This window comes from Acartia tonsa, chromosome 7, assembly GCF_053477335.1.
Source record: "Acartia tonsa isolate MP-2025a chromosome 7, ASM5347733v1, whole genome shotgun sequence".
NCBI lineage: Eukaryota > Metazoa > Arthropoda > Copepoda > Calanoida > Acartiidae > Acartia > Acartia tonsa.
Genome location: NC_137266.1, coordinates 41631173 through 41773305, shown reverse-complemented (window position 1 = coordinate 41773305; position 142133 = coordinate 41631173). Strand labels below are relative to the sequence as shown.

The following is a 142133-nucleotide window of genomic DNA, read 5'->3' as shown; positions in this document are numbered from 1 at the left end:
AGAGCCTTCTTTAATATAAATATAAGTTTCAGAATATAAATTTAATGGATTATTTCTAATAAGTGGCGTGCACAGCAATACACCAAAGGGTTGTGAAACAATTAGAGGTTAAATAAGGAGAAGGCAGGCCCTCATAATTTTAAATTTAAGGGAGGTTTGACATTCTTTTATCACACGCCACTGTTTCTAATATAAACTATGTACTTGATTATAAAAATGCTGGATACAATTTTTAAAAAATTTGAATATATGAAAGTTTAATTTTTTTGGCATTTCTATAAATTCTATTGAATTCTGGAACGAAAAATCTTTAAAACTTTCGTAAAATGAGACATCCTATTACTTTGGTTTAGAAATCAGGAAGGGGGGGGGATATTTGGCTGTTTATTACACTAGTTCCCAAAGTTTAATAATAAAGTTTTCTTATTTGTTGGCCTAAAAATATGGTGACTTTAGTAAATTTTGATTGGTTGATTTATTAAGTTGAATGTTCAAACGTTTCAACCACTAATTTTAATCTACAGATAGGGTAATTCTGAGTATCATTATTGGGTATGTGCATCAATTTATCGGTCATTGTCTTATCCCTTTAGATCTCTGTTTACAAATACTTTTCCTTTCCCCATTCCATCTTTACTGAAATCAAATTTGTCTAGTTCGCTTATAGTTTAGATTATATTTCCTAAACAAATATAATTTCAAGTTATAATATTTTAAGTCTATATATATTCTTCTGATAAACAAAGAGATGGATCTTTTATAGGTTTGGAAACATCATGTTTAGACAATGACACCTTATATGTTTACTAGCGGCATCGCCCCTAGCCTCTAGGGGCCTTGCCCTAGGAGGTTTGATCAATCTAATTTTTCGTATTTTAGATTTAATAAGAAAAAGAAGAACAAAAATTTAAGGGGGATTTTTTTTTTTTTTGGGGGGGGGGTATTTTACATTTTGGCGTCCCACCCCCCCCCCCCCCTCCCCCCCCCAAGAAAATAGCTTACAACCATCACAGGACCAGTAAGTATATTCCCTAAAGAGTTGAGCCCAATCGGTTCAGTGGTTACTGAGATCTTAAGCTTCAGACAGACAGACATCGTTCTACTTTGTATTATAGACTCACGGTAAAATTTTTTTTCTAGAGGCGATTTCTTTTCCCCAAAATAGTTATGATTCTCCCCAGGACACTGTAAAGGAGAACCAAATAGGTCCAGCGGTTAGCGAGATCCTTCGGTACAAACAGACATAAAAACATCATGTTACTTTATTATAACGATAAGTACCGTAGCCATAACAGGGTAATAATGAATTTGATAATTCAAGCAAACATTTATTAAGTTCATAATTGTTTTAATTGTCATACCGACCAAACTAATGTTGCAAAAAATCTATAAAAATATACCCAACTTTTCTCAACCCAGCCGTTCTAAAAATCTTATTTGTCACAATTACCCACACCTAGCTAATTTGGTTTGAAACATACATTGTTTTCTTATTTTAATGTTTGTGGATTTGGATTTTTGGAGTTGGATCTATCCTATCGCATTATAGACAGATTTCCGCGGAAAATAAAATGAAAAATAATAACATTAAAACTTGTATTAATTTTGAGATTTTTATTTAAATAATCGTGAAAAAATCTCTGTAATACGATTCTTGACATGATTTTTCAGTATGGCTGAGATCCTGTTCTAATCCAGCTGACATTAATCGGTTTGGAAGCCATACCAGGAAAGGTATTCCCATATCTAAATTTTGATATTGATGCACTTTATAACTGATGTTTTTTTACTCTAATTATGACGGTATCAAACTTAATTAATTTTCTAACAGAGATTCATATTCCAGAGATTTATTACAGTTAAACTTTATATGAGGTCAGATGTAATGATATAAGGTAATATGACGTACATACCTAAAAAATATTTCCATTACCTGAAAGCGCGCAGCTACGCTCATTTTATTTTTTTTATAATGAAAAACTATTTTTTTCGTCTAATATTTAGAGCAGATTGTTAAGTACTTAACTTTATGAAAGCATATGCCCACTTCATAAGCCTGCTTGCTGTCGGGGAGGTGTCGGGTTCAAGTCTGATCCTCACCGCATCATACAATAGACGTTAAAAATTGTATGTACTGCTGTTATGTCCAGCATGTGACACTTATAGTGGGAGTAAGGGGTGTGTTGGCCAATACATTTCCATGTATATTTAGGACTTTAAGACAAAGTTCGTGCAGTTAAAGGGTTGGTTATCTGTTGCATGTTACTTAACCTAATATTCCATTACAAGCGGATGATGCTTCTCTAGATGATCACTTGAAATTGAAGAAGAATCCATCCCCAACAAGGTTATGAAAAGAAATATATTTCTTCTTAATATCATTATTCAAGGTTTCCTACCTATGAAAGTTGACATCCTTGTTTTCAATTAAAAGGTCTATCTCCAAAGAGTATATGATATATCTTTCTATAGATAAAGATAAGGTAGCTATTTATATATTTATTAGTAGCTACTCCCCTAGAGGCATCCAGGGTAACTAAAAAATAATAGAGCGAAGTCGAACCACTAATTTATATTTCAGTTTTAAAAATAAATTTTGTGAAGTTGTATCAACTTTCGCTTTCGCCACAACATACAGACGAACATACTCTTACTTTGTATATATTTTAATGTTGTTAGTTTATTATATAAATAATTCGAACAAAAAAATCATATAATAATCAAAATGATATTCTATTCTTATTTTTTCGATGTTCAAGATTTTAGTTGAAAAAATGGTCTATGCTTTTAAAACATTAACCATTGCATCATTAAAGTAGTTTAAGCCTCATTAAACTGGTATTGAAATGGGTAAATTCAATGGAAAGGAACAAGAATGAAAAATCATCCATGAAAATCTTTAAATTATTTTGACAATGGGCGGTTTCCCCGCATATCTGGATGTCGAGTTTATGTTGGGTTTGGTTGATTAAAGATTACATTATCCCCGCAGGGTTAGCACACTCGCATACGCCAAATATAATTTACTTTTGGTGCAATTAGTCGTGGTTAAGCAACATTTACTAGATATGCCATAAGCTTTTTTATTGCTTCATTAGAGTTCAGTGCTCTTAATTTGAAATTATTCAAATAGCGTAAAATTGTCAATGCTACTTTTTTTAAAATAAGTTTTTTTTTTAAGGAAATGGGTCATATAGAATTGAGAAGTTGTGGTTTAAAAAATATCTACATGAGTTGAACGAAATAGTGTTATGAACTATATTAATAAAGGTTTCTAAAACGTATCTACCTTGTTTCAAAGGATTTATAAATAAGTAAAGCTATTCATAAGCATAAGAGGCCTTATGGAATATACGATAAATTTATTTCCAATAATGAGAGACAAAATAGCTATAGATTAAAATTTTAGTAGAAGACTTTAGCTTATTTGAACCATTTGGAGTATAACACTAGAGGGAGAAAGGGTTAAATAACCGTAACTCCCCATCGCAACCGCCTTGTGCAACCTTTCTATTGGGTCATTGAAAATAAACCAATGCAATGGTGTCGCTTATATTAACACAGCCAAGTAGCAGAAGTTAATTTAGAAGCAGACAAAATAGGTCTTTGAAAAATGAAGGGAGGTAGTTCTGTAGTATACTATAGATCTGTTTTTGAACCAATGATTCATAATTTCATAATAGAGTACCCAAATTTCTTTACTATAAATGAGAAATTATGTTCATAAAACTCTGGGTACCAGCATCAAATGCAGTATAATCTCCATAAGCGCTTTTATACTATTGATGAACTTTATGTAAAAACATTTGGTTGACATGCGGAGAGTTCTCATAAGTATGTATTCCATTAATCTTGAAACATCATCAAATATATAAAGGGTGTTTAAAAAAAAACCAATCGCTCACAATTTGATCCACCATAAGTACTTCAAATCTTGGAGATAGACCCCATAATGTTTAGAGTTTTTGATGGGGCATGTAAAAACCTTTCTTTCGACACCTTAAACAGGTTTCTACCTCAATCCTAGCCGATTTGTGATAAAAAAGGCAGACCCATCCAACATTGAGGCATGGCGGCTCTGTTTAAATCTAGTTCTTGATGTTTGTCAGGTCTTTCTTTTTGATGCCAAATTGGCTAGGATTATGTTAGAAACCTTTTCAAGGTGTCTAGAGAAAGGTCTTTACATGCCCCATCAAAAACCCCAAACATTATGGGGTCTATCTACAAGATTTCAAGTACTTACGACGGTTTGTTATTTTTTTAAAGAGACAAATTTGTCTTAATTTTATTATAAAATATGCACTTTCGGCGTAGGGCAAACTTCTCTGCAAGGGCTAGGTTTCGAGCTCTAGTGCTCTGGAAGGGTGAGTAGATTTAAAATTCAATATTGTTTTATTATTGTCATTGCTTGGGCATTAATTGTACTATTTTTTATTAGTTTTGGACCAAAACTGTAAGGTTTATATTGAAAAAAGTGAAGCGATTGGTTTTTATTTAAACACCCTTTATACATATGTACTTTACAAATTATTAGCAGGAAGGGAGGGGAAATGGCAATGTAAATTATACTGGTACCTAAAGTTTCATATTCTTATTCTTAAAATGGTTTAGTTCCAGATATTGAATGGTTGGTTTTAATTAGTATCAATAATTTTATTCTATTGGAGGGATATTTTTATTGGAAATGTGTGTCAATTTATCATCCATTGTCTTATCTCGTAAGTATTAGGAAGTTTGTCTATATAATTTTATGTAAAAGATCTTAGTAATGGTTATGCCTTTTTGGTTCTAACTATGTGTATAGGATGAGAAAACTAAAAAAATGCTAAAAAGACCTATTGATAGAGTAAGATTAGATGCAAAATACGAAAGGAAAAAATCAATGAAAGAAATATAAAAACTTTATATTGCATTTAAAAAGCACAAAATATACAAATAAATATATCATAGGAAAAGGACGGACAGACAAAGTAAGTTATAAAATAGATACTCATTGGCCGAATAATCAATTATACAAATATCATCCTATTAAATAAGGTAGTAAGTTTTTTTTTGGTCTGAAACTTAAGATTTCGATAACTACTTAACCGATTGAGCTATACTTTTTAGGAAAGCTTCACATAGGTCCCAGGATGGTTTTAGGGTATCTTATTTTTTAGATTGAATTTTAGATAGTTATAGGCTTTTTTCTGCTAGAATACGCAGCCCCTAGATGCTAGGGGCATAGCTGCTAGTATTATGTAAACTAGTACAGCTTATTTAAAACATAAAAAAAATATTTCCTACCTCTTCAAATACAGATACCCTAGATGCTAGGGGCTGCAATTTTCTAAGATAGCAGCCCTATGAATTTTTCCCAAAATAATGGCAAACTAACGGACAAGATATTGCGAGTTAAAGAGAGCTTCGCCTTCTTTTATTTTCGGGTTTTTTCCCATTATCATCATAAAAAATACATAATATATCTTGATAACTAATACTCTAGGTGGACAATCATTACCGCAAATTTATCAGAACTGCATGTTATTAAAACAGCACACAAACATGCAGTCAACTCCGTTTTATATTACTTTTACATAAATTTATTAATAATAAAAGCAACAGGATGTCTCTCTGTCTGCATGTTTGTCTGTAGCTTAAGATCTCGTTGCAGTGAAGCCTCACCATAGGTCCTGGGAAGATTTACAACTTTTGGATTTTAGGGTACCACCACCCTCCCAATAGAAATCACCAAAAACAAAATATAAAGCATCGCCAACTGGATATTTTTGGTTAACAGCTCATCTTAACATAGATGCTAGTTCCTTCTAAAGAGGAACAGGATGCCAAACTGTATGTAGATGTGTCTGTAGCTAAAGATCTCGTTAACCGCTGGTCTGATATGGTCCGAATTTACAGTGGAGCTTTTTATAAGTCGAGAATAGATTAAATCTAAATCGCCCTTAGAAAAAAAATAACCCACCAAAAAATTTATATTTTTCCTTTTAAAACTAAACTAGAAAGTAAAGGGAATACTTACCTCTCTTTCAAGTGCCCCATGAGGTTTCTAGGGACACGGCCGCTATTAAAATGATATTTTAATATAAAAATTATGTAAATACTATGGGGAAATAATGGCACACTACCACTCTACAATTCTCATGACAGAATAATTATTTTCATATAAATAAATATGTTATATGTATCTACTTATTTTATTCTTTATCTATATATATCTATTTCATGGAAGGTCTAAAGCTATACATTGGGAGGGCACCTCCATCCTTCCAACATAAATCAAACCATGAAAATATATGTGTTTTCAAACTAAAATTAGATTGAGGGTTAACTGCCCACCACCAGCCCTCAAGTAGCCCTTTGTTAATAAAAGCGCAACGATGACAAGCTGAAAATGTGTTCGATATAATAAGAGAAAAGAAAATTTTTTAGTTATTGTCAACAATTTAAGTAATATATTTGGTTTTATAATTACACTTTTATTTGCTTTAAACTTATTTGCTTATCGAGCACTGGGGACTAGTTTTGTTTATCATCTGAGGGGACCCTAAAATTGAGGGGCAACCCTTTAACCAATATGACCATACTTAACCTGACCTAAAGTAATACATTATCCTTCCCTTATTTACAATTTATTTAAAAAAAAAGTGGTGTTTCTGTGAGGTATTTTAAGGAAAACCACCCACTGTTTCAGATATTTGAGGGATCTTAAGAAAAAAAAGCAGCTACTCCCCATTTTGTGAAACTCAGGATCAAGAAAAATTAAATTTTTCATTTGCAAAAATGTTTTTTAAAGAAATTAAATTTACCTGAGGCATAGAATTATGGAGAAATTTTTCAACTTAGTAATTCCTACTTTTAAAATTATTAATTCCACATATTGTTCGTAAATGCAAAAAAAACGATAAACATGGCTGAAAAAAATCATAGATGTATATATATATGTGTTTAGTGCACAATCTATTAAAAGTATAAAATAGTAAATTTAATGTGTCACCAATTAAGAAAGAATAATCAAAATTTGAACAGTTAATAAAACTTTGACTCTAATGTCACTATAGTAGCACATACTTTAATAGCAAAATATAGAATTGATATTGAAATAGTCAGTGAGAAAAATGAATACTTATAGAGATGCTACACATCTAAAAACAATCAAATTTAATGTTTCTTGAGATAAACATTTATAATATTGAGTTTTGTTGTAAGTAGGAGTTAATTTTGCAACAACAAAAAATAAGTTTTTATTAGTAAATTGCTTTTATACAAAAATTTTAATCTTTAAATGTGATGAAAAAAAACAAGGATGTCAACATAAAAAGATGAGAAGCCAAACAAAGTCAACCAGGATCTCACTGTTAAGGACTTTTTTCGTCTACTGCTACTTGGCGGTGTTAATATTCCCGTCTCTATGGGTTGATTTACAAAGACCCAATTGAGAGTCGGCACAAGGTTTTTGGGTTGAGGACTTACAATTATAAAATTTTAAAATATTTATGAAAATTGCTTTGATACACAAAATCTTAAAGACATACTGAAAATATTTCATTTTTGCAATGCCTTACAAATATAGAACTGATCATTTTGTATTAGTATAGAAACAAATATGTAAAGATACTTTAAAGATATCAGTGTCTATGACCAATTTAAATTATATAATTTTTGCATTTCTTAAAGTACCAATATATTGTAATTGAAAGGCAGATCAAGATGTTAACTGTTATCAATGTATATTTAAGAGAAATAGACAAATTATTCAATACTTATCAAAAAGAGTTATTTTGTGTTTGTTTTTTAAATATGAAAAAAAATAGTAGAAAATTAAGTTATTTTATAAACAGAAATCACAAATAATGGTTTATTTCTAACAATTTTCAGCTTAACCCTAAAATTATTGTCAATACTATTTTGGGTAGAAATATTTACAAGTTAGGTAGACCTTGCAGCCATTATCATAATAATAATCATATTTTAATGCTAAATAATATTTAAATTTCAATTACAGAATAAATTGTCAGTTTGTATGAGTTTAGATGCTTTTAGGTCACAAAACTAAATTATTATTTCATATACTCTATAAAAACTCAATTATAAGCGGATAGTTAAGCCAGAGGTCTCTTCTAAATGCATCATTTTAGCTCTAATTATCTAAAGTTGATAGCTAATCAGGTTGATAAATCAGGGTTTGTTTGTTCAACTCAGTGCAGTATGCAAATGTAATAGATCTCATGCTCAGCAAAGACTAGGAATCACTTATATTTGAAATTCAAGGAAAATGAAGACTTTTTATGCTATATTGTAATTTAGATAATTATATAAATGGTCAGATTTAATCAAACTAAATTAACTTTTATTTTATATATTTTTTTTAACTCTTTGTATGATGAATATTAGAGAAATGCAAAGAGCCTATTCTAATAAAGGTTTATCTATCACTTAGTGATAGATAAACCTTAATAAATCCATCAAACTAAAAAAACTGTTATAAGTATTTTCTATCTCTATTATTTTTGCAGTAAAAGGTGAGGTACAAAAATATGTGATATTACATCTCTTTATTACTATTTAGTTGAGTTCTTTGTATAATTAACATGAGAGGAATGCAAAGATCCTATTCTCAGCAAAGGTTAGGTATCTCTTAGATGAATAATTTCAAGAATAATATGAAAAATCAATAGAAATAAATATTTTTAACTATTTTTATTATTATCCAATTTTGAAATAAAGAATGAGGTACAAAAATGTGTGAGATTACATTTCTGGAACAACATTTAGTTTACCTCTTTGTATGACTAATATAAGAGCAATACAAAGATCCTATTATAAGCACAGATAAGATTTATCTAGATTTAAAATTCAAAGGACAAAAAATTGGGTTACATTAGTTTATTATTTCTGCAATATAAGAGATTTATAAATTTGATTTTAAGATTAAACATCCATGTCATTTTTGGATGGATACATATCTAATTAATATTATTTTTCCTTGGTGTAAATCAAGATTTGTAAATTTTGAGCAAAATATTTGTTTTTTACTACAAATAGATATCATAAAAATACCAAATGAGATTTATCGTACCATTCATTTTTATTCGCCACTTTAAAGTTATATTTTTGTAGCATAAGAGTACTGAATACAAATATGAAAAATGCATTGACCAGAAACATCTAAAGAAAAACTTGCATACCTAATCATGAGATGAAAGGGCATCAATAATGGCATATCATTTGAATACATGATTGCCTTCAAATGTACACAAATTACTTGCACCATTACAAGTCTTTCATCAATAATTTGGTACTTGCAATGGACTGCATTTTTGATGAATGTGCCTTTTTTTTATCAAAACTCGATTGTTAAAATGCTTAAAAAACTAAATTTTACTTTTTTATATGTGTTGTGAAAAGGTCAAAGGTTATGGATTGAAAAAAAAATGATTTTGTAGCAAAACTAAAAAATCTTCTAAAGTAGCAGAATATTAATATGTGTTTTTCAAATATAGCTAAATAATCAAATATTAATAAATGGTTGATGTAGACAACATTTGAAGTTATACTAGGTTGGAAATTACAGCAAATTTTTTTTTCTCAATGTATTCTTATTCATAGATTCAAATTTTATACATGTCAATATTGTGCTTGTCTATTTAAATTTATATACAAATTGAAAGCTCTTATTCTAATTCTCTACATTGCATTGTTAAAAATCCTCCAAAAAATGCTGTGTTCACAAGAATTTGTGTATGAGGAAAGAAAAAGGCAAAAATTGAAGATGATGATCATTGGTGGGAAAAATGCATCCAATTTGGAATGCAAAACTAAATGATAAGATTTATTCGATTTACATATACTTGCATCATTGTTGCAAAAAAACACACCAAAAGGTGATTTTTACTCTATGCAAAAATATTTTGATAATACTTTTGTCTATGGTTTTTTTCCTCTTATTTATTTTTCATGAAAAACCTACTTAATATGATACTATGAAGAAAATGCAAATTTTTACTTTTCACCTGTCTTATTTTGTTGGAAGATTTAGATCTCAATACCAACTTTTAGCTTTTCAGGGAATCTTACTACTATCTGTCTATTGTAGTTTTAAAAATTTCTTTTAAAGGCATAACCACCTTAAAATTTCAATTGATTAGGGTAGTAGTGTCACAATAAGACCCAATACCCTAAAATGGAAGCTTTCAGCTATATTAACAATGAAAAATTAACTATTAGCTTATTTTGGGCATAAAGTTAGAATGTCAGTAACTAATAACTTTTTTTGTGGTCTAGAAATAGGCTTTAAATTTATTGTATTGAAATTGTTGCAGGCTTTTAGCAGTCTAAGAACCAATTGCAAACAATTGCTGATATTTAAAATACTTTATCTGTGGTGCATAACTATATGTGAATCCATTTATATCTATCTAGTTTGAATATAACTAAACAATATATTCTGGATAAGGGGATGGGTGGCTATACCATGTGCCAGGCAGAGTTCTCAGACAAGCCAGCAAAAAAAGCTCTCAAAATTTAGCAAATTTTCAAAGTTTTTTTTTATTTAATCTAATAAGAAACATCAAATTGTAGGTTTATGCCTGTTAAAATCATTCTGTTATGAACATAATTATTTCAATATATTATTTCATTGCATAATTAATACATTGTAATAATTTAATCTTTGAAATGATGATTCCTAGAACTATGTTCAAAGTATATTCATAAAAGTATTACTTATATTAATTACATCTCCAAGAAAAAGTTTTCTTCCTTTTTAATTTTAGCTTTTTTCTGATTTAAAATTGTCTTTTTTTGTTAGAACACATATTTAGGTTTGCATGGTGAAGCATGCAAGCTGCTAGCCATATATTTAGTCATAGATAGTTAATCAGATAGATAGACATCTAATTGTTATAAAAACGGAATAGATTTGTAAAAAAAAAAGTAAAGAATTCAGAGTTTTTATTTGATTCAGAAATGTGTGTAAAGATTCTAAATAATGGCAATATAATTAAATGTCCCTCAATCCTTAACTCTATTCATGGGGGGGGGGGGTTGATTTCAGAGGGGGGCTGTTATTGCCTTCAACCCTCCTGATATCTTGGAAACTGCTAGAGAAAACAAGAAAAAATCAAAACATTAAAAAGTCTGCTGTTTGTTGTCCAATTATAAAAAGAGGTTAACCCTAATTTCTGTGCTTCACTATTTTGAATATTGCCATCCCTGATTGTGATAAAGTCCCCAAAATGTATATATGGCATTAAAGCAAGATGTATGGTGGGGAAAACGACTGAAAATCACAAGGAAAAAAATATGTGACATTTGCAGCAAGATTTGTCTAAAAGAGAGAATGCATGGCAGAGAAGACTTGTCAAGTACAAGAGTACCCCCACATTATCATGTGAGGTTAGGTTAGGTTATATTTTGTATTTGATAGCCCTGCAGTGCAGTGTTTGGGTCCTCTGCAATTGTAAGGAATAGTGATAAAACTAAAAATATCTCCTTATAATCAATTTATAAAAATAAGGGATGGAATTGCTATATGCTCATTGAGGAAAATCACTTATAAATCTTTTAAAATTGTATTTTTAACTTATTTGCATCTAGATTGTAGTAAAATATTGATTTATAAGATTTTAGAAATACTTTTATTAGAGACAAAAGGAGGTAAAATATTTAGATATTTTATTAATAAATTCATGTTTGATTTCATTCAACGCCTTTAACAAGTTTTCTTAATGTTTAATATTCAAAAATACTATTTAAATCTGTATATATGGGGTTGGGAGGAAGACCACCCACCTCTCCCCACCCCTCCAAACAACCAATTCAAATTAATTAGAATGTACTTTTGTTTTACTTTGCTTTGTTGTTCCTGATTATTTGTTTACAATTAATACATTTAACTTTAAACACACATACTGTAGTTGGGAACTCTAAACAAATTCTTATTAAGAAAATAAATTATTTTAGAGACAAATAAGATTTTAAAATCAAATTTAGTAGGATAAAATATAATCATATCATAAGAAAATGCTTCAAAATGAGAGTAGGAAAATTTAAACAAATTAAAATATTTTTCAAAATTAAACCCCCAACCCCCATAAGAAAATAATAAGCTAGAGGAAGGGGAGGGCATCTATTTCCCCCTAATTAAAACAGAAAAAAACTTCAAAAAGCATTTTCCTGGACAATATTTCTTAGGTCAGTTTTTACTGGTTAAAATGAAACTTAGGGAAATATTTTTACTGTCCTGTCATTCAATGTTAAGTTTCACAATTTGTGGATACTAATTTCATTAAATCTCTCTATATACTGTTTTATATTCTTTAATTTTTTAATTGCTTGCTGTCGATTTTTCCAGAGGGGTTGGGGGAGGGGGGAAGGGTATTAAAGAACAAAGAAGACACCTCCCTTTCGAATACTTTTATACCTTTTATAGGTCTAACCATATCACAATATAAAAAAAGCTAAAGGGCAAAATTTGTATAAAATTTTAAGGAAACCTACGCCTAGGCTGGCCTAGCAAATTTTACATGATTTGGCTAAAAATCTTTTTCATAAGATGTATTTTTAAAGTTTTGTACAAATTTTTGATATTATGTATAAAATTAATCTTTATAGGGGCAAGGTTATGTTTTAATTTGATTCTCAACTTGTTGTATTCTTTATGTTGTATGTTAAAAGTTTGTAATTTCACATACTAGTGCATTTGCTAATAATTCTTTCAAGCTCTCTAAAGCTGTTCTTACAAAGTCACATACTTTCAATTTTATAGCACTCCATTTAAATCTTGTATTTACAAAAAATTATGTTTTATCTTAGCAATTTTGAAGCATATACTACCTAAAAGAAATTATTCTTAAAACAAATTTTGAATTTAAAGTTTTGCATTCATCATCAACCCCCCCCCCCCCCCTCCCCCCCCCCTCCCACTATCGAGATTTGAGGTAGAGTAATACCCTCCATCAATTTGTTTATTTAAATGATAATATGGGGTTATTACTTCATTTCATTTTCTGGTATCGCTTTTATACATAAGCGTCCAGAAATGAGGGTAATGTCAACACCGATTTTAAAATTTAAGTTTGGAAGGTCTGCCTTCCCTTTTTTCGCCCCCTAAGGATATACAACACCTCGCAAATATCTTTGCACGCCACTAGCGATATATGAAATCTAGATATTATTATGACCTACAAGTAGCGCAGCAAATACAAGCTAATTTCAATAGATCACTTATAGTATTATTTTTTTAATGCAGTCTTTACGGTAATTTACCGTTAATTAGAACAAAAAAGTCAGCTTTAATTTGATGTTGCTTAGTGACGTACGGACAGACAGTATATATAAAGCAGCTGCGCTAAAAAAAATCTTTTAGTGTTAACGCAGAAACATGCCTTGAACTGAGCAAAACGTGTAGAAATGTTATCATTCAACGTCAAACTATTTCCATTTTCTTTGCAATTCTCGGTAGCGCAAATACTCTTTATTTTGGTTATGTTAGAACGTCCAAACGGTCATGAAACACAGCCAGGGCCGCTAAGTTATTTCTTAGATGTATTGCCTGCCAAAAATTTCAACAGAAGCTAGTAAAAGTTGCTAACTCAGATTATGACGTCAAAAAAAATTAACCAATGAGAGGCCAGTATACACTGTAATTCACCAATGGTAAAAAATTTTAGTGGCCTATCATTGGTTAATTTTTTTTGACGTCATAATCTGAGTCAGCCACTTTTACAAGCGTCATTTTAACATATCTCTACTTGTTAACATATTAAAATTGATGTACAATTTTTGCAAAATTGTTTTTGTTTGATATTACAATAATACAATATTATTAACTACTAATATAGTTAATTAAATAATTGCTTCTATAAAAATTAGATGTCTGTGTGTCTGTTGTTGACTAAAATCACTAAAACTGCTTTATCTATAGTTTAAACAAATACAATAGCCACTCAAATTAGTTCAAAATTGAAATAAAAGTATAGATATTTCTTTATAGATTTATCAAACACTTTGCTTATGTCTAGATGACATTAATTAAAAACTAAAGGAAAATGCTGGTCCGAATAGGTTATACTTTTCAGGGAAGCTTTAAAATATCTAAGGGTAGTTTAAGCAATTTTCTGACCCCACCACCCTCCCCTAGAGTCTAGGGGTGAAGCAACTAGTTTTACTATAATATAACATATCTATAAAAAAGGTTTTTAATCAATTGAAGTTTACAATATTAAATAATATCACTAATACAGATAATTTCATAACATCACAATAAAAATTCCCAATAAAATACCCAAATAAGAAAATTACATTGACCGTGCTCAAAAAACGCGAGCGCGCGCTTCTTCCCCCCGCAAAAAAATGGCGCGCGGGCACTGTGCGCGCAACTCACAATGGTCAGACCTAAACTGGCATAGTGCTGGCGTGTGTGTGTGACCGCTAAGGTATGCAGGGTGACCCTGCCTGCCTCCTGTCCTGCTGCCAGCTACCTCCTGGACTTATAAATCGGTCAACCTCTAAAACCACAAAAAAATGATAATAGGTATAATATTTAAAACTGAAAAGCTAGTACTGCACCTATAACGGCCAAAAACATTTTATGTTATATGAGAAGCTACCCTGTAAAGAAGAACTATATCGGTTTAGCGGATAGCGAGATCTTTCGGTACAAACAGACAGACAGACAGATAGACATCCTGTTACTTTCTTATAAGGATATTAAAGAAGCTGGATGTTTTTTTGTATATCTGTTACTTAATTTAAAAAAATATATATTTATATTTTAATGTTATATTTACAACGTTTTCAATTAAATTATTTTAGAAATAAAAAGTTTCCAGATTGTATGAACATTAAGGAACTATGGACCTCTGTCATATACACACAAACAAACAAACAATCACAATTACAAATACAAAAATTTTTAATACATACCAAAAATTAACAGTAAAAATTCGAAGAAAAAAAGTTATTGCTGTAAACGTCTAGATAACGTATAAAAACTTCATAATCTAAAGTAATCTTAATAATAGTTGATAATTAAAACATACAAACGCACGCACATATAAAAACGTACAGACAAACATTTCTAAAAAGCTTCCTTACATCCGCGCAGAAACTACATGAATCGGAGTTTCTACGTTACCCCAATATTTTTCATAAACAAGGATAATTATGTCTATTGTCTATAACAAGCGCAGCAATAGCAAGCTAACATCATTTTTGGTCAAAAAGAAAAGTGGATCATGCAAAGGAAACAAAGTAGCGGTTTTTTTTCACAGTAGCTTTTATCCCTTTTCTAGCCCCTGCGTGGGGTTTCTGTCTCCGAGGGGCCTATTTCCATAAACATTTACCTAATCTAAAATAACATTTTAAAAGCTATTGTGAAAACACAACGAAACCCCCTACTTCGTTTTCTTTCCATGATCCAAAACAGTAAAATATAAAACAGTAAATGGGGTAGGTTAAAGCATTAGACTGTGTGGCATATTTTGCCATTCCTTCTAAATAACAAATGTATGGACGTACAGACACTACGCAAATATTGTTTTAACACTAAAAACGAGCCTAGAGTAGGGTTGCTATTTTCACTCCCGCATTTTTTGTTTGTTGGAGTGAACACCCTTGGAAACAGGAAACTGAAAACATTGAAATTGACCACGACAACAAAATATCCAATCTACAGGGGTCAATACTTGCTAGATATTTAGATAGCAATTAGATATCCAGATCCTTGCTATCTTAATGGCTAGCTAATAAAATTGTAACCTGTTTATTAAGTATTAGTTTATTAAACCTTTTTTTACGTAAAATTCTTTCTTTTCATTTAAGCATGTTAGAATGGTTTTATAGAGTATAAACTTGGTATGCAGATTCCTATAACATAACGGTACAATTTTGAAAACATAGCAACTTTTTAATCATTAAAATTAAGTAATTATGTCCATTTAAAACGTATTTTTGATTTGTTCAGCTTTATTACAATACATTTTATGGTATGATATAATTATCCTATTCACTCGATTTTTCAAATATTGATTCCTCGGTTGAACAATGTTAAAGTAATACAAGATCCTGTTTAAATTATGTTTTTTAAAGCAACGTTTCTAAATATTTGCTGATGTTTGTTTGTCTGAAAATCTTAATTATTGAGCCTGGTTTTATGAGTGTTGTCATTCTTGTTTTTATCGAATTCATTCATATAATATCTAACTAAATATTAGATTATGAATGAAGCTAATATTTTAACTATGACCAGCTTGTAATTCTAGATTTTTCCCACAAAAAGGGATAAATATGGGTAGAATTACAAAATGTCAATTATCTTAATAGGTAGAATGATATCTATGTTGTATTTGTATTTTATTTATAGACTTCGCCTTTATGGATGTTGTTATCCTTGCTAATATTTATGCTTAACCTTAATCGGTCGGGAGGGGGGGGGGGTGGCGTTCCCTATTATCTCAGTTCCTATTAGAGCTAGAAGGCTAAAATTTTTTGTGCAAGTCCCCTGTTTAATAACAAATTTCTGACCTTAAGTAAGTCAAAGTAAATTTTCGCTTTCTTCACCCTTTTATTTAACAACCTTTGTTTTTAGGTCCTTTTTTACTTAAAAATTTTAAACGGCTGTAATTTTCTTGTTTTTGAAGCTAGAAGAAATTTTTTTGCAGAAAATGTTTATCTGTATGTACATTTTATATAAAACATATCAAAATATAAATTTCAGCGGCCGCAGCTGTCCTTGGAAGCTGCCAGTCGCTGAAGTCGGCGGTCGGCGGAAAAACGGCGGCGGGTATTTATGAAATTTTAATACAGGTATTATTCTCTTAGAAATTTTTTTTCAATTTTGTAGCCCCCCCCCCCCCCCTAACGACAGCGAACTATGAACTCTGGCCGCAGTGCTCAGCTCCCTAGCCTGCCTAGCCGCAGCGCTCGGCTCCCTAGCCTAAAACCTAACCTAACATAAAATAGTTGTTCGTCGTTGTCGGGGGGGGACGGGGGGTACTCAAATTTTCAAAATTGAAATAGTTATTTCTCGCATCGTATTATAAACGGCTTTCCGCGGATATAGAATGTACAATTATAAGATTAAAACCAGTTTTTTAGCCCCTAGGTGCCGTAGGCACGGGCTAAAAAAGCTGGTTTTAATCTTATAATTTGTCTCTTTGTCTTTCACACACATGAGTTGAAAATGAAAATGAAGATGAAAATTAGATGAAAATCCGGAGGGAGGGGGGGGCGTTCAACGACCCCAGCTCCCGACCGTTTAAGGGTAATTCGCTGTATTTTATTTTTTTTCCTCACATTAAAAGATTAGATAGATACAGATATATAGATAGATAGATAAATATTTGTTTCTTAACGATGCTTAACATTTTTATTTTAAACAAGGATGACAAAATCTGTACAACCGAAGCTCATTAATCTGACGGAATAACAAACGAACATTAATATTTGTTTCAGAGCTTCAGAACTGAATAGGTAGAATATTTATTTAAAAGTTAATTTCCAACTTTTTTAGAAAAAGTTTAAGGTGATATATTTTTTCATCTGATTTTTGAAAAACTGATTCCTAAGTAAATTTTGTTTAGACTTATACATTTATATTTTGCTTATTACAAGTGTTAAATGTTCGGTTGTGCGTTTGTTTTTCTACAAATTTACTCACAATTTTGCTTTGTCTCTTGTTCATTTGTATTCTATTATTCAGTTCTTACACTATACAAGTGTTAATGTTCGTTTGTCCAACCGTTTCAGAGCTTCACTTTCATCCTTGTTATGATGACAACATCTATAAAAGCACTAAAACGGCAGGAGAGACGAACATTAATGTTTGCAGAGTGTCAGACAGAATAAGCAGAATATACATGAATTGTATAAGTCTAAACAAAATTCTAAGTAAACTTGTTGCAAAACTGCTTAAATACAGAACACTCTTTAAGTCCATACTTACAGTAATAATCAATGAAAAGAGCTAACCGTTCCGGACGGACGTATGACCATAATCATAAAAAAGCTTCGCTTTTAAAAATTTTTAAACATTATCTGACTCTAAAAATGATTGAGTTTCTTCAAATTTGAGGCTTATTATGTTCATTTTCTAGATTTACTCAGATTTGTATGTGTTTTTTTTTCTGAAAGTAAATATTTTTAAAAGCGAAGCTTTTCTATAATTAGGGTCGGTCCGTCCGTCCGTCACGAACGGATAGCTTTTTTCCGTTAATTTAGGCATGTTAGAATTGTCCTATCGATTTCAAACTTTGCATGGTAATTCATTTAGTAGTAAGGTACGATTTAGAAAGCGTAGCAACTCTATAATCATTACAAGAATGTCCGTACGTCCATTTTAAACATGTTGATTTTTTACTTTTTTAAAAACAAATTTTTATGTGATCTAATCAACCGATTGATCTGATTTTTGGTATGTAGATTCCTAGGACAACAAAGTATAATGTAATAAGCAAAGCAACTCTATAATCAAGTCCTAAAAATGTATGTATGTCCATATACATTATCCTGTATTAAGCAGTTTTTCAACAAATTTACTTACAATTTTGCTTCGACTCTTATACATTTATAATCTGATTATTCAGTTCTGACACTATACAATTGTTACTGTAAGTTTGTCCTACCGTTTTAGTGCTTCGCTTTTATGGATGTTGTCATCCTTGTTTACAAATAGCGTGTGTTTGTCACTTAGTAAAGGTTGTATTATTATATTGTTGCTAGAATTAATAAAAATAAATAATTAACTTTAATACTTTATTAGTTATTTATCGCATCGTATTATAAACAGCTTTCCGCGGATATAGCCCGTGCCTTCGGCACCTTGGGGCTAAAAAACTGGTTTTAATCTTATGATTGTACATTTTTATATTCGTAGAAAGCTGGATATAATTCGATGCTAGACATAGTTTTTTCGTATGGATGAGAACCGGTTCCTATCCACCGGATTCGAATGAATACGAAATTTTTTTTTATTATATACCCAGTAAATATAAACTTAAGTAAATAATTGTATTCAATGGACATAATCGATTTTGTTAGGATACACATTTTTTCAGAAAAATGATAAATATTTTTGACGTTTGTAGAAATCTAAAGTCGCATTTACAACATATAAATTTGGGATAAATCAATAAGTAAGTTAATATTTTTTTTTGATAGAAATAGTAAAAAAATTTTAAATTTAAAGCAAATGTTAACGTTTTTTAGTTTTTAATCTTTTAGTAGCGAATCTACTCTATAGCTAAAGTAAGTTTGTCCTAACGTCATAATGCAGAAGTGAAAAATAAGGAATAGTCCCTTTCGTGGCAATGCCCCTTAAGGGGTGATTCGTCGTATGTTTAAAATGGCTTTGGTTATTTTGTTTAGGTTTGGTTAGGTTATATTGGGTTAGGTGATTGCTTCACAGGGTTAGGCAATTGGCCCCGCAGGGTTAGAGCCCCCTGCAGGGGCTAGAAATAGGAGAAAAGCTACTGTGAAAAAACGAAGAATCGTCCCTTATGGAGCGTTGCCACGAAAGGGACTATACCCGAATATACTAATCCTAGTCTGTTAATTGATTTTGAAATATTTTTTTAAAAACATTAATTGCATACTATTAAATGGGCTATCTAAAGCTATGAGAACAAAATATCGTTACTAAACATTTTCTCTCTTTTTTACTATATTTTACTTTACTTTTCTATAGTTTTGCGTCAAAACAAATTCTATAAAAAACTTTTTTTTTTAATTGTTATACTTTTTGCATATTCCTTTCTTCTGATTTGTAGAAATATATATTCTTTTGACGTCCTGAGTTCATTCATTTTATAAATTATATTAAAACAAGAGGACAGTTTACATGTATACATCAGACGAAACAAGGACAATTTGTATCTAATGTATCGCGGCCATGTAAAGAAAAAGCAATAATTATTTAAAATGATAGAGCAAGCAGGACAACATCAAAAAAGCGAAATCAATACATGATACTGTTATAGACATGCTTACATTTTTAGGACTTTATTATAGAGGTGCTATGCCTATGACATTGTAACGTGTTGTTCTTTCCAAAAAGGTAAATAATTACAAGATAAGATGAATAATTATATCATATAAAAAATTGTTGTCAAAAGTTAAAATCAACAAGTTTTAAAGCCTGATCTGGTGACGATTATAGAGTTGCTACGCTTTCTAAATTGTTAAGAAATCAGCATTGAACAATTGAACGAAAAAAAACATTTAAAATACCCTTAACTTTTCATAGTCGTAATATAACTCCCCTCTCACCCCCCCCCCTCCAACCGATATTTCTCCTCCCCCCCGCAGAAAAAGAGTTAACTGTATTGTGCAATTTTGTTTCCAAGTTTTTCACACAACTATTCGTTTCCTATAAACTTGGCATATTTTCAACTTAATGAAAAATTACACTCTCAGTTCTACAAAAAAAAAACAAGGATAAAATAACTCATTCGGTTGTCGTTTCTCGATGCAATGACCTGCAGGACTATAAGTGATTTCCCATAAAGTTCCAGTCGAGCGCTAACCCTCAGGGTTTCTAATAGCCCAGTTTGAACTTTTTTTCAAATTACAACTTCAGTTACCGTTTTTTTTTTGGATATATTATCACGGCTGATATACTTGTTCTGTAGTTAGTTACTGCGAGTTTGATATAAATATTGCGGCTTAGCTGCGACTGTAAGATTTTGATCACTTTGTGGATTACCCTAAATCAGAAATCTGTGACTGAGCTGCAGCTGTAATTTCTGTATTAATTCTTTCTAAAACTATTTACTTAAAATCATCTAAATAATATTTTTTTATAAATTGTTATGACGTGTATTTCTCTTTAAAATAATCCACAAAAAAATCTTTCTCAAATCTCAAAAACAAAAAAAGTTAAGTTTCACAAAATAACAAGAAAAGAAATATTCTAAATAATGAAATACAAGAAAATTAAATATACTTTATTCAATTGAAAAGCTTTCAAACTGCAAAAAAAAGACAATAACAAACCTTTATTTTGTTTATTCTTTTTATAGAAGCGTCATATGTGCCTTCAGATTGTTTCAGGCTATTTTCTCTCACTCTATGACGCAATCCGAGGCCCTAAAAACTAGGGGCGAAATCATAATATTACAGACAATTTTTCACAAAGATTAAAGCAAAAATCATAAAATTAATACCAGTTTTGTAAGATCGGGCCTTAAAACTGGTTTTAATCTAAAAATTGTACTTTTTATATCCACGGTAAGCTGTCTATAATACGAGAAATAACTATTACACAGTAAATATAATAAAATAATCTTATAGCAGCTTCGCTTGCAAAAAAAAGTTAGTTTTGACAAAATTGCGTAACTTGAATTTTACTGCAAACTTTTATTTTTTCTGCACATTCGTTTCCTGTCTCTTATATACACTTAGTTCACTCTATTTTACTACTAGTTTTATCCAGAGAGAGGGGGGACAGTGGGCTGTTTATTACACTAGTCCCTAAAGTTTTATAAAACGTTTTCTTATTTGTTGGCTTAGCATCTTTGAGGACTTTAGTAAATTTTAATCAGTTGATTCATTAAGTTAGGTGGTCAAACGTTTCAACGACTAATTTTAAACTAGAGAAGGGGTAATTTTGTGTATCATCATTGGCTATGTAAATAAATTTATCGGCCATTGTCTTATCCCTATAGATCCCTGAGTTTCATCGCTTCTAGAATCTAGGGGTTAGAAAATAGGCTAAAACCATCCCAATACCTTAAAATATAATATCCTAAATATGATAATCTGAATATCATTACGCAGAATTAAATTAATTCAAAGGTTAGCGAGATCTTAATGGAAAAAGCCTTGCTTTCTTAGATAATATGATATACAGCACGTTATTCTATAAGGTTCTTTAATAATTACCATTCATAAAATTTCTTGTTTTAAATACACTTGCAACCACTATACAATTGCAATATGTTTGTCTGTATGATAAATGATCGCTATGATTAAAGTATTTTCATAGCTTTTATATCCTATTATATAAAGTAGTAAGCTTTTTTTGTATGTAGCAAAGGATCTCGCTAACCGCTGAAACGATATGGTTCTCCTTTAGAGTGAAGCTTCTTTTAGGTTCCAGGGTGGTTTATAACTATTTTCTTGGGGGATGGTACACCCTTAACCCCCCCAAAAATGAAAAATACCCACCCCCCAAAAAAAAAAAAAAAATAATAATTTTCTTTTTAAAACTAAAATTAAAATAGTGGGGTCGACTACCCCCCCCCCCCCCAAAAAAAAAAAAAAATTCCCCCAAAAAAATTTTTTCTTTTTTTTTCTTTTTTATTTTGAATCTAAAATACGAAAAATTGGTTCAAACCTCTTGGGGCAAAGCACCTAGAGGCTAGGGGCAAAGCCGCTAGTACAATATATTGAGTTATCGTAACTCTTCTAAAATTTTAAAGTCGAAGCAGCTTTTAATGCCTAATTAAAAACTACGCAATACAATACAAATGACCAATTATAGAGCAGCATAAATTTCAATTTACCAATGGTAAAATGTATACTGGCCTATATTTGGTCATTTGTATTGTATGACGTCATTTTTTATTAGGCACTATAAGCTGCTTCTCTGAAGTGTCTTCCTCTCTGAAGCACATATTCCCCGCTCTAACCCTTTTATTATTTAAATGAATTTACATTAGAAGGTAAAGTAATTTTTGGTTGTTTAGTCTGTACTTTTACCCCCTGCAATGATCAGGCATATGTCAAAAATGTGCCCCCACTTATTTTTAATTTATTGAAAATAAAGGTTTGGGAGTTTCCAGTGATCAAGAGGTATTTTGAGGAATCTTACAGCTTTTTATTGCTGCTCTACTTATTAACATACCATCCCTTGTTGAAAATACAGAGTTTAGGTCCTTTGAGACCTTTCCTCTATGTAATTGTAAACTTTAAAATTTATTCAGAATTTTGTTTAATGGATTTATTCACTATAGTTTGAAATTACATAGCTTTTAACAAGTTTTTAGTTCCCCTTATAGATAATACATAGAACCATGTCTGTTTGTCCGTCTGTATGTCCGTCTGTATGTCCGTCTGTCTGTCTATAGCTTAAGATCTCAGTAACCACGGAACCGATTGGGCTCTACTTATCAGGGCATATACCTACTGGTCATGTGTGGGTTTTAGGCTATTTTTTAGAGGGGGTAGGACAACCCCAACCACCCCCCCCCAAAAAAAAGGTACCTAATTTTTAATTTTTTTAAAGTACCTCTTGGTGCAAAGCCCCTAGAGGCTAGGGGCGAAAACGCTAGTTCTAATAGAAACTACTAGCGGCTGCGCCCCTAGCATCTAGAGGCTCTGTATTTTAAAAGGGGTAGGGAGGTGGCAGAAAATATCCTAAAACCATCCTAAATCTTAAAGCAGCCTAAAACCATCCCATGACCTAAGTAAGGATTTCCTAAAATAAAGAACTAAATTAGTTCATCAGTTATCGAAATCTTAACCTTCAGACAAAAAAACCTTACTACTTTATATACTAGGATAATCGGTTGGGTGTATTTGTGTGTCCAGTTATAAATTTTAAACCGTTTAATTCTTAATAATTCTTAACAATCCTGGACAGGTTTTAGCCTATTTAAAGGGTAAATACCTGACTTAGAATACATACTTTTATAAAATAAAATATTAATTATCAGAAAATTTGCTGGTGCTTTCACCCCCTTGAATCTAGGCTACATGTAAATAGAAAGGAGAAGTACAATAGCCCAAAACCCACCTCAAGATTTAAATAGATTAAGGCAATCACAGGAGATTTATTTAGTTTTCCTAAAATTGAAAACTTAATTTGTTTTGCGGTTAGCGATCTCTTAACTGGCAAACAAATAAAATCCACTACTTTATAAAAGAAAAGTATATTTCCCCCAAAAGAATCAAATCCAATTTATAATTTCAACTTAGTTAAGGGCTCGGCAGTAGAAACCATAATCAGCAGCTGTTTAGCCAAATTCGGCCATCTTTACAAGTCAGATGCCAAACAAAAATATGCAATTGTTTACAGTTGCAGTTATTTACTTTAGAGTTTAGATAAAATGTTTTTCCTACTCTAGTCTCTACTTAAAATATTTAATAAGCACAGTATTTTGTTTCTAATATATGGGTAAAATAGGGATTTTCTGATTTACATAAAGTAGTAAGTAATCGGTGTACCTTTAAAACAACAAAATTGTGCTCTTATTACATATAAAAAGTTATATTTTGTATAAAAAAATGTTAAGGGTATCATAATAAAATGAACTTTTTAGTGTATTGATCAATAAAAATTGAAGATTGAATTTGAAAAATATTTCTTTTAAATTTGCCAAGAAACACCAAGGTCAGTTCACAAAAAAAATCATCAATCCATCCTAAATAGCAGCTAGGAAAATCAAATTTCCTCGATAGCCTTACGAACAGAAGGACCGACATAGTGAATAATTAAGTAATTTAGCTTTTACATCATGAAGTGTTATCGTGGAAACATCCCCTCTACTCGTGTATTCCTTGGATTGGCACAAATTCGATAAAGTTTTGGACAAACTAAAATTTGTTCACAACGTTACCACAAACCAACAGTTCAAAGAAATTAGCAGAAAAAGAAACTCATGGCCATGCTAAATGAAAACAAAAAAAATTATATCCAACAACGACGATAAAGTCCAATACTAACAAAGCCTTTAAAATATAATATAAGAAATATATAATATAATCGAAGTATAGGATTAATCAAATAATTCAATAAATATGTATAATTTTCAAACATTTTAAAGCAAGCATTTTAAAAATACAAAAAAAATCATTGCATAATTTATAAAAAAACAAATTGATATAAAGCTATAAATTGTTGAAATAACTTTATAGTATAATTGTATAACCAGACAACTACCTGGATCTCCCTGTTAAGGTCCTTTTTCGCCTGCTAGCAAATTGCCTTCTGCTCTTTTGGAGCGACTTGGATGTGTTAATATTCCCGCCGTTATTGGTTGATTTTCAAAGACCCAATCGAAAGTTGGCACAAGGTCCTTGAAAAGGGAATATACAGGTATTTAACCCCTTTGCCCTATAGTGTTCTACTCCAATAGTAAAACTAAAAACCTTCTTACTTATTGATGAACATTAAAAATACAATTAATTTATTGCTAAATTTGAATATTGGCTGTTTTATAAGTTTTCTAAGTGTTCAGGTTTAGTTTAGATATAAAACATTGTATAGAGTTGAATAATATATTACACAAACTTTTTTACCAAATGCAAATCTGTTCCAAAAATGTCCGTCCGTCCGTCTGAATAATTATTTTTATAAGAAGAAGTAGTTTATAGCGCCAATAAAAAAATACGACATACAATACAAATGGCCAATGATAGAGCAGTAGACACTGTAATAGACCAATGGAAAAATGTATACTGGCCTATCATAGGTCATTTGTATTGTATGACATCATTGTTTTATAGGCACTATAAGCTGATTGATTGGGTACTGAGTAACCTTGGGATAAGGAAGTTCCAGATATAAAACTAAACTACTCCTTCTCAATTTTTTTTGATTTATTCTACAGATAAATGGGTTTCAGTGATTGATAGGCACTTTGTGGGAAAGCACCAAACCAACAATCTAAATGATTTCTTTCAAATACATTCTACATTAATTAGTGTTGGATATGTGGACAGGGGGAATCGTTGTTTTATCCTGCTGCGTTTTTCACTTTATTATAGAACATGAAAAACTGGAGTAGGATCCAAGTAATAATACATCCTTTGTGCAAATGAAATCTAATAAATGTATAAATGTATGGTATCAACCTACATTACCTATTCATATTAATGCAGTTATTTTCATTTTTTGCATCGCTACCAATAAAAATGATTTTACTTGTTCTAGAATGCAAACCTTATATGTTATACAACTTTCTAATTTACAAAGAATAGAATATAATATCCTATATTGGACAAGCTTATTTTTTCCAATTTTCAGATTGTTATAAAACTTTGCAAAAAAAAGTATTTCTGGTTTTAAATACTAGGGTTTATTTTAACAGTATTTTGATTATGGAAAAATTTGAATACATAACAATGAATAAAAATTAGGTAACTATTCACCAACTTATTTAAAATTCAATACCTAGACTACAAGTAAAACAAACAAGAATTGCATCCTTTTGAAAATCAAAACTAATAGGCTTTGCAACCATATTTTTTTTTTCAATTGCTATACAAGATCAGAAAGAAAGCGGGATAAAATAGTGCACCAAACAAAGGTATTAGGGGGACAAACGAACTAGAAATGATTCATCTAGGGGACAAATGTACAAAGGGAAGATTTCTTATGACAACATCCATAAAAGCGAAGCACTGAAACGGTAGGACAAACGGACATTAACACTTGTATAGTATCTGAACTGAATAATCAGAATTTAAAAGTTTAAGAGTCGAAGCAAAATTGTAAGTAAATTTGTTGAAAAACTGCTTGAAGCAGGATAATATTTATGGACATACTTACATTTTTGGACTTGATTATAGAGTTGCTTCGCTTATAATATTGTTCTTTGTTGTCCCAGGAATCAATATACCAAAAATCAGATCAAACAGATAATTAGAACACTTGAAAATTTGTTGTTAAAAAAGTAGAAAAATCAACATGTTTAAAATGGACGTACGGACATTCTGGTAATAATTATAGAGTTGCTACGCTTTCTAAATCGTACCCAACTACTACAGGAATCATAATGCAAAGTTTGAAATCGATAGGACAATTCTAACATGCCTAAATTAACGAATAAAAGCTATCTCGGACGGACGTACGGACGGACGTACGGACCGACCCTAATTATAGAAAAGCTTCGCTTTTAAAAACGCTCTAGAATTTTTTAAAGATCAATCCACTTTTAAAATGAAAAACTCCCAAAATTTGAGGACAAAATCCATAAGAATCGAAATATATTTAGGTAAACCTATGAATCAGAAAAATGATGCTTAAATATTAGATTGGTATACCAATCAATAAATTTCCAGTAAAATTCACCAAAATTCATAAAGTTAAGTATTAGACAAAACGATATTAATATAAGTTTTAAAATGTTAAATAAAATAAGTTTTACTTATAAAAGTTAGTGAGGTCCCATAAATGAATAAACCAGGACAAATAAAAACCAAAACCAGTAGATGTTATATGTTTGCTTTAAGAATTGCTTTAGTACTCAAGTTCTATAGAGTTGGTTAAAACATCGACGTAAATAACGAAGCAATTATAGATAGAAATTAAAATGTTCCATGTTTCCAATGGAAAGTGCCTTAAAAGATAATGTTATTCTACACAACCCAATACAAAAACACTAACAAACTAAAAAATTATAAAGTTGAAAAATTTATTTCAACTACATACTACATATGACTTATGATATAATTCAGAGAAGCTACGCTACAAGAGCAAACAAGGTCCTATTTTCAGAGAAAAAGTAAAAGTAAGTTCTAAAGATCTAAATTCACAAAAATTTAGTATCCCACATAATATCCTCATAAACCATATTGTACTTAACCTAAAAATAAAATCCCAAATATTCTAAACAATTGGAAAGTCTGACGCATTGTCAGTTAATTCAGTGACAATTCTTTATATCAATTTACTGTTGTTTTTTCATCAACAAATGTTTTTAATTTCTGCTTATTGACAAAACTGTCTTTTTACTTATAATGTGCATACCTTTACCCTTGGTATGACTAGACACTCAATCATACACTTTTTAACTTTTTTTTTATTTTTGTGAATTTCTGCATAAAAACTTAGACACAAGTCAGTTCTAATCAAGGATGGAGAGAACAATGGAAAATATAAATACTTTTCTAACCCCGACTCCCCGCCCCCCACCCCCCCCCCCCTCCAGTTTCTAAAGATTATTTATTTTGGATAAAATTATTACTTTTGTTAACCTTTCGTTGTAGCACTACTTTTAATTATTTTCTTCATGAATAAGTGTCAAAAAATCTATAAAAAACCTCATTTTTAGCCTCTGTGATATACAACAAAACTGATGCTAGACCCTGCAGGTGCAGGTATCCTATCAAAGACCTCACCTAAGAAATATATCATGTTTAGTAGGGTTAAGGTAGGTCCACTGGCAAAATAATTTATTTCTAAATGTTTTTTGTCCTCCTCTTTAAACAATGATCTTTCTAAGGTATTTCCTTTAATTTCAAAGAACAGGCGACAAAAAGTTTCTTTTAAATTTTGAAGCTTTCTTTTAGATAAAAGAAATCTTTCATAAAATATCATATTTCAAAAATTGATTATTTAAGAATTAAAGATTAAAATGTTGAAGTGTTTGTTGGATCAAATTCAATGGACCATTTCAAAGCCTGGAAAATAAAATCAATTAAAAAGGCCTTTTTGGGGGGGACAGATTGGGTTATAGCAGTTCTATAATCAACGTAAGAAAAAAAATCAATTTTGAATCCATCCATCCTAGCAGCCATGCCATGGAAGCCATTCTAAATCCGTGTAAATCAGGTAAATTTTTTAAGGTGCATAAAAAATAAATATATATATATATATTCTTCATAATCTTTTATTATCAATTATCAAAATAGATTTGACAACCTCCCCCCCCCCCCCCACAAAAAAAAGAAGATTTCTTAAGCCTTTTCCCTAAAAAGGGATTAATCTTATCCAAATTAATAATTAATGTAAATTTTACCACAAAGACATGAAAATATTAAATTGCCATTTTCTTACGTGGTAAAATTCTTATTTGAAAAGTCTATTAAACCTGAATGAACTTTTTGTTGTCCACATAAGATTAGACAGAGCTTCTTGAAAATAAAACAAAAATATGGATATCTATATATTTGCATTATCCAGTGATCTAAAGGGATAAGACAGTGGCCGATAAATTGATGTAAATCTTCATTGATAAAACACAAAATAATCTCTTCTGTATAATACAATTAGTGGTTGATACGTTTGGACACTCAACTTAATGAACCAATAAATTAAAATTTTAAAAATTTCCCCCAAAGTTGTTAAGCAAACGAATAAGAAAATGTTATCATAAAACTTTCAGGACTAGTGAAATAAACAGCCCGAGACAGAGAGGGAGGGTACATAGGCTGTTAATTTTACTGATACCCAGAGCTTTATAAACATTTACATTTTAATATCCTAGTTGCTAGCTAACAAATTTGTGTTTATATGTTGAAGGGCTAATCTTGTTTATTAGCATATTATCAATCACCTCAAATTCAACTGGCTGAATGAACTGACCAATAATAGTTATTTCTCGCATCGTATTATAAACGGCTTTCCGCGGATATAGAATGTACAATTATAAGATTAAAACCAGCACGGGCTAAAAAACTGGTTTTAATCTTTTGATTGTACATTTTTATATTCGTAGAAAGCTGGATATAATACGATGCTAGACATAGTTTTTTCGTATGGATGAGAACCGGTTCCTATCCACCGGATTCGAATGAATACGAGAAATAATGTCCAGTTCTATATCCATTGTAATATTTCAGCTGTTTGTTTATTTTCTATACAAACCATCCCTAGCCCTGGTTGTGGCCAGACAAAAAGGTAAACTCCAGGGTGGGAGGGGTCAATGGACCGAACAATACACCGCGCCGGTACCCAAAGTTTTATAACCATGTTATCCTATTATAAATAGCTCAAAAACGTTGGGTACTTTTATTGAATTTTGATTTGTAGGTTGTATTAATGTACAAAACCCATAATCTTAATCTACAGTATAGGGGTAATTTTGCTGATCATAATTGGAAATATATGTGTAAATGTATCCTTTCTTGTCCTATTCCTTAATAAACCTGGTAAACTCTGTGTCTGTGGGCCCACTACCACGGATTTAAAGGATTGGGAATCACAATAAAAATAGCGCAGCTAATCTATGAATAGGGAATAACTGTACGTTTAGCAGAGGTATGCAAAATGACTCTAATTTACAAAGAATCTTCCTATTAGGTCCAAAGAAGAGTTGTAACTGTCTTGGGGGAGGGTAACTCAACCCTCCAAAAAGAAACTGCCCTTGGAAAAAATATATATTCTCGGGAAAAAAATAACCCCCCTCCCAAACTCCGTCTCCCAAGTCTCAAGTGTCAATTTTTATAAAGTAATATTGCGAGCTTGTGGTTGCTGCATTACATAAACTTGTCCTTGTTGTAAGCTAGTCAATTTATTCTACGAAATAAAATTTTATATTACATCCCTTATATTTCTGACAAATTTTCTTATATAAAGTTATTTTCTAAAATCAGGGTGGAATTCATAAAACTATATTATTCTTAACAGGCAGTTAGTCAAAATAATATTCTTTTTCTTTCAAATCCTAAATAATAAAAAACTTTGCTACTCTATAATTATCTATATAACCCTTAAAGCACATTAAATTATGATTTTATTGGCCTCATTCTAAATATCTTCAGGGAGGGAGGGGCCAATGGGTTGTTTATTACTCTAGTCCCCGAAGTTTTATAATAAAATTTTCTTATTCGTTGTCTTAACAACTTTGGGGACTTTAGTTAAATTTTTTTTTGTTGATTCATTAATGTTAATGTCTAACCGTTTCATCCACTTATTGTAATCTACAGGAGAGTTTTTTGGTTTCATTATTTAGGATGTACATTAATCATTCGGCCGTTTTCTTAAGTCAAGAATATATTTGTATTGGTACGTATTATGTTTTGTGAGTAGTGCCTTCTTTTTTTCAAAGAAAGATAGTCTAGTAGTGTGACATTATGTCAAGACTCTAACCATACAGATAGAAGGAGAGATAGATAGATAGATAGATAGTTAGTTAGTTAGATAGATAGATAGATAGATAGATAGATAGATAGATAGATAGATAGTTAGATAACAGATAGATAGATAGATAGATTGATAGATAGATAGATAGATAGATAGATAGATAGATAGATAGATAGATAGATAGATAGATAGATAGATAGATAGATAGATAGATAGATAGTTAGATAACAGATAGATAGATAGATAGATTGATAGATAGATAGATAGATAGATAGATAGATAGATAGATAAATAGATAGATAGATAGATAGATAGATAGATAGATAGATAGATAGATAGATAGATAGATAGATAGATAGATAGATAGATAGATAGATAGATAGATAGATAGATAGATAGTTAGATAGATAGATAGATAGATAGATAGATAGATAGATAGATAGATAGATAGATAGATAGATAGATAGATAGATAGATAGATAGATAGATAGATAGATAGATAGATAGATAGATAGATAGATAGATAGATAGATAGATAGATAGATAGATAGATAGATATATAGATAGATAGATAGATAGATAGATAGATAGATAGATAGATAGATAGATAGATAGATAGATAGATAGATAGATAGATAGATAGATAAATAGATAGATAGATAGATAGATAAATAGATATGTGGATATAACAACAGCAATAAGTCTAACAGGTGGATAATAAAACTGTATCAGAACGACTCAGTCTCGGTCTATTGATTCCACATTTTTTGACAGACACACAAAACTAAAGCTATTAAAACTTGGCATAAAACTTTAAAATATGTATATTCACAAGATATTTGCCTCATTTACCACTATTCCCCATCAGGGATAAGACAATGGCCGTTCAATTGATGTACATTCCCAATGTTGATACACAAAATTTTCCCTTATGTAGAATGCAATTAGTGGTTGAAACGTTTGAACACTGAACTTAATAAACCAACCAACCAATAAAAGTCCCCAAAGATGTTTAGCCAAGAGAATAATAAAATATCTCGATGTCCCCTGCATCCTTGATTCCCCATTTTGTATATTCATGTTTTTCAAGTTGAGTGTTCAAACGTTTCAACCACTGATTTTAATGTACAGAAGGGGTAATTTTGAGTGTCGTCATTGGGTATGTACATCAATTTATCGGCCATTGTCTTATTCCTTACAAAAAATCTAATAGTACACATTCTAAAGTTTTAATAAAAAGCTACACGTTTCAAATCGAATGGAGTGGAATAATAATGTCTGTTTTGTTCATGAAGGTACTAATTACACCTTTTACTATCACTCAATTGTGCAATTTGTCTTTTTAGAAAGGTCTTTGGTGTGCTTAAGTGCAATTTTGTTTTTTTTAGAGAAGCTTTTCTATAATTAAGGTTAGTTAGCTCTTTTTGTTAATTTAAAGAGGTTAGAATTGACCTATCGACTACAAACTTTGCATGACAATTCCTGTAGTAGTTAGGTATGATTTTGAAGGCATGGCAGCTTTATAATCGTTACCAGAATATTCGTACTTCCATTTTAAACATTTTGATTTCTAAATTTTTGACAACAATGTTTTATGTGAAAAGATTATCCGATTTATCTGATTTTTTTGGAATACTGATTCCTAGGACAATAAAGTGCAATGTAATAAGCAAAGCATCCTTATAATCAAGGCCTCAGGATGTAATTAATTCACAAATTTACTCACAATTTTGTTTCGACTTTTATACATTAATTTTCTGATCATACAGTTTTGAAATTCTACAAGTGTTAATATTGGTTTGTCCTGCAGTTTCAGGGCTTTACTTTTATGGATGTTGTCATCCTTGTTTCTCTATAAAAGAATTTGAATTCTGACTATTTAAAGAAAAAGCAAGGAGGATAGCACCGGTAAAAAAAGCTAAGAAAATCAGCAAAGTTTTCAATGTTTAGGAATCATTATATTCTTTAAAAGTTTACTAAAATGTTTATAAAGTGCTATTGCTGGAGAAAGCCCAATCTGTCCCGATTTTGTATCACTTTGAAAAGTGCGATTCCAGTTACGTCATATACGTTTCGGGAAAGAAAAAGGGAAGGGGGGAAGAAAATCTCTTCAAAAGAGATGGGAGAAAAGGGAAGAGATTTTCTTCCCTCTTCCCTTTTTATATGACGTCACAGGAATCGCACTTTTTAAAAGATTAGGCTTTCTCCTTCAGCTGAGTCTGGTAGGGGTGAAAATGGTTCCTACTGCTGCTATGTCAGTATGCGACATAAATGGTTAGAGTAGAAGGGGAATATCTTGGTCCATAAACAGGCGCAACCCATTACCATGCACAGTTAGGGCTTCTCAGACAAATTTTGTGCAATCAAAGGGTTGGTTAGCTGTTGGATGTTACTTAACATAATATACTTGGGTGTTAGAGTATCACATCCCAAAACATGCGGATGTTGCTCTGGATTCTCTAGATGATAACTTAAAAGTCGAAGGGGAATCCTGCTCTTAAAAGGTAAAGATATGTACGTCGCGAGGCGAATAAAAGAACATTTTATAAAAAATTGATAATTAGTATAATTTCCAGTCCAATGTCCCAACTATCCCCTGTCAGAATGGGACTCAAACCCAGTGACAATGACCAGAATGAAACGAGCTTGAAATTAAAAGAATGCAGTGTATTTTACATTTCTGATAAGGAAGGAATTACATGTGTCAATACATTCCAGTAGATATCAAATTCTAGGACAATTACGTGAATTAGAAGTGAATATAGCAATATAGGCGGATGTTTCTTTGGGGGGGGGGGAGTCAAACGCCCCCCCCCCCCTTTTTTTAAATCTTAAATTTAATTTTTTACGGGGGGGGGGGGGGGTAATTATTTTCTAGTGGCGATTTATCTCAGGAGAATGATGGTACCCTCCCCCAAACTTGTTATAAACCTTTCCAGAACATTTGAAAAGCTAACCTGTAAGGGAGAACCATAATGGTTCAGCGGTTAGGGAGATCCTTCGGCACTAACAGATAAACAGATAGATAGATAAACGGACATTTTGTTACTTTATTATAAGGATTGTATGAATATATATCATATAGAGTAGTTAGTTTTTTTCTGTCTAAAGCTTAAGAATTTAATAACTACAAACCGATTGAGTTCGATATTTTCAGCAGGAAGCTTCACATTTGTCCTGGGGAGGTTTAAGGCCATTTCATTTTTAGATTGAAACATTTTAATGGTTTTATCCCATTTTTCTGTCCCATACATTTGCCTTCGAATGCAGAGCCCCTAGGTGCTAGGGCAAATCCGCTTATGATTAATATATCCCAAAGGACTCACCAAGAGCTTCATCAATAAAAAAATTACTACAAGATTAAAGACGGTTGAAACAACATACTATCCTAAAATATAAAGTGGTAAGTCTTTTTGTCTGTAGCGAAGGATCTCGCTAACCGCTGAACCAAAATGTTCTTCCTTTACATTAAAGCTTCTTAAATGCCAGGAGATTGTTTTATGCTATTTAATTTCTATAAATAAGTCTTGGTATTGTTTTATGCTATTTTTTGCCCTTGCATAGCGCTCCCTAATGCTGGGGGCGCAGCCGCTAGTATAGAAAAAGCAACTAGGAGTAACATTAGCTATATTTAGAACAATTTATAATTTGCTAAAATGTATAAACGTAAGGAATTCTGTAAATTCTATAAAAAGGGCCGAATTCATTGAAAAAGAGTTATTGTAACTAAAAAGAATATACAAATCATTGTGTAGGCGAAGGTTTTAATCCATGTAGAAAAAGACTGTCTTTTTTTAATAAAAAATTCTCGCTAACCACTGGGTCGATATGGCTCTTCTTTATAGTAAAGCTTTTACAAATTACGGTAGGTTTTTTTATAAGTTTCAGGGGAGGGTGTCTCCATCCTATAAATATATATTGCTCCTTGAAAAAAAATTATATACCTCAAATGATAACAATATTTGAATGATATAGTTATACTATTCATCTAAGTCCTTAGAATATAAATAGGTTCTGAAACATAATAATAATAATAATTTATTTCGGAAAAACAGAAGAATACAATATTGCATTGGTGAAATTAGCCACATGGCTATACGGATTGGACAAAAACCACCAAAGTGTTGTTGTCCCATCTGTTTTACAATATACTTTTACAATTTACATTATATATATAAGTTATGCATTATAGTATAATTGTATCCATACATTATGTATCTACTGGTTACCTATAGGGGATGTCGTGGTTGTGATTAAATCACACCAATCACTGCTGTGATTATGGTCCATAGGACCGACATGCCGTTTGGTTTGTTCACACACCGTGTTGTCCTTATCCTGAAAAAGGCGTCATGCACCAGATCCAAGCATCAAAGAACACGGCGTGACCATGTGACCGTTGGTTTCCCAAGGGTGGGTTTGCGGGGGTTGCTAGGGGGGACAAGGGGGTGGGGTTTCTAGGTCAATATGTTTTGGTTTGATTATTAACCTTATTTGGTTAATAGTAGTAGTGTATTTATTTAATAAAGTAAAGTTAGAAAGACGGCGCTAAGACATTCTTTAAAAAATTTTTGGAATTAATATTGAGGCAAAAAATTAACCTTGAACTTGACAAGCATTAAAGAATTTTGGGAATTTAAAGATTTAAGAAAAAATTTATTGAAATTAAAATTTACAAGAATTTGGAAAATTTAAGGGTAGTTTAAAGATTGTTTAGATAATGATGATAATGGGGTGGCATAGTTATCGTGCATAATTGGGGAGGTCGAATAGCCTTGGTAGCCAGTGAAGCATTTGCATACGCACCAACAGACATATTATTAAATATCAAACACAAAAATCTATGACGAACATACAAAAAACCATATGTTATGGGCGTGCGTTGTTGTTGTTGCTAAGCTCCCGGGAAATGCATCTTAGCCATCCCTTCCCCTTTTTTGATTTAAATGGCAACAATATTAGAAAGTCATTTAAGGTGTCAGTGAGGTCAAAGGAGCCGACTGTATCATCTTGAGAAGGTGGTTGTGCCGGGTGGTAAAGGGGAAGAAAGAAATTGAGTGTTTTTTGGGGAGGAAGTCGCCTTTGCGCAAGTTATGTTTTTTGGCCCGGCTGGCGTTGTCTTTGTTAATTAATATATTTGATTTGGAAAAATAGGGGTAAATCTAACCAATTTGTAAAGGCTTGCCGGGACATGTCACGTGACATGATTAATTCTATTTAATTGCGTCTTTATTGTTAACTAATCATTGTTCTTCCGGTGCTCATACGATAGCCATCAATTTACGTTTACGTTTATTTTACCATTAAGTTCAAGTTTTGATTCGTCGACTCTACAATGGCTGACCATAGCAATCTGCTGCTCCTAATCGACGCTGCTGAGGAGGTCCTCGCGCCCCCTCACGGACCCGCTCCCGAACCAGTGATTGACGTCCAAGCTCCCGCCCCTGTTCTGTTTGTGGTTCCGGATCCGATGCCACCTCAACCGATAGTGTTCTCCAGTGAAATGCCCGACTGGTATTATTTCGGGCGGAACCTGCGCAAGAGCTTCCGTGATGCGTGTCGCTTAGCCTTCCGCTCAGGCCTACAAGAGATACCTAATCGTGAATCCCTCAATCTCGTCAACGAAGGCATTCGCCTGCACCGCCTTCTGGGCGATGCTATGCCCACTGTTGACCGGTCCCGTGAGGAAAATATTCATGAGCTGTCTGTCCTCGAGGCTCAGTGCAATGAATACAAAGAATCAGTCTTAATGGCTACCTCTGCGTATGATATTGTGCTGGACCTCGAGTCGACCATCGAGATCAGTGACAGCGAGCCCGATCTTGAAGGCCAGGACTATGAAGAGTGGTCTATGGAGTCCGAGACTGGATCCGCCGGAGCTAGGTCTGACGTTGGCGAAGCTGGAGATGATGTCCCCCGAGCCGAATCAGAGACTTCCGATGGTCCTACATTCGAAGAAGACTCCGACTCCGACTACGAGGAGCGTCGTGATCCCAGCGTCGAAATACTAGATTAGTTGCCATCATAATTTAGTTATACCATTTATAATATTACATTTATATGTTTTTGCTCATATATATATCCACCACCCTAATATGTGTGCAAATAACTAATCAAGTCTTTAATACACCTATATAAATGCTAAAATACTATAATAATAATAAAGACTTCATCGGCTAAAACTAGTCATTCCCCAAATATTCATCTTTTTTGGATAGATAGATCACAAGCTACTCTATAATTATAATTTAGTCTGTTGCATTAAAGAAAACTTAAGTATTGGCTATAACATAGTAAGATAAGAAGCTATAAAATAATGGAGATGCCTAAGATTATTATCGTAATTGATCGGGTACATAAAAGAGTGCCGCTGCTCTGTAAGTCATACAAATGTTTGATTGCTAAAAAAAATTGACATTACAGTGAAGGTTATGGCAATTAAAGCTATTTAAATTTAATAAAAGATTTGGTTAAAGAAAAAATGTACGATTTATAATATTCGACATTCCAAAAAAGGTTATATCGGCTAAAGCTGTCTGATTTGTTAAAAAAGATTTAATTAAGAAAAAAGAATAAACTGTGCGATATTAAATATGGTTATGGTTTTTGTACTACACCAAATGTTTAGAGGAATGTTTAAAAATAATGTACAACTACTCTAAAATTCATGCGTATGTCTGTTTGTTATGCGCATGATAAATTAATAAATTATCCGATCAAATAGAGCGTTTAAAGTTTATAATATTATCGTTGAGATAATGTAAAATGATAAAAGAATGAACTGTAACATGAAATGAAATTAAATAAATTAATTCCTATCGTAATAATAAGTGTAAAAACACTTTCCTGTTAAATTCGTTCTTGTTTTCTAAGGCTTTAATGTCTGGTGGTAAATTATTCCAGATTACTGGAAATCGAAAGAGTGGTAATGCTTTTAAATATGACCGGTTAGTAAATTGAACATGATAATCGTTATCATTCCTTAATTCTCTATTTCTTACGTCCCTATTTAATCTCCATGTGTCGTCAAAAGTTGTTGGTACTTTTTTACTTTTATAAAGGTACATAAATCTGACCATGTTAAATATAATTAATTTCTTAAAGGGGAGTATTTTTAGGTCTATAAATAAGTCCTTGGTATGAGCCCTATTTTCTTTCCTGCATATTATTCTCACTGCCTTTTTTTGTAGATTCATAATAGGTTTAATGTAACTTTCCGGAATCCCTACAAATAATGGGGAACAGTAGTCTAATAAACTTTTCAAGTATGCGTTGTATATTAAAATCAGATGGCGTTTGTGCAGTAAGTTTTTCATCATTTTCATTGAAAAAATAATTTTACTTATCCTTATTCGTAAGTTGTCTAAATGATATTTATATGTTAATTTATTGTCAATTAAGATTCCAAGATGTCTACAAAATTTTTCATTTTCATTTGGGGTTAAGGTTAATTTGGTAATTTTCTCAGGAGAATTTTGTCCTTCATCATTCATATCAAAGTATACCGGGAATTCATTTAAAAGTCCTAGATCTATGTTAGTTAAAAAACGATCGCTTCTGGGAAGTCCAAAGATTAATATCTTAGTCTTTTTGGGATGGAGGAGGAGTTTGTTACTACTGTACCAAGCTAATAATTTAGGTAATTCAATGTTTGCTAAATTTATAAGATTTACTAAATTGTCGCTTTCTAAAAATGCGCAATTGTCATCTGCAATTAAATAACTTAACAATGTTTCTGAGCATGCGTTTATATCGTTTATATAAATTAAGAAAAGTAAAACTCCCAAAATTGACCCTTGTAAAACTCCCCAATCTATAGTGACAGTGTTATTTGAATTAATTCCTTTATAAAAAACTTTTTGGCGTCTGTCCTTAAAGTAGCTTTCAAACCATTTTAGTGCATGTCCCCTTACCCCCAAGTTTTCTAATTTGTTTAAAAGGATACTGTGGTCCAACATATCAAAGCATTTTCTTACATCTAGAAGAACTACCATGGCAATTTTCCCAGATGCAAGACATGCTGTAATTTTGTTAATTAAATGTAAAATTGCGTGATAGGTTGACCTGCCTGGTCGAAATCCGTATTGTAGCTTGTTAAAGTGATCACGAAGCAAGCGATACATTTAATACAAAAATTTGATACATAGTTGGAATTACTTGGTTATTTAGAATCATGACAAAAATTTTGCTAAATTTGATATAAAAAGTGCCTTAAAACTCCTATTTTTAAATTTGCTACAGTATAACTAAAATTCATTGACACAATTCTGTGCTAAACAAACCTTCAGATTTATTGGCATTTCTCTTAACACAGATGGAGTTAATAAAATTCATACTTACAAAATAGAGATAAATTTCTGCTTTTTATACTGTTGTTATCAATTTTGCTTTTTGACAACTGAAAAAGTTGCAATTAAGGTTTAAAAATGTTGGACCAAATGTCTAAAAAGATATTTTTCAGCTTATTTTAGTGCAACTATCATAACAGGCAATCAGAACTAGGGAGGAATAATATATTATGGAAACACAAGTTTAGGTGCCCTCAAATGGTTTTAGAGAGATGTAGTATTAGTAATGCGCAGTTGTATTTAGTATAATTTTTGTTAACAATGTTGTGCCAAAGTGCCTCACTAAAATGACCCTAAGAACAGGAGGAACCTGGTAGTGGATGTATCACTTATTAAATAATACATAGATATCCAATTAAAAATATTTTGATTGTGTAATTGTAAAACAATAAAATAAGTATAGTCTAAATATTTTTTTTCGGTTTTTCATTGATTTTATAATTACCAAAGAAGACCATTAGAGCCCCATTAAATCCACAAGCAATCAATTGAGCTATGAGGTGAAAGAGCATGCATTTATGTTCCCATTTGGCCATCATAAGTTGGTAGATTAGTAATTATACAATTCATTCATACCTCTTCTCAATGCAAATAAAAGGCTTCAGTATGGAAAAAAAGCATGAGGCACACTAAAATCAGAAGAATCAAATCATGTAAATAAGTGTCCTTTTAAATCTTCCTGCCATCTATTGCTTGTAAAGGCAAAAATGCCTTCTTGTAAGGTTCATCATTTCATGGAGAATTGGAAATCTAATTACTATTTGGTATTGTGTGAGGGTCTAGAAGTGTACACAAAAAGGGCAGGGGGAATGAAATATTTTCCCCTCATCAAAGATTATATATATATAGATGTTTAGATTAAAAGGAATAATTAAATTTGAAAAATATTTCTAGGGCTATTTCTTTTATTGTGATAGTAGTTGGATTTTTTTACATTCATACAGTTACTTTAGAAAGCATCATTCATCACTTCTCTGGTCTGATCATACATAAATGTTCTGCTATTAAATTACCCAAGGATTGAGAAGATAATTCTATATATGTACCACTAAAAGGGACCCTTCAACATTGCCTGTTTCTCCTCTCAAACATGATACTATCTTGTAAAGAAATAATTTTACAATTGCTATTTTTATTTTATAGTGGGCTCTATTTGTCTATTCTATGATGATTTGGGGGTGACTCCAAATAGGGGAAGGCCATTCAATATTTACAGTACAAAGGTTTATTTTGTACAGCCTTCCCTTGTTCAAAGGCAGCCCCAAAACATCATAGACTATACTAAAAAAGGGCAGGGGGAATGAAATATTTTTTCTTCATCAAAGATTATTTATATATGTATGATGATGAAGGAAGATGTCCATCATAACTATTTTGGGTTCGATTCGCCCCATCTCTTTATGCATTCCCCTTTGAACTGGATTTTTCTGGATTATATATTCCAAAACTTGATAGCGATAAGGTGTTTATACAAGTGCGCCGATGTTTTTTTTTATAAAATTGTTAAAAAAGGACATCTGTTTGGTTTTCCTTTGCAATTAAGCTTTTTTTTAGGTACAGGGAAGGTTTTTAACTATTTTGGGAGAGCGTATCTCTACCCTCCCAATTTAAAATCACACCCCCAAATTTTTTTCTTAATATTTCTTATTAAAACTCAGTTAAAAAGTAGAAGGGCGGTTGACTTATCCCCCTCCCACCTTAAGAACACCTAGAGGCTTCTTGGGGGCGTCCGTTGCCCCTAGTCTTTATTAAAATAAAAGCTATGTCTTGCATTTTTTTCAATTAGGTGTTTGATCACGAATTTCATATGGTAAAAATATTTTTCTTATTTAATTGTTATCCTAATAAGATAAAAGTTATGCTTGAAAATTGTTTTAATAGCTATTAATATATGTTGCATTTTTAGATAAACGTGAGAATTGCGTTCAGAATTTGCCTCAGAATTTGCGTCATTTGCGTCATTTCAATTTTCAGATTTTTATTACCCGTCATCATGTATGATGATTTGGGGGTGCCTTTGAAAAGGGTAAGGCAGTACAAAAATTACCTCATCTGAGTAAATTATGTAGAACTTAACAAATTTTTATTGTCATAATAATAAAAATGTTAAATAGAACATTGATACAGGAAAGGCATTATTTATATTTATGTGGCATTGCAATAAGTATATTTTCTAACTATTATTTTTTCTGTATCAATGTCCTATTTTACAAAATCATTATTTTTTTAATAGCTATTTTATTTCATACTGGGCTCTATTTGTATAGTCTATGATGTTTTGGGGCTGCCTTTGAACAAGGGAAGGCTGTACAAAATAAACCTTTGTACTGTAAATATTGAATGGCCTTCCCCTATTTGGAGTCACCCCCAAATCATCATAGAATAGACAAATAGAGCCCACTATAAAATAAAAATAGCAAATGTAAAATTATTTCTTTACAAGATAGTATCATGTTTGAGAGGAGAAACAGGCAATGTTGAAGGGTCCCTTTTAGTGGTACATATATAGAATTATCTTCTCAATCCTTGGGTAATTTAATAGCAGAACATTTATGTATGATCAGACCAGAGAAGTGATGAATGATGCTTTCTAAAGTAACTGTATGAATGTAAAAAAATCCAACTACTATCACAATAAAAGAAATGGCCCTAGAAATATTTTTCAAATTTATTTATTCCTTTTAATCTAAACATCTATATATATATAAATAATCTTTGATGAGGGGAAAATATTTCATTCCCCCTGCCCTTTTTGTGTACACTTCTAGACCCTCACACAATACCAAATAGTAATTAGATTTCCAATTCCCCATAAAATGATGAACCTTACAAGAAGGCATTTTTGCCTTTAAAAGCAATATATGGCAGGAAGATTTAAAGGGCACTTATTTACATGATTTGTTTCTTCTGATTTTAGAGTGCCTCATGCTTCTTTTCCATACTGAAGCCTTTTATTTGCATTGAGAAGAGGTATGAATGAATTGTATAATTACTAATCTACCTACTTATGATGGCCAAATGGGAACATCAATGCATGCTCTTTCACCTCATAGCCCAATTGATTGCTTATGGATTTAATGGGGCTCTAATGGTCTTCTTTGGTAATTATAAAATCAATGAAAAACTGTTAAAAATATTTAGACTATACATATTTTATTGTTTGTGGATTTAAAGGAGCTCCTATTGTCATCATTTATAATTGTAATATCAATGAAGAACTGTAAAAAATATTTAGACTATACATATTTTATTGTTTTACAATTACACAATCAAAATATTTTTAATTGGATATCTATGTATTATTTAATAAATGATACATCCACTACCAGTTTCCTCCTGATCTAAGGGTCATTTTATTGAGGCACATTGGCACAACATTGATAACAAAAATTATACTGAATACAACTGTGCATTACTAATACTACATCTCTCTAAAACCATTTGAGGGCACCTAAACTTGTGTTTCCATAATACATTATTCCTCACTAGTTCTGATGGTCTAATTATGGTTATCCTTACAAAATTTACTAGGTATATACTGACATCGTTGTCATCAGAGCTCTTTTTATGCTTCATATTACCTAATAGTTCTAATAAAAACCTTTCGGTTATTGGTCTTATAAAGAAATTATTTTCTGCTGGAGGGGGTAGGTAGTTATGAAATGTACTACTATGGATTTTTGGTAACAATGGAGTAAGATTACGACCAATATTCGCTAGGTATTCATTAAACTTATTTGCTATTTCAGTATCTTTGCAAATTTTTATGCCGTCTACTTCAATATACTCTATTCGTGTGTCCTTCTTACTAGTCCCCATTGTATCCTTCAATACGTCCCAAAGTTTTTTTGAATTGCCACCTGCGTCCAGTATTCTTTCTCTATAATGTAATTTTTTTGCCTTCCTATTAGCCCTGTTAAAGTTGTTTCTATAATTCCTGTATAATTCTGCGTCCTCTGGTGAGTTTTTGCTTGCCAAAAATAGCTGTCTTTTTTTCAGTCTACATTTCCTTAACTCTTTGTCCATGTGTTGGTTTATCGGTGTATAATGCTCTCTTGTGTTAACTGGTTTTAAAGGAATATTTTTGTCCATAATGTTCAAAAATTTATTGATAAATATCGTGTAAGCTCTGTCTACGTCTTCTTTTTCGTTCATTACGTCTCTCCAGTCAGTAATCGCTAGCTCTGTTCTAAATTTTTCTAAGTTTTCATTACTGAAAGATCTTTTAAAGTTGGGGGGTGATTTTTGCGAGTTCTTTGGAGGGTTTTTTAATTGAATTAAGTTTACTAACATATAATGATCCGAAATATTGGTTGGTATTATTCCACATAAATCTACTTTTCCTATAATGTCTTTGCAGGCTATGTTATCGATCAATGAAAAAGTATTATTTGTTACCCTAGTGGCCTTGCTTATTGTTGGAATAAATGCATTTGATATTAAACTGTTGAATAATGAGCTAGCTTCGGAGTTGGGTTGGTTTATTTTGAAGAGGTTTATATTGAAATCCGAGAATATAATTATTGGTGTTCTAAGATTGCTCAAATAATCTAAATGTGATTCGAATACTTCAAAGAAATCATTTTTGGCTGCATTCCTGGTTATACCTGGAGTATTAGGGGGGCGGTAAATATTAAGTAGTATAAATTTTTGGTTGCTTATCGTTATGTTTAAGGTAATGCATTCATATATTCGGTCTCTGAAGAATTCTACATCATCCATTACTGTGACAGCTATGCCCTTACTAATTAAAAATCCTACTCCTCCCCCACTTCCTACTTCCCTGTTTTTCTTAAAATACTGGTATCCATTGAATGTAAGGTCAACCGAATGCCAGATTTCTTGCATTGCTAAGATATTTATTTTGGACTTCCCCGAGTTTAAGTTGTCTATAAATAACGAAATGTCGTTGTATTTACTCAAGATCGATTGGACATTGATGGAAAAGGTAGACAAATACTTGGTGTTAGTTGAATTCATGAAGTTTTTTATCGCTTCTTCGCTATAATAGTCGCATGAGGGTAAATTGAAATCCTCAACAAATTCTAAATAGTTGTTACCGTATAAAACTTGGCATTTTAAATCTAATCTTATGTCATCGTTAAGTTCAAGAATGCTCCTATTAATTAATTGATGTAAGTTTTCGACGTTGTTATCTTCTACATTAATGGCTCTAACCTCAGCGCGAACATTTTCTCTTAATGCGTTAATATCATCATCATTATCATTATTATTAGCTACTACTTCATCCTCCATTTAGTTGATATGTCTTAGTACTTATCTCGAAATTAGATACACTACATTTCTTAATATTATTGACATTGTGGTTAACCATACATATTCTCCTATTGACCCACCCCCCCTCCGCCCTGCGTGCCCGCGACCCCCCCCCCAAGGGAATCACACTGGGTCTGGTAAAATGATCAAATTGCATCTCAGTCTCCTCGGACTCTGCCCCCCCCCCCCCAAGCTGGTTGAGCTAAGTTCCCCTCTTTTGATTAAAATAATTGTTATGTATAAAAAGTTTCGCTTAAGTACCTAATATATTGGATACAATCATTATTAATAATATCAAAGTAGAAAAAATAGATCAAATAATAACAAAAAAAAAAAAAATATCAGAAAAATATTGGAAAAATTCAAGATTCAAGGAATGTTTATGTTTTAGTAATAATTAATTTAATAAGCCCTACTCATAAGTGATTCAAGATACTAATCATTTACTGTGGTGTATGTTAACTGTGGTAAATTTTACCGTACATCCATTAATAATGTTATAAGAAAGATAATTAATTATAAAAAGAAGAATTTGCTAATGGAAATTAATTGCTAGTACTTAACTGAAATATATGTATTGGGAGAAAAATTTAGAAGAAATTTGGATGGTATTGTAAGGTATTTAAGTCATGATAACTATTCGATTATAACAACAAGAATACATTATATTAAAAAGTCATAAAACTATACGCGTATATGGATTAAAGAAAATTTAGTTAAAATACTTATTTTGCTGAGGTGTATATATTGATTAATTTGTTAAGTTTTGATATATTTGATCGAAGAAAAAATAAGGAAAATTTGGATGTTATGGTAAGATTTAAATCAAAATAACTATTCAATTATAATAACATGATTACGGCAATAATAAAAAGTCAAAAAACTATACGCATATGTAAGTTAATGAAAAATTTGTTAAAGATATTAATTTGCTGGGATGTATATATTGTTTAATGTATTAAGTTTTACTGTATATCCCTTGGTAATGTAAGTTAAGTAATATTAATATTTAGTTAGAGTACTAATTATTTACTGGGATGTAGACCAATGCTCAACTGCTATTAGAAGTTAAAATTTAGGTTCAGACCAATATAATTTGCTAAGTAGGTCCAGATTTATTAGCCCTTAATTCGCTAAAGGCAAAAAGAAATGCTAATAAAACTTAAATATTATAATCAATATGTTATGCAGTTCTTGCGTTTACATCCTATATATAATCAATAGCTCATTTTATGTCAGTTTGACTTATACAAAGAGTTTGACATTTACGACATATAATAAAATAAAGTGAAAAAAGCATTACTATATTACTATATATCATTTTATATTACGCAATCAGAGTATGGTGTATTAACAACTACTACGATTACTGAAATACCATAAAAAATAACTTGCTGATTGTACCTGCGTGTATGTGGGCCGCAGGTGGACCTAACTCGCCGCAGGTGGCCTAGTGTTCATATGGCATATTATCGTTATGCTGATCCGCGGGTGGATATACCTTGCCGCAGGTGGTCTATAATTCTTAATTATTCTACCCGCATTACTGGGCCGAAAGTGCAGCCGCTGATCCGCGGGTGGATATACCTTGCCGTGGGTGGCCTATAGTTTATAATTTATTTACCCGCAAATGCAGCCGCAGGTGTATAGTCACTGATATTATTAACTTAGTAAACCGCGGGTGGTTAACTATGATAAGCCCGCTTGTTAGCCTGTTAGTGAACCGCGGGTGGTTAATCAGGTATGTATATGGCCTGTTAGTAAACCGCGGGTGGTTAATCAGGTGTATGAGTGACCTGTTAGTAAACCGCGGGTGGTTAATCAGGTGTTGAGATAAACGCAGCCCCGACTGTTAGTGAACCGCGGGTGGTTAATCAGTTGCTAGACGCTGCTTGCTGTGAGCTGCGGCATGTTCGCGGCTTCCTCTGCTTCTTCGGCTCCTCCTCTCCGGCGGCCTCTGTTGAGGTGTCCTGGATAGTTGTATCGATGGACGGAGATACATTCCTGGAAGTGCTCCTGATATTTTCTGCGGAGGAAGCTCTAGAATCCTTTGTCTTCTTTAGGTCAGACATCTCACTCTCGATGAGGGTAAGAGCGATCTCACTCACCATAGTGTTGTCTACCATCTTGTCGGTTAAACTGGCCGTCTCCGTGTTGATCTTCTCCTTCGTTTCATTGATTTTTTGATGTAGTCCACCTGCCGGAAGTTGTCGTAAGATCGAGTCCTCAGCGTTCAGAGTTATTTCTGGGGGAAGTATACCAAATCTGTTCTGTACAGGGGTGTTGAATTTCAGCTGCTTAACGGCTGGGCTTCTGTTACTTTTGTCGAACAGTTTGAGCGGTGTAAAAGCATGCTTCCTTTTCTTGGTTACCTCAGGTGCTTTCTTGCCGTTATCTGAGTCCTCAATGTTGGTTACTCCTTCTATGATTACTTCCTCAGTTAAGTCATCATCCTCGTCCATTAGCAGGGGATTCAGCTTAGTTGGGTTTATCATGTCTAACAGGTGTCTCTCATTTGATCGGCCGTTAATGTAGGCTGGCTGTGCGAACGGGCTCTGCTTGTTCTTAGATCTTATCCATTTCTTTTCATCAATCACCGGGGAAATAAGCTCCTTGAGTGTACGGCCGTATGGATTCTGTACGGTGAAGAATTGCTGTTGTCTGTTCCGGAGGCTGAATACTATGCGCTGACCCCTTAAGTATGCTCGGTGCACCTCTGTATGGCGGCAAAGCCAGGACAGTACATCCCTGTCGAGAGCGGTAGTATCTATGCCTATTCTGCATGGATAAAGCTTTCCAGAACGAACTGATTCTGCATATGATTTGCTGGTAGAAAGGTTTTGTTCGTTGAGGCTATCCACGTATGTTCTCTTGTACTTCAGGATTGCATCCAGGTAGTATCTTGAGCGGAGCCGAATTATAAAATTGCGTGGGGCTGTTGCATCCTTGTTGTTACCTAGTGGGTGACCATATTCTATGCATTGCATCCAGGAGTCAGGAACTTCGTCTAACTCTCCCTTCCTATTGGCATCCATGAGGCAGGGTTTCAGCAATTTATCAAAGATATGTTGCACAAGCGGTTGACCTGCTGTAGAGTAGTCTGCATAGTTGTGGACCTTGATCGAAAATGATCGGTCTCTCCTCTCGCGCTCGTTGATCTGTAGAATCTGGAGGGTGGAGAGTTGCTCCAGTTTTCCTACTCTGTTATCATAATGGATGATCATTTCATCCACCTTAGTCTTCAATGCGGAATCAGACTTTTGGATTGAACTCTTCAGGTTGTTAATACTGTCCTGAATTGCTTGAATTTTCACCTGGTTGTCTTCGCCTCCTTGCTTAAGTAATTCCAGGTCATCTTCAATCTTCTTGATCCTATCGAGCTGGTCCGAGGTGTTGAAGTTAATTTCACCTTTCATGATCTTTGACAGGATGTTGACGAGCACCATGGCTCCAATATTGCCGTTAGAACGGTTGGCATATTGAAACACTATGTCCTTGATTTTGTCACTTACCTCCATTTCCGCCATTTCGGTGATTGGTTCTGAAAATATGTGAAGTTTATGAAAAATTTAATAACTTGTACTTAATTTTCACTTGTTTTTGATTAAAATAGATGAGAAGTTAAGTATTATTAGAACTTGATTATTTAACGGTAATATTCAATTTGATGCACATGTTCACTAATAATTCATTTTGTTATTGTTTGGTTGACCAATCACCAGGCTAGAATTGTCACGTGATGAAATGTTCACTATAATTGGTTGAACCGTGGACCAATTGTGTGTTAGCTTGCGGTATCACGTGGTTCAATCTAGTTTCTCATTGGCTTGTGGTGCGGGGTGCTGCTGGGCAAGCTAGGTAAATGTACGGTGAGTACAATTTGCGGTAAAATAAAAAAGGGGGGATTTCTCGTTCAGCTATAGTGTGGGGTGATGGGGGGAAGAAGATAGATTGACGTGGACACTAAAATATACGTGACCATCACCGATGGAATGCTGAACTGAACTGATTCACGCAATTTTCCATCAAGTTTAAATACAATTCGCTTAACTTCATTAATTTTTAATTAAATGTCTTTTTAAATCTCTTTTTAGTCTATCATTGCTGCGCTACTAAATTATCATTTTTGTTTATATTCAAATGATTAATTCTAAAGGTCAAAGCAAATAATTCCTGAGGTGGATTCTTAAAAAATAAAATCAAGTATTTGTTAAAAAAAATCATCCAATATCATATAAAAAATATTCAAAAAATGTATATTATCTTATTTTAATAGGTAACATTTCCGCATTTTCGAACATTTTTTTTTGTTTAATAAGGAAGTAATTTTTTAATACCAAATTGCTGATAGGGCTTATAGGTTTGATTATCAAATTTATTTTTTTAAGAACCCAACTCTGAACTTTTAATCCTTTCACCAAAAAACTGTCTAGCCTGGAAACAGGGAAAAATAATATAACAATCAAATGGTTCAACTCTCTTTATTGAAGCATATTCAGTAAATTATAATTATCACCTTAAGAATCAAGATCAACATCCGCTTGTAATGGGATCTGATACTAGATTCTAACATCCAAGAATATTAGGTCAAGTAACATCCAACAGACAACCAACCCTTTGATTGCAGGAACTTTGTTTGAGAAGTCGTAACTGAGCATGGTAAAGAGTTGCACCTGTTTATGGGCCAAGGCATACTTTAACTTATGTGTCGCACCTGAATATTGAAAGTTCTTGTTTTACCGTCTTTTTCGTCACAGTTAAAACTTTGCTATTTTTCTGCAAGGATTTTATGGGATAAGACGTTATTTTGATGTACATCTTCAATGATGACTAACAAAATTACCTCTTCTAGTTATTTTTACGATAAGTTTGGAACCAACCAATCACCAATCAATTAAAGTACCCAGAGTTTTTGAGCCAACTAATAATATAATGTGGTATCTACTTTTTGAGTACCACTTTCATTTGCAGTCAAATGACCACTCCCTTCCTGTCTTTCTGTAAAAGTAAAGATTAATTATCAAATGTTTTGCTTATGTCTAAGATACATTAAATGCGCTCTTAGTAAAAGATAAAAGGAACAGATATAGATATTAATGGATAGGTAGATAAACTTGGTTATAAAAAAGCAGAATGAAAATGATAAAAAAATGAGAGAGAAAGAGGGAGAGAGAGAGAGAGAGAGAGAGAGAGAGAGAGAGAGAGAGAGAGAGAGAGAGAGAGAGAGAGAAAGAGAGAGAGAGAGAGAGAGAGAGAGAAAGAGAGAGAGAGAGAGAGAGAGAGAGAGAGAGAGAGAGAGAGAGAGAAAGAGAGAGAGAGAGAAAGAGAGAGAAAGAGAGAGAAAGAAAGAGAGAGAGAGAATGAGAGAATGAGAGAGAGAGAGAGAGAGAGAAAGAGAGTAATAAGAAAAGAGACAAAAAGGAGATATTGAGATTTAAGGAAGTTATGGCTAAAAAGAAAGGGAAGGAGAGAGAGAGAAAATTGAGAAACAAACAAACAAAATGATAAAAAAGCCAGTCGAAAGTGAAAATAGAGAGAGAGAGTAAGAGAAAAAACATGTACTTTTTCCTTTATATTGAAGCTTCTTATAGGTCAAATAAAGGGTTATATCAATATTGAGAGAGAGAAAACCCAACCCTACCAAGAAAATTTGCCCCTGGAAAACATTATAAAAGAAAAATAAGTAAAGAGATTCAAAAATTCTTGTAAAAGTTTTTAACAGCCAAAAAGTTACGACAAATATAATTCTTAATGGTAACAAGGATAAAGTCAACCTAATTGCAAAAGGTGAAATTTTATAAAACTATATCTTAAATTAGCGACTTCGCCCCTAGAAGCCTAAGGGTTACTTAACTTGGATGGGGGGGGGGGGTGGGAGGGAGGACAAACCAACCCTTTCTATTTTAAATTTTAAAAAGAAAAAGAAATTTTTTGGGAGGGTGGAGAGTTACTTTTTCTACGGGCGATTTCTCTTGGGATGGTTATATAGACCTTCCCTGAATCCATAAAAGACTTCAATGTAAAGGGGAACCATATCGGTTCAGCGGTTAGCGAGATCTTTCGCTCCAGACAAAAAAACTTACTACTTTATATAGTAGGATAGACGTTTTAATTAATTTGTTATTATATATTGTTTTGCAAACTCTATGGCATACTGACTTAATGAAAAGCTCCGCTTTTCCTAATTTCAAGATTTGGAGACAGTAGAATAAATTAAAATAATTAAATCTGTAATAAAAGCTCATAAAACAACCGTATAACTCTTACCATTGGTGTCCCTTCGTTATAGCAGATTTAATGTTTAAAGGTAGTATGTTTAAATCATCCCATATTTTTAAACTTAGTATTTTTAGAATTCTTAATAATAAGGCATAAAAATCTCGCTAACCGCTGAACCGATATTGTTATTCTTTACAATGCAGCCACTCATAGATCCTGGGAAGGTTTAAAGTGGTACTACCAGCCTCTAATGAGAAATCTTTCCTAAAAAATGTATCTTCCCCTTCTTAAAAAGATCGGGAATAGTCCCTTTCATAACATCGCCCCATAAGGGGCGATTCGTCGTATTTTTAAAATGGCTTTTTATAGGTTATTTTAGGTTAGGTTAGGTTATATTGGGTTAGGTGATTGCCCCACAGGGTTAGGTAATTGGCCCCGCAGGGTTAGAGCCCACCGCAGCGGCTATAAATAGGAGAAAATTTACTGTGAAAAATACGAAGAATCGCCCCATAAGGTGCGATGTTACGAAAGGGACTATACCCAAAAGATCTTTGTTTAAAAACAAAAATTAAAAATTTGAAGGGTTTGACGCCTCAAGTGCCCCTAGAGGCACGGACATAATAACAAGTAAATAATGTAAGATAAATTTAGATAAAGGCTTATCATATTTAACCCATGCCAATTTTTACAACCCAATCATCATTTTACACAACTATGCTAATAAGAAATATTTGTATGTTTTATAAAAACCTAATTCAACTAAATTGTAGTAAAGAGTTGTGTGTTATGAGACTAAATAGAATTAAATTATCAAATTTAAACAAGGATGACAAAATTCATAGCAAGTTCGCCCAGTATACTGAAAAATCTTTCAAGATATTCATAAATATTGGTTCAAATGATTAATATTTTTAGTGTTAAGTAGGTTCTAAGTTAAATTCCATAAGATAATTGTTATTTATCGCATTTTATTAAAGTCAGCTTTTCGCGGATATCAAAATAAAAAATTATAAGATAAAAACTTGTTTTGTAAGCTATCGAAACTGGTACTAATTTTATGATATTTTTCATTGTTCGTGAAAAACTGTCTGTAATACGATGTTATACATGATTTTTCAACCTGAAATTAATTTGTATTTGAGGTGGCAGATTTTTAATTTTTATTATTTGTCTTTTATCCAAAACAGACAAACCAACAAACTGATAAACTGTGGAATAGATTTGCTACAAAACTATAACCCAAGTTTTAATTTTGCCTGCGTAACTACCCTTTTTCATCTCATTAATATATTCATTTGAATTAATATTTCAGATTTAAGTTTTCTTTGCTAACATTTCCTTTCTTTTTTTACCCGCGACCATGGCTTAACGCGTTGCATCGTCGAGGAGGTGATAGGTTTGAATATCGGCTTAATATAATTAGTTAGAGTAGGGGGAATGCCTTGACTCAACTCATTACAATTCACAGATGGTACTTCTAAGTTAAAGGTCGTGAAATAAAAGGGTTGGTTTCTAGGGACACACTCAATTCCATAAAATAGTTAAAAACCTTAATCTGGACCTATATGAAACTTGACTGTAGAGGAGAACCATATCGGTTCAATGGTTAGCGATATCCTACGCTACAGATAAAAATGGTTACTACTTTATTTAATAGGATATTTGTAATACGAATATAGAAGAGGATGAATTTTAAAAAATCTTAGATTAACGTGGAAAAAAGTAATGAAAAATCTACCAATTCAACCTTTTCTCTCGACATTAGGCTTACAAGTTGATACAGATTTGATAGCGGGGAAGATACATTTGTATCTTGCGAAAATACAGTTTGTAAAAGAGTAGATGTTCATTGGTCATAGCAATCTTTATAAGACGGTCTCCAAAAAGATACAGTTTTCTGAAAATTTACAGTTTAAAGAGTAAATGCTTATTAGACATTGGAAAATGCCATAAAAATCTACTCAAAAACGAAGAACAGTTAGATGGACTGACATATATTATAGAGTAGCTGCACTACTAAAAATAAATAGTTTACCATTTTAACAAGTTTAACAACAATTAAAAGTTGTATAACTAGGGGGAAAACCTCAAAACTAATTTGATTTTAACAAATTTAAACTTAACATTTTACTTTAATTCATTTCTGAACGAGAACAATTAAATCATTTAAAGCGAAGCTTTGAAATGGTAGGACAAACGTGCATGTCAGAGAGTCAAAACTGAATAATGTTTGTTGGAATTTAAACAAAATATTAGGTAAATTTGTTGCAAAACTGCTTAAATACAGAAAAAATTAAAAATCTGCATGTTTTAAATGGACGTAAGGACTTTCTGGTAACACTAATAGAGTTGCCACGTTTTCTAAATTGTACCTAACTATTATAGGAATCATTAGCCAAAGTTTGAAATCGGTAGGACATTATCTAACTTGTTTAAATTAACGAAAAGAGTTGACCGTTACGGAGGGACGGAAGGACTGACCCTAATTATGGTTATAAGTTGTTTTTATTATAGCATTATTATATCTTAATGGGATGAAAAGGGTTGCCTATTTATTTGGGATATTTATTGAAAAAACATATTTTCCTTTGTTAGATATGTCAATTACTTTTAAATATCAAAATTATATAATAATTTTTAACAAAACGTAGAGAATTAGGGACAAGGGTTAGGTTAAGTAACTCCGCAGTGGTGCAGCCTCCGAAGAATCTATAAAACAGTTGAAAAAATAGAGGTTAAGAAATATACTTTTAGGAAATTACAGCTTTTTTTCGGATAATATATCCATATGTTTTTGTTTACTTCATATCTTCAACTTTTTTACACTCTTTTTCGCTTACACTTTTCTCTTTAGCGTTCTAATGAATTATTGATCACCCTCTACAAAAAATAACTGGAAAAATCCCCTCAATTTTGCATTATGGGGCTCTATTACCCCCCCCCCCCCCCTCCCAACCCATTTCTCAGTTTAAATAGTTTTATCACAATTCGTTGGCTTGAAATTTTGTTTACTCTTATCAAATATTGTTCGGTTTGTGCAAACTTTTGTGTCTAAACTTTTAAACCGATAATTTAAATCTGAAAATAATTCAACAATGATTGTGTAATCAAGGATCTATGGGGATAAGACAATGACCGATAAATTGATGTACATCTCTAACGATGCTGCACAAAATTGCCCTTTCTGTAGATTACAATAAGTGGTTGAAACGTTTGGACAACCAACTTAAAGAACTAACCAAGCAAAATTTAATAAAAATCCCTAAATTTGTTAAGTCTAGAAAACGCTAATGACTAGTGTAATAAACAGGCCCCTACCTAATCTGTTGTTTCATGGTTTTAGTCCATTTACTGGGGAATTATACCTTTTCATCTTAGGTCCTAGATAACTAAGTATTAGCCACAGACGAAGAAATAAGGAGCGGGGGGGCTTAACTCGCGCGTGATGTTAGTTATTCTATCGGGATTTTACCGCAAAACTTTAAAAACTTTTTCTCTAATTGACATTTTACAAGGAAAACAAGAACGATTACGCCAAAAAAAGTAATTGAATGAATTAGAAGTTTTAGATATTTCTTTTATTAACAATTTATTATACAAATAGTCTATTGTAATACATTTTCTTACCCCTAACTATTATTATCTTTTTAAAGCTTTCTCTAATTATCTATCTCTCTATTAAAATAATTTTAAATTATCCTTTTTAAATATCAAAATTCAGCAATTAAAATTAAACAACACAACAAACCTATAAAAAAGGCTAGCTTAGAAATGCTATTATAAATATTTAGAATTATTTTTGTAAGACAATAAAACAATATAACATCAAAATGTGACATCATCCATTTTTAAAAGGAAATAAATTTAATGATAAAATTAACCGACCCAGCTTATACCAATAACCAAATTAATTAGGAAAAAAATCACGAAGCCTATACGTGTTTTCAGCTGTTGTTTAGGGGCAACACATCGTAGAATTGACGACCTCTCCATTTGCCCCCCAAATATTATTTTAGATTTATTTTCCTTGTTGGTTATACCTAATGCCTGTAACCGACCTTATATTATGGCCATTTCTAAAAGCTATAGGTTTTGAGTTCACAATATTATTTTAAAACTTTGGAAAACTGCATTTTCAAAAGTTTCCTGCAAGGTGATAAAAGGAATAAGTCTATCTAGTAGATAGATTTTTTGTCTGAAGCTTAAGATCTCAATAACTACTGAAGCGATTCGGTTCTCTATTTCAGGTAAGCTTTACATAGGTAATGTGAGGATTTTAGGTTTTTTATTTCAAATTTAAGTCTTGGAATGGTTTTAAACTATTTTTGTAGATTCTATTTGCCCCTAAAATTACAGAGCCCTTAGATGCAAGGGATGCAACCGCTAGTAATAGATATACTATCAGTTCGACGTTATTTATAGAAAAGTCCTCCATTTTTAAAACATGTAACAATGAGAATTCATTTTAATGAATTTTTGTTTTAATTGTAAAACATAATGTTTCAAATTGAATGGAATGTTTGTGTGGAAAGTCGGAAGTAGCCTGGACTATTGTCCTGGGGAAAAATTGGGAAATGGAAAGCGTGGGGAAACAGTTTGCTGCTGACCTGAAAAGGGAAAGAGAGGAGTGTGAAAGAATGAAGGAGAGGAGATATTAAGGAAATCCTAGCGGTCAATTAATGGTGATAGGAAAGAAAGTGAACGTAATTTTGAAGTTTTTATGGAATTTAGATGTTTGAAAATTTTGCAACTAAAGTAAATTTGTCTTGAAATGTATTCATCTAAGTAATGTTTTTTTAAGAAAAAAAGAATTGCTTTCTTTTTAAATGTCTTCTACATTTTATTCATTTCTTCAATAGTTTTTTTTTATTTCTATGTTATTAATTGTATTGCGAGTTGCTTAATTCAAACTTATTTAAATTTTGTATTTAACTGAATTATAAAATTATCTGGCCTTCGAATCTTAAACATTTTAAATTCAAAATTTAAAGAAGAAACAAACATGAACTTTGTGAACATAAATGTACATCATGATTTTAATTTTACTAGTTGAAATGCACATTTAGAGATTAAACTTGAATTTATATTTTAAGATAAATTCAAATAACATCAAAACTTGGTATTTGAATCCAGCATTCAAAATTATCGATGAAAATTACATTAATATAAATGTACAAAGATCAAAGCTGAAAATCAAACAGATATAGGTCAGATATGGAACAAATAAAGTCATATGCGATTCCCTTTCATCATATTGTATTAAATATATTAATCTAAATATGTATCTGAGATAGACTAGACATACGTGTGATATAAACATTGTGTCACTGCCAAATAAATATGAACTAACTAATGTAAAAGTAACAATAACATTATTTTATTACTATGTTATGATATATGTAAGTGAATACATATAACTTTTCACAAAACTATGAATAAGCAGTATCACTTTGTTTAAAGCTGATTAAACCCAAAGACTAATTCAAATTTCCTCTCAGACAAATTCTAAAGAAATGTACTGAAATTCAAAATCTCTGTTTCCTTCAGACTTTGATATTTACCTTTCAAATTAAATTCTGTGAATATTAATCAGTCAATCAAAACGAAAAGATTATCCGATAACAAAAAAAGAAACTATATTGATATATATTTTTCACTCCTTCAACACTAAGAAGAAGTAAAGTAAGCCAATAAATAATATTGGAAAAATACACCGACTGGTTGTGGTATTTCAGCCTGGTTGCAAAAAAAAGAAAATACAAATTGTAAGAAGACAGGATTTTCTTTTAAATGAATCCATTTTCAACAAATAAAAATAGCTTTTCTTTTCTTAAATACTTTAGATAAAACCAAAACATTACATAAGGAAACCTATGCATTCAAGTAAATCTAAAAATGCAATGGATTTCTTTCTATTTTTAAAACCAAAAGTTAAATGTTTTAAATACAGAACAAAGATTGATTATAAAAGTTTATAATCCCTTGTGACAAACACTTCTTAGGGGGTGTTTCATCGTATTTTCACAGTAGCTTTTCCCCTATTTCTAGCCCATGCAAGGAGCTCTAACCCTGCAGGGCCAACTGCCAAACCCTGCAGGGCAATCACCTAACCTAACTATAAATAACCTATCAAAAGCTACTGTAAAAATACTATAAAACACCCCCCTATAGGGCATTGTCACGAAAGTGACTAAAACCAAGGTTTTTAAATAATCCATTTCTTCATATCATTAAAATTGTCTTAGTATTCTTAAAGTATAATGATTTTATTTCCAAATAGAAAGTTGTAAAAAGTTGTAAGAAATACAAATATTATATTATATAATATAATATATTTTGCCATCCATGGAAAACTGTCTATAATATGATGCTATACGTAACTATAATCATTTTATTGTCACTGACTTTGATTTTTCACTTTTATGTCACTGAACAAATCTATGTACATGAAACTTTTTATTAATGTATGAAATACAAGTTGGACTTCTGTCATATTAGGAGTGTATATTTTTAAAGGTAGCTAAATTTCCATAGCCAAATCATGGGTCTATGTCGTTCGGTCACACTGCCTTAACTTTCTGTGTGTGTGTGAGTGTGTGTTTGTGGGTGTAATTATTTACGCAGATTTTAGAAATATGTTCAAAATATATTTTACAGTAGTACTAAAGTATAGTTTAAAACACAAAGCAGTGTGACACCTTAGAAAAATAAACGTCAGAAACCGCTTGTAGTCTATGTTAGTTTGACAGTAACTTTTTTTTTTAAACGCCGCCTATGCACAAGTCTTTCTCTTCCCCGTAGCGTTTCAAAATCATGTCACTCCATTTTCTGACAAAAGGGATAAGGTTATAGATATATTAAGAATTTTTTTTTGTAATTTTGCTTATTACTCGCGGAGCATCGAACCTTTTACCTATCTACTATACTAAAATTACTTCTCGGTAGGGAGATTATAGCCCTTTTCATGCACCTTGCAACACAGACAACCAAGCCTTTAATTGCACAACGTTTGTCTGAAGGTCTTAGCTAAATGATAATGAGCTGCGCCTGTTAAAGAGCCATGGCTAACAAAACTGGTATTAATTTTAGGCATATAATTTGATATTTGTAGAAAATTGTCTTCAATATGATGTTATACATGATTTTACAGTATGGGAACCAGTTTAATCCAGCGGACAATAACCGTTTTCAACTAACTTATTCCTTTATCTCACACATATACATACATACATAGAAACAAATGAAATTAATGGAGGGGTAAGGGGGGAATTTTCCGGAGGGGGAGAGAGGGGAGTTTCTGGTCTTGAACTTGGGCCTATGAAAGGGATAAACTCTTTTTGACATATTTATAGACAATGCCAACCAATATATAAAAAGTCCCAAATTAATATTGTTTTCCATTTTTCCATTAATACCGTAAATATTATGCCCTGCAAATAGTATAAATTGTCAGATGTTTTCTAAATTGCTTTCCTCTAGTGGCAGCAGGCACTAACTAATGATCAATGCTAAATTGTTGGAAATTTTCAAATTCTTTAATTGGGAATATTGCTTTTTTTAATGTCTCTTAATAATATAAACAAATATGTTTAGGTATTTGTTAATAGTTTTAAAATAATGAGAAAAAATTTAAACTTTTTGTGTTCAGCATAAAGTAAATTTTTTTTTGTATCATGAAAGAATAACATCATTTCACTTTAATGCTTTGATCAAGAGATAAATTAGATAGACTGATGGATAGAATAATAGACACAATACAGATATTAGATAGACAGATGGATAAGATAACAGACCCACTACAGATATTAGATAAACAGATGGATAAAATAACAGACCCACTACAGATATTAGATAGACAGATGGATAAAATAACAGACCCACTACAGATATTAGATAGACAGATGGATAAAATAACAGACCCACTACAGATATTAGATAGTCAGATGGATAAAATAACAGACACACAACACAGATATTAGATAGACAGATGGATAAAATAACAGACCCACTACAGATATTAGATAGACAGATGGATAAAATAATAGACACACTACAGATATTAGGTAGACAGATGAATAAAATAACAGACACACAACACAGATATTAGATAGACAGATGGATAAAATAACAGACCCACTACAGATATTAGATAGACAGATGGATAAAATGACAGACCCACTACAGATATTAGATAGACAGATGGATAAAATAACAGACCCACTACAGATATTAGATAGACAGATGGATAAAATGACAGACCCACTACACAGATTGTGTAAAAAGATTGGGCTGAAATTGTATAAAAGTTTAGAGTTGCGTTTTCTCTTTCCAACAGAAAATTTTAGGTTTAAAGTTCAGAAGAAGATAAAACTAATATTTGTATTTAAATTTTTATTAACAGGTTCTATCATTCGGCATGAAATATTTAAGTACTTCTGTTATGCTCGATTGGTTGGTACAAACAAGTTTAAACCTTTTAACCTTTAATTGTAAATATTCTTATTCATTATCATTGGGGAGGAACATTAATTTTTCGAATATTAACTTACTCCTTAATTCTATTTTGGGGGTTGGCGGGGCACCATCGATAATTCACTATAATCAAGTCATAAAAATGTAAATATGTCCAGAAACAGTATCTTGTATTTAAGCAGTTTTGTAACAAATTTATTTACAATTTTGTTTAAACTTTTAAATTTATATTCTACTAATTCAGTTCTGACACTTTACAAGTGCTCATGTTCTTTTTTCCTACGATTTCAAAGCTTTGCTTTTCTGAATGTTGTCATCCTTGTTTATATGATTTTATTGAATGTTTTGCAAGAACACCAACTTTACAAACTTGAACTTTTTATCGGAATTTCAATTCTTTTGGCAGCAGGACCTGGTACAGTAACACCAGTCACCACAAATAGATAGATAGATATGATCAAACGTCATTCATGTAAACAACCCTTTGATTTTATAACTGTTGTCTTAGATCCTTAAATTGCATGATTCGGGCAAAGCCATTCCCTACTATAACTATTTATGTCGTGTACCTGACATAGCAGCGGTTGAGACTCGATGTTGGGTCGAGATTAGAACTTTTCACCTGCGTGTTAGGCCACAGCCGAGGGGTCTTAAATTTAATTTAATTGAGATGTGATTGTTTATTTTAATGCAGTTAGGTTGCGTGATTTTTCCTTTTATTGAATTTACATAATTGATAATAAAAAAAATAATTTATTTCAAAACTTTGTGAAAATCCGCCGCCGATACAAAAATATATGCATTTAAAAGTCTATTTAAAGTTATCTGCATATAAGAATGGAAAATTGAAGAAAAGGTCTGTTTAAAGTATATTCAAAGAAACTGAGTTAAATAATTTACAAAGACTGACCAAAATGAATTTTCAATATATTGATTAAGAATTCCAAGCTTATTTTTTGGGGGTGGGGTGTTAAAACGAAGGTTTTCAAAGGTTTTTGTAGCAATTTACTGCATTTCCTAATTTTTTAACTTTTTAGAGAGCGAGGAGGAATGAAACAACCTTTACCCTCTTTTGATGACTTTTATATGAATGACTTGTAGAATATTATTGCTGCAAAAAATATGTACATAATACATAGTACAGAGAACATAAAAACTTGTAATAAAGCAAAATGAGAATCATGATATGACTACATAACAAGGCGGGTTCTAGAGTCTTGATATGACTACATAACAAGGCGGGATCTAGAGTCTTGATATGACTACATAACAAGGTGGGTTCTAGAGTCTTGATATGACTACATAACAAGGCGGGTTCTAGAGTCTTGATATGACTACATAACAAGGTGGGTTCTAGAGTCTTGATATGACTACATAACAAGGCGGGTTCTAGAGTCTTGATATGACTACATAACAAGGCAGGTTCTAGAGTCTTGATATGACTACATAACAAGACGGGTTCTAGAGTCTTGATATGACTACATAACAAGGCGGGTTCTAGAGTCTTGATATGACTACATAACAAGGCGGGTTCTAGAGTCTTGATATGACTACATAACAAGGCGGGTTCTAGAGTCTTGATATGACTACATAACAAGGCGGGTTCTAGAGTCTTGATATGACTACATAACAAGGCGGGTTCTAGAGTCTTGATATGACTACATAACAAGGCGGGTTCTAGAGTCTTGATATGACTACATAACAAGGCGGGTTCTAGAGTCTTGATATGACTACATAACAAGGCAGGTTCTAGAGTCTTGAGATGACTACATAACAAGGCGGGTTCTAGAGTCTTGATATGGCTACATAACAAGGCAGGTTCTAGAGTCTTGAGATGACTACATAACAAGGTGGGTTCTAGAATCATGATATGACTACATAACAAGGCGGGTTCTAGAGTCTTGATATGACTACATAACAAGGCGGGTTCTAGAGTCTGGATATGACTACATAACAAGGCGGGGCCTAGAGTCATATCATCTTGGATACTGTTACAATAAATATATCAAGTCTAGATACTTAATTCCGTAATTGGGACAATCTGAATTACTAGTTACTAGCGGATACGCCCCTAGAAGCCTCTAGAGAAACGTAAAATGTATTATTTTAAATTTATGTTAAGAACAGCTATTAACCAAAAAATATGTAAATTCTTCAAGGCAGTCCTACTTTCGTAGAACATGATTTTTTGGCGATTTCTCTTGGGAGGGCGGTTTTAACCTCCCTCAAAATTTACCCTGAGAAGCTACACTGTAAAGAAGAACCTAACGGTATTGAAATTAGCGAGATCCTTCGTTACAAGTAGACACACAGATGCTATTACTTTATTTTAAGGATGATGTGTACTTATGAACCTCGTAAAAGTGTCGAACTATGACGTCAGAAAAAAATAACAATTAACCAATGAGAAGCCAGTATTCACTGTAATTGACCAATTGACCAATATAGCGTTCTCTCATTGGTTAATTATTAATTTTTTCTGACGTCATAGTCAGACACTTTGACTGGGTTCGTACTTGTTTATGTACAAAAACGCAATAAATAGTTGAATTTCATAGCTTAAATCTTTGCTTTGGGAAATTATTCCATCACTTGTTTCGGGGGATCGAATTATTTGCGATAAAATATAAATAAAAATTTTCATCAGCTAGAGATTCCTTTATAAGTTGGACAGGTTATTGAGTCTGATTGATTATCTAATGTAAGAAATATATTACTATAATTATAATCAAAAATTGTGCGTAGTTTTAGAACTAAATAGAACAATAAACTGTACTACATTAATAATTCGGATAGGCTTATTGTAATAATTTATTTATTTAAACACGTTTTATCTTTTAACGTGGTTTAACAGAGATAATCTAGAAACATACTCTCTAAATCAGCCAATAGGAAAACAGTGGAGGTACATTCCAGACATGTTATTGGTCGAAAATTTATACGGATTTTGGTAGAAAAGGGCATAATATTTTTTTCATTTCTTTTGTAATTCTTGTAAAAAATTTATTCCTAGTATAGTATAAAGCACATGACTTGATAAGTAAGCTCTGAATAGCTGAATTTTTTAGGATAAATTTCGTTGCTAAAATGAACAAAGATGTTTGTCTGTGATAAGAATCCCTTTTTAAGCTTGACAAATTTTGGGGTCAGATGGACCATCTAGATGTAGATGGATCATGTGTCTTTATAGTTTGTATGAATATTGAGTATTTATTAATTGATCTACCATTGTTCTATCCCTCCGTATAAATGTATATTATAATAATACTGGAAGATGGACTAAATAGGATAATAAACACATTGGTGCCAAAAGTCATATTCTGATCAACTGAAAATTAATTACCCATTTGTTGCATAATTTCCGAAGTTGTATGACAGATAACCCAACTACTGCAAAAGGCTTTTTACATCTACAAAGCGATCTATACATTAACATTCAAAATTTTAATTCAAGTTTGAAGCTTTTTTTAGCCAGTAGTAAATATTGAGATAGGATGAGGGTGATACGTACAAAATCGGAAACTAAGATTCAGCTGACCCTTATTCTACATGATTGCATTGGCTTAATAGACCGAAAATATATGCAAGTTTTAAAAATACAAGGGCAAAGAAATACTAAAAACTGCTTCTAAAAGTCAATAGAGTAAAAGTTGGTTAGAAAAAGATCTTTTTTACATATTAAAATATTATATTATAAAATGTAAACTGTACAAAATCGGACACTTTGTTAGCTTTGTTTAATTCATAGATTATAAAGAGGGAAGTCATTTTCTAGTAAATCCCGTAAAGGTGTGTGTTATAAGGCCTAAAAATAGTAGTAGAACGATAAGGTGCTCTATATATTTGTTTTCCCTATTGAATAGAACAATAGGGAATTTTTTTTTTTTTGATAACCGTACCTGGAATATCTTTAAAAAATAAGAAATTTCTATCAAACGCTTTGTTTGGCTCAAACTGACAAAAATTACCTAAAAAAATAATTATAATAATAATGTTTTCTATAGGTACAAGGTAAAGGTTAAGAACAATCTATACCATTAAACAAAGGAAAAGCCATTCTTTACAGGTTGATTTATTCAAGGTGACAAAAGTTAGTTTTATGTTTGTGGAATTTCATGTTTGTTTGCTTTGAAGTGGAAGGTTTCAATGTGCATTGTTTCATTTCAATTTCACTACAGCGAACAACTACATTTTAGAACATTTTTTTCTGTAAATTAAACTTTCATTATCAAAAAACTAACTTGTTTTTCAACTATATTTTGGTCAATCTTCATTATAAAAAAAAATATTCTGGCTTTAAAATAGGATTTGAAACTAAAATTGACATACTACACAACAAGCAAAGAAAGAATATGACATGCAACCTCCACTTTGAATCTCTTACCTTCTTATATAGATTGTATATCTGAATGTTTTCAAAATTGTCTGTATGTAACTTGTTGTGTTGGTTTGTTTCACTAAGTTATTGTATTAATGATTTGTTAAAGTTTCATTTTAATGTTTACTGCTCGTACAACCTGTAAAGAATGGCTTCTTCCTATATTTAATGGTATAGATTGTTCTTAACCTTTACCTTGTACCTATAGAAAACATTATTATTATAATTATATATTTTTTTAATTTTTGTCAGTTTGAGCCAAACAAAGCGTTTGATAGAAATTTCTTATGATAGATATTCCAGGTACGGTTATCAAAAAAAAAAAAATTTCCCTATTGTTCTATTCAATAGGGAATACCACTATATAGAGCACCTTATCGTTCTACTACTATTTTTAGGCCTTATAACACACACCTTTACGGGATTTACTAGAAAATGACTTCCCTCTTTATCACAAAAAATAAAAAACAAATCAAATATAACAAATATATAATAGCAACGGTTTTGATATTAAAGAAAAACAAGGATGACAACATCCATAAAAGCGAAGCACTTAAACGGTGGGACAAACGGACATTAACACTTATATAGTGTCAGAACTGAATAATCAGAATATAAATGTATAAGAATCGGAGCAAAATTGTAAGTAAATTTGTTGAAAAACTGCTTGATACAGGATAATGTTTATGGACATACTTACATTTTTAGGACTTGATTATATAGTTGCTTTGCTTATAACATTATACTTTGTTGTCCCAGGAATCAACATGCCAAAAATCAGATCAATCGGATGATTAAATCACATAAAAATTAGTTGTTAAAAATGTAAAAAAATTAACATGTCTAAAACGGACGTACGGACACTCGACAAGGAATCACCATGCAAAGTTTGAAATTGATAGGACAATTCTAACATGCCTAAATTAACGAAAAAAGGCATCCGTTTGTGACGGACGTATGGAGGGACGGACCTACCCTAATTATAGAAAAGCTTCGCTTTTAAAAATGTGTTGAATTTGGTAGAAATTCGCTAGGTAATGATTGTTTTTAAAATAAAATAAAAGTGAATTTTAGACATTTCTTACACAATATCTGGGGTAGTAATTATTACAACACCACCCACATAAATTTTATCCAATGGAAACATTTATAGAAAGATTAAAAAGAATTCTTCGCCAAGATAATTTTCCTTCCATTACAAATTTTGGAAATAAAGTTTTGACAATGGAGAAAACTGTTTTAATATATGTCTCTGTTTTGCTACTAATGTATTTTGTCAACCATGTTTTTATGTATACACCTTAAAACAATACTGCCATTCATAAATAGACTAAATGACGTAGGCAAGAATATAGAGATACACAATTTAAAGAAAATATAGATTATTATCTTTAACAAAACCTTATATGAAAGTATCTTTGCATGTGTGTGTGTTTGTATCGAAGGATTTCGCTAACCGCTGAACTGATATGGTTCATCTTAACAACGAAGCTTCGCACATGTCCATGGAAGATATGAAATTATTTGGGGGAGGATACCTCTACCCTACAAGAGTAATCCCCCCTCACAAATGTTTTCAATTAAATTGTAAAGTGGTGTCGACACCCTCTCCTCCTTCCCTTAAGTGCTCCTAGAGGTTTCTTAGGGCGTAGCCGCTTGTACATATTATAACAACATAAATATTATTTATACAGCAAATTAGGAAAATATGGGATGACGTAAGTATTCAAGGAAAAGCGACAAATAAATTATTGTTGAAAATTAATTATCTTCCAATGACTTATCCAGCAAATCGCTGATAATAAGGGATTGTCATATTGGTGCTTTTATTTTCCAACAAAATAAATAAGTTCATATAGCCATAACGTGGTCTATCAATTAAAACCCAAAATAAAATACTGTGATTTTCAATCAAAACACAGAAAAAAGGAACTTAGTTGCTGTAAAGTCTGATTAGATCTAGGTACGACTCTTGGGGCCTCTAGGGGATATTGATTATTTTTATTTTCTTAAGATTGTTGCTGAGTTTGTTTTATTCCAGGAGCTTTTTTTCTTCGGAGGGTGGTAATACCCTTCCAAAAAATATTCATAAACCATGCCAGGATTTATGTAAGGCTACTATGTAAAGGAGAACCATATCGGTATACCTATTACAGAGATCATTTGGTACAGACAGACACACACACAATAATAGACACAGACGCCTCTAAAAGTCTCTATGTTGGGTGTAAAAAACTTGACCCTCACCCTCTATTTTCAATTTAGATTTTTCTTGGTAGTAAGGGGGCATTTTTTCTAGGGGTGATTTATTTTGGGGGAGGGTGGAGATACCCTCCTCCAAAATAAACTATAAAAGCTTCACTATAAAGGAGAACCATATCGGTTCAGCATATTGCTAGATCCTCCAGTTTTAAATATGTGTTTAAATGTATGGACAATTCCTATTGTCAGATGATACAAACATAAATTGACAACTCTCATTGTTTTTCCTTTTGGCTATAGACTCAATATGATAGTTCTACAAATGTTTGCTTTAGTGATAGTACAGAGTTATTTCTCTCTCAACCAACCTGCTACTGTTATGTGATTTTGTAGTATACAAAATGACTAAAGAACCCTTTTAAAACCATAAAGATTAGATATGTTTAAGGTTTGATTTCCTTGTATTAGAAAGCCAGCACATTTTCATGTAGATTTTTTTAAGGATTTGTTCTATTCCTCATCATACTCTAGACTTTGAAATTGAATCTTGTAACAATAATTCAAGTAATTATATCAAAAGCTATTTAATGTCTAACTACTCCTAATTGCGTTAAAGTATTTTCAACAATAAGAAAATTATTTATTAGTGATATCAAATACTATTCTAAGGTCAAACTGCTTTTAAATATGTTTATAAAGAAAAATCCAATCCTTATGATTTCAAAGACTTCTAAATCATAATCTTATACTTCAATAATAAATCTTACGGTTTTTTGCTGATCTTTGCTTTTGTACTGTTGTTCTTGCTGGAAGAGGGGAAACTATTAACAATATTGGTCCTCAAAAAATATTTACCCACTCATTGAATTCAAATCTTCTGGTAACTTTTATTAAATCTTGAGTAGTTTCTAGTTCTAGCTATGCCCCTAGAGGCCTTTATGTAAAAAAAATTTGTGATTTATTTGTGATTTTTCTTGGGAGTGTGGTATCACCCTCCCCCAAAATAGTTATAAACCTTCCCGGGACCTATGCGAAGCTACCCTATTATGGTGAATCCGATCGGTTCAGCTGTTAGTGGGATCCTTCAGTACAAACAGACATCGTTCTACTGTAGTACATAGAAGTGTCAACTGTTTTATCAATAATTTTAAGGTACAGAAGTGATAATTATGTGTATCATGAATGTGAATACAAATTAAAATATTTAATCAATTATCTTATCCCTAAAAATCCCTACATTTTTGTATTATAATGAGGAAAGAAATCCTAATTTACACTTGCTTATCATCACTAAATGCCAAACCAAGAAATGTGATAAATATAATAGTTTCATACAAGCTGTATAGGTAGATAGAAAGGTAGATAGATAGATAGATAGATAGATAGATAGATAGATAGATAGATAGATATATAGATAGATAGATAGATAGATAGATAGACAGATAGATAGATAGATAGACAGATAGACAGATAGACAGATAGACAGATAGACAGATAGACAGATAGACAGATAGACAGATAGACAGATAGACAGATAGACAGATAGACAAGTAGACCGAGAGGCAAATAGACAGATGTACAAATAGAGAGATAGACAAATAGACAGATAGACAAATAGAAAAATAGACAAATAGACAGATATACAAATAGACAGATATACAAATAGACAGATAGACAGAAGGACAGATAGACAGAAGGACAGATAGACAGAAGGACAGATAGACAGATAGATAGATAGACAGATAGACAGATAGACAGATAGACAGATAGACAGATAGACAGATAGAAAGATAGACAAGTAGACAGAGAGGCAAATAGACAGATGTACAAATAGAGAGATAGACAAATAGACAGATAGGCAAATAGACAGATAGACAAATAGACAGATAGACAAATAGGCAGATAGACAAATAGACAGATAGACAAATAGACAGATAGACAGATAGACAGAAGGACAGATAGACAAATAGACAGATAGTTAGGTAGATAGATAGATTAAACAGCTAAATAATACAGTTTAATTATAAATATATAGTTAAACTAATAGATATATAATTAAATTCTTTAAACCAATTTATAGATAGTTAATTTCTTTATTCCACTAGAATAGATAGATAGTTAGATAGATAATGATTGGATAATATCCTATTTCAAAAAAGTTGATTACTTTTTGAATATATCAAATGGGGTAATAATGCCCCCCTAACTTCCCCCTCCCCCCAACTTATGCATGCTCTTAAATTTTTGGGAGGTAAAACTGGGAGAAAGTTAAAAGGTAGGTGCGGCTTTAATACAGCCAACAAAAAATCGTACTTTTAAAAAATAAAAACACACAGCTATAGCATAACACGAAGCGCATTCGCTCGCTATTGGGAAGGTGGTGTGAGTTCGAATCTCGGTTAATATCGAGTCATAACTAAATCATTTAATATTGATCATAATGATTCTATGTCAAATGTCCGACCTTACATAGGAGAATGCCGTGGCTTCAAAGGAGCAACTCTTAACCATGAACACTTAGGACTTCCAGACAAAGGGTTGTTCGTTACTTTTGCCCACATAAACGTTCACGTCATTAACAAGATTTGGTTTAGGTTTATGAAGCAAGGCCTAATTGTGTACCCCATCTGCTTTAGAGGATATCCATGTCATTTGCTATTGAATAAAAAAAGCTGACACATATATAAATGACAATCAATGCTTTTAAGATTTTATCTAGCATATATTGCTATGTTCTAGCTTCGCCCCTAGCCTCTAGAGGCTTTGCCCGAAAAGTGGTAACGTATTGGGTTTGATCAGTTAAAAAAAATTTACAAATTTACGTATTTTTTTGGAGGGGGGGGGGGTTAAGAAAAAGCTTAAACCATTCCATGTATTTTGACTGCGGATTCGTCCCTAGCCTCTAGGAGCTTTACCCCAACAGGTAATGAACTGGGTTTGGTATTTTTTGGCAGATATTGTGAGCAAATCTTTGCAATATGATGACGACACTGGAAAGATAAATATATTCAGAAAGTTATTATGTAAATTACACTCATCTTCAAAATGCAAAATATATTTCTCGGGCACAAAGAGACAACCAAAAAGCCAAAAAATAAAGAAAACAAGGATGACAGCATCCATAAAAGCAAAGCTGTGAAACGGTAAGACATCTGGCAAACGAACATTAACACTTGTAGAGTGTCATAACTGAATAATCAGAATATTAATATAAAAAAGTCGAACGTAACCAAATTGTAAGTAAAGCTTTTGAAAAACTTCTTAAATATGGGATATTATTTAAGGACATACAATTTTAGGACTGAATTATAGAGATGCTTCGCTTATAGCAATGTACTTTGTTGTACTAGGAATAAGTATTCCAAAAAGCAGACTAATCGGATAATTTTGTCACATAAAAATTTGTTGTTAAAAAAGTTAAAAAGCAACATGTTTAAAATGGAAGTACGGACTTTCTTTTAACGATTATAGAGTTGCTTTGCTTTCTAACTCGTACCTAACCCCTATAGGAATCACCATGCAAAGTTTGGGTTAAATTTTATGCTAACCCCTGCGTTGCCCTAACCCTGCACGGTTAGGTGTTCTGTGCTTGAACAGGCACTTTCAAGGAAACTGCAAAATAAACATAAACTTATTTGAAACATCCGAAAACATTTTTAAAAACCTTAAGACATATTCAATAGAATAATTATTATTTATAATCAATAATATTTTGCTCATTAATATTATCAAACTCCTAATAAGGTCGGATTACAAATCCCTTTTTCCAGATATTTTCTAAAGTAAATTTTACCGTTAGTAAGCTTTAGCTGAAATGTACCTTCCTTAAGTCAAAACAAGAAAGAGACAAACCATAGTAAGGTAAGCAAACTAAAATAACAAGAAGTTGTTTATAGTACCTATAAAAATGACGTTATACCGGCCTACCATTGATTAATTAATATATATTCGGGTCTGCGATTGGTAATTTAGTATGTGTAATGGCCTAACATTGATCATTTTTATAGGCACTATAAAAGCTTCAAACAAGCATAGAAAAGACAACATTAAATAATATGGTTTGAATTTTAATGGTTGGCAGACGGTGGAACCTATTGCAGTACTAATTTAGCAGAGGTTGCAGCTTTCTCAGCAGTGCAGCAGTTGAGACAGAAAATGAGACATGGCTCACTTTCGTTATCCTTGGTTTTTAGAACTAAAATAACATTGTCATTGCAAACATGATCAAATCGTGCATATATTTTCCCTTTCTTGTTTTAAAAAGTTATCTGAATTTTAAAAATGAACAACTTTGCTTTTGAGTGTGTCTTGTCTCCTTCAGTTTCCGTGATAGGATAAGGGGGGGGGGGGGCATTTTATGACACCGTCTTCTGAATAGTGATTATTTGGATAACAGATCTATAGTATAGATGTTTATACAGACAACGACCTTCTTTCCTTTTTCAATGACCTTTTTCGTCGGCTTCTAAATTATTTTCTGCTACTTGGCTGTGTTAATATAAGCGACACCATTGCATTGGTTGATTTTCAATGACCCAATAGAAAGGTAACACAAGGTTGATGCGATGGGGAGATACAATTATTTAACCCTTTCTCCCTCTAGTGTTTTACTCTAATATTTGGAGCCTTACCACCTGTTTATTTAAACGTAAAAATATCTAAACTTATTGCTCAAAATAAGGAACCTTAAATAATTATAAAAATCTTGTTTAATGAAAATTTATAAAATATAATCCTAAAAGTTAAACTAAAAGATTTGTCTTGAAGCTTGGAAAGACTTGAAAGTCAAATAAAAATGGTATTTAACTTAAACAAAACTTTTAATTGACTTTTGTTTAACAAAAACTTAAACAAGAATGTCAATTTGCTAAATTAACGTGGCTAAGTAACACAGTTTTTTTTGTTTTTCCATGGACCAATTTATTCTTCCTCCAATACACAATCCTGTGATATAAAGTAGTAAGATTTTTTGTCTGAAGCTTAAGCTTTCAATAAGTACTGAGCTTATTTAGTTCTTCTATTTAAGGAAGCTTCACATGGTCCCGTGACGATTTTAATCTATCTTATTTTCAGATTTAAGCCATGGAGTGGTTTTAGGCTATTTTTGCCCCTTCTCACCGTTTAGAATTCAGAGGCCCGAGATACTAGGGGTGCAGCCGCTAGTATCTATATAGAATAACTAGCGGCTTCGCCCCTAGCCTCTAGGGGCTCTGCCCCAAGAGGTGATCAAAAAAAATTAAAGAGGAATTCGTAAAACGACCAGGAAAATCTTCTGCAGAAAAAGGACCAAGGAAATCTTCTGCAAAAAAAAAAGGACCAAGGAAATCTCCTGAAAAATAAAAAAAAATGGGGGGGGGGATTGGGGGTGTCCCATCCCCCAAGAAAATAGCCTAAAACCACCACAGGACCAGAAGGTATATACCCTGAAGAGTAGAATCCAATCGGTTCAGTGGTTACCGAGATCTTAAGCTTCAGACGGACGGACGGACGGACAGACGGACAGACATCATTCTACTTTGTATTATAGATAAGCAGGAAAAAAATACTACTTTTTTATTGAATAATCAATCCCAAAAATCAGCTATAATCACAAAAACTCAATGCCTAACCCTTGCAGGGCTACACAGTAACCAATAAAACCTAACAAAACCTAAACTTAACCCTTACAGATCGGGCCCCTATTCCCACCTTAATAGATCGGGGGGGGGGGGGTCATATTGACCCCCCCCTCTATCTTGGCTTCTGTTACAGATAAAGACGTAAAATTTTTTTCTGGTGGTTCATGTGTATTTTTAGAGAAAATTATTTTTTCTAGTCATAGCGGTCAGGCCGCTCCTTAGCCGCTTTTTAGCGGCCAGCCGCTAAATTTTAAAACAGCTGTAGAGCGGCCAATTTTGCAGCTAGGATGACCAAATTTTAGGACGAACTTTTATTTTTCATAACAAAAAAATTACTTTTTCTGATCATCGCCGAAAAACGGCAAATAACGAAAACCGCTATTTTCGGCGGTTACGGCGGTAAAACGGCGGTTGGCGGCGCCAATTAATATTTTTATCTGTTTATTGTTGCTCATGGATTTACCAAAAAAAATTTTAGGTCTCTAGCTGTAATAGAAGCCACGATATTTATGATATATGTCTGTAGTAAAAGCCGGACAAAAATCGGTCATAAAGTCGGTCAAGGTGCGGTCAAACGGTCATAACACCAATTTTCTCAGAAGGTCATTGATATCTCAGTATTCACCAAAAAAATTTTAGGTTTCTACCTTATACACAAAAGTCAAAATGTAGAAATTAAGATTTATTTAGAATATTTTTTAAATTTTGGTGCCACCCAACCGACTTTGACCGGACACCACGACCGACACAGACCAGATATCCTAATAAAATCAACTCTTGCCGACGTATAATTACTAAACTTAAAAAGTCATGAAGTCACAACTCTCTATCTTACCTACAAAAAAAATGACATTGAAAAAACTAGAGGGGGGGGTCAATATGACCCCCCCCCCGATCTGTAAGGGTTAAGTAAAATACAAACAACACCCCCCCCCCCATACCTCTTATTTTCAATTTATTTCAAAATATGGGGGGTTGGGGGGAGGTGTACTCGACTAATCTTATTTAGAGGAACCATCAGTATATCTGTTAATGGGCCAAGACATTCCCTCTAATTTTAGCTAAAGAATGGTACAAATGTAAAATTTAATGTAACGATATATAGACAAAAATAATTGATAGAGAAGCTACCCTCAACAAAATACCAACATGAATAAAAGTTACTTAACAAGTTGGCTAGGAAAAAGATTTTTTGAACAAGGATAATAATGTCTAAAAAATTAAAGATTAACAAATTAAACAGCAAACAGTTGTATGAAAGGACCATACAATCAAACAATGAATTTGTTATAACTTAAATTATACAAATAAAATATAGCCATAAAGTCTAGATACCCATAAAAAAGAGAGGGGACATAACGTTTTCTTATTCGTTGGCTTCACAACTTTGGAGACTTTAGTTGAATTTTGATTAGTTCGTTCATCTACAAATGGGGTAATTTTTGGTATCATCATTAGGAATGTAAAACGTACATCAATTTATCGGCTATTGTCTTATCCCTTTAGATCTCTTCTACCAATCCACTAGTATGTTATAAAAAGTATTTTTCAAAAATAAGTTTTCCAAAACAAAGTCGTAATTTAAGTTATTTGTTTCAAATACAAAATCTTAACTTTTTAAAATTTCTATTTTCTTGAAATAGAATTGTTTTGAAGTTTTTAATACAATTAAAGAATGATAGGTAAATGAAAGAGGATCTACATATCTTCCTCTCCCAAAATATATTAAGTGCTGTACTTTCACATATTTTGTACTTTTGAACTTTAACTTAACAAAAACTGAAATATCATGTTTAGATTCTGTTTATTCTAAGGGTTCGAATTTTGTCATGCTAAAGACGTTAAAATTGGTACCTGCTAATGCTATATCATGTTATATTTTGAACTAAAAGCAGCTACTCTATAACTATCTATATACCGCCACAAAAATAGTTTTAAAATATATACTCTTTTAATTAATTTAAGAGCAATTGTATAAACATGTATAGCTTTATTTATACCAAAGCCTCTTTTTTATACATCAAGATAAAGGAATAAAAATATAGTCTAAGTAAAATAGTTTTATACATAAAGACCTTATATGAACATAAATGCAGAAAAAAGCCTCATTTCAAACATCTTCAATGATGCTTCATAAAACAAAACAAAAGACGCTCTTAAAATTTTCTAATCTTCTTTTTTTATTTTATATAAGGCTTTATTCCTGAAAAAAAGAAGTAATTTGAAATCAATGAAATGTAAACTTTTTATTCAATATTTATACCAACTTGTATACATAGACAAACCTATAAGAAAGCTCCTATATTATTTTTTTTTAACTTTTTAAATTCATGGACTAAACTGATTTTAGAGTTTATATTTTAAAAGGCAAATCCTTTTATTCAAAGCAGTAGGGTTTTTTTTGTCTGTCCCTTAAGATCTCACTAACCACTGGACCGATTGAGTTCTTCACTATTGGGAAGATTCATGCTTAGGTCTCGGGATAGTTTCAGGCTATTTTATTTCTATGTCTTGGTCGGTTTCAGGCTATTTTTCTAAAACCAAATCTCCCCTTTTGAAAACAGACCTTTAAGCAATGCTGATAGCCATGTATAGACCCGTATTACAGACAATTTTCCACGGATCTTGGACAAAGTAGCTTCGGACAAAGAAGCTTCAGACAAAGTAGCTTCGGACAAAGAAGCTTCAGACAAAGTAGATTCGGACAAAGTAGCTTCAGGACAAAGTAGCCTCCACTGTTAATAAAGGTCATGGCCGCAGCGCTCGGCCCCCTGGCCTGCTAGCCGCGGGTGCTCAGCCCCCTAGCCTATAACCTTACCTAACCTAATCAAAAAATTGTAAAAACATTATTAATTCTTGTAAAAACAATATTAAAAATTGTAAAAATCTATCAACTACTTTTTGCAAAATCCACGAAATTCTAAACCACCTAGGTATTATCAGTTGATGATATTTTTTTTTAATAAATGTTCTGAGGCTAACATGGGTTAGGTTAGGTTAGGTTATAGGCTAGGGGGCCGAGCGCCCGAGGCTAGGCAGGCCAGAGGGCCGAGCGCTGCGGCCATATTGGAAACTATTTTTCTTAGGAAGCTACTTTTCTTAGGTAAATGTCCTAAGGCTACTTTTCCAAGATACTTTTCCACGAATATTATAATAAAGTAATAAAATTAGTCCTGGTCTTCGAACCCTCGGGGCTAACAAAACTAGTTTTAATCGTATAACTTTTTAATTTTAAATCCTCCAAAAAAGTTACATGTTTTAATATTACTTATAATTCAGTATCTATTTCTTTTAAAACTTAAATTTAAGGCATATAAATTTATTTAAATGTATATACATAAAGATTCCTAAAAGTTTAGAATTGAAATGAATAATAATATTTCTCAGCCATATATAATAAATATCTATACATATTCTATATATGTACAGGGAGGGATGAGACAATGGAGTCTTTATTACACTGGTCCCCAAAGTTTTCTTATTTATTGGCTCAACAACTTTGGGTACTTATATTGATTTTATTGGTTGGATTATTAAGTTTAGGGTCCAAACGTTTCAATCACTAATTGTAATCGACAGAAGGGGTAATTTTGGAAATGTACTTTTATTTGTCGGCCATTGTCTTATCCCTTTGGAACCCTGACAATGTTCATACATATTTTGTTCCTGTCAAAGAATAATTTAATAGAATGATCATTATTTTTTTTAAAAACTTTGAGAATTATTTAAATAAGAAGAATGACAACATCCATTATGAGAAAAACAAAAATAGTTGTCATATTTCCACAATACAAATGGCTAGATGAACAAATGGATATTTTTAATTACAGAGTAGCTTTGCTACTAAAAACGTAGTAAGTGTTCAATATAATGTTAGTTGATAACAATTAACCTCTTAAAAAACCGACGCTTTACTACATTTAGGACTGGTCTGTCCACCGTACATCAGCAGTTAGTAGCTCTGATTGTTAATATAGGCATGTTAGATTATTCTTAACATTTTCTCAGAGCTGGATCTTTCAATGTGTAGTCGTGGCCGTAGCCATCGCCACTGCCAGTGCTGCCAATAAAACATGGATTTTTAAAGATTTGAAGCTTTTACGTATTATTTTTACTGAAAATTCAAAAAGTGGTTGCGATTTAAAGGTTTAAAGCCGTGGTCACGCGTAGCCAATTTGATTTAAAGATCGGTATTAGGTTAGTGGCTGTACCTCTGGCAGCAGCAACGACAACGGCTACACATTTAAAGATCCAGCTCAGAATTCTTAAGAATTTGGGTGATTTTAGAATTGATTAAATGCAGGTACATAAAACTCTTTTTGTTAATCTAAACAGGTCAGAATTGTCCTATCGATTTCAAACTTTGCATACTGGTTCCTATAAAAATCAGGTATGATTTAGGAAGCGTAGCAACAACTCTTTTATCGTTACCAAAAATTCCGTACGTCCATCTACAAAATGCTGAAATTTTTATTTTTGACAACAGATTTTTGTATGTTATAATTATCATATTCATCTGATTTTTGTAATACTGATTCCTATTATAAGCAAAGCATCTCTATAATAAGTCCTAAAAATGTAAGTACGTCCTTATTCAGTTCTACTCTATAAGTTTTAATGTTTGTTTGTCCTACCGTTTCAAGGCCTTGCTTTTATTGATGTTATTATCCTTGTTACCAAACTTTTTACATCTATTAAACAAACATATCTAAACTATCTACCTATCTGTAAAGCTATATCATTATATTCTATGGAGCAATATATCATTGAAAGTTTGGTAAGAATTACAAGTCTGGCTAAAAGTTTAAAATATTTACAATGTTGCTTTCAAAATATAAAGGATTATTTATTATAATGTATACTGTTGGCTAATAGAAACATAGCAATTTTCCAGTTCAATCAAAATCCTTTTATCCAATGTATTTATACGTAGTCGTTGCGTGTGTGTCTATGGGTAAAGCGGAGTTTTCAATTAAAAAGCCTTTTCGAGCACATAAACTCCGCTTTCCCTATATTTAGAAGTATATTTAAAAGGTGTTTTCATTTAAGTCAGGTGTGGTTGGTTTGTTTTGGTTGCAACGCTTTGATAGGTTAGGTCTCCTCGAAAGGATTAGACATAGTGACTCATTGCCATTCACACTTGGGTTTTTCTAGACAAGGTCGTGCAATCAAAGTGTTGGTTGTCTGTTGGGTGTTACTTAGCTTAATACCAAGGTGTTTGGCTCCCTTTAGTTATCCATGGTTGTTGGACCTGACGTTAGAGTGTCATGGACAGCAGCATCACCAATATGAGGTAATTGATAAGTTTTTTAAAAGAGAAAATAAGAAAGAAAAGAAGATTAATTCTTACCTCATAATTACTTTTAAAAAAATAAATTTTTCATAATAAGATGAAAAAATTGAGACAAAAGTAAAAATGTAAAAAGGATTTTTATAGGAACGATTTATCTTAGGTTAGTGGTGGTAGCCTGCCCATACATAGTTAAAAACTCTTCCCTGGACGCATGAGAAGATACATTTCAAAGAAGAACCAAATCATTTCAGCGGTTAGCGAGATCCTTCGGTACAGATCGATAGAAAAACCCAAACACAAAATATCCTTCTTACAACTTTGAATACAGAGCCCATAGATACTAAGGGAGCAGCCGCTAATAAATATCAAATTACAGACAAGATCTTATAGAGTAGCTTTATTTTTTTAAATAATGTTTTAGCAGAATTGCAAAGATTAACACCCTAGCAATTTTAGAAATTAATACTTTTGAAATATTTACTTTTAGATTTGTAGTTACAATATAACTTGGGTCAGTCCATATATTTGTCAGACTGTCTGTGTTCAATTTGCATTACTTTTTTGTTGATGAGGGTTTTATAAATTTCAAACCTAAATTGTCTAAAGTTGAAGTGAAGGAAAGTGGACTGTGTATTGTAATGGTACTTTAAACTTTTTAAACAACTTCGCTAGTGCGTTGGCTTCAAATTTGGCGCTTAAATTAAATATGGATTGGTTGGTACAAACTAACAGTGATCAAATTTTCAACCAACAATCTTTATCTACGGAAGAAGTAATTTTTTTTTCAAAAATGGAATTGTTTATCAATTGAATTCTCATTATCTAGCCCATAGTTCCTTGACAATCTTTTTTTGTTGCCCATAAATAGCTGTGGTTAAAAATATTCTTGTTTTTGGGTTTTACAAAAATCTTCTTACATAACTTGTAAAACTTACATTAACCTTAATTATAAGAGAGTTAGTTATATGTACGGATCTACATGGTTAAGACAATGGCCATAAAATTATGTACATCCCCAATGATAATACACAAAATACCCCTTTTGAAGTTACAATTGGTGGGTAAAATGTTTGGACACTCAACTTAATGAACCAACAAACAAACGTCTCCTTCCTCCCTGGGTATATGTTATCCAACCTTATAAAATGCAAAAGAATATCTTTAGGCATAATATTTTGAAATCTTCCAGCAGCTACGAGTCAAGAGGCCCATAGGAACACTTGATGGAAGGGAAATTGGACATTGGGTAGAAAACGACCCTCCACTTTTAATTTTAGCTTTAAAAAGTTGCAATTTAAGAAGAGTCATTTTTTCTAGTGGCTCTCCACCTGTAAAACATTTTAAAACCTTCACTTGACATTATGAAGCTTCACTGTAAAAGAGAACAGTTCTATTCAGAAGTTATATAGATCCAACGCTTCTCAGACAGACAGACATCGTATTACACATTTATGTAATGATACAGTCAAGAGTTGTAGGCCTTTAATTTAAGGAAAGCTTTGCTACATTCCTGGACAGGTTCTAGGCTGTTTTGATGGTGTTGATTATTGAACTAAAAGCATTTTTAACCAATAAAGAAAAAATCTCTAATTTTTTTTATTTCAGAAAAATAATGTAAAAAAATACAAATGAATTATGACTTTTCTTTGGGTGTCTGCTTTTCACTTGTAGTTGTGTGTCCGTCTGGTTCTAGCAATCCGTCCTTTGTCTCGTCATTACCACTTGTTTCTTCATCACTATAAAAATAAGTAATATTAACAAGGAAAATTTTATCCAAAGCTTTTTTCTGTTTTCATCATAAATTCTGTAACAGTAGGATACAATAGGCACAATTAATTGAACATCTGTAAACCAAATTTGTTCGAAATAATATGTTGCTTCTTTACAATATCTTTACTGTATAATTGAAAAAGAAAACATTAATATAATTACAATTTTCTAATTAATCTAATGTCTTATGTTCATAGTACTTAGTGCAAGACATTTCTTACATATTTTTGTTTTGTAATTTTAAATCAGTAGCACGATTTTATCATTCATCTTATTACATAAAGTAGTAAGCTTTTTTGGTCTGTAGCATAGTATCTCGTTAACCGCTGAACCAATATTGTTTCCTTTACAGTGAAGCTTTTTATGGGTCACAGGAAGGTTTACAACTATTTTAGAGAAGAGATTCTCGAATCTCCACCCTTCTAAGAGAAATCGCCCCAAGGAAAAATAATCCCTAACCAAAAAAAAACACATTTTCTTTCCTTTTTAAAAATAAAGTTGAAAGTGAATGGTTAACTTCCACAACCCCTCATTCCCTCATGTGTACCTAGACCCTGCCAGAAACGTCGTAAGCATATCCTTACAACGTTTCTGGCAGGGGAGGCCTCTAGGGGCGTAGCAGCTAGTTTTTATATAAAATAAAAATAGAGTACCTAGGTTTAGAACAGCATCCGGTTTTATTGAAATAATCTGATACTTCAGCCAAAGTTTTGCCCTAAAATTTATAAAAATTATTATAAATATATATCAAGTAACAGGATGTCTGTATGCAGCTTAATATCTCGCTAACCTTTGGACCAACATGGTTTTCCTTTACATTGATGATTTCTGTAATTCCAGGGAAGGTATAGAACTATTTGGATGGAGGATAAATGCACATACCCTTTCAAAAGAAATGGTCCCTAAAAAAATAACACTCCCTCCCCCCAAAAAAAATTAATGTACTTTTTTGAAAACTAATATTGAAAGAGTTGACGACTTATTCCACCCCCCCCCCCCCTGTAGAAGCCCAGGGATAGGGGATAATAGATATAAAACTAGTCTTCCCTCAAATGTATGATATTTTGCATAAAACCAATCCTTTGATTGCCCGACATTTGTCTGAAAAAGTCCTAACTTAAATGGTTATAATTAGCACTTGGTAACGGGCCAAGGCATACTCCCTAATCTTACTATTATTGTGACGCGCCAGACATAGCAGCAGAGGTGTCATTCTTAACGTGACGATTTGTTATCCAGACTATAACAGGCATACTATTAATGGAAAATGGTATACCTGTGTATCTGGAAGAATGGTGGCACCGTAGATGGCCGCCAGGACACCGACGCCAGCAAAGAACCAGTAACTGCCAGCAATTGTCAGACCTTCTTGTACTAAAACAAAACAATCTTTACTAAAACTGTAATTAAAAGTAACAGACTGTCTGTCTTTTGCTTAAGTATGACTCTCCTTTAAAAAGATGCTTGTGATAAGTCAAGGGAAGTTTTATAGATGTTTTGGGGTGAGAGTACCTCCAAGAATCAAGGACTGGACTGTTTAATAAACATATTTCATATTTCATAATTTTTTTAATTTATATTTCTTCTTTTAGGTTAGGTTAGTTTTAAAAGAGCTTCAAATACGAGTTTGAAAGCAAATGAAAATAGAGTACCGAGACAAACACAATAGTGACAAACGATTGAGTGACAATCGTAGGAGTGTAAGCTTAGGTTAGGCTAAGATAAGAATATACAAATAAGCCCCCCGCAACGGTTACGCATTTAAAGAGCCACTAAGAATATAAATAAAATATGTTAAGTTAGGTTAAGTGTCCACTACGACGTTTGTCACTCCTGCGTTTGTCCTAGGATCGAAAATATGTAGAATGTGGAGGTGCATGTTTTCCCACAGTTGGAGTGCGAGAAATGAACCAAATCCATCTCTATGCATCAATAAGCCGACACTTGAGTGCAATTTATCTTTATATCATCCTACAGAGGCGTACACAGTTATAGCTTTTAATCAAGTTGACATTCCAAAGATGAAAGTTTGCTAGTTAGGATTGGAAAATGGTCTAAATTAGTGGCGTGTAGGGGGTGGGGGTGTCAAATTAAAATAATAAACTGTCTAAGGCTAGCCTAGAAGTTTTAGTATCTTAGGTCGAAAAAGGTCTGTTCTTTAAGAATTTTAGACAATTACATTTATGGCCAAACATACAAAACTAAAGGTCTATATTATATTTCTAAATACGCCACCATACTTAGAAAATTCATACTTGATAGATCATTCCAATTTTCAGAGTAGCTTAGTTTTAAAACTTGTGCTTATATCATACACACATACATACATACGTACATAGAGGTAGATAGATTGCTTTGTAAATAGACTAATAGCTAGGCCCTTACAGGCCTCTAGGTGCACTTGAGGAGGGGGGAGTTGAATTTGATAACCCATTTTTTATAAATTTAAAAAGAAATTTAAAAAATTTGGGGGAAATTTTTTTCTAGGGGCTATTTCTCTTGGGATAGTGGTGGAGACCCTCACCAAAAATAAATAAAAACATTCCCAGGACCTATGAGAAGCTACCCTGTAAAGGAGAAATTTACCGATTCAGTGGTTAGCGAGATCCTTCGGTAAAAGAGACAGACAAAAAAAACAGACAGATAGATATCTTGTTACTTTATCATAAGGATTGAATAGATAAATGGATAAATTGATAGGTGAATTGATAGAAAAATTGGATTGGACTGGTGTAAAAGGATAGATGGATATAATGATAGCTGAATTAACATAAATATTGATGAATGGATTTGTTGATTAATAGATAGATATATTAACAGATTAGTGAATTAATAAATTAATAGAAAGATGGATTGATGGAATGATGAATTAGTGGATAATTAGATAGAAGTATTGATAAATAACTTTATAGATTGTTAAATAGATATATAGAAAAATAGAAAAAGATAAAGTAGATAGATATATGTGCAGGAAATTTGATAATTAAAATTGCAAGGAGCACAAAATTATAAAAAAAGAAAATTTTTCTGTTTGATGTTTTAATAAGATTATTTTTTCATTACTTTACTTTACACTTTTATATATATTATGATATAAGGAATAGGGGATATGTATTACGATTTTTTTTATTCCGGTCATCAGTTCAGGGGGGGGGGGGCGTTCAACGCCCTCATTTAAGCTAGAGGGCTATTAGTGTTTGCGTGTTTCCCCTGTTTTTCCGACTAAAAGTCAGGCAAAGCCATATTTTGTATTCTTCCAACTTTTATTTAAGAACCTTTGTTTTTAAGTCATTTTTCTGAAATATCGGAAATTGCAATAAATTATAGTTCAATTTTTAACAAATAAAAGATTTCACAGGCAGGTTTTTAAAAAATCAATTTTCAATATTTAGTAGCTTAATTTAAAATATAAACAATAAGCTATATCCTTATAATAAAGTAAAAGGATGTTTGTATGTTTGTTTGTCTGTCTGTACCGTAGGATCTCGCCACCGCTGAACTGTTTGGGTTCTACTTAACAGGGTAGCTACTCATAGGTCCTGGGAAGGTTTATAACTATTTGGGGGGATGGTACCACCACTCTCCCAAGAGAATGTAAGAAAGGAAGACATTCAGGTAATATTTCTATTACAATCAAAAACATTAAAAATGTTAAAAACAAGAATAAAAAAATGCGACGTGCATTTTTTGCAAGATTTTGCAAGGGTTTCATGTTTCAGGTAGAGAAATCGTAATTTTTAGCCACCTTTGGGGTGTTTTTAAATTTATATTTTACAATTAAGATTTGATTTACTGCGATACTTTTTAACCTAATTGTCCTTGTTTTCAGAAAATTTTTATCTTTCTTACATTTTTGTACTAGATAATAGTATATGAACCCAGAGATCTTACAGGATAAGACAATAGACATTAAATTGATATTATATAGCATCAATGATGAGAAAAAATTACCCCTTCTGTAGATTAAGTATTGCTTAGGTAACCAACCAATCAAAATTCAAAAATGTAAACGTTTTTTAGCCAACAAATTAAGTAAATGGTTACAAAACTTTGGGTACCAATTTACAGTCTGATATCCCCTCCCTCCTTCGAATGAGAAACTGCGTAAAAATATATTAGTAGTACACCTCAAACATTAAAGAAGCTAATTGCGAAAAAAAATACAATATAGCATTTGTTGGTATATACTATATAACATACTAGCGACTTCGCCCCTTTTAAGAAAAAAATAATTACCTCTGGAGATGCCCCAACAAATTTTAAATAATTAAAATTTAAAAAAATTTATGGGGGATTTTTTTTATTTTTGGGGGGTATGAGGGTGTCCCACCTCCCAAGAAAAAAGCCTTAAACCACTACACGACCAGTAGGTATATTCCCTGAAGAGTAGAATCTGATCGTTTCAGTGGTTACCGAGATCTTAAGGGACGGACGGACAGACATCATTCTGTATTATAGATATGGTATATACATATGTCCTATAATCTGTAAAATGGTTAGTGAATTGTCATATAGTAGATAACCCCTTTATTAAAAGTTTAGATCGTCAATTCCTTAATTTGATCAATAGAAACACAGTGAAAAAGCCAAACCAATCACATTATTGGTCAGAAGCTGTACACATTTTGTTAAGAAATATTCAGTTTTTTTTCATTTTTCTAGAATAAGTTAAATGTCTGAGGAATTTTGGGATTATATCATAAGAACAATAAGCTTCAACTGCTAGAAATTCCTTGTTTAATTGTGTGTGATTGACCATTTATAGTAATAATAATCAGTTATGACAAAGTAACAGGATATCTGTGTCTGTTGGTATGTACCGAAGGATCTCGCAAACCAAATCAAAGGATCAAATGCTTTACTAATATCAAGCTGACACTAATTTTTAAAAGTCAAGCATTTCTATAATTAGGGAATTAACGTCCGTACGTCATGGTCAGCTCTATGGTTAATTAAGGAATTTTAGAATTATCCTATCGATTTCAAACTGTGGATGATCATTTAAAATGCGAAGCAACTCTTCAATCGTTATCATAAACTCCTTACATCTATTTAAAACATGCTTATTTTTATCATTTTTAAATCCTTTTTTTAATACACTAGCGGCTACGCCCCTAGAGGCCTCTAGGGGCACTTGAGGAGGAGAGAATCGAATTTAATAATTCAATTTCTTATTTTAGATTTTAAAAGAATTTTTTTTTGGGGGGGGGGGTTGAGGGTGTCCCACCCCCCAAGAAAATAGTTATAAACCTTCCCGGGATCTATGAGAAGCTACCCTGTTAAGGAGAACCCGATCGGTTCAGCAGTTAGCGAGATCCTTCGGTACAAACATACAAACACAAACATCCTGTTACTTTATTATAAGGATGACTTTTTTTAACTTTCTAGGATGTTTCATAAACATTGCTTACTAAATCTCTACATGAATTTTCCCTCCCTTGTTGCTCCGCTTTTTGGAGACCATAGTACTTGTTCTAACTACTAATAAATACATATAGCTACAGAATGAATGAGTGAGTGAGAGATTGAGAAGATTATAGAGATGCTACGCACTTAAAATATAGCCCAGTGCACGTCATTTATGATTCATAGGAAATCAGGAAGTTAATCAGTGCCTGGCCTTGCCTATAGTTACAGGATGTTACTGTTACTTTTATTCGCAAGCGAAGCTACTCTATATTTTATTGACCTTGTTCAAAAGTGTACTTTGTAACTATTTGGATTGCTATCATGGAGGTATTTGGTTCGATTCTGAACCCCGCTGTATCATGCTTGAAACCACTGCTCGGGCTCTAACCCAGAGGGGTCTTTACCTGCGGTGTCCTAATCCTTCCCCCCTTACTTCACTTTTTTCAATCTATTTCATAAATAAGGAGGGTTCTGTGCTCTACGAGGCACTTTGAGGCAAAACATCATTATTTTTTTTTTGGAAACTTCCCTGTATGTTGTTATATGTTATAATATAAGTAAAAGGACACTAAAGAAAATAAGGTTGTTTAATCTGTTTGTAGTAATAAAAATGAGATAAAAAATCGTTTATTGTTAAAGATAAGATAATAGTGTAAATGGTTCTCTGAAATTCATTTTAGATAGGGTCAAGCGGGGCATTAACCGGTATGGGGCATTACCGGTAATTTTTTACCCACCTTTAGAAAATGACATTTTTCTCCATGCTCTAATCGACTGAAAGAAAAAAACATAAAAGCAAATTTGTTCCTTATTAAATTGCCTACAAAAAAGTTTTTTGGGTCTCAAAGTCGGACGAAAATTTTTTTTTTATATTTTTTCACTTAGGTGTATAAAGATCGACCTACACAAAAATTGATCTGTAAAAAAACTTTTGAACTAAGAATTGCCAGCTCTTTCCAAATCCGATGAGAGCTTAAATGTAGAGGTAATATTTTTTTCAAAAATGACTAAAGTTCGCGCAGGGTATTTTTCGTCGAGAAAAAAAATTTAAATTTGATTTTTAAGATCAATTTTCAGGTTTTCTTTGGTAAAATCTAAAATTCAATATGGGCTTTTTAAGAATTAGGCCAAAAAGTGAATAGAACAGGTTTTTTTATATAATAAAATTTGAATTTTATTTTTTTTTAAATTTTTGTAAAAAAAATCGAAATTTCTCGTCTTTTAAAAAAAAAGGATTTTTGACATAGAAAGAACAGTCCGATCTTTATTAAAATTTTTGTGGATAATCCCTATAACCTATACTAATTATGATTAATTATGTTTGACTGGCCGTTCGATTTTTTTTTAGGTTGAAAAGACGTTACCCACAATGCCCCACCGTGGGGCATTTATCGGTAATTTCTTTGAGTCCAATTACGACAAACTTCTAAAAGTCCGAGGACAACGTCCTTTTAGGACCTGATAGTCCTTTCCGTAAGCTTTCTAATGGTCTTGGTCCTATTTAAAAATATTAATATTTACCCCATTTTTATCAAAAAACCGAAAAAATTACCAGTTCAGCCCCGCCTCACCCTACAAGTTTTAATGTCTTTAGTATGTCATAAATATGTAAAGACTTTAGGGGAGGAGCGCGGGACGGTAGGTCAGAAAATAGCCTAAAACTAGTTAAGAAATTTTACAAGCTTCTCTAATATGTAGAACAAATTCCCGACAATACTCTTTTTTGCTTCAGACAAAATAAATCTTTCTGTTTTTTATTACAGAAAAGTATTTCAAAATTGGAAAATATTAAGTTAAATTTTTTAAAATGCTGAGTGTCCTTTTATGAAAAATATATATGAAATAGGTAATATTTATCCAATATATTAGATACTATAGAGTTGCACTAACTTAGTGTTGCAAATAAATATATAGTTAAACAAGGATAACTTTATTTTTGCTGGGTTATCTTTTAATAAACTAACAGGGATAAGACATTGGCTTATAAGTATATGTACATACCAAATGATGATAAACAAAATTATTATAAAAAGTTTGGACACTCTTCTAGTTTCAACCGACCATTCAAGTTCTCAAGCGAAAGAATCACAGGGGCGTGTTTATAAGGTACCATCGTAATACACATTATATTGTCCTTGTCCTTCCTTGAAACTAGTTATTATAGGCTTTAGAGGTGGGGGTGCACAAAATCACCCCATAACAAAAAAACGAGAAAAAAAACGATGCTATTGGATGCTATTTGAATGATACATATTAGTTTACACCTTTCAAACCAGGAAGGGAGGGAGGTGACATTGGACTGTAAATTATACTGATAACTTCGTTGCCTATGAACTTTAGTTACTTTTGTAAAATTTTGATTGGTTAGATAATTTTGTTTTTCATCATTGGGGATGTTTATCAATTGTCTTATCCCTATAGGTTTTTGACATTAATAACTCAAATTTTAAATTTTTATTTCTTTAAACATTATATGGTTATGTCTTTTTTTTCTACTTCTCTTTCTTTTTAGTAACGAAGCTACTCTATAATTCACTTTGTCCGTCAGTCCGTCCGTAACGCTATGGGGGAAATGGGATTTACTCAGCTTCTATAAAAGATAGAAAGCTGAAATTTTTTAACAACATATCTATCATTAAGGAGCACAATTAACAAAAAACATCAATGGCGGTCGGACGGCCTTTTTGCAGGTTTTTGGCTATTTTTATATTCTTTACATTTTCCCCCATATCTTTGGTGTTTATGGTCCGATTTTCAAACTTTTTCAGTTAAAGATATCAAAATTGAATTTCCCATCGTTTGAAGAAAACAACAATGACAGTCAGACTGCCTTTTTGCAGGTTTTTGGCTATTTTTATATTTTTAACATTTTCCCCCATATCTTTGGTGTTTATTGACCGATTTTCAAAATTTTTTTAGTTAAAGATATAAAAATTAAATTTCCGGTCATTTGAAGAAATCAACAATGACGGTCAGACTGCCTTTTTGCAGGTTTTTGGCTATTTTTATATTTATTACATTTTCCCCATATCTTTGGTGTTTATTAATCGATTTTAAATTTTTTTTCAGTTAAAGTTATCAAAATTAAGTTTCCCGTCGTTTGAAGAAAACAACAATGACCGTCAGTCCCATCCACGAAATTTTGTGCTTCGCTACTTATGGATGTTGTCATCCTTGTTTGTTATATAAATCATTATAAATAATTTGTTATTACTACCCTACTATTGTATGAGGTTATCCAAATCATAATTTATTAAAGTTTTAGGATGCTTTTAAAAATTGCAGAGATTTGCAATGGGTTAAAAATATTTCATATGTTTTTTTAGTTTTAAGATAGAGATGATGTTTTTTGTTTTTGAAAGCTTTAAGGAAAATAAATAGATTGTATTATAAATATTAAGTATTAAGTAGGTGCGTGTAGAGGGTTTGTAAACCCCTTTCATAAAATTTAATAATAAATTGAAAGGCATAATATTTTTAGTGAAGGGGGGGTGCCGATCCCATCTCCCTCCTTCCCTCGGCACTCAAGTGGATGCTAGTAGTATAAAAAGTTTTTGCATTTGTCCTTTGAGATCCCGCTAACTATTAAGCCTATTCAGTTCTTCATTTTATAGATGCTTCACACAGTTTGGGGGATGGTTTTCAGCTATTTTATAAATGCTAACCTGCAGGGAAAGTTTTGAGTACCAGGAAGATGTACAGATTGGCCACTGTTTGTGAGATACCACTTAGCACTCCACGTAGGTCCACAGGGAATAGCTCAGCTAGAATATAGATAGATAGATAGATAGATAGATAGATAGATAGATAGATAGATAGATAGATATATAGATAGAGAGATAGATAGATAGATAGATAGATAGATAGATAGATAGATAGATAGATAGATTGATAGATAGATAGATAGATAGATAGATAGACAGATAGATAGATAGATAGATAGATAGATAGATAGATAGATAGATAGATAGATAAATAGATAGATAGATAGATAGATAGATAGATAGATAGATAGATAGATAGATAGATAGATAAATAGATAGATAGATAGTTAGATAGATAGATAGATAGATAGATAGATAGATAGATAGATAGATAGATAGATAGATAGATAGATAGATAGATAGATAGATAGATAGATAGATAGACAGATAGATAGATAGATAGATAGATAGATAGATAGATAGATAGATAGATAGATAGATAGATAGATAGATAGATAGATAGATAGATAGATAGATAGATAGATAGATAGATAGATAGATAGATAGATAGATAGATAGATAGATAGATAGATAGATAGATAGATAGATAGATAGATAGATAGATAGATAGATAGATAGATATATAGATAGATAGATAGATAGATAGATAGATAGATAGATAGATAGATAGATAGATAGATAGATAGATAGGTAGATAGATAGATAGATAGATAGATAGATGAATAGATATCTATAGTTACACAATTTTAAAGTTTTACATTGATCTAGGGCAGGTTTTAAACCATTTGGTAGATCCTTAGGGCCCCGTTTATATAAAATCAGAAGCATACAAAAAAAAACTAGTTATCTACATATGCATTATTATCTGATATTTGATAAGTTTAAATCTGAGATTTTGAAAGTTTGAAAACACTGAAAGTTAAAGTTGGAGGTGAACAAATAGAAGTACACATATGGAGGGTAGCCCCAACCAGAATTTTGTAAAAATAGTAAGCTTTGGTTTATGTTGGACCAAGGACGTCCAAGGGGCAGGGGTAAAAGATCCCTTTTATCCCTATTTTGAAAAATATATTATTAAATCTACTGTGTAATAATGGCTATAGTATGTTAGTTTATAAACCACAGTCATCAAAAGCAATGACGTCCAAAGGAGGTGTGAATAGGTAAGGAGGATAATACTTACCCATCCCCCTCCTATTTAAACCTTGCGATACCCTAAATTCTACGCGAGGCTAATCAAAGCAATCTATATGTTTTTTTTTAATTGGGGCAATTCACAGTTGACCGCGGAAAATTTCTTTTTGTTTGCCCTACTAAACCAATATTTTTTAAGAACCGGTTTTTAAGAAGCGGAAATATAGCGGATTTAGATCATGATTCAAATTTGAACCAGCCTAACTATGAATATATATATAAATGTAAAGTATATGTATTTATAATACAAATATAATGTGAAAGTGCATATTGTTGACCTATATAATTTATAGGCATAAATCAGACAGGGCGATTTTATCTCAAGAAAAATTGGTGCTTCCCTTCAAAATGCCTGGCGAGCACAAATTCTCCCCCCTTATTTGTTAAATTATTGCCTGTCCACTTAACATAAGTAACAGGTTGTCTTTTTTTGTATGTGTGTCTGTCTTTACCAAAGGATCTCGCTAACTGCTGAACCGATATGGTTCTCCTGAACAATGTAGCTTCTCAAAGGTATTGAGAAGGGTTAAAGCTATTTTGGGAAGGTACGTCAGCATTTTGGAGTATTGATTCCTAGGATGATTAAATACATTGTTTCTATAATTTGTAAAGGTTTGTCTGTCTGAAATTCTGATTTGTTGAGATTCACTTTTATGAATGTTTTCATCCTTGTTTATCTAAATCATAGAATAGCTTTGCTATTTAACTTATTTAGCTAATTTACGAGGAAGAAAAGCCAATTTGAATAGCCTAATAATAAGCATAAGCAAAGGCATGGTAGGTAAAGATGCATTTAGATTTGCTTTGAGTTGTAAATTTAGACAAAACAAGGATGACAATATCCTTATAAGCAAAGCATAGTTAAGGTGTGTTTATAATTTTCTCAGAGTAGTAAATCTAGACAAAACAAAGATGACAACATCCTTATAAGCAAAGCATAGTTAATGTGTATTTATAATTTGCTCAAATGCTCAGAGTTGTAAATTTAGACAAAACAAGGATGACAATAACCTTTTAAGAAAGCATAGTTAAGGAGTATTTAAATTTACTTAGAGTATTAAATTTAAAGAAAAACAAGGATAAAAACATCCTTATAAGCAAAGCATAGGTAAATTAGTGCATTTATAATTTGCTAAGAGTATTAAATTTAGACCAAACAAGGATGACAACATCCTTTTAAATACTATTCAGAAATCGGATTTAAAATCTTAATGTTTATCTGAAATTCAAGATGCTTATTGTACGCACAGATGCTAAGCCTGTAATAGTTATTTATCGCATCGCATTTCCACTTTCCGCGGATGTGGAGTGGATACAAAACCGCGACAAACAAAACCGCGACAGGGACAAAACCGCCCCATAACAAAACCGCGACATTACATATAAAAAATCTATTTAAAAAAATAAGAAAAATCTTAATGCTAGAAGGTCATGGCTGTAGAGCTCGGCCCCCTGGCCTGCCTAGCCGCGGGCGCTCGGCCCCCTTGCCTATAACCTAACCTAACCTAACCTATATGTTTGAATGTTTAATGTACAATAACTTATTTATAGTTTAGAATTTCGTGGATTTTACAAAAAGTGGTTGGTAGATTTTTTCAAATTTTTAATATTTTTTTTTACAATATTTAGGTTAGGTTAGGTTATGGGCAAGGGGGCCGAGCGCCCGCGGCTAGGCAGGCCAGGGGGCCGAGCGCTCCGGCCATGTATTCCTACAAAAATTCCTACATAGTTATATTTCTGTTATTGTCGCGGTTTTGTTATGGGGCGGTTTTGTCCCTGTCGCGGTTTTGTTTGTCGCGGTTTTGTATCCACTCCGCTGATGTATCTATGTACAGTCAAAAGATCAAAAAAATTGTTTTAATCTTAGATTGTACACTTTATTATTCATAGAAAACTGGGTATAATACGATGCAATACATAATTTTTCAGTATACGTTTCATATTAACGTATATTCTCTAGACGTAGTGTAGCTGCGCTACTAAAAATTCTCGCCGAATAAAGTTTGACTAAATTGCCTCATTTATTTATAAAACTGCATATTTTAGAGCTACTATTTAACTACTATTTGACAGGGATCTAAAGAGATAAGACAATGGCCGATAAATGGATGTACATCCCAGATGATTGCACACAAAATTACCTCTTCTGTAGGTTAAAATTAGTGATTACGTTTGAACACTTTATAAAACAAACAATTAAAATTCAGAAAAAGTCCCCAAAGTTGTTAAGCCAACGAATAAGAAAACTTTGGGGACTAGTGTAATAAACACTAAACAGCCCATTTGTCCCTCTTTCTCTGACTTGCTACTCTCTTAGCATCTAAGATTTCTATGTAAACTAAAAATATGACCTACCTTTCAAAAGTATATAATAGTTATTTCTCGCATCGTATTATAAACATCATTCCGCGGATATAGAATGCACAATTATAAGATTAAAACCATTTTTTTAGCCCCGAGGTGCCGAAGGCACGGGGTAAAAGACTGGTTTTTATCTTATGATTGTACATTTTTATATTTGTAGAAAGCTGGATATGATACGATGCTAGACATGGTTTTTTTCGTATGGATGAGAACCGGTTCCTATCCACCGGATCCGAATAAATACGATAAATAAATTTATATATGACATATTTTATTGCCTATGTCAATTTTATACCCTTATTTATTTTCTGTATTACACTTTACTGTTTGTATTTTCTTTCACTTCATATTTTTTTCATGTTAAAGTTTTGTAGATGTTCATCTCAAACAGATGGGCGTAGCATCTGGTGGACAGCATCGCTAACTTCTGCTTCTTCTTGTGTAGGAGGCTGTGACAACCTTCTTGAGCTCTATGGATGGATGGTAAATCTCAAAAAACGCGCGGCTAGAGCTAACTACACATGGAAGAACACACTTCTTTGTAGAAAATATATTTCGCTTTATTCAAGCCTTCTCAATTCTATAAAATAATAACCATATTTGCAAAAATTCTTAAGAAAACAACAAGCTTCATACTAGTTAAAATTAATATAAGTTTAACAAAAAACAAGTTAAAAATATTAAGAACTTTGAAAAAAAGAATTTTTAAAAACAAAATAAAATCCAAATCTTTTTACTTTGAAATATGGTGTACCTAATTGTTTGAGAGTTTATGTACAACTGAATTATTTATTGTAATGGAAGGGGGGGGGGGAAGGGTTAGCAGATGAAAATTGGCGGTCAAACTTTTCAACAGTGGTAAGAATTTATACAACAACAAGGAAGAAAATATTCAAAATTTTGGTTGGGTTAGCATTTTTTTAAAGTTTTGTAAATTGTCCTACTTGTTTTATTATTATAAATGCTATCTATTTCATCTTTGTGAAGTATTAAATCCTAAAATAATGGTGAACCTTAAATCAAATATATTGTACAGTATTATAGTAGCTGCAATTTCTTTAAAAGTATCATATCCCTCCGGCTATCGAGTAGGTGTCGGGTTCGAATCTGGACCAAAACTCGGCATATTATAGACGTTAAAAACTTACCTTCTGCTGCTATGTCTAGTACATGAGACTGATAGTTAAATTAGAGGAATGCCCTAACCTGTAATCATGCCAAAGCATTACAATGCACATGTAGAACTTCCAGACAAAGGTTGTACAATCAAAGTGGTGGATGTCTGTTAAGGTATCCTAGTAGTGCATTGTCTTGGACAAGTCAGTAAGTCTGTGGCATTATACAGGGAAGTAAAAACTTTAATTTTACCGCACTCCCCCCCCCCCCCAAACAAAAATAATTCCCTTGGTGTAATGTTTTATGTGTGGTAAAGGGGGGCAATTACATTATAAGATGTTAACATAATGATAAATTAAAAGAATTTTAAAAAATATAAAAAAAATTTATGAACATCCAATCTGACGGTTGGACAGAAGTACAGAAGAACAGAGGTCGCTTCTTTGTAAAAATGAAAGGGATGGAGGGGACAATGCATTAAATTATCCTGGTTCTCAAAGCTTTATATACATCCCAGTATAGTCTTTCGTTGGTTTCAAAATTTTGGGTACCTACTTTATTGATATTTATTTGGTCTAACTAGTAGTTTTAAAACTGTTCAATCTTTTTAATCTTCAGAAAGTGTAATTTTGTTTCTCACCATTGGGTATGTATATCAATTTACTGTTCATTGTCTTATCCCTTAAGATCCCTGAATATATAAGAATTTTATAAAATATGCTTTTAGGATCTTTGTGAAATATGATAGTCAATATTCACAGAATATATAGGAACGACTACGGGATAAAGGTTTTATCCTTTTAATGAAGTAACAGGATGTCTATTTGTCTATCTGTCTGTCTGTTTGAACCGAAGGATCTCGCTAATCGCTTAACCCATATGGTTATTCTTTACAGAGTAGTTTCTCCTGGTCTAGGTCCTGGGGAGGTTTAAAACTATTTTGGAGAAGGGTACAAACACCCTCCCAAGAGAAATCGCCCTATATAAAATAACCCCCCACAAAAAATCGAAACTAAAAAATTGGGTTATCTAAATCAACTACTCCTCAAGTGCCCCTAGAGGCCTCAAGGTTCTTAGTCGTAGTTTTTATTTACAGTAACGCAGTTTTTTTATCGTTATTTTGATAAAATCTTTAAAGTAATGGATGCCATTTAAAAAACAAACTTACTAAACCACTAGGGGCAAAGCCCATGGACAAGATTTTTGTTTTTGGGGGTAATTCAAATTCGGGGGTAAAATGCAAGAAAATAAATTTTACCGGAGGGGGGGGGGGAGAAGATTAGAGCTACTTATTTTTTTATTTGTTTGCATATCCCTCGATACCTGGTGAGAAAGGTTTATTTCTTGTTGAAAAATTTGCATGATTCATCCACACTTTTTACCCATGAAAAGCAGCATAAAGTGGCTGAGAGAGTTCTCACCCTGTAGCAAAATTTTACCCATAAAAAGCAGCATAAAGTGGCTCCGAGAGTTTTCACCTTGTAGCAAAATTTGACCCATGAAAAGCAGCATAAAGTGGCTCCGAGAGTTCTCACCTTGTAGCAAAATTTTACCCATAAAAAGCAGCATAAAGTGGCTCCGAGAGTTTTCACCTTGTAGCAAAATTTTACCCATGAAAAGCAGCATAAAGTGGCTCCGAGAGTTTTCACCTTGTAGCAAAATTTTACCCATGAAAAGCAGCATAAAGTGACTCTGAGAGTTCCCACCTTGTAGCAAAATTTTACCCATGAAAAGCAGCATAAAGTGGCTCTGAGAGTTCCCACCTTGTAGTTAAATTTTACCCATGAAAAGCAGCATAAAGTGACTCTGAGAGTTCCCACCTTGTAGCAAAATTTTACCCATGAAAAGCAGCATAAAGTGGCTCTGAGAGTTCCCACCTTGTAGCTAAATTTTACCCATGAAAAGCAGCATAAAGTGGCTCTGAGAGTTCCCACCTTGTAGCTAAATTTTATCCATGAAAAGCAGCATAAAGTGGCTCTAAGAGTTCCCACATTGTAGCTAAATTCTACCTATGAAAAGCAACATAAAGTGGCATAGAGTTCTCACCTTGTAGCAAAATTTTACCCATGAAAAGCAGCATAAAGTGGCTCCAAGAGTTCTCACCTTGTAACAAAATTTTTCCCATGAAAAGCAGCATAAAGTGGCTCCGAGAGTTCTCACCTTGTAGCAAAATTTTACCCATGAAAAGCAGCATAAAGTGGCTCCGAGAGTTCTCACCTTGTAGCAAAATTTTACCCATGAAAAGCAGCATAAAGTGGCTCCGAGAGTTCTCACATTGTAGCAAAATTTTTCCCATGAAAAGCAGCATAAAGTGGCTGAGAGAGTTCTCACCTTGTAGCAAATTTTGCCAATGAAAAGCAGCATAAAGAGGCTGAGAGAGTTCCCACCTTGTAGCTAAATTTTACCCATAAAAAGCAGCATAAAGTGGCTCTGAGTTCCCACCTTGTAGCTAAATTTTACCCATGAAAAGCAGCATAAAGTGGCTCCAAGAGTTCTCACCTTGTAACAAAATTTTTCCCATGAAAAGCAGCATAAAGTGGCTCCGAGAGTTCTCACCTTGTAGCAAAATTTTACCCATGAAAAGCAGCATAAAGTGGCTCCGAGAGTTCTCACCTTGTAGCAAAATTTTACCCATGAAAAGCAGCATAAAGTGGCTGAGAGAGTTCTCACCTTGTAGCAAATTTTGCAAATGAAAAGCAGCATAAAGAGGCTGAGAGAGTTCCCACCTTGTAGCTAAATTTTACCCATAAAAAGCAGCATAAAGTGGCTCTGAGTTCCCACCTTGTAGCTAAATTTTACCCATGAAAAGCAGCATAAAGTGGCTCTGAGAGTTCCCACCTTGTAGCTAGATTTTACCCATGAAAAGCAGCATAAAGTGTCTCTGAGAGTTCCCACCTTGTAGCTAAATTTTTAAATTTTGTAATGTTTCGATTAAATGGCAGAAATGTATTGCTTTATTAATAAATTTGATGTATATATAACAATATAGCTGTATCTCAATGGATATTTTGTATGGCTATACCTTGTGTAGGTGTTGGTCTTTTGTAGGGGTTGGTCTTTTGAAGATTTGGTCTTTTGTAGGTGTTTGTCTTTTGTAGAGTTGGTCTTTTTTAGGGGTTGGACTTTTGTAGGTGTTGGTCTTTTGTAGCAACGCCGAAAAAATACCTTCTCTTATTTTCAGTTTTTTTTTAAAATGGGGGGGGGGGGTTGTGCCCGACCTTTCACTTTGTTTGAAATTGGCTAGTAGACTTAATGAGTGAAACAGTGAGGGGACATTAAACTGCCCATTGTATCCAAGGTTTTATCAGCACCTTCTCTTATTCGTTGGCCTAAGAACTTTGGGTACTTTGGGGGTCTTGATTGATTAGTACAAACTATAGTTGTGTCCAAACTTTTCCATCATAATATAATATTAATCTAAAGAAGGAATAATTGAGTTTTTCTTTACTAGCAGTAATAACTTCTTTTTTTTATTTTTGTAAAGAAGGTGTATTAACTTTTTTGCTTTTTATTTAAGATAGCTAGCCGGTGCTTTTAGTAAGTAGTAGATGTAAAATTTTTCATAGAATTCAGATATGCAATCGGTTTTTTTGTAGACCTCTTATTTTTTAAGTAATTTAAGTTTTTAAAATAAATAATTAAGTCGGTTTTAAGGTACTAAAACGCAACAAAATAAAAGAAGAAAATGGCCAGTATGAACAAAAATAGTAAGATCTTTAATTTGACACCTTACTTTTAAAATTCTGTTGAGTAATTATTGAAAAAATCTATTTTTTTAACCTCAGTTTAATAAAAACTTTAAACCTTAATATTTTCTCAAACAGACATAAAAACATGGGTTCATATATACCTTTAGAATCAGAATAATATTACGATTCCATTCTAAGCAAAATTGAAAAAAAGTAAAAACTTATGAACAAGTATGCTTCAGTCTGTTTCATCATCATCGCCATTTATCTCTTCTTTCCAGAGCATAGGCCACGCACAATGGTTCTCCATTTATCTTTGAATTGGGCCTCAGTAGAGGCTTCACTGAAAGATGAAAAATTCTTTTTACTCAGTTCTTCAAGGAATTCCCTCCTCCAGGTTGTTTTTGGTCTACCTGGTTTCCTTTTTCCTGTGAAGGGGTCCCAAGTCAAGGCTTGATAGGTTAAATCATCATGCCCTTTCCTTAGAGTGTGCCCCAACCATCTCCATTTTCTCTGTTTTATTGTCAGTTTGATGTCTGACATATCACTGCGCTCTAAAAGCTCAGCATTTGTGATCTTGTTTGGCCAAAAGATCTTGTGGATTCTCCTAAGACATTTGTTGACATATGTCTGAAGCTTGGAGACCACTGCTGTGTTTAGGAACCAAGTTTCGGCCCCATACAGCAAAACAGACAGAACATTTGACTTGAAAAGTCTTAACTTGGTCTTTATGGAGATGTTGTTGGAATTCCAAATTTTATTCAAGCTGGCAAAGGCTGTTCTAGATTTGTTAATTCTAGTTTTAACATCTGTCAAAGTGCCTCCAGCTTCATCAATTTTACTTCCAAGATACTCAAAGCAGTTAACATCCTCAAGAATTTGATTTCCAATAGTTATTGGTTCTTGGGAGTTTGCATTTAATCTGAGTATTTTAGTTTTTGGAACATTTATTTCAAGTCCAACTTTCTTGGAAGTTTCAGCTATCATGTTAGTCCTTCTTTGCATTTGACTTCTATTGCTTGTTAACAAAGCAATATCATCAGCAAAGTCCAGATCTCCCAAATATTTGGGATTGCCAAATAACTGCCAGCGAATGCCATCATTGCTTTCACAGTTCTTCATGATCCAGTCAATGGCAAGGAGGAAAAGGAAGGGAGAGAGAAGGCATCCTTGTCTGACACCTGTTACAATCTCAAAAAAGGTTGATAGTTTACCTTTATACATAACATTTCCACCTCCTTTATGATAGATAGCTTTAATGATATTGATTATCTTTTCTGGAATGCCATAGTGTCGGCAGATTTTCCAGAGTGATTTCCTGTCTAAAGAATCAAATGCTTTTTTGTAGTCAATAAAGTTTATAAAAAGCTCAGAGTTCCATTCCTTGGATTGCTCTATGATGATTCTTAGAGAGGTTATCTGATCAATAGTGGAACGGTTTGGTCTAAATCCAGCCTGATTAGGTCTTAGCTTTTCATTAACCTTCTTCTTTATTCTATTAAGAAGAATCTTACTAAGGATACGGCCAGATACTGAAAGAAGCATTATCCCTCTGTAGTTTCCACATTGGGTCAAGTCTCCTTTTTTGGCCAGTATTGAGATATGTCCATTTTTCCAGTCCTCTGGGCATAACTCATCATTCCATATCTTAGTGATCAAAGGTAGGAATGCCTCAGCAGATGTGTCTAGGTCTGCTTTCATGACCTCAGCTGGGATGTTATCAGGTCCTGCGGCCTTGTTATTTTTCAAACTTTTAATGGCCTCTTTGATTTCCAATAGATTTGGCGCTCGACAGTCAATGTCAAGTGCATCTGAGGGTGGAATCTCAGTTTCTTCCTCTGGAACTGGAAGATTCAGCAGTTCAGTGAAATGTTCTGCCCATCTATTTAGAATATCCTCATCAGTTTTAAGGAGTGAACCATCCTTATCCCTGATGTGTGATCCTGATTTGTGTACTTTGCCTGCAATGCTCTTAGTAATCTCATAGACATCTTTCATTCTATTTTGATTAGCAGCATTTTCTGCTTGCAAGGCAAGGTTTTCCAAGTGTTCTTTTTTGTCAATTCTGACACTTTTTTGGATTTCCCTGCTGAGCCTCTTATACAGGTCTTTATCTTCTGGAGAGTTTCTAGAGAGTGTCTTTTGTCTTACCTCTCTTCTTTGATCCATGAGATCAATGGATCTTTGAGTGATCCACGGCTTTTGGTTAGCCTTTTTGAAACCTAATTTTTCTTGGCTGGTATCATTATAAACTTTTTTGATACCTTGCCAAATATCTTCCACTCCATCTTCCTCTTGAAGAGTCAGCAACTCAAATCTATTCTTTAGAGTGAGCTTAAACTCTTGCAACTTTTCAGAGTTTTGGAGGGTTGTTAAATTGTATTTCTTCCTGGGGTTAGGCTTTGTGTCCTGCTTTTTAAATCTAAGCCGAACTTTAGAAGATAGAAGATAATGGTCTGAATTAACATCAGGTCCTCTTTCAACCCTGACATCAAGGAGAGAACCTTTAAAGCGTCTAGATATACATATGTGGTCTATCTGGTTAAAGGTTCTTTGATCTGGTGATCTCCAGGTGGCAGTATGAATCTTTTTGTGTTTAAAGATGGTTCCACCAATGACAAGTTTGTTTTCAGTACAAAAACTTACAAGTCTATCACCATTGTCATTTTCCTTGCCATTACTTAAGCCTAGGCCATATCTGCCCATAACTTCTTCTAAATTCTCATTATTACTCCCCACTTGAGCATTGAAATCTCCTAGGAGCATGGTCAGATCCTTTTCTTTATGACCATTTTTAAATACAGAGTCAAGCTGGTCATAAAATTCGTTTTTGACCTCTGTATTTGCTTGTTCTGTAGGAGCATATGCTACTATAATTCTCAGTTTGATGTTTTTAACTGAGGATTTGAAATAAGCCTCCATAATTCTAGGACCATGGGGTTGCCAACTGATCATGGCCTGCTCTGCTTGCTTGGTCAGCATAAGAGCCACTTCAGTCTGTTTATAAACTTCAAAACAATGCAGTTAAAAATGCATTATTGTTTCTTATGCTTTAAAAATATCTGTTACAGTGTATGTACATTTGTTTAGGTTTTGTTCAGGTTTTGTTCAAGTCAACCCTTTAAAGCCTAAAATTATGATTCTTAAAATAAACTTATTTTTTTTATTATAGTTTTATAAAACTTTTTCAATTTTGCTTAGAATAGATTTGTAATATTTTTCTGATTCTAAAGGTATATATAAACCCATGTTTTTATGTCTGTTTGAGAAAATATTTAGGTTTAAAGTTTTTATTAAACCGAGGTTAAAAAAATAAATTTTTTCAATAATTACTCAACAGAATTTTAAAACTAAGGTGTCAAATTAAAGATCTTACTATTTTTGTTCATACTGGCCATTTTTTTCTTTTATTTTGTTGCGTTTTAGTACCTTAAAACCGACTTAATTATTTTTTTAAAAACTTAAATTACTTAAAAAATAAGAGGTCTACAAAAAAAACCGGTTACATATCTGAATTCATTGAAAAATTTTACATCTACTACTTACTAAAAGCACCGGCTAGCTATCTTAAATAAAAAGCAAAAAAGTTAATACACCTTCTTTTCATATAATAGTTTTCTTTAGTAAAATAACTTGAAATTAAAGATTCTATTTAAAAAAACAAGGATGACAACATCCATAAAAGCGAAGCTCTGAAATGGAAGGACAAACGGACATTACCACTTGTATAATGTCAGAACTGAATAATCAGAATGCGAATGTATAAGAGTCAAAGCAAAATTGTAAGTAAATTTGTTGAAAAACTGCTTGATACAGAATAATGATTATGGACATACTTACATTTTTAGGTCTTAATTATATAGTTGCTTCGCTTATAATATTGTACTTTGTTGTCCTAGGAATCAGTATACCAAAAATCAGACCAATCGGATAGGTCACATACAAATTTGTTGTTAAAAATGTAAAAAAATCAATATGTTTAAAATGGACGTACGGACATTTTGGTAATGATTATAGATTTGCTACGCTTTCTAACTTGTACCTAACTATTACAGGAATCACCATGCAAAATTTTAAATCGATAGGACAATTCTAACATGCCTAAATTAACGAAAAAAGCTATTTAAAAAAGTAAAAAAATCAACATGTTTAAAATGGACGTACGGAAATTTTTGTAATGATTATAGAGTTGCTACGCTTTCTAAATAGTACCCAACTATTACAGGAATCACCATGCAAAATTTGAAATCGAAAGGACAATTTTAACATGCCTAAATTAACGAAAAAAGCTGTTTAAAAAAGTAAAAAAATCAACATGTTTAAAATGGACGTACGGACATTTTGGTGATGATTATAGAGTTGCTACGCTTTCTAAATCGTACCTAACTACTAAAGGAATCACCATGCAAAATTTGAAATCGATAGGACAATTCTAACATGTCTAAATTAACGAAAAAAGCTATCCGTTACGGACGTACGGACGTACGGACGTACGGACGGACGGACCGACCCTAATTATAGAAAAGCTTCGCTTTTAAAAATTAGATTCGTTCTTGAGAATATGTAAAAACATATGATAGTAGTAAAATTTAAGGGTTTATTATGTAAAAATAAGTAGATTTTTTTTGTTTCACTAGCGACTACGCTCATGAATTTAATGATATCAAAGTAAAAAAATAGAGGGGGCAAGGGTTATAAATTTGTATGCTTACGGGGTAAGGACCCTGTAAGCTTTCAAATGGGTCTTTAGATCAGCCAATAGCGTCAAAATATATACACAACCAAGTCGTTTCAAAAAGCAATTTGCTAACAGACGTAAAAGGTCTCCTCTTCTGGAACCAGGTAGTTTTCTGGGTTATACTTATACATTTATAAGGAGACCAACGCATGTATGGATGTAGTACAATTTTTTTGTTGACTAATTTATTAGGCTCTTAACTTGTAAATATCCCATAACCTTGGTTTCAAAAGACGTTGCAATACTTGAACCCAATAATAGCTAAGATAAAACCTTAATAGCTTAAAACTTGCCAATAGGTGATATATTTTTTTATAATTAGGGGTGCTCAAGCTGTTATCCTACTGCACAAAATCACCTAACTACTTTTAAATAGAATAAAATGTTTTAGAAAGCCTTTCTTGTTAAGACCCCTTATGAGTCCTGACTGTGCAGGGTAATGAGTCGACCCTGATTTGGTCCAGGGTATTTCCACTTATCTGTCTATTTATGTCGGGCACCCGACATAGCAGCAGCTGGAACCATTTTTAACGTCTTTAGTTATGATACGGTGTTAAGCCGAGATTCGAACCTATCACCTCCCCGTCGACGTGTTGAGCCACGGTCGCGGGTTAAAGCCTTTCTTCTTCACTCGTATTGTAGGTTCAAAATAGAATATTTGTTTCTTTTGTACTAAACATACACTACACAAATTTATATAAAAGTAGATGAATTATAGTTAAAGTCTGGGATAGAGAGATAAAAAAAAATATTTTAAAATCAAGAGTAGAAATGAATAAAACTTTCATAAGTTGATGATAGGTAAATCAAGTACGGTACATATTCTTTTTTTTGGGATTTTATCTAGTTTGACAAATGTCTTTAAAAAGGGTTCTTTTATCTAAAGAATTTAAAGAGCTACTAATGTACATATTTGTTAGAGGCTAGGGGATGATCTTACATTTTTGTCTATGAAAGGACAAAAAAATCACCTTCCTTACAAAATCTAAAGGATTTAAACCATGGCATCTTAATTTAGGTGTAAATTTATTTTTAAAAAAAGGGGGTAGGAATTTTTGTTTTGCCTTTCATCCTACTTCTACCCCATTTACTTTTAACTTTATTTCTGGAGAGAAAGGGATTTAGAGTTTTCAAATACTTTAGAGTCAAAATGGTACACACACTCACACACACACACACACACTCACACACTCACACACATATGTATGGAAATATTTATTATCAGCTCCCATATAACGCCAGTGGATCGCCCAAAACAGCCCCACCCCCATCCTATTATATAAAGTAGCAAGCTTTTTTGTCTGTAACGAAGGACCTCCCAAACCGCTGAACAGACATAGTTCTTCTTCACAGTGAAGCTTCTTATAGATCCAGGGAAGGTTGATAACTATTTAGGGGGAGTGTCCCTCCCCTCCTCCATATTAAAAAAAAATTCTTTTAAAAACTCTAATTGAAAAAGGTGAAAGGTTAATTTTCCCCATATCATTTTAAGTGCCCTAGAGGCTTCTAGAGGCGAATCCGCTAGTTACTTTATATTGTAATACTTCTTTAGGTAAGGCTCAATAAAACTCAAAATGTAAAACCTTACATTGTGTATGTATGTAGCTCTGATCCTCAGAAGTAAGGATTGGAAGTGAGAATCCTTTGACTTATCTTAGATTGGAAAGCTTCGACCACAGTCTAATATATACACAATGCTATATTTCAGGCTGATCCGATATTTGCTTGGAAGCGACTCGATGCTTAATTCACCCTTGCTTAGAGTTTTAGCAGGTATTCTACATTAAGCAACCCTAATAAATGACACTCAGGGAGCTTGATGGATAAGACAATTAACGATAAATTGATAAAAGTTTCCGATGATTCTAAACAAAATTACCCTGTATTGAAAAGTTAAACACAGGTATTTTTCAACCAAACTATCAAAATTTAATAAACTACCTACAGTTTTTGAACGAACGAATAAGATGTCGTGGTTATAAAACTTTGGGTACTCGTGTATATTATGACAGATTGCAACAGTATTTGTCAACAAAGTAATTAGTCTTCCAAAAAATAATGAGGGGGGGGGGAGTGTACTGAAGTAACGATTCGGGAGAAGGTTCTTAAATATTTTATGTCGAAAATTTATTACATAAGCTAAAGAGTAGACATTTGTTTGAAAATTTTAACAATTCCCAGTAAACAATTGCGAGTTTTAAATAACGTGACTACTTTAGAACAGTTACAGTCCTACCAGAAAGATAATTATAGTCCTACTAGATAGATAGTTATACATCTGTATAGGACCAAGTCCTACTAGATAGATAGTTATACATCTGTATAGGACTAAGTCCTACTAGATAGATAGTTAACATCTGTATAGGAATAAGTCCTACTAGATAGATAGTTATACATCTGTATAGGACCAAGTCCTACTAGATAGATAGTTATACATCTGTATAGGATTAAGTCCTACTAGATAGATAGTTATACATCTGTATAGGACCAAGTCCTACTTGATAGATAGTTATACATCTGTATAGGACCAAGTCCTACTAGATAAATAGTTATACATCTGTATAGGACTAAGTCCTACTAGATAGATAGTTATACATCTGTATAGGATTAAGTCCTACTAGATAGATAGTTATACATCTGTATAGGACCAAGTCCTACTAGATAGATAATTATACATCTGTATAGGACTAAGTCCTACTAGATAGATTGTTATACATCTGTATAGGACCAAGTCCTATTAGATAGATAGTTATACATCTGTATAGGACTAAGTCCTACTAGATAGATAGTTATACATCTGTATAGGACCAAGTCCTACTAGAGAGATAGTTATACATCTGTATAGGACTAAGTCCTACTAGATAAATAGTTATACATCTGTACAGGACCAAGTCCTACTAGATAGATAGACATAAACCTGTAAAGGACCAATTCCTACTAGAAAGATAGTTATATATATGTATAAGACCAAGTCCTACTAGAAAGATAGTTATACATCTGTATAGGACAAACTCTTACTAGATAGATAGATATATACCTATAGGACCATGTTATAGGACCAAGTCCTACTAGATAGATAGATATATACCTGTATAGGACCATGGTATAGGACCAAGTCCTACTAGATATATATATACCTGTATAGGACCATGGTATAGGACCAAGTTCTACTAGATAGATATATATATACCTGTATAGGACCATGGTATAGGACCAAGTCCTACTAGATAGATATATACCTGTATAGGACCATGGTATAAGACCAAGTCCTACTATATAGATATATACCTGTATATAACCAAGATATAGGACCAAGTCCTACTAGATAGATATATACCTGTATATAACCAAGATATAGGACCAAGTCCTACTAGATAGATATATATATTTCTGTATAGGACCATGGTCTAGGACATAGTCCTACTAGATAAATAGATGTATACCAGTATAGAACCATAGTATAGGACCAAGTCCTACAAGATAGATAGATATATACCTGTATAGGACCATGGTATAGGACCAAGTCCTACTAGATAGATAAATATATACCTGTATAAGACCATGGTATAGGACCAAGTCCTACCAGATAGATAGATGTATACCTGTATAGGACCATGGTATAGGACCAAGTCCTACTAGATAGATAGATATATACCTATATAGGACCACGTTATAGGACCAAGTTCTACTAGATAGATAGATATATACCTGTATAGGACAATGGTATAGAACCAAGTCCTACTAGATAGATAGATATATACCTGTATAGGACCATGGTATAAGACCAAGTCCTACTATATAGATAGATTTATACCTGTATAGGACCATGGCATAGGACCAAGTACTACTAGATAGATAGATATATACCTGTATAGGACCATGGTATAGGTCCAAGTCCTACTAGATAGATAGATATATACCTGTATAGGACCATGGTATAGGACCAAGTCCTACTAGATAGATAGATATATACCTGTATAGGACCATGGTATGGGACCAAGTCCAGCTTGATAACCAATGGCAATTATGTTTACTGATATCAACGGCAGAATGTCTAAATAAAAAAATAGAAATGGTAATTTCTTAACATTAAGTGTGTAAATACTTTTCTTTATTCGTAAATTTGGCGATTCTTAGTCAGATTATGCATCATAAAGATAATAAATTAAAGATTGAATTGTTTTACCAGTTTTTGAGCTATTGATCTGGAATAACGATTGATTTAAACAAAATTCATTAAGTTTATAGTTTTAGATCGGCCAGGTCAGACAATTCTATTTACGCCCAGTATGAAAAAAAACTACATATACTTGAGGTTGTGATGTACTGCCCAACAACTTATTATAGATAACTTCGCTTCTTTTATTTTTGCGTGGTAAGGCCGTACATTGCAAAGTTTTTAAAACGAAGCTTTTCTCCAATTAGGGTTTGTCAGCCCGTTTGTAAGTAATGTATAGCTCTTATCGTTAATTAGGCATGTTAGAATCATTCTATCTATTTTAAACTTTACATGATGATTACTGTAACATTTGGGTACAATTTAGTTACCATGCCAAATATATAATCGTTACCAGAAGTCCTACGTCAAATTTATTACATGTTGTTCTTTCACTTCTTGAAAAAAAAAATTGTATGATATAATTATCCTATTCATATGATTCCCGGGACCAAAAGGTAGAATATCTTAGTCAAAGCATTCCTATAATCAAAAATGTAAATATGTCTATGAACTACATCCTGTATTCAAGTATCTATGTGTGGTAGGGGTGAGCGAGTCCGGTCAAAAGAGCCCCTAGCCTTAAGGATTCTATCAATAAAGTACTACAAGTAGTTACAGGTTGAATGTTTTATTTGAACTGATTATACACAACAAATTAATGGCTTTATATATTTACAAACAGATTACAATAGTGGGTTAGGTAGAAAATGGGTGTGGAGAAGATGGGGGGCTGCAGCCAGGTGAATAGCAGATGGGCAGGCCCCTGTAGGGGGTAAGGTAGATGTCCCCCGGAAAAGGGTAGGTTACTGGAACATGAAGGGGGGGAGGGGCAACTCCCTCCCCATATCGGCGGGTGATAACTTTGACTGCTTTCTCTGGCGGTCAAACAATAGAAGAATAGGGTAGCTAAAAATGTGATGGTTAGGGGATTAACCACCTGGGTGTTATCGGCAGCCCCGGAGCATAGCGTGCTCTAGGAAATGACAGTCTGTCTGTCCGACTACCACATATGTTCGTTTGTTCTATCGTCAGATTTTAGAGCCATGCTTTCATGGATATTATATTCTTTTTTTAATAGTGATATTTATTTCTTTTACCTAAGAGTTGATTGTTTTCTTCTCTTCCCTCCAACAAATAAACTAAAATAAAATTTAAAAATTCATATTTTTCACATTTTCTGTAGAATTTTATTAATTATTTAGCGATCCTCATATATTTATTTTTCCTCTTAAAAAGTTTAATTTTTAAACTTTCTTTTCTTTTCTACAAATTTTAAGATGGTAGATAAATTATAAAAGAAACAAGGATTGCAACATTCTTGAACAGCGAAGCTCAACATTCTAAAATAATTTCCTGTTCTAACAAATCAACGGATAGAAACTCGGCAAAAATGGAGTTTCAATGCCTTTCAAAGCATGGCCGACAGTCTTACAAATCAAAAAGTTATAAAAAAAGATTCGCTTTAGTTCAAGGGATCTTCACATAAATTTTCAGCTGTCTATCTTCGAAACAATCGATGAATCGCGTTTTACCAATATAGTTACGAATTGACGGACTGACAGACGGACATACAAAGAGAGGTACAGTATTAGGATGCTTTGAGTAGGGGGAATGCCCCAAACTCGTAAATGCGTAACTCATTACAATTCGCAGTGAGGAACTTCAGACAAAATTCGTGCAATCAAAGGGTTGTTTGTCTGCTATGCACTGTACCACTGGTATGATTGAAGGACCAAGAGTCTAGCCTTGACTGTTAAGTCCAGGTGCAACTCAGCCATACGCGATTCCAACATAAAGTTTAACTCCATTACTACAAGATAAATTTTCACCTGAAATACCAAGGAGAACAAAACCCAAAGCCAGGGACAGGCTGCTGAGAACAAATAACAATCTTCTTTTAAACCTTCTACGAGAAAAAAACAGCTATATCGATATAAAAGCAAAGATATATTCTTTTTAAACAATAATGAATATTGTATAGTGGATGTTATGCCAGCAAAATTTGTGTCGTCAATTTAGGTTGCTAATATAGCCCTTAGTTATTGGTCAATACGTTTTTTCATGGTCAGGGAAGAGGATTGGTTAACATAATAAGGGGTGATGGGAGGATATCATTGAATTAGTCTAATAGGAGAAACTATTTATAAGGATATGTGAGAATCTCTCGCAATATCCATGTATGCTATATCCATGAAAGACACTCTTATATAATTTTTTTCTAATCTGTAGGTGTGTTATAGCAATGTACAGTCATATTCATAGAAATATTTGCCAAGAAAACAAAGATGACAACATTCATAAATAGCTTATCAAACAAAAAAAGTCACGGATGGACATATGGACAAAGTGATTAAGAACAGACACTCGGTGGTCAAAAATCTGAATAAATGTACCATTGTTTTAATATTAGACCTAAACACCGGGTATATAATATACTGAATGCGGAATCTTCACAAAAAAAGCATCTTGAATGGCAGCTGAGAAAATCACGATTTGTCTTAAATCTTGACTGACTGACGTATATTTCGCATGAGCGGGTAGCTTCGCTACTGAAGCTAGTATGAAAAATGTATCGGACTAACTGGGTTAGGTCACAGTTAGCCCAATACTTAGGAATTATCCTTTTAACGTTTTGGGTTTTGGGTTAACCCCCATTTAATAATTTATATCAGTTAGGCTCTTAGGGGGCTCTAGGGAGGTAAGAGGAAGAAGTTGACCCTCCATTTCACTCCAATCCGGTTAGTGAGATTCTTTGACAATGGACGATAAACGAATATGGTCCCCAATATGATATACAAATTTACCCTTTTTGTAGATTATGATTAATGGTTGAAACGTTTAAACACTCAACTTAATAAATCAACCAATCAAAATTCATTAAAATCCCCAATGTTGTCAAGCCAACGAATAAGAAAACGGTATTATAAAACTTTGGGGGCTAGTGTAATAAACAGCCCATTGTCCCCTCTCTCTCTCTCTCTCTATAAAATGTAGAACAATCGGCTACAAGTTTACAAATTCTTACTAGATCAACACACATACAAACATTCTGCTACTTTAAATTGCAATATTTTCTGTTTTATCTTTGTAAGGGGTGAACTAGTAAATTCAAAACATTAAAATGGGAAAATCTTAATAATTGTATAGAATTTAATTTTGTAAAAGCTTTTTCTGTATTCACATATAACCAGGATTTAAAGAATCTGTAAGGTTTTTTTAACTTCAGACATTAGTAAAGATTATCCAGGAATCCTAGGGAATAAGACAATGTACGATAAATCTATGTACAGTAGTTCAGTAGTACATCCTGACGAACCCCAAACTGTCCCACTTTGAGAAAGACGATTCCAGTGACGTCATATACGTTTCGGGAAAGAAAAAGGGAAGGGGGGAAGAAAATCTCTTCAAAAGCGATGGGAGAAAAGGGAAGAGATTTTCTTCCCCCCTTACCTAAAAGTATATGACGTTACTGGAATCGTCTTTCTCAAAGTGGGACAGTTTGGGGTTCGTCGTACATCCCCAATGATTATAAAATTATTGGTATAAAAGTTTAGACACATTTAGTTTGACTTTTCAATCACGACTTAATAAAGGATCCAAAGAATTTGAACCGACGAATAAGAGAAAATGTTAGAAAACTTTGGATAACAGTTTTTTTAATCCTTATAATAAAGTAACAGGATCGATGTTTGTGTGTTTGTCTGGGTGTTTGTGTGTGTGGTTGTATGTTTGTACCGAAGGATCTCGCTAACCGCTGAACCGATCGGGTTCTTATTAACAGGGTAGCTTCTCATAGGTTTCGGGAAGGTTTATAACTATTTTCTTGGGGGGTGGGACACCCCCAACCCCCCCCCCAAAAAAAAATGAAAAATCCCCCCCTCCCAAAAAAAAATTTTTTGAATTTTTTTTAACTAAAATTAAAAATGAGGGGGGGGGGCACACCCCACCACCAAAAAAAAAAATTTTCGCCCCCCCCAAAAAAATTTTTTTACTTTTTCTTTTAAAATCTAAAATAAGAAATTTAATTATTAAATTCTACTCTCTCCTCAAGTCCCCCTAGAGGCCTATAGAATATAATTTTATAAATTAGGTTTCCCTTATTCCCTGAATATAACCTTGTTTTAAAGTAATAGATTTTCTTTAAAATATTATGATTATGGGTACATGTTTAAAGTGATTTTAAACAGTAAGAGATTTAATCTAATCTAAAATCAATCCCTTAAAGTCTCACAAACAGCTAGATGGACTAAGTATTTTATTGTATAAAAAGTCAGCCAAATCGGACCAGCATTTTCCGAGATATTTAGCTTCAGACAAAAGAAAAGAGATTGCTTCTTTATTTAATAGGAAAGATTTAACTGAATTAAATGATTATCTTACTTGACAAACCAAGAGCCCAGAAAACATGCAATAAGCCGGACCAATCCGTAAATAATAGTGGCTGTATATTTGTTCAGATTTGATCCTGTTTTCACACATTCATTATTTGTCAGGTAGGAAGGGGATATTGGACTGTTATTTATACTAGTAACCAAAGATTCATAAAAGAACGGTTTCTCATTCAATGGCTTAATTAATTTAATTAAATCTCTGTTGATTTGATTTAACTAATAATATCCAAACTTTACCAAAAATAATTTTATCTCTAGAAAGGGTAATTTTGTTATCATCATAGGAAATTTAATTTATCGTCCTTTATCTTATCCCTTTTGAGATTTTTGATTATGAATGGATTCAATCTGCGGCTGTAGCTTGAAGTTAATCGTATTTCAAGGAAGCAATAGGATAGACTCTCGGATAAAAATCAAGTTGCGTCTGCAGGGAAGAAAAGCTCAACCTCATTGAGTCATCCAGGTATGGAGCATTAAGTTTTGTGACTTTAAGAAAGCATTTGACAATACTAATAATTGTTTTTATCCTAGAATAGTACTTAATATTAACAATGCAATACAATATTGGTGTACATTGGTGGGTATGAACGATAAATTGATGCATATCCCCCATGAAGCAAACCGAAATTACCCCTTCTGTAGATTACAATCAGAAAGGTTTGTTAATTTGAACCATCTAATAAATTAATCAAGATTTGATAAAAAAATTCACCAAGTTTTAAAGCCAATAAATGAGAGAATGTTTGTTTTAAAACTTCGGGGACTTGTATAATCTACACTCCAATATTCCATTCCTCCCTGTCCAGGTAAATAATGAATATTCCTGCAGACTCCATGATTGAAACAGCATAGTAGGCCAAAGTTGATATTCCTAAATAAAAACAAGGAAGTCAACATCCACAAGTATAATAAAGGGCTCGGCAGCAGCACTGCCGTCGCATGTAAGCCTCAATGAATCAACCTTTTACAATTTTAAAAACCAGCTTGATTTCTATATATGACCATATAATTTGTATCTTATCCCATCAATAAATGATAGTGACAACCAGGTTTGAAAAACTTTTTTTTATGGGGAGAGAAAATATAATTTATAGTACATTGTCCCTTCCTTAGGATAAATTGTTATTGACTTATTTTACTTTTAATAAAGTTTTATAAAATTTGCTTCACTAAGTATTAAAGCACATTATTGTACAAGTCTTACGTAAAAAAAAGGATTATAAAAGATCCCCAAAAATGATTTTCAATTCACTTATATAAGACTAATAAAAAAAATACAAAGGAAAAAGAGGAAAATTTCATAGGAAAAAATAATAACATTTTCTGTGAAGTTCATAGTATCAGTTTATATACTCATGGATTAAGGAACAAATGGAGATAAATATTTCAGTATGGCTTTGAAACCGATTAATATCCGGTTGATCAGAACCGGTTCACAGCCATACTCAAAATTCATGTATAGCATCGTTTAACAGACAATTTTCCACGAATAATAAAACAAAAACCACAAGATAAAAACCAGTTTTGCATTGGCCTTTGGACCCTCGGGTTTAACAAAACTTGATTCAATCTTATAATTCATCATTTCGGTATTTCAGGAAAGCTGTCTATAATACGATGCCATATATAACTATTAAGATATAATTACACAGTGTCGTGCACTGAAGGGAGGGAGAGGACATTGGTTTGTAAATTATACTGGCACCAAAAGTTTGATAAACTTGCTCTCTAATTCGTTGGCTTGAAAACTTTGGGTACTTTTTTATAATCTTGATTGCTTGGTTTTCATTTGCAGTGTTCAATCTTTTTAACCAATAGTTTTAATCTACAAAGGGATTACTTGAGTTTTTAAAGGAAGTACATCAATTTATCGTCAATTGCTATACCATTTAAAAATTTTAAGTCAACGGACATTTGTACAGAGGGATGTGTGATTTAAGGGTGTGAAAAAGGCGACAGTGGTCCTTGATATTTTCAAGCTTCTATATAAGTTAACTTATCCGATAATTTGCCTGCTGTTTTTATTTTATTTTAATACGTTGCAATATATTTTGCGTTTTCCTACTTATTTAGGTTAACATCCTTTTTTTTAAATAATCAGACAGTTTTCCCTATTTCCCTGGTGGATTTTGTCAAGAATTTAGAGAATAATTTAGGAATTTCAATATCAAAGGTTAGACACACACACCAGGGAGTAAGGGAGGGGACAATGGATCAAATATTCAATTTTTAGGAGTCTCAGACTTTGGGTACTGGCTTAAAGGGAATGTGCACGAATACAGCAGATTCTGATTGACTTTGGGTACTTGCGCATCAATGCCCCGCTAACTAGCTGAGCTAGTTTTGAATATGCAGACAGAAAAATTTGTTATTAATGGCTGGTTTTAACAAATATTTTTTCCCAAGAAAATATCATTACATATATAGAAACTCTACTGTGATATTTATGTATTAAATAATCTAAGAACCGCTTGAATTTACGTGTCAGTTATAAATATATGAGAAGGGTTGAGGTAGTTCTAAACAAGATTTTTCTAGTGATTAATTACAGAATATTTACTACATTGTGATGTGTTGATAATTTAATTTTCAAGTAAATGATTTTTTTCTTAGAACTATTTTTGTTCTAAATTAGGTTACCATGATCCCTTTACAATTTTTGTGAAATTTTCCTGATAATTCTGGTTTTCATTGCTTTTCAGCGAACCCTCTTAAATTGAATTAATTGCCCATTGTCCCCTCCCTTACTCCCTGCACACACACACAGGGTATATCAGGGTGGGAGGGGACATTGGACTGCTAATTTTAGAGGTACCCAAAGTTTTATAAAAAAAAAAGCAATTTATCTTATTCGTTTACTCAAATACTTTAATTACTTTAATTATTAATAGCAGTTAAAATTATGTCATTGTAGGAATTGCCTGAAAATTTTATTTAAAGCAGTTATCTTAAGAAACAACATTAAAGGCGATTTAATGATATCCACTGAAAATTATAATAACAAAATTAGCCCTTCTGCAGATTAAAATCATTAGAGAAACAGCAGGTTGAGACACTGATAGTATAAACCAACCAATCAAAATTTAAAAAGTTACCAACAGTTTTAAACCAACGAATAAGAGAACATCGTAATAAAACTTTAGGGACCAGTATAATTTACAGTCCAATGTTTGCTACTCTAGAATAACCTGATAATAAATTAAAACCACCAGAGAACTTTTAAAGCAAAAGAAAACTTTAATCGGTTCAGTGGGTAAGAGAAATCTTAATCTTAAGACAAACAGAAATACACCGTTTTACTTTGTATTATAGATATATTATTTATTTATAATTTTCCAAACATTTGATTTTGAAGTTTACATTGAAGAGTTTTGAAAAGGCAACTTCAAACAAACAAGGTCAAGTAGATCTTGGTTTCTAGAAGCATTTATATTCTAATATAACAGTAAATGTTCTGTATTTGAACCCCATTAACCTTATTGTTCTAAAAAATATAGAAATTATTCTTTGCAACCGCCCATTTTTATATTTGATTTTATTGATCAAAAATAGTTTTTAGATTTAAAGTTATTCTAAAGGTTATATTTCATGCAGTATTTTAGGTCCACAAATGGCTTAAACACCATGAATAAACTTATAAAACTTAGAGATTATCAATTCAGATTTTTTCAGAGGCGCATTGTCCCATGGTGTCATGGGGGGTTTCCCCACACCCCTTATTTGTTTTTGTTTACAAAAGTATGAAAATAAAATAAAAACTCGTGGGGGTACTTTTTCTTTTTTGGGGGTTAAGTGTCCCACCCATAAGAAAATAGATAAGAACTACAGCAGGACCCGAAGAGTAGAGCCAATTCATTATTGGGGAGGTATATTAATTTATCGACCATTGCCTTATCCATTAAGATCCCTGCATTCACACACACACACACACACACATCTAGCTACTTGGATTTAATTTACCTGTAAATTGTTGTAGGCACATGAGGCTCATAACAATCAGCATAGGTTTCCACACGTCTGGTCGTTTCAACTTCGCCAAAAAATCCATGGTGTCCCTATAATTGAGCGAAGCTAAAATATAATTGGAATAGTCCTATAGATTTCTGGACAAATTCTTTTTTGCAAATTATGTAATTTCTAATGTTTTGATGTTTTATTGAAAATTAAACTCGAAAAAATGGTTTTAAAAATCATGTAATTTTTTTGACATTTTACATAAAAATGAGAATTTTAGCTAACCTCTCCCCCCCCCCCCCCAAAAAAAAAGAATTCAAGGAGGGTAATTATGCAATGCACCCCCTAATTTTGTAAATTTTCACCCAAAAAAATTTATCGTTCAGCCCAACTACCCCTCCCCCCTCTTCCTCTATCCAGATTTTTACCACATAAAAACTTAAAATCTTGAACATCCTTGTCCCACCTCCCTCTCCAAATAGCAATTGGTGGAAGCGTACATTTATAAAAATGCTGCTCATCTAAAAAGGAATACCTTTTAAATTTATCCAATTTCGACATTTTCAAGTCTTCTTCTGTTAATTTTCTTTTATTTTTGGCCACTGACTCCATCAAACTATCCCATTCCTTAATAGATATTTATCGCATCGTATTATAGACAGCCTTCCGCGGATATAAAAATGCAAAATTAAAATATTAAAACAGGTTTTGTCAGCACCGAGGGGTAAAAAGCCCAGGCAAACAAAACTGGTATTTTTTTATAATTTTTATTTTAATATCCTTGAAAAATGTGTGTAATATAATGTCATACATGATTTTATTAGTTTGGTTGAACACCGGTTGCAATCCAGTAGATTTTAACCGGTTTCGAAACCACACTGGAAATTAAATTACTTTTGTCTATAAGTAGTGCAGCAACAAAGAATTAACAGTCAATGAACAACTAACTGTATACAGGTAAAGCAATAGAATCTCGTGTGGTATATTCAGTGAATGTAATGTTTAAATAAAGAAATTTCTCGTATTCATTTGAAGACGGTGCCTTCGGCACCACGGGGCTAAAAAAACTAGTTTTAATCTTATAATTGTACATTCTATATCCGCGGAAAGCGGTTTATAATACGATGAAAGAAATAGCTATTCCAGTATGGCTTCAAAAACTGTTTAATATCCGTTAGATAAGAACCGGTTCACAGCCATACTGAAAATTAATGTTTAGCATTGTATCTCAATCAATTTTCGACTAATATAAAAATAAAAATCATAAAATTAATAATAGTTTTAATCTTATATTTTTCATTTCAATATATGCGGAAAGCTAAATATAATACATTGCAATAAATAACTATTCTGTAAGGATGTCAACTTGTTTTTTTTATCAGACTGACATACAAACATTCCTTAGATATAGAGTATTAGCTGCGCCACTGACAATAATAGTTTTTTTAAAAGGGACATTTTGACAGAAGAAAATTTGTCGTCACTTCAGGTTGTTAATATGGAACTCATTCATTGGTACGTTTACTTATCCAAAGAAGACGATATGGAGTTAGGGGTTGGATGGGGGAATCATTATTTAAGCCAGCTGTGAGTATCACTTTATAAATTTACTAGCGGCTTTGCCCCTAGCCTCTAGGGGCTTTGCCCCAAGAGATAATTTTAAAAAAATAAAATACTACTGGTGCTTGGTCTAATGTGTTCCCAAGAAAATTATTTTTTTTTTTTGGGGGGGGGGATTTTCATTTTTTGGGAGGGTTGGGAGTGTCTAACGCCCCAAGAAAATAGCTTAAAACCACCACAGGACCAATAGGTATATACCCTGAAGAGTAGAATCCGATCGTTTCAGTGGTTACCGAGATCTTAAGGGACGGACGGACGGACAGACAGACAGACAGACAAACAGACAGACAGACAGACAGACGGAAAGACAGACAGACAAACATACATCATTCTACTTTTTATTATAGAAAAACTTTATGAAAATCTAGAGCAGCGTCCAAGTATTAATATATCGATTGTAACAACCCAGTAGTTTTAGCGAACTATGGAAAAATTTAAAGATTGGATTCCATTAAATTTCCTTCCAAAGCACAAAAACCCAATCCTGACCCCATTAATTTTGAAATAAATTCATAAAAAGCTTGGGGGATCTTTTTTTTATTACTTTAGGTAAAGTTATGTGACGTTATAATGAGTACTAGGTAGCCCCACAGGGGTAATTCAATGTTGTCAGCTAATATCAGGAGGGAATAATGGTCGCAGTGACGGAATAAACATTCTCGTATTCATTCGAATCCGGTGGATAGGAACCGGTTCTCATCCGTACGAAAAAACTATGTCTAGCATCGTATTATATCCTGCTTTCTACGAATATAAAAACTGGTTTTCATCTTATAATTGTACTTTCTATATCCGCGGAAAGCTGTTTATAATACGATGCTAGAAATAACTATTTCATGTTTGTCTCTATTTAACCAACATAATACATTTTAATGTAATGGTATTAAAGGAAAAAGGAATGCTTTTAAAGAATTTTAAGGTAAGTTGAAGGTTTGAAGATATTTTAACCAAGCATGACGGTGATTTAATAGGTTTTAGGCTATTTTTCTATTACTAAATCCTTAGAAGAGATCGTAATAGAATTAATAAAACATTAAAAATCTTTTAAACCAATTTGCTAATTACAATACATATGTTTCCAAGCGTCTTTGTTATTAACATTATTCTTACAGGCAATTTTCTCGAATAATGAAAAAAAATCATTGAAATACCAGTTTTGTTAGCCCGGCCTACAGCCCCTCGTTGCTAACAAACTGGTTTTGATCCTAATTTAACATTTTAATATCCTTAATACGATGCGATAAATAACTATTTGTTTTACATTTAATATACAGTACATTATAATAGTTAACTTCAATATTACTTACAGGCTTTATTACCCTGTTTCTATCCTATTATATGAAGTGGTAAGGTTTTTTTATATATAGCTTAAGATTTCGATAACTACTGAACTGATTAAGTTCTATATTTTAAGGAAGGTCCAATAATGGTTTAGACTATTTCATTTTTAGATGCAAGACTTAGCATTTTTTTGCTGTCCCTACATCTTCGAATACAGAACACTTAGATGCTAGGGACACAGCCGCTAATTTAGATGTATAAATTAAAATACAAACTTAGTCATATTAAAATGAAACAAGGATGACTACAGACATCAAAGCGGAGATCAAACAATTACATTGACATTAACATCATATTTGAAAATCTGAATGAAAATTGTGTGTAACCCAAGTTACAAATTAACTTAAGTTAAAAAGATTTTAAATAAGGTCATACTTGCAATTTAAGATTTGCTTTTTTGGATGATTGCCTCATAATATTGGGCCTACACGCCCTAAGAATCATGTGAAATGGACGATTATATCATATCAAAACTGTAGTCCAAAATTCTATCATTACGTATAAAACAAACATACAGACTTTCTGGTAATAAATATAGAGTTGTTACGCTTTCTATATTGTTATAAAAATCGCCATACCATGCTTAAAATTGATAGGACAATTCTAACATGTCTAAATTATGGGTAAGAGCTATCCGTTACAAACTTATCAACGTAAAGCCCGATCCTAAAAGTAAAAAAGCTTCGCTGTTAATAAATTGGTGAGATTTGTGAAAATAAACAGGGATCTAAAGGGATAAGACAATGGCCTATAAATATATTTACATCCCCAAAAATAATAAACAAAACTGCCCCTTCTGTAGATTACAAATAGTTGTTGATAGTGAAACGTTTGAACACTTAATGAGCCATCCAATCAAAATTCATTAAAGTCAACTAATAAGCCAACTAATAAGAAAACTTTATTATAAAACTTTGGGGAGAAGTGAAATAAACAGCCCATTGTCCCCTCTCTCTCTGAGAAATAAATGTATTTAGTGTTTAATTCTCTGTGTCTTAAATTTCCTAAGCCATTGAGATTATGGTTAGTGAACATTATGGCGCAATATCTATTCAACATCAAATGATCCCTCCCCCCCCCCTAAAAAAAAACATTATACCCATTGTTAAAAGCGAAGCTTTTATATAATTAAGGTCGGTCCGTCTGTCCCTAATGGATACCGTTAGTTTAGGCATCTATTAATTGTCCTATAGATTTCAAACTTAGCATGGTGATTTCTGTAGTGTCTAGGTATGATTTCGAAAGCTTAGCAATTCCATAATCGTTACCAAAATGGCCGTACGTTCATTTAAAACATTATGAATATTAAACTTTTTAAAAGCGAAGCTTTTCTATAATTAGGGTCGGTCCGTCCGTCCGTACGTCCGTCCGTCCGTACGTCCGTCCGTCCGTACGTCCGTCCGAGATAGTTAGCTTTTATTCGTTAATTTAAGCATGTTAGAATTGTCCTATCGATTTCAAACTTTGCATGGTGATTTCTGTAGTAGTTAGGTACGATTTAGAAAGCGTATAACTCTATAATCATTACCCAAATGTCCGTACGTCCATTTTAAACATGTTGATTTTTTTACTTTTTTAAATAGCTTTTATTCGTTAATTTAAGCATGTTAGAATTGTCCTATCGATTTCAAATTTTGCATGGTAATTCCTGTAATAGTTAGGTACGATTTAGAAAGCGTAGCAACTCATCATTACCAGAATGTCCGTACGTCCATTTTAAACATGTTGATTTTTCTACTTTTTTAACAACGAATTTTTATATGATCTAATTATCCGTTTGATCTGATATTTGGTATATTGATTCCTGGGACAACAAAGAACAATATTTTAAGCGAAGCAACTCTATAATCAAGCCCTAAAGATGTAAGTATGTCCATAAACATTATCCTGTATCAAGCAGTTTTTCAACAAATTTACTTACAATTTTGCTTCGAATCTTATACTTTTATATTCTGATTATTCAGTTCAGACACTATACAAGTATTAATGTCCGTTTGTCCTACCGTTTCAGTGCTTCGCTTTTATGGATGTTGTCATCCTTGTTTTATGTGATATAATTATCCTATTAATCTGATTTTTGTAATGCTGATTCATACAACACGGAACAACTTTGGGTACTTTTATTTAATTTACATGGGTTAATATACACTAGCACAGTTTAAAGTTTTTCACCAAAAACTTTTATCAACAAAAAATAGAAGGTGTAGTTTATTCAAAATTTAGTCCTGACAATTTAATTGAAGGGGGGCTGATTCAAAAGGGGGGATAAATTCTAACCACATGAGATTTTTATTCTATATTCATTAATTTCACAAAGTTAGAAAATCAAAATACAACACACATTTCTTAATTTTAAAATTTTAACTTCTTTGCAAGAAAAAGTTTTTATATGAATTTTTATGTTTTATTTTATGCATATCCTTATATTTAAGTAATAGGATGTGTGTGTGTGTGTCTGTACCACTGTACCGAAGGATCTCGCTACCCGATAACCTGATATACTTATCCTCTACTGGGAAGTCAACATAGTAACCACCCTCCCGCGCCTAGAAAAAATTGTACCCCTCGTAAAAAAAAATACTTCTAAAAACTAAAATTTAAAAAAATGTGCTCGGGGGGGGGGTAAATGCCACTAGGGGCGTAGCTGCTAGTTTTAAATGAAACAACGACAATCAACTATAAAAGCGATGTTCTGAAATCAAATGGAAGAACTAACACATGTAGAGTGTCAAAACTTAATAAGCAGAATATTAATTTAAGGAAAAAACAAAATTGTATATAAAATACGAAAATACAGGATTTTTCTTAAGAACGTGCTTTTATGGAACTTGATTATAGAGATGCTTCACTTAAAATATTGTTTCATGTTGTTTTAGTAATCGTTGTTATAAAAATCAGATGAATAGGACAATTATAACCTGCCTAGACTTATGATCGAAAAGAGCTAACTGTGACGTACGGACGGTTGGACGTACGTACAGACCTTAATTATAGAAAAGCATTACTTTAAAAAAAAAAGTAACCAAACAAAAATTGGGAGGTTTGATATTTTTACCAGGGGAAATTCCTCTTAGGAGAGTGGAGGTCCCCCCCCCCCCCTCCCGCTATAGTTATAAACCTTACCTGTACCTCTGAGAAGTTTTTTTTAGTATTATATAAGGAATGTCTAATTTTAAAATTAATAACAAATAAGCTCCTCTTCATGAACAAAGTTGTTCTTGTAGTTTTGTAATGTTTTCATTACATATAAGCTCCTCTTGATGAACAAAGTTGTTCTTGTAGTTTTGTAATGTTTTCTCTTAGGTTTTAACATGTCATGTTAAAATATTTGAAATATTTGCACTTGACTTTGTAGGCCAAACCAATGGAAGTAATAAAGTAAAAGAATAAAGGGGCATACAGCTATATACAACACTGCCCACAGGGCAGAGACCTTGTCTCAATTTTGTATTGGGTCTCTGAAATCAGCAAAAGAAATATAAACATACCCCAGTCTCTAGTCCTACAAAGAGCGCAATTGGCTAGCAGACGAAAAGGGTTTCCGCCGCTTTAGACAGGTAGTTGCCTTGATTATACATTTATACTTATATATATATTAAAATAACAGAGAATAATATATCCAATAGTAAGTGTCTTTTCAAGATAAAAATTAATAATTATTTAAGAGTTTAAATGAGAGTATCCGTTCGGAACAGACAGACAGACTTTAAATGGAGAAAATTTTTGCGTTAAGCAAATATATGTCAATACAAATAGTGAAATACTTTCATTTTTTACAATTTTCTGTGTGTGTACTGAGCTATAGATGTGGTATTGAGTTTCTACCCAATATTTTATATACTTTTCAAGGATCTTAGGGGATAATACAATTCTTATGTAAAAGTAAAATGGTGTCTATCTATCGTCTGTCTGTGTGTACCGAAGCATATCGCTAACCGATATGGTTCCCCTTTACAATACAGTTTCTCATAGGTCCTGGAAAGGTTTATATCTCTGCTGGAAGAGGGCACCACCACCCTCCAAAGAGAAATCACCCAAGGAAAGAAAGACCCCAAACAATCTTTTATATTATTTCTAATACAAACTAAGATTGAAAGTGGCCTACCACCTCAAGTGCCCCTAGAGCTCTCTAGGGGCATATACGCTAGTAGAATATTAATTTTAAAAAAATAATGATAAACAAAATTTCCCCTTTTTTTAAATTAAAATATTGGTGTAAACGAGTTTGGTTCTTTGTACAAGAAAACAAAGATGAAAGTACCCAAAGGTTTAACCCAAGAAATCAGGGCTGGTGTTGATACAACTTTGAGTGTCCTCTCTCCCTGACTTTTATAAAACTAGCGACTTCGCCCCTAGCCTCTAGGGGCTTTGCCCCAAGAGGTTTGATTAACTTAATTTTTCGTATTTTAGATTTAAAAAGAAAAAGTAAAAAAAAAAAAAATTTTGGGGGGGGGTATTTTCATTTTTTTGGGGGGTTTGGGGGTGTCCCACCCCCCAAGAAAATAGCTTAAAACCATCACAGGACCAGTAGGTATATTCCCTGAAGAGTAGAGCCCAATCGGTTCAGTGGTTACTGAGATCTTAAGCTTTAGACGGACAGACAGACGGACAGACATCGTTCTACTTTGTATTATAGATGAATAAGAGAACAAGGATGACAACATACATAAGCAGCGAGGTACACGATAACAAACAAATATAAGTAGGTGCGCAAATTTAACGGGGAGCCAAATATACAATACTACCGACTACGCTCTAACGGCACTTGAGTCATTTTTTCTAGGGGTGATTTATCTTAGGAAGGTGGATGCACCCTCCCACAAAATAGTTATAAACCTTCCCATGACCTATGAGAAGCTATACTGTAAAAGAGAACCACATTGGTTTATAATCAGCAGTTAGCAAGATCTTTCAGTACATACACACAGACAGACAGACAAAGGATAAAGGTATAACTACATAGCTTACATAATGTTATGAAAAGACAGACATACAAACAAACGGATGGACAAAATGAATTGTATGGTAGACACTCAAAAGTAAATAATTTTACTCATCTATCTCTAATAGCAAGCCAAAAATATATGTATATATCTAGGACTATAAAAGCTTAAATGGGTCATTTAAATTTATTATTTTACATATATACATACATACAGGGTGGGGAAAATAAAACCGGATATTTTTCAAATGGTCATAGCTCCAAAACTACTTGGCCAATCAGGATGTTTGACCCCACTATAAAAAGCTTAGGTAATGACCTTTTTGCCCTTAAAAATCTTTGGACGATGGAGGACATATACTCCGAGCTGGCCGCGAATTGTTCAACAAGACAGATTCGGAGTGCGCCCGTACTATACTCTGGATTCTCGACTATGGCCTACTAAATCTGACCTCAGTCTATCTGTAGATGAGATAAACTTGCTGGGGTTATTGTTAGATACATATAAAGCTCTCTATTGGAAATGGCTTGGCCGTAGTACTCCGGCAAAGTGAAACGTGGCAGATTTTGATATGTTAAAATCATCTAAAATCTTGAATATTTATTGGTTCAACACAACAGGGGCCCATATGGAACCCTGAAACTGGTTTTAGACTATGGGTTGCGCTGATAACCCGAGGTAAATCTTCATGCCATTTCCAAACAGGTATAGAACGTTGTTTTAGCTCAACTGTGGCCCAGATGAGAGCCGCCATGTCGAAGGTTAGCTTTAAAGATGGGTGAATTTGTATTGTGAATCACGTCCCGAAGGAGATGCCTTAAAGACCTCTCTCATTGCCATTATTAAGGAGAACTTCGCCACTTTAGACAGGGACATGGTGATAAGTTCATGCGGGCGGTTCAGGGGGCGGGTAGAGGCGGTGATTGGGGCTGGCGGTGATTTTATTTATAAATCTAATAGTCTTATACCAATTTTGCTTCCCAGTTTTTGAAATTTAATAAAATCATTAAACTTGACGATTTTATGTTCATTTGTTTAAAAGATAGAATTGTCCGGTTTTATTTGCCCCACCCTGTACATGTATGTATAAATAAAGGAAGTGGATAAAATTGAAAATAAAGTTTATATACTGTCCATAAAATATAATACTGATAAAATGTAAATCTGACTACAGCGGTTCCTAAGGTCAATATGTCAGATTAAAATTACTGAGCCAAAAATAGGTGTTAGATATACAATAAGACAGCTTTCCGCGGATATAAAAATGTACTAGAATACTTAAGACACGGGCTAAAAAACAGGTTTTAACCTTATGATTTTATTCGTAGAAAACTAGATATAATACGATGCTATATTTAAATTTTCAGTATGGCTGAGAACCGGTTCTAATCTACCGGATTTGGAAGAAATACTAGAAACAAAATTACAATATTGGTTGAAATGTTTGGATACAATAATATAAGTACCCACAGAATTTTAGGCTACGAACGAAATATTGTGTTTATAAAACTTTGGGTACCAGTGTACTATTGGTTTAAAAGCAACCATAGGAATGTTCCAGATCAGAGGTTGAACAACATTCCTGTCAAAACTTTACCTTTAAAGGTACACTTCGATTTCATTTAAATATTAGAATTTAAAAACCCTAAATTATATTGTTCTTGTAAATTTCAAATTGTAAACCAGGTGTTACATTTCATTTGCTGGCTTAAAAACTGTGGGTATTTTTATTGAATTTTGATGGTTCGTACAATCCAACATTGTTTATATCTTCAACCAATAATCTACAAAAATGATAATTTTGTTAAATGAATTTTTTTAATCCCATAAAATTGATAAAAAAAAGGAACAAAAATAACATGTTTTAAATGGATCTATTGACTTTCTGATAATAAAAGTTTTTTTAAAAATATTTGACTAAGACTGTCCTGGTAAATTTAAGAAAATAGTGTGTGGAATATAAAGTGTATTGTTTATGTATTTTTCCAAGGTACAGTCCTTTATTTTCATACTCTGTTCCAGAATGGGGTCGTAATGGGATCATTTTTTGTTCGAAAAATACATTTTTTATTGGGGGGGGGGGGGGGGGGCCGGGGGGCTGTTAGTTATTAGAATGGAGAAATAAAGGGTCTAACATAAGAGATCTAAAGGGATAAGATAATGGCCAAAAAATTGATGTACATCTCCATTGGTGATACACAAAATTACCTCTTCTGTAGACTACAATTATTGGTTGAAACGTTTGGACCCTCAACTTAATGAAACAACGAATCAAAAGTTGTTAAAAGTCCCCAAAGTTAAGAAAACGCTTTTCAAAACTTTGGGGACTACTTAATCACCTTCTTCTGTGTAGCAGCTGTCCTATACCTATACCATTAATTATTATATCAATTTGTCAATCCAATCATGAGATCCTAATTACATAGCCCCCTTGACGTTACTGACACGGACAGAAAATGTGAATCACAGAGTAGCTACTAAAAACTTAAAAATTTTGTAAAGACAGACAGGTTGACGTGGGTAACTTTTAGAATAGCTTTCCTTTTTTTAACCAACTTTTTGTTGTACCAAATCGTCTTAGTTGTAAGCTCTGATTTGAATTTAAGGGATTATGGCCATTCTTTTATATATATTATATTTCCTACTTTATAAAAAGACTCAAGTCAATGCCAGTGCAGGGATTAAGGGATATGTCTATATTGAAAATTTTTTAACATAAATGCTAAATGTGTAAAATTCTGCTTCTGAAAGCTATCATATTTCTCTCTCTGTACATCTATTTTAAAGGTTTCAGTTGACATTTTTTCAAATTGCTTTTGTTAGACTAATAAACTCACCGCTTCCAGTAACCACTAATTGAGATCTTATATAAACACTGGGATGGTTTTATGCTATTTTGTTTTTAAATTTAAGAATCTGAATAATTTTTGGCTATTGCACAGGCCTTCCTGTCCAAGATGCTAGGGGCGCAGCTGCTACAGTAATAATGAACCTCTAAATAACGCTATACTGAGGATGATATGGTTACCAAGAATTAATAAAATAGAAAAAACAAATCTTGTGTTATATTTTATCCCTGACACTAAGACACTTTATTGTGTGTGTGGGTGTGTGTGTGTATGGGTGTGTGTTAGTGGTGGCTTGTGTGTGTGTAAAAAATGTATTGGAATTTTGGTAAAATATGTATCTTTTATATTAAAAGGAACCTTTGTCATCTCGAAATTTATCACAAAAAAATTGTCCTTTTAATTTAAATACTTTATTATTTTGTATTATATTGGAGGGCGTGCAGGAGATGTTTGAACGTGGGTGTCAACACGCCTTTGACAAGCTTATTTGAAGTAAACACTCCCGGGCCTTGGGCCACACCCTTCGGCACCCCCTACAAAATTAATTACACACCCCTTAAATTCAGGGGTCTAAAGGGATAAGAAAGTGGACGATAAATTGATTTACATCTCCAATGACGATACACAAAATTGTCTGTAGATAATAATTAGTGGTTAAAACGTTAGGAAACACAACATAATGAACCGGCCAGCAAAAATTCAATGAAAGTCCCCAAAAGTTGTTAAGCCAACGAATATAAGAAAACGATATAAAACTTTGAGGACAAGTTAAAATGCCCAATGTCCCATCCCTCCCTACCTTAAATCAATTTGAAAAAAAAACAATGCAATAAAATTGGGACAGTTTAGAATTGAATTCAGACAGAAAACAAAATATAAACACAGAAAATCTACGTAAGTAACTGACAGAAGCACATATGTATAAACCCTAATTATAGAGAATCTACGCGCAACTAAAAAATAATGAATGTCCTTTTAAAGCATAAACTATACTTTCTTGTATATTAAGTATATAATATTAAAGTTAGCCTAAAATATCGGTCATAAAGAAAAAGTCTGGTTTTTAGGTGCGTAGAGTTTCTATAAGTATCCGTCCCTCAATTGACCGACTCACCCACTCACTCTCTCACAGAAACTATGTCATATACATTATTTATTCCATATGAAATCATATGAATGATATATATACATTGACGCAACTGTGAACGTTTTCGTTTTTTTAATCATATCCTATACAAAAAATTGTTTACTTTTCCTTTTTAAAACTTTAATTAAAAAATGGGTGAGTCACCTTACCCTAAGTGCCCCTAAAGGCTTCCAAGGGTGTAGTCGCTAGAATTGTAATAAAGTAGAAAGAAGTCAGTGGCTGTGTGTTTCCCTTAGGATCTCGAAAACGGCTATTTTCAGCCATATTGCAGCTAATAAAATTATACCAACCCTCAAAATTTGAATTATGCAAAATTGTATTCTTTATCTTATTTCGGGTGTAAATCATATCCTTATACCTACTCTACAAAATACCTACCCCTACATAAGACCTACTCTACAAAAGACCTACGAATATATATTGTTATATAAACATCAAATTTATTAATAAAGTAATGCATATTTAATACATGGCCGCAGCGCTCGGCCCCCTGGCCTGCCTAGCTGCGGGCGCTCGGCCCCCTTGCCTATAACCTAACCTAACCTTACCTAAATATTGTAAAAAAAAATATTAAAATTTGAAAAAAATCTACCAACCACTTTTTGTAAATCAATGAAATTCTAAAATATAATTAAGTTAATGTACGATAAACATTCATACATTATTACATATAAGTTAGGTTAGGTTAGGTTATAGGCAAGGGGGCCGAGCGCCCGCGGCTAGGCAGGCCAGAGGGCCGAGCTCTGCGGCCTTGACCTTCTAGCATTACGATTTTTTGTAGAGTAGGTCTTTTGTAGGCGTTGGTCTTTTGTAGAGTAGGTCTTTTGTAGGCGTTGGTCTTTTGTAGAACCGACGAGTAGGTCTTTTGTAGGGGTAGGTCTTTTGTAGCAATGCCGACAACATCCATGATAAGCTCAACAAATCAATCATACAAACATAAACAAATATAGAGTAACACTGCATTTCGTATACAATATAAATAGACTTGATTATTTTATATACATTACATTGTACCTAACTGTCCAAGGAATCGGCATTCAAAATCAAGTTAATAGGTTAAATTTATAAAATCAAAAAACCTAAAACATTTTATGGTTAAAAAAACATACTGACTTTCTGCTGTTTATTGTAGAGTTGTCAAGTTTTAAATCGATAAGACAATGTTAACATGCCAAGAGAGAAAAGGTCGTATAGACGGACGTCCCAAAATTGTAGAAATTCCTCACATTAAAAAAGGTTTACCTCATCAATGATAAAATTTGGTCCTCGTAGCCATTGTAGAGATTTCTTTGCCTCACTAAACCTACCTTCAACAATTAAAGAGTAGCATCGCTTAGGATTATTTGTTAGAAAATAAAACATTTTTTTAATATTACCGCAAAATATACAATTTTAGGCTCCAGGACAAACGCAGGAGTGTTTAAAATATAAAGTTATTCATTTAAGGTTTTCTATACAGGTTAGGTTTAGTTAAGATTTGAACATTCATGAAATAAGCCTCTCGCAGGGGCTAGGCATTAAAGAATAGGTTAGGTAAAGTGTCCCCTTTGACGTTTGTCCACTCCGACGTTTGTCACTCCATTGTTTGTCCTAGAACCTAATTTCAAATGTTCAATAAGACTTAATCATTTATATTTAAGCATTTCATATACTGATTATGCTCTATATGTTTACTGTAATACAGTTTATTGTTTATTTTTCATCCAAGTATTGTTAGCTCGTTGTTATTTACTACTTTAGTTAAGACTTAACATTATTTAATACTTTATTATATTACTAGCGGCTACGCCCCTAGAGGCCTCTCTTAAGGAGAACCCGATCGGTTCAGCGGTTAGCGAGATCCTTCGTTAAAGAAAAACAAACACACAAACACACGAAATCCTGTTACTTTAGTATAAGGATACATTATTTTAGATTTGGTGGTGGTTACTATTTTTACAAAGGCTTAATATTCGCCGGGGGGAGGTAACAGTGGGCTTCAAATTATACTGGTACTAATTTGAAGATTAAAAAGCTATGATTACTTTAATTGAATTTTGATTGGTTGGTTGATCAAAACAAGAGTGTCCAGACCCCCTATACTTTGATCGGTACACCGACAAACGTCCTAATGCGACAAACTATTTTATAATTTTTTAAAAAAAAACTAGGACTTTTTACTAAAGATATGTCGTATTAGGACGTTTGTCTCTTTAAGAGGTTTGTCGCATTATGAAGCTTAGGACGTTTGTCGCATTAGGACGTTTGACGCAGTAGGAGGTTTGTCGGTGTACCCTTTGATCTACTCAAGAGGTAAATTTGTCTATCATTATTGGGTATACATATCAATTTATATCCATCGTCTTGTCCTCTAACGCCCCTGATTATTAATCCCAATCCCGTGGACCTTACCTTGATTAGCCAGGTAGGAGGGGGACTCAGGTACAAAACAAAGCAGGACTATTCCCAGGGCGGGGTAGGCTATACAGGTACATGCCAGTGCACGCCAGCCTAGCCACTAGATAGATAGATAGATAGAACTATACTAAAGGCGGGGTAGGCTATACAGGTACATGCCAGTGCTCGCCAGCCTAGCCACTAAATCGGTAGATTTATAGATAGATAGATAGTATTCCCAAGGTAAGGTAGGCTATACAGGTACATGCCAGTGCTCGCAAGCATTGCTACTAGATACATAGATAGATAGGTTTGATGCTGCTGTGCTACCTAAGTACATAATTTTCCTTATTATAAAAAATAATTGTATATAAAATAACAATAGAGTATCTGCTAAATATAAAGTTACAATTAAAAGATACGTATAATAGTTAGGAGTGTGAAAAATTACTTTTGTCTTAAAATTCACATAAAAAAGTTTAGTCTTATTAAAATTATTTTTATTTGATCTAATTTAGAATTCTTATTTCCAGTATGGCTTCAAAACCAATTACACTGAAAAATCATGTATTGCATCGTATTATATATTTTTCTACGAATAATAAAATAAAATCGATAATACAAATACCAGCTTTGTTAACACGGTCCTTCAGCCCATCGTGGCTAACAATTCTGGCATTAATATCATAGTTTTTACTTTTATTATCTGAGCTGAGTGGTGAGCCAGATCGGAGTGAGCCAAATTTCAGCCAATCACGGCGCAGCATTTAATAAAATGCTGTGCTCTCATTGGTGGAAAGTTGGCTCACCACTAAAATGATTTAAAGATCCAGCTCTGCATAAAACTGAATATAATACTAGATGCAATAAATAATTATTATCAGATTTTAAATGATAATGTATCAATTATAATATACCAGTATGATTATTTCATACTATAATCCATACATTTTTGCCAAAGGTATGAAAAATTATGTATTGCATTTTCAAAATACTACACATATAGGATTAGGTTCATAAGTTATTCTGTCAATATAATGATCATATGAAAAATATTTCAATTTCTACCTTCTTAATCCTCATTTTAATAACCATTTTAGATTGATCAATATTACAATAAAAGAAAACATAAAAAAGGCTAACATAAAATAACATAAATTCATAAAAAAAAATCAAATAATATTCTTGGATTTCTTTCTAAATAAGACAAACTATTTTTAACATTCCAGTTGTTATAGAGTGCAAAAGAAACATTATCATCCTATTATACAAAAGCTTGATATATTTTGCAAGTAAACAACAGATTTTGTATTTTTATCAATAAAAATAAAAAAAAATAACAATTCTAACCTTTCCAAAAACATAGGTAAACCAAGTGGCCACCATGTAGAATGAACTAAGACCAGCTCCAAAAGTTGTTCTCCACTCAGGAGTGCTTATCTCACTCACATACACCTTCAATTAAACAAAGTTGTTTTCACTTAATTAAGTTTTTCTTACTCACATACACCCTGAATTAAACTAAGTTGTTCTCCATTCAGGAGTGCTTATCTCACTTATATAAATCTTGAATTAATTAAAGTTGTTTCCACTTAATTGAGCTTTTCTTTCTCACATACACCCTGAATTAACCCTTACAGATCGGGCCCCAATTCCCACCTTAATAGATCGGGGGGGGGGGGGGGGGGGGCTCTTTTTTTTCTTGTGGTTCATGTGTATTTTTAGAGAAAATTACTTTTTCTAGTCATAGCGGTCGGACCGCTCCTTAGCCGCTTTTTAGTGGCCAGCCGCTAAATTTTAAAACAGCTGTGGCCAATTTTGCAGCTAGGATGACCAAATTTTAGGGCAAACTTTTATTTTTCATAACAAAAAAAAAAAAATTTCTGATCATCGCCGAAAAACGGCAAATAACAGAAACCGCCATTTTCGGCGGTTGCGGCGGTTGGCGGCGCAAATTAATATTTTTATCTGTTTATTATTGCTCAAGGATTTACCAAAAAAAATTATAGGTCCCTAGCTGTAATAGAAGCCACGATATTCATGATCACTGTGGGCTAGAATTGAATCAAGACAAAAGTAAGTGCCGAGCCCTGGGACCTATGTATGGTGATAATAGACATAAAACCATGATTATTCCAGGTAAAACCAAAATATTTCAGCGGGGGCTTTTTGAGAAAATTATATTTGAAAACTTCAAGTTCAATTTTCACCCCCTAGGAGTTGCCGCATAATCATGACAAGAAAAGCAAATATTATTTATTTTAAATTTTGAACAACTTTGCTTTTATGAAGTCCTTCTTTAAACCTCTCTATATATGATTTATTTTAGGCTGAATTTTCATGACCTTTGCAAAGCAAGTGATAAAAATGGCCATTTATTAACTCCCTTCAGGAGTGGTTTTATGAAGAACTTTATAAAAGCAAAGTTGTTCAAAATTTAAAATAAATAATATAAAATCTAATTTTCTCAAAAAGCCCCCGCTGAAATATTTTGGTTTTACCTGGAATATTCATGGTTTTATGTCTATTTTCACCATACATAGGTCCCAGGGCTTGGCACTTACTTTTGTCTTGATTCAATTCTAGACCACAGTGTGATATATGTCTGTAGTAAAAGCCGGACAAAAATCGGTCATAAAGTCGGTCAGGGAGCGGTCAAACGGTCATAACACCACTTTTCTCAGAAGGTCATTGATATCTAAGTATTCACCAAAAAATTTTTAGGTTTCTACCTTATACACAAAAGTCATAATGTAGAAATTAAGATTTATTTAGAATTTTTTCTAATTTTTTTTGCTACCCAACCGACTTTGACCGAACACCACGACCAACACAGACCAGATATCCTAATAAAATCAACTCTTGCCGATGTATAATTACTAAACTTAAAAAGTCATGAAGTTACAGCTCTCCATCTTACCTACAAAAAAATGAGATTGAAAAAACTAGAGGGGGGGGGCTCTTAGAGCCCCCCCCCCCCGATCTGTAAGGGTTAAACTAAGTTGTTCTCCAATTAGGATTGCTTATCTCACTTACATACACCTCAAATTATACAAAGTTCCCAATTCAGGAGTGATTATCTCACTGACATACACTTTCAAATAACATAGTTGATTTCAGTTATGTAAGCTTTTAACACTTTCATACATCTTGAATTATACAAAGTTGTAGTCATCTCAAGAATGCTCATCGCTCTTACATACACTTCCAATTAAACAAAGTTGTTTCCACTTATTTGATCTTTTCTCCCTTACTTACTACTTGAATTAAACAAAGTTGTAGTCAACTCAGGAATGCTTTTGCACTTATATACAACTTGAATTAAACAAAGTTGTTTCCACTTATGTGAGCTTTTCTTCTTTAAATACACCTCAAATTAAGCAAAGTTGTTATTCACTCAGGAGTGCTTATCTCATTGACATACACCTTGAATTAAACAAAGTTGTTCCTAATTCAGGAGTGATTATTGCAATGACGTACACCTGAAGTAAAATAAAGTTGTTACTACTTATCTCACTTACATATTTGAAGCTGTTCCCCATATAAATGCACAAACACACCATGATTATATAGTAATTGTGATAATAACAAAATTTTAAACTTACCCCTCCAGGAGAGCAAGCTAACCCGCATGCTACACCACACAGTAGACGCCCAAAATACAGTAACTAGTAAAACCTAATTTTCATTTTTAGTTTTAAACCTCTATAAATTACATTAAATAAAATTACCAAAATATAGAGAATCTTGGGGGCAAAACAATGGACTATGAATCAATATACCCCAAATTATAATAGACCAAATTAACCCTATAGTAGAATTAAATCTTTAGAGGAGAATGCTTGGCACTCCTATTTTGTACAGACCAAATACAAAGGCTCAGTATAATTAAAATTAAATACACTGTTTATATTATATTTAATGTTATTTTTCATCATACTATACCCATCACCAATCAATTTAAAATATGCTTAAAAGCAAAATGTACTCCAAAATAAAAATATTCCTTTAGATCAGGTGCTGCAGCTATACAACTAAACCCAATGATAAACAGTGGACCCAGAAGTCTGCACGTCAATTTTCTAAACAGAAATTGGAAGCAAAATATTTTTTTTAAATGCAAAATTAAAATTTAAAGAAAGTGTAATGTTATTTAGTAATATTCACCAATTATAAAGTTCTAAAAAAGTTCAATAAAGTTGTAAATTTGATTTCAGACAATTTTAAGAATTAAAAAAAACTTCCATGAAATATTAAATGTATATGAGTGACTTCTGCTAATGCACATAAAGTCAAATATTAATCATAAAACACCAGTATAGATAAATAGAGCAGATATAGAGGGCTGGGACAATAAGTAATTAATTATATTTTACAGTTCTGATAAATCCAGATTTATCTATGAGTTTTGTTTTAATTTTTTTATTTAGAACTTTACTGTCTTCTAGTATTTGTATTGATTATTTTGGGTATAGTCCCTTTCGTGGCAACGCCCCTTTAGGGGCGTTTCGTCGTATTTTCAAAATGGATTTTGATAGGTTAGGTTAGGTTGTATTGGGTTAGGTGATTGTTCCATAGGGTTAGAGTCCCCTGCAGGGGCAAGAAATAGGAGAAAAGCTACTGTGAAAATACAAAGAAACGCCCCTTAAGGGGCGTTGCCACAAAAGCAACTATACTCATTATTTTTAGTAGACTTAGTCTGCTAGCATACAAGATTACGGTATTTTGTGTTAGTACCCAAAGCCAAAGAAAGCCAAAATACTGGATTATAGAACAATTTTTCCATCCCTGTATCCCTTTTAAAAAAGGTAAACATGTACATTGATTTTAATCTATTATGTATTAGCAAAAATAAACAAGAATGACAACATCCAATAACCAATACTAATTTGTTACACAAGGGAATATAAGTTCATGCCCTATGGATGTGACTAGTGGCTTCGCCTCCAGCCTCAAAGGTAATACACCAATATATCCTTATGTAAAAGTAGCAGGGTCTGTCTGTTTGTACCCAAGGATCTTGCTAAATGCTAAACCAATATGGTTCTCCTTTAAAATGTAGCTTCTCATATGTCCAAGGAAGGTTTGAATATATTTGTAAGAGTGCACCACTACCATTCTAAGAGAAAAGAAATCGCTCTTACATCCCCCCCCCAAAAAAAAATAAAAATATTTTTTATTCTTTTTCTTTTTAGACTAAAATTGATAATGGTCAGAGTCGACTCCCCCCCCCCCCCCCCTCCTCCTCGAGTGACCCTAAGGGCCTCTAACACTAGTAAGGGTAAAGTATAAGATGATAAAATATTAAGTTGTTAATATTCTTAGGTATAAACAGATTCCAAGCCAGCCAAATGAAAGATACCAAATCAGTGTCCAATCTCAGTTAGATGATTTTAACAGATTCCAAGCATTATTATTTCATGTTGTAAAAATATAATTATTTAATAATTTACTTTTGTTGTTTATTCTATTTTGATCATTAAGGGGCGTTTTTATTACAGAGAGTTTAAAAACAGATTCTGGGCTTAAATCTATTTATGTGTAAAGATTTCAAGCTTCATCATTTTGTTTCAGAGTATATAGAGATGTGCGTGATGCTAGTTCTTGTTAAATAGTTGGGACACCTGTCATTTGCACTGAGCTACTACCTAAAGGTACTTTTTACTTGAGATATTTGAAAAAATGATCGACCAAAAAGACTAATGTATAAATTTACCTTCCCAAGAATTCGCTAGTAATTCCTCCAAGAAAACAAGTAGGTACCATTGCAAACGTCTGCAGACTTGCTGAAAAAAAAGATATAATGGGAAATCTAATAAATTTATGTGAGAAATAAAAAAAAACTTATTTGCATTATGAAACTGAAACTTTTAGTTTACAAAAAATACCTCTTGTGTGCTAGTTATAGTTTAGAATCTACAAGATTTTTTCAATCATTACTTAAAAGAATCCAAAAAGTAAGGTGTCAAAGATCTTACTATTTTTGTTGAAAAATCCGATTGCATATCCAAATTCTATGGATCATTTTACATCTACTACTTACTAAAAACACCGACTAGCTATTTTTTTTTAATCACAAAAGTTCTTTGCAAACATATAACATTATACAGTATACATTTAAGAAACTTTAAAGTTCAGGAATGGACATACGAGATAACTTAAGAAAAAATACTTACTAAACCAAGAAATTTGGTCAGCGTCCATATCAAATCCATTTTCTTTGCTAGCCAAGTCTGACAGAGCCACTCCTAGATAGATAGCTAGTTAGATTGATAGATAGATAGATAGATAGATAGATAGATAGATAGATAGATAGATAGATAGATAGATAGATAGATAGATAGATAGATAGATAGATAGATAGATAGATAGATAGATAGATAGATAGATTGATAGATAGATAGTTAGATATAGATAACCTACCTATAAATATCTCTTGTGGGCGAGGGGACGCTTCGAGAAGTAGTCCTCTTAACGTCACATTGAACTTACTCTACGGCCTTAGATTGAGATGTAACACGACCATGCCTTGAAGTCCCAACTATGCAGAGTAATGAGTTGCGCCTGTTTAGACCCAAGACATTCCACCTGCTTAAATAATTTTTGTCTTGTACCTGACATAGCAGTAGTTAGAACCATTTTAACGTCTTCCGTTATAATGTGGTGCTAGGCCGAGATTCGAACCTATCACATTCCCGACAACAAGAGGATGCGCTACTTGTTAAGCCACATATTTAGACAGATAGTTAATAGAATAGATAAATATATACCTGAAAATCCAGTGCCCGCCCCAATACTCATGCTTAATGAATACACAGACATACAGCCAAGCACCTAAATTACATATAATAGAGTGGCTACGCTACTGAAGTTTAAATCAATATAAAACGAGTCAATAACTGTTTCTCAATGTTACATTGTTAGATAATTTAGTCGAAAGATAGAAATGTTTTTTTTTGTGGTCAATTTGTCAAATGCAGAGTTTTTACCAAATATATTTATATTTTATATTTGTTTCTTAAAATTGTTATTATGTTAAATAAAAAAGTAATGTGATATTTTGAAATATGTAATATAAGACCATAAAATAAGAAAACAATTTTATATTCAAATTCATTTTTTGACTTCCTTAAAAGCATCTAAAGCATATTTTAGAACGAAATAAATAAAAATTAACAAGGAAGACAACATCCATTAGCAGCGAAATACAAATCAAATACAACAAGTTTGGTGCTTTCACCCAAACCTATTTTCAGCTCCCTACTCCTTTATTAAACAAAGAAGCATAAAAACGAAGCACTGAAACGGTAGGACAAACGGACATTAACACTTGTATAGTGTCAGAACTGAATAATCAGAATATAAATGTATAAGAGTCGAAGCAAAATTGTAAGTAAATTTGTTAAGAAACTGCTTGATACAGAATAATGTTTATGGACATACTTACATTTTTAAGACTTGATTATAGAGTTTCTTATAATATTCTGTCCCAGAAATCAATATAACAAAAACAAGACAATCGGATAATTAGATCACATAAAATTTGTTGTTAAAAAAGTAAAAAATCAACATGTTTAAAATGGACGTACGGACATTCTGGTAATTATGATATAGTTGCTACTCTTTCCAAATCGTACCCTACTACTACAGGAATCACCATGCAAAGTATGAAATCAATAGGACATTTCTAACATTCCTAAATTAAGACACAATAAAAACTGTCCTGAATTTGTAATAATTTTGAGTAACACGACTCCAGTTACGTCATATTTTTTCTTTCGCGAAAAAGGGAAGGGGAAAGAAAAAAAAGGGAAGGGGGGAAGAAAAAAGAGATGGGAGAAAAGGGGGTTTTCCCCATCTCTTTTGAAGAGATTTTCTTCCCCCCTTCGTTTTTTCGGGAAAGAAATATATGACGTCACTGGAGTCGTGTTCCTCAAAATTAATACAAATTCGGGACAGTTTTTATTGTGTCTAAATTAACGAAAAAGCTATACGTTACGGACGGACTTTAATTATAGAAAAATATGCTAACCAAAAAAAACAAGGAAATTCAATTGATTTCACCTACTGCCCAATTAATATAAATCAGAGAAAAAGGATAAGACAATCACCGATAATTAGATATACATCCCCATTGATCATAAGCAAACCAATCAAAATTAATGAAAGAACCCAAAATTTTTAAGCCAATGAATGAGATCATGTGGTTATAAAACCTTTGGTACCATTGTTATTTATAGTCCAATTTCTTCTCCCTCCCTGCTATGGATCTATTTGTAAAAATCCTCTAAAACATTTGTAAAAAATCCACGTATTTATTTTAAATGAAAAAATAGTATCTTTCTGATGATTGCAGAAGCATGAAACTCTGAGTAAAAGAAAATATAAATTTAAGATAAAATGTTGTTTTACTTTTAAGTTTATGTAAAAAAATATATATATATTTACCTGTCGAGCAAAACTTGGTTTCACTTCTTTAGCCATTTTATTGTCTAAACACTGAACAATCCTTATAATAAAGTAAAAAAAATGTCTGTCTGTTTGTTGGTACCGAAGGATATCGCTAACCGATCGGGTTCATCTTAAAAGGGTAGCTTCTCGGTAGGTCCCGGGAATGTTTTTAAAAAGTTTGGGGGTGGGTACCACCACCCTCCTAAGATAAATCGCCTCTAGGAAAATTACCTCCCCCAACTTTTTTTGAAACTAAAATAAAAAAAATGGGGTTATGGGAAGGGGGTCTCCAACCCCCCGCAAAAAAAAAATTATTTTTTACTTTCTGGTAATGGTTATATGGTTGCTACGATTTCTATATTGTCTCTTTTACAGAAATAATTTCAAATCTATAGGACAATTAATCTGCCTAAATCAACGAAAGGGTCTTTTGCGGACGGACGGACCGACCCATCGCTTAAAATAAAAAAGTTTCGATTTCAGTAGAAAAATCTTTTAATTATTTAGTTTATATGTCTGTCCGTCTGTCCATCTGTCGTCGTAAGAGAGTTTTATGAGCAGGGATTGGTAGTTGATTTTTTTAAAAAGAATTTATTGACCTATGAACAATGAGCATTATAAAACAAGCTTTGGTAATTATAAAACCTTTCATCCTTGTTTTATTGTTAATGAACTTTATTCAAATAGAATGATTAAACTTCCAAAAATATATATTTTATAATCTTTATATCTAACCACAATGAAAATCTAAATATTAGATAACACTAAAATTATACTGTACGTATTGGTGCAAAAAATGGGGACGAATTTCAAATTGTTTTGGCGTGTGACGTCATACCCCCATCTCTTTTCTAGGGGGTTTCTTTCCTCCTTCCCTTTTCTTTCCCCTCACTTGTGACGTAAATAAACAGCCCCGTCAAATCAATTTAAAAATTGTCCCCTTTTTTTGCACCAATACGTACAGCATCCACTAAAATAAAAAAATTACTTGCATTGTAAAACTATGTTCTAAAAATAATTTAAAAATTTTACAAGGATGACACAAAATATGCCCCACAAAGATGGAAATGTTAACAAAAAAAAGCATATCTTTAATAGCAGCTGAGTAAATCGTATTTCTCCCATAGTCTAGTGACTGACGAACAGACAGACACACAAAGAGAATTATAGAGTAGCTTTGCATTGTTATGAGTTGCGCCTGTTTTCGGCCAAGGCATTTCCTCTATTCTGTCTATTAAAGTCGCCATTCTGACGTAGCAGGAGTAGGTACCATATTTATCGTCTTTAGGTATGACACAGTGTTTAGACGATATTCCAATTCATCACCGACCCGGCGACGACGAGCGGATGCGCAACATGTTAAGCATAGACGCGTTTAACCACCTTCCCCTCCTTTTGAAAATGTTGAAAATAAGGGAGGGGGATATTATTATTCTATACCTAGCTCTTGTAGTACCCTTACCCTTCGGGACTAACAAGTTACCATTGTAACGGAACCTAACCTGACCTAAAATGATAAACCAACAAACGAAAAAATACATTCTTATTTTATAGGGTTTAAATCTTATATTTGGGTGTGAAATGCCAAGAGTGGCTTTGCAGCTGAAATTTCACAATTTATTTATTTTGATGTAGCAAAAAACATGAAAATTTAATTGTTATCACAGAACTACAGAAAATCGACTGATAAAAAGTATATGTTTTATTTGAAAGGGAGTCTCTCTGATTTTAACTTATTTGTATGACAACTACTCTGTAACAGGGGTATATCTATAGGACACTCTTACAATAGAGGTATGTGTGCTTTTACAAAAAAAATGCCTGTCGAGCACCGATACAACGAGAAAAAAAGAGTTGTTCAAGAATATAATTTGTGTACCAAAGGTTGTAAGCCTTTGTAATTTGCTCAGCTTCTATGAAAGATAAGCTTCAGATATTTTTTTTGTAGATTCTCCCATTGAACGAGCACAATTCATCTTTTATGCTTTCAGGCTGTTATTGCAACCCTATTAATTTTATTAATTACTTTTTCTTTTTGAAATGTGTTCACTTTCTAAACAATAATGTGGTCGCAATGTTCCTACACTGTGTTACTATTGGTCCAATTAAGGTATTAATCATCTAGACAATGGCCGATAAATAGATGTACATCCCCAATGATGATACACAAAATTACCCCTTCTTTAGATTACAAAACGTTTTTAAAGCGTATGAACACTAATTTAATGAACAAAACAATCCAAATTCAATAAAAGTCTCCAAAGTTGTTAAGCTAACCAATAAGAAAACGCTAATATAAAACTTTGGTGACTTGTGGAATAAACAGCTCAATGTCCCCTCCCCCCTCCATGACTTAAAATAGTAAGAAAAAAATGAGCCTCTCTTTAAAAACACATGTCTTTGGAAAATAAACTATATATGCATTTATCATTTATGTACAATACATGATCATTTTAGATTTATTATTTGTTATTTGCCCTGCTACTCGATAATCTAACTTTGAATGTACGTCTAAGGATTAGCAATATCCAAAATTATATTAAACATATAATTAAAAGGTTATAAGAATGATACTTTTATATGTATAGGCAAATTTTGATTTACTTTAATTAAATACAAAATCATAGAAAAGCTTTTCTTATAGCACTGTGTCTTATTGTCCTTGAAATCACCATTTAAAAAATCAAGATCATTTTAAAATGAGACATACAAAGTATTGCAAATGGCCTTGCTTTACAAGTGTACCTTATTGTTCCAGAAATCCACATACGAGGTTTGAAATCGTGAAATAAATCTACCATGCCTAAATTCTTAATACTTCGCTGTCTATATTTATATTTTTCCTTGTTATGTTATAAACAAATATTATGACATTAAACTCTTGTCTTGTGTGTTATTAAACAAAATTAATTGTTAAGCATTTATCTTATGTCTTTTTTTCGTAGCAAGACTATTCTATATCTCTGTATGAACGTCAGACACTAAAGCTTTCTTATGCAAAATGGCTATTTAAAAAATTGCTAAGTAAAAAATATTTGGGGGCGGGAGGGGCGGTAGACCAATTTCCCCACGTCCACCCCCAATTTTTATTTCATTTTTTTAATCTAAGTTTTTTGGGTGGGAGGGTGGCAATTTCTTTCTTATTCTTGGGAGAGTGGTGGTATCTCACCAAAAATAGTTATAAACCTTCCCAGGACCTATGTGAAGCTACCCAGTAAAGGAGAACCATATCGGTTCAGTGAATAGCGAGATACTTTGGTACAAACATACAATCAGACAGACAAACAAACACCATGTTACTTTATTATAAGTATACTAGCGGCTACGCCCCTAGAGGCCTCTAGGGACACCTTAGGTAATGGGGAGTAGGAGTAGTAGACCCTTCACTTTTATTTTAAATTTTAAAAATAAGGAGAACCATATCGGTTCAGCGGTTAGCGATATCCTTCGTTACAGACAAAAATAGATTACTACTTTATAATGTAAACTTAAGATTTCTTTAATCACTGAATCAATTGATATGAAGATTCACATATGTTCCTGGGTTAATAAATGTGAAAGTATAGATGTAAAACTCAGGCAACTTATACCTGGTTCTAGTGGTTGGGACCTTTTTCGTCTGCTATCAAATTGCTTTCTGCTCTTTTGATTGGCTGTGATAATATTTTTTTAAAATAAACATTTAACATACAGACTTTCTGTTAATAATTATAGAGTTGTTACACTTTTAAAATTGTACATAACTGATACATGAATCATCATACTGGCCAGAATCTATCCTTTCCTTTGTATTTCCAACTTGGTCCGCTTATTTTCCCCATAAATAATTGATAAATTTACACATTACAAACTTGTATAAAGTATATTTACTATATAGTATAACAGTTGGAAGTTTGAAAAATTATCCTTTCTCATAAAAGGGATAGTTGAATGAAGTGCATTTAAAAGATTTGATTGCAAGCATAAGTTATAAGAATACTATCTAGCATATCTAATTTTGTATTACAATAAATATCAATCAATCAAGCACCACCAAAATAGTCATCTTGCATTTTTTGTGAAAACAGGACAACCATATAAGTAGCACCTATCCAAAAAATATGATTTTCTAATCTTGATATTTTGTAACTACCTGGTAGAAAATTTTAATTCTTTCAAATATATGTCCTATAGATATAGTTTAAATTATTGAACAGAAAAAAATATACAGTTCACTAAATTCAAGTTTAAATGCAATTCGTGCAACTACCCCTTTAATTGTTTCTTAAATAGTTATTTTAAATTTCTTATTTTCAAGAATGAGTGTCCCTCTGCAACCTGCAATTATCTTTTACGTGAAACTTTTTTGTTACAAAGCTATTTAAATACTTAAAAATAAACAAGGATGACAACATCTGTAAGTAGCAAAGTAAAAAATAATAAAAAAGTATAAATATTGAATGGGAGCTGAGAAAATGTAACAGACAGCAGGCAACATTTAAAATAATATAGTAGCTTCCCTACTTAGAGATAAGAGATCTAAAAATCAGACCTCTATCTTTAATAGCTCCTGTAAAAATCTCATTTTTGTTTCTTATTATTAAGACGGCACAACTAAAAAATAATATTCCTCAAAAAAACACAATAATGATTTTTTAAAAAGGTGATGCATGTTGGGTCCCCCAACTGTCGATAATAAAGAATAAATATTTGTCATGTTTAAAATGACAATATTTACTTAAGGATATACATGGGGGGAAAGAAAAAGTAAATTATTCATTGATAAAGGAAGCGCCCCTATCCACCAGTGCAAGCTTATTGTTTAATATAAACAAATTGTCAAGGACCTGTATAAAGCTTCCTTGGATAGGAAAACTTAATCGGTAAAGTCATTAGCGAGATATTAACGGACGGAAAGTGCGTTTCTATTTTATATTATAGATTGGAAGAATAATAAAATACACTATTTCATTAATGGATAAAGCTACTTTACATATATAATAGGATTGTTATTTTTTTCTCTTTACATCAATAGTAAGTACGTAGTACTTACCATCATATTCTAGTTATAGAGTAGCTCCACTCAAATTTCTAAAATTTAGTTTTTTTGTAATTTACTTATCCTTGTGAAAATATAATGAATCTGGTGGCAAATAGACAAATTCTTATCTAGGATTAACTTCAAGCAAATATTAGTTTAATTCAAATTTTATTAAGAGTCCAGCTACTATATATGTATACCAGAGGCTTCGTCCCTAGCCTCTAGGGGCTTTTCCCCTAAAGGTTCAGGGGAGAATTTAAAACATTTTTTTTTACATTTTTTTAGATATTTTCTATATTTTATAACTTTTTATAACTCTTTATGACATTTTATAACTCTTTATATTTTGTTATAACTTTTTATATTTATTTATATTAATTTATATTTTCTAAAACCTTTGATTTTTTTCTTTTTTTAATGTTTTTAAAAATTTCTTTGCCATTAGCCTTTTTGGGGCTTCGCCCCTACAGGAGAAGGAAGGTTTCACAATCTTTTTGAATTTGAAAAAACAAAGTTTAAAAGAAGAAAAGAAATTTGAAAAGAAGAAAAAAAGTTAGAAATATAAAAAATATAAAAAGTATAAAAAAAATATAAAAAGATACAAAAAATTTTAAATATATATAAAATTTTATAAAAATTTAAAAAACATTAAAATTAGAAAAAAATACGAAAATAAAAATTTTGGGGGGGAAATTTTCATTTTTTGGGGGGTTGGGGGTGTCCCACCCCCCAAGAAAATAGCTTTAAACCACCACAGGACCGATAGGTATATACCCTGAAGAGTAGAATCCAATCGGTTCAGTAGTTACCGAGATCTTAAGCTTCAGACGGACGGACGGACAGACAGACAGACATCAAGCTACTTTGTATTATAGATAATTCAAACCTGTCTGTCGGTTTCTACAGATTTTTATTTATAAATTAACTAGGGGCTTCTAGGGGCACTTAAGAGGGGGCGAGATTGGCCCCGCAGTTTTAATTTTAGTTTTAAAAGAAAATTTAAAAAAAAAACATTTTTTGGGGGGTTCATGTTTTTCTAGGGTGATTTTTCTTGGGAGGGGGGTCGTACTTTCCCCCAAAAATAGTTATAAACCTTTCCAGTACTTATAAGAATCTACACTGTAAAGAAGAACAATAACGGTTCAGCGGTTAGCCAGATCCTTCAGTACAGACAGATACAGATCCTGTTACTTTTATATAAGGAATTTAATATATCCAATCAAATGCAAGCAAAGAAATTTTTAAACAACAAAGCCTTTTCC

General features: G+C 32.5%; 1 protein-coding gene across 1 annotated transcript; it reads right to left on the bottom strand.

The window, feature by feature from the left end:
- Positions 1 to 78143: 78143 nt before the first annotated feature.
- On the bottom strand, positions 78144 to 135940 carry LOC145324321 (facilitated trehalose transporter Tret1-like). Its single transcript, XM_080166938.1, has 20 exons — positions 135849 to 135940; positions 134171 to 134234; positions 133577 to 133648; positions 133117 to 133186; positions 131409 to 131482; positions 131006 to 131070; positions 128751 to 128855; positions 127416 to 127521; positions 126267 to 126331; positions 113660 to 113751; positions 113131 to 113225; positions 109997 to 110041; positions 109160 to 109247; positions 106609 to 106685; positions 105877 to 105918; positions 104534 to 104614; positions 87400 to 87498; positions 79602 to 79699; positions 78979 to 79040; positions 78144 to 78291 (listed from the first exon to the last, which is right to left on the bottom strand). The coding sequence occupies exons 1-20, from the start codon at positions 135882 to 135884 to the stop codon at positions 78189 to 78191; spliced, it is 1539 nt and encodes a 512-aa protein (XP_080023064.1). The 5' UTR covers positions 135885 to 135940; the 3' UTR covers positions 78144 to 78188.
- Between the last annotated feature and the right edge of the window lie 6193 nt (positions 135941 to 142133).

Coding starts and splice junctions, on each gene's coding strand:
- LOC145324321 (XM_080166938.1), bottom strand. CDS start 135,884: ATGGCTAAAGAAGTGAAACCAAGTTTTGCTCGACAG. Junction 113,752..126,266: donor CAAATTTTATCATTGATGAG/GTAAACCTTTTT, acceptor ATATCTATTAAG/GAATGGGATAGTTTGATGGA. Junction 105,919..106,608: donor TGTTCTCCTTGGTATTTCAG/GTGAAAATTTAT, acceptor ATTTTATTTTAG/TTTATTTGTTGGAGGGAAGA.